At 39.4% G+C, this 144179-nt stretch overlaps 1 long non-coding RNA gene across 2 annotated transcripts; it reads left to right on the top strand.

Annotated features, from left to right (window-relative positions):
• Positions 1-67073: 67073 nt before the first annotated feature.
• Positions 67074-130078, top strand: LOC116595602. 2 transcript variants are annotated; one of them, XR_004287760.1, is made up of 4 exons: positions 67074-67200; positions 69684-69895; positions 79272-79368; positions 128937-130078. It is a non-coding gene; the product is annotated as an uncharacterized LOC116595602 (long non-coding RNA). The 2 variants fall into 2 exon arrangements; XR_004287761.1 differs by lacking the exon at positions 128937-130078 and adding an exon at positions 84435-85130.
• The last annotated feature ends 14101 nt before the right edge of the window (positions 130079-144179 follow it).

Raw genomic sequence — 144179 nt, 5'->3', positions numbered from 1 at the left:
CTCCTCAGCCTAGTGTTTTGGGATTTGATAATCAGACTGCACTTCCCTTTTGATTCATAACTTTATAGATTCTGCTCCTATCTTAGCTTGGGCTTTTCCCTCTGCAGAGCCTACCGTGTGTCTTTTTGTCTCAATCTTGCCTGCTTCACATTAGTCATCCATTCATTCACTCATTCACAAACATTTACTGGGTTCCCTCTAAGTGCTTGCTGGTAAGGACAGGACCACAAACACGGTCCCTTTCCTCATAGTCATTATGTACTATCACGCAAAGACATAAAGGAATAGGTCGATAAGCAACTAAGTAAAATAATTCTAGTGTAACGGAGTATAAATAAGGTAATGAAGAAAACAGACAAGAGGCTGAGTGGTGGGCTACTGGAGAAAAGCTCATCAGGAAGGAAGGAAGAGGTCCTCAGCCGGCAAAGAGCTCAGCACGAGACCCCAAGACACTGTGCGTGGGGGAGAAGGCATGGGGTTGGGGTGAAGGGCTAGGCTAGGGGCAGACCATCAGAAGGGGCTTGAACTTTATGCTAAATTTGTTGAAAAGTTGTTGGTAGGTTTTCCTCAAGGCAGTAACATAACCTGATGTATATTTTAAAAGGTTACCTTTGCCATCACATAGAACACAAGTTAGGTTTTGGAAGGAAATATCGTAAATTTGGAGACTGTTGCTGTAACCTAAATGAGTGACAGTGGTGGCCAGGACCAGTGGAAAAGCAGTAGATAAATTCTAGGCACATTTACAAATTAGAAGTGATAAAAGAAAAGCAGGGGGTGGGGAGTCAGGTGTCCTGTCTCAGACACACATTCATTTTGTAATGTCTGTGAGGTGCGAAGTGTCAAAAAAAAAAGTGGATGGGTAGGTGAGCCTGGTGCTCACACACCTGACCGGAAATGAATTTAGAAATTAGACCATAAAGATGACCCATCACCCACAGGAGTCCATCCACTCACCTCCCTCGTGCCAAGTGTTCTATTTCCTCTCCTGCAGACACAATCTCTAGCTATTATAATCCCACAGATTTCCAGGAGAACCAAGGAGTCCCAGAAAGAAACAGAATATGAAAGAAGCAGGAGCCCCAGCTATGCTTATGGAACCATACTGTCTCTCAATTCTCAGTGCTGTCCTGGAAGGGGTTGTTTTGCCCCCCAGGCTCTTCGCAGGTGTTATCATATGTATTCTTTGAGAAAATGGCCATCTCAGTAGTACTGAAGCAAACACTCGTTCAGGTTTTGAAAGTGGAGATCAATAAACATGGCTCTCCCTCTGATTGGCACCACATCTTCTGGGCGGATAAATTTACTTTCTGTTTGTTACTCTTGGCTTTTTGAGACAAACATATTTTAGACATTACAGATACCTATAGTTAGGACGCCAAACGAAAGGAAACGTGAAGTTTGATAAACACAAAAAAAGGGCAAGAAAAGAGGGGCATCTTTGATTCTGTTGCGACATCCCAGAGGGCCCAGATTTTCACAACGATTCTTCAGAGTTACCAATGAATCATGAGTAACTCAGTGAAACACGAGTTACCAGAAGAGAGAAACATTACTTAGGACATCTAATTTTTTCTTGCTTTTACATTTCTTCCATTTTGACAATGAAAGGAAAGATGGATTCTTATGTGTATAGAATCAACTCCTAGGCAAGGTTTAACAAAATTTAAATTTCATACTTTCAAAAATATTTCCAGAGGGTAGTAATTGATAAAGGAGATTCTGGTGAATATGTACTCTAAGCAAAAATCACTGTACCATTAAATGTTTTGCATGCTGTTGTAATATCTTCCATATAAAATTACCAAAATTATCTGCTAACTGTTACCTGCTCTCAGCCTAAGGAGAATAAAACAAAGCCATCAGCATATGCCACGCCAGCAACTTCTTTTCGGTTTCAAACTGCAGTAGGAGCCTGAATTTGCATGCTAAAGTAAATGAAATGATCTGATTAGATTTGCTGAAACAGCCCATTACTGTATATCATTTCCGAGACCACAAAATTTAGCACATGTATCGGAAGGTATTGCCTCCTTCTAACTGTGGGGAGAAACTATAAAAACACTGGGTATTGTGATGGATTGAGTTCCTATACATGAATCTGGCTCATTTTCTGACCATTATCTTGCTATTACTTGAGTACAGTTTAAATACAATATACGTCTTAAGTCTTTGTATCTTGCCCCTGAATATGCTGGTGTTTCCTTTAGAAAGACATCATTCCACATTAATTTCTTTGCATCTCATCTTCTCAGCTTATTACATATTTGTTAGCTTCTGATGCCTAAAAGAAAGTACTGTTGGATGCATGAAGTTACTCAATCAACAGAGAAGATTGTCAGCCTGTAACAGTTTTAATTTTAATTTAGAAGTTTCTAATGTATTTGTTTTCTAGTTAACATACAAAAGAATATGTGGGTTAAAGGAAGATTTTTTTTTTTTAATCTTTCTCTATGGGAATACATGTGCTTAAGCAACCCAGCAAGCTAAAATTAGAAATGTTCTTTTGTAAAAAGCACACAAAGTCTACAAGAGGCCTGGGAATTGAACAGAGTGGAGAATAAAAACTTATAAGTCGTGATAAGGAAATATTTGGTGACCCAGTGTGAGACTTCTGTGTAGATACTTGTGTTCACCCTGGTTATGTACAAAGCCCTTTTGTGCTCCTGGTTTCTGTCTGATAGTTTGGTTAGGAAATCAGAATGAAAATATACAGGTGTCTCCACATAATTTGGGGCTTTTTTGTCACAATTCAATTGAGGAGGACTTTTCTTTGTGATCAGAGAAGAAGCATACTGTCCCAAACATCCAACAAAACAAAACAAAACCCAACACCTAATCCTTAAAGAGACATGTGTCAAGGAACTTTTCTCACAAATGCTTCTTGATACAGAACATCTTAACAAAAATACCAAGTCAATATTGAGCCAAAGATAAAACTTTGAAACAAGAATATTATGCAAAAGAAAACTGCAGGCCCATGGAAACAAATTAGAAAACCAAAACAGAATAACTAAAGGAATAACAAAGATGTTAGAAAAGCAAGGAACAAAATAAATACCACTGATAGTCAAATTACCAGCATAGAATAAAGGTTTGAAATAATTAAGATACATGCACATTTAAAAAGATAAAGCAATGAAAAGAAGACAATAGTCCTTTAAAAAGCCTGATACTGGAATGATTATGTATTCAAAAACACAATACAAGAAAATTTATCTGAGTCGAAGAAACATTTTTTAAATTATCTATAGTTGGAATGAACACGTATTGTTAGAAAATTAAATACAGGACTCTATACTAGGACAGATTCTAGTCAACCTCCTGAATTTCAGGAATAAAACAATTTTAGGCATCTGGACAGAAAAAGCAAATAGCCTACCAGAGATTAAAACCAGGCTGCCTTAGCTCAATCAATGCTGTAAGACAATGGAACAACTGTTCTGAGGTGAGAATTGCACAACCCAATAATGTGATACCCATGGTGGTGATCAAACAGAAAAGCATTATGAGGTGTAGAAGGACTAAGGAAGCATGCCACCCATGAGCCTGTCTGAAAAAAAAAAAAAAACTAGGCAATGAACACCTGCCAATTCATTTTTAATTAAAATTAAAATCTCAGAAATAGAGAAGGTATGATTTTTTAAGACTAATTGTCAACATTCAATCCACTTAAACACTGATTCTTAGCATAAAGAAATTGAAGTTACAGGATAAAATGCAATGCTATAAATCCAAACAATGTACAAATAATAATTAAAAAACTTACAAAAATTGAAGGTAGAGGAGAGAAAGATAAGAAGACATGTGATTGTACTAGGGCCTTATTCTTTCATAGCAGGGAGTAAATTTACAATGTTGAAAATTCAAACATATAACTTTAAAAATCTTTATTCCAATAATAATGTGTTTCATGTTTTCTTAACTTTTGAAAGACATTTCATGAAATAATATTCTCTGAGATGAGGAAATACGTATTTGAAATAAAATAGTTCCTCTGATCTTACTTCTATAATTTTGAGTAACACTAAATTTAATAATTTTTACTTATAAATAGTATTTATAGTTTTATAAAGATAATGATAAAGCACTTTCATCTTTAAAAAGACTGGAAAGAGATATGCCAGGATATTAACCATGGTTCATTTTAAGTCATGGAAATAGACGTTATTATAGTTCCACCTTTGCTTTTTCTGTAATTTTTTAAATTTAAAAATAAAATTAAAGCAAAGGTTAGAGTTGGACCAGGGATATCGGGTAAGAATTCATCCTAGATCTTCCAGATTCCAGGAATTTTTGTATTGAGCAGCCAGTGGACTCATGTAGCTGCCTGTGTACTACATCATGCACACGTTAGAATTTATGTATATTTGTATAACTGTTTTTACTACTGGAAGAGGAAATTCAATTGCCACTTCTAGTTTTCATTTTATGTATACTCTTCTTACTCTGCCTCTCATGTGGTCCCAGTTTTTCTGTCCTTCCCTCGTTCCCTGGACTGGAGGAATCACAGCCTGGTGTCCATGGTCTGCTCCCTCACTTAGCCTCAGGTTAGCAACTTCCTTTTCCAGACCTTGCTACCCCACATATTACACATTATCTCCTGCCTGGTGACAGGACTTCAGTGAACTAACTAGTCAGAGAAGACACTTGGGTTGGGATTGGGAGACATGGAAGAAAACCAAGCATTCCCAGTTGGGTTCCAGTCCCAACTATCTGTAGCAGGAGCTCCAGGAGTAAGGGGTGGTTGGCAGAGAGGAGAGGAGGGCAGCTGGTTCCTGGCTGGACTGAGATGCTCACTCAACGTTGGTGAAATGAAGGCCAACAGCAAAAACATACTGATGAGTTCTTCAGTTCTTAAACTCTCCTATTCTTTTTTACAGATTTGGAAGGTGGAAAGGTTTTGGGGAAATAGTACAGGGAGCAAGAGAGCACATTCTAAGGGCACCTGGGTGGCTCAGTGGGTTAAGCTTCTGCCTTCGGCTCAGGTCATGGTCTCAGGGTCCTGGGATAGAGCCCTGTATCGGGCTCTCTGCTCAGCGGGGAGACTGCTTCCCCTTCTATCTCTGCCTACTGCTTTGCCTACTTGTGATCTCTCTTTCTGTCAAATAAATAAAATCTTTTTAGAAAAGAGAGCACATTCTATAAATTTATAATAGTTCATTCTATAAGTTCAATAATAATCATCTGTAAGCAAAGAAAAGAGGATTTGGGGAGGGACAAAGGTGTAAAGCTGCTCTATGACAGCTCTTTCAGTAAATGTTTTAATAGCCCTGGACTTCACACGTGTGCCTTCCTTGAGCCCAATGACAACTCTGAGCATTAAAGAAAGTAACACCCCTGTGGTCTCCACTTGAGAGATGACAGGGGTTCAGCCCCACCAGGGATTTCCCCAAGGTCACTAGGTTAATGAGTGGAAGAGTAAGGATCCCAAGCCAGATCTGTTCAGCCTAAAGACGGCGTTCCTTCTAGTACGGCAGCCGTTAAACACAAAGCCATCACAGCCTTCAGTTCATTTAGCAAACAAACAAAGCAGAGAACCTACAGAAACACAGAAAAGGGTAAAAAAGAAGGAAAGCCCTCCAAATTTCCAAGAGCTCTTACTCCTGACTAGCCCTGTTCCTCCTTCTCTGTGGGCGGCATTCCAGGTGCATGCCTCCGAGCTCTCCACCCGCAGTGCATGAGGTTCTGCTAACACCCTACACAGCGGGAATGAGACAGCCTGTAGGGAGGCTGTGGGACTTGTTTGTGAGGATTTCATTCCCCATATCTTTTCATGTCCATATATATACACACACACGACTTTACTGATCTGCTGGTAACCTCACAGGATTAACGGGCAGGTACCACGCGATTCCTCTTATGATAAAGAAAATAATAAAGTTTTTAGAAAATATTCATATGTCATATATCTCTAAGCCCAGAGGGGGACTGCAGTTCTGTCAGTCTTTCCAGGTATCCTTTCCACATAGGACTCCTGTGGCCAATTTCCTCACTTCCTCCACTAATGTGATCTTCAGTAGTTTGCAGCAGGATTTTAATTGCAACAGGAATGGCTAGCAGTTCTTGAGCACTTAAGGTGTGGGCTTAGTGGTTTGTTAGTATTATCTCATTTAAGAGCATTACCATCTTGACATTTTAGATGACGGAACTGAGGATCAGAAAGGTTAAGGAAGCCATTCCCAATGGCACAGCTTTTAGGAGGATGAGATTCAAGCTCTGGCCCAGCTGATTTTAGAGCAATATTCTCAGCCACTGGACCAGCATCCTACACATTTCCACTGGGTAACACCAGAGCTGAAGAGCACAGAACACCTGCTGAATGCCTATACAACCTCCTGAGAGGCAGCATGGCATTGCGGCAAAAATATGGGGCTTTGGAGTCAGGAAGCCTCATGTACTCAAGTTCAAACCCCAGCTCTGACCCCTACCACCCGGCAAAATGCTGGAGCCTCAGATTCTCTAGGGACAAAAGGGTAATGATGGCAGCAGCATCATAATCATTGAAAGGATCAAATAAGATTAATATGGAAGAACTCTTAGCTTGATGGCTGTTGTATTACAGAGATTCCAGAATAGTGCTATTATCTACGGTAACCCCAAACAGAAGCAACTATTCCTCTCTATTCACTGCCATGAGCAACTTATTCAAAGTACAGCTAATAATAGTTTACGTATTTTAAAACCATTGGCTAAAATGAGTCAATCACCTGTCAGAGAACCCACTTTTCTAATATTTACCCAACAACATTACTGCAAAGACTGTCCAGTCGGTAAATCAGCCAACTAAGAATCACGAAGCAAAGCCTTTGAGATGCACTAGTGAGTATAAACCCACGTGCCTGCCCCCAAAGGGTTTCTGAGCCCTGTTATATAACAATGCAATGTTATATTACAACAACAGCAACAACACAAAGACAATCCAGTAGAGGGGAACTTGCAAAGAAGTATAAATACTTCTTTTTTTTGAAGGGTATAAATAAACATTTAACTCAAAGTAAGTGAGCCAGAAAATTTGTATAGGCTTAGAGGGAAAGAAAGAATTTAAGAAAAGGCCAAAAGACAGCGAAAAAGAAAAAGTTCGTACCTGGTAGTGCGGAGCCAGGGAAGGAGGGAGAGAGGTGGAAAGCCGTGTGTATGCAGGTGGCTGGAGGGGGCATAAAGGAGGATGAGGTCAAGTAAATAATGAGGTTCTCACACCCCTTCTTCTCTACTCATGAGCACAGCTCAAGGATGGAAGAAAAATTAAAACCCTATCGTAGGGTGCCTGGGTGGCTCAGTGGGTTAAAGCCTCTGCCTTCGGCTCAGGTCATGGTCTCAGGGTCCTGGGATCGAGCCCTGCATTGGGCTCTCTGCTCAGCGGGGAGCCTGTTTCCCCCGCTCCCTCTGCCTGCCTCTCTGTCTGCTTGTGATCTCTCTCTCTCTCTGTGTCAAATAAATAAATAAAATCTTAAAAAAAAAAACAAAAAAGCAAAACCTTATCATAAAGTGGAAGTCTGGAAATAGGGTGACAACTGTTCACCACCATTAATCTGCTATGAATGGGGAACTCATTCAAAGAAGGGAGCCATAAAAGTCCATTAGTCAAAATACAGTAAAAGCTCAGAAACTGATAAGGCTGGGTGAGAAATGCAGTTAGATCTTGGCCAAAATTCTCTAATGAATTTGTCGGTCCAATGGGGACAAAATTGTATAACCACAGCCTCCCCACAAATCCAATCCAGGCAGATCACCGCACACTGCCGGAAACAAGACGATGACACATCGGGAAGGGCTCAGCGTCCTATCCTCCTGCCAGCCCTACCAGTCACGTGTGCAGCAAGGAGAAGGGACAGATGATTCCCTCCCAGTGCTTGGCCTGTAAACATACATCAATAGATTGATAGATTGATCAATACATAGATTGACAGATGATAGATATCAGAGTTTCAGAGTGTAATAAATAACAACTAAAAGAAACCTTTTATCTTCTGTATTTTCCCTAGGAATTTATTATTGAGATTTTGCTTGTATCTGTGAACTAGTATATTTTAAAAATCGCTTTCTGTGTTTTAAGAATATTGAATCTATTTCTGCTATTTTGAATAAGCATCTCAATTTCACTTTCTGGGAAAACTACAGTAAGTGGAATCTCAAGGTCCATTTTTTTAATGTTTCAGATTTTGCAAATTTAAACTTGTTGAAATTAGGGATAAACTATAAATTTTGTACTTTATTGAATAGGCTAGAAAATAAATCCTGATATATTTGAAGATTATTGTCGAAACTTGAACCAAATTCAAATATCCCTCCCAAAGAATTAAAGGAAATGAAATCCTTCAGTGATAGTGAAACCTACCAGCAAGTACATTAATTGTTCTGTTTTTGTTTTGATGTCACAATGGAAGACCTAAAAAGTGACTGATTTCAAAATCTGTGTATTTCTCTCTTCCTTTTCCCAATCCAATTTAAAACTCCAGTGTCTTAATTACTTAAGCTAAATATTGATCTGATTAAAGCAAATAGTATCAAGATGACTAACTCATTGCCCCAAATGTCCCAATGTGCATTTCTATTCCTGGGATGCCCTTTTTCACTCAAGTGACTCTGATGGATAGAAGGTGGGTTGCTGAAGTGAGCAAAGCTCCCCCCACCCTAAGTCTAGACCTCGGTGACTGTTCAAGTCATAAATCCTCTAGGAACGATAAGTTCTTTTTGATGTTCTAATTGCTCAGGTCAGCACCATGGTCCGCTAAGAAATAAGAGATGATGATGCCACTCACTGTAGGTACAGGGACCTGAGACCCAGCTGTTCCAACCACCTAGGTGGATGGGGGAATTGGTCTCAGTCTGGTACATGTGAGCTTCCAACTTCTAAACACAACCTGAGAAATTTAAGAATTTCAGGTGCCTGGGGGCTACCAGATAAATTACACAAGTCTTCTTGGAAAGAGACCCTTATCCAACTGGCTTAGATTTTTAGATATCCTAAAGAACTCACAGCAGATCGCATCACTGAGTGGGTCAACTCAACATTAAGTACTGACATTCCAACTATGAAAAGTAAGAATTGCTCGATGTCTCCACACACCCAAAGCAGAAGATATTCAATTTCAGACTTGAATTTTTTTTCTCAAATGGTTTTTTTTCTGCTGCCCAGGCCCCGTCTCTCTCTGATGGTACAGACATTATCATCCTAACCCAATTCCTCCAACATCATCCCTCAAGGCGACAACGCATTCATCATCTCCCCTAAGTCTTCTCACAATAAAAACTCTTTTTTTTCTGTCCAGATTACCTGATACCTAGAGATGATATCCCCATATAATTTACCCCAAACTCATTCTGAACTCCAAATAAGGGATCCACAATTAGACAAAATTATTTAAACAAAGTACATGCTTTATGAAGGGCATGGGGACTTAAAAAATAGTCTGTTGAGCTTCCTGAGTCCTAGTTGGGCACAAGTGTCCTTACTTCAGTGGTGTCCAAGTTATTAGTGACCCCCATTGATAGTACATTGTGGACTTCAGAGTATAGGCAGCCTGATGGCAAAAAGACTCAACCTTCCCTGGAAGAGGAATGTCAAGGAGGCACAATGTTCCTGCCACTCAAAGGGAACCAATTGTATCTTAAAACAAACACTAAAAAAATAGAAAAATGGGGGGAAATTATTTGTAGTAAAATGCTGGTATGTAAAATGAATCAACCTCACTCATTGTGTTGTACTGACAGCCCTACTTCTCCTCTATTTCTCCTTTTCAAATCCCCCTAGATTTTAGAGTAATGATTTCCAATGGTTTCCAGGACCAGCAACTCAGTGTCTCCTGGAAACTTGTTAGAAATGGTATTCCTGGGTCTCACCTCAGACCCAATGAATCAGAAACTTTGCAGATAGGGGATAGCAATGGGTATTTTAAGGAGCCCTCCATGTGGCTCTGAGGTTCACTAAATTTTGAGAAACACTGCTTTATTTGACAGGGAGAGAGAGGTTGAGTGAGCACAAGTAGGCAGAGTGGCAGGCAGTAGCAGACTTTCTGCTGAGCAGGGAGCCTGATGTGGGAATGGATCCCAGGACCCTGGGATCATGACATGAGCCAAAGGCAGACACTTAACTGACTGAGACACACCGGCACCCCTTGACTTTGATTTTAGCACCTCCACCACCACGACACAATTTAAATTGTATAATTTTAGAAGCTCATTTATTCTTCCAAACATTATCCAAATATTGAAGACTGACCAGTAAACATGGTTTTACTTATGGTCATTGCCTTCTCTCTACCTTTTCCTACCATGTTTATAACTTATGGCCTCATCTTTTAGTCAGCAAAATGTCTCATTCCCCAAAACCCCTACAAATATTGAGAGCCCTTTTTGGTGCCCAATGGCTGAGAAAGGCCACTTGGCAAAAGCAATTGAAAACAGATCTCAGAGAGGGCAGGTGAAATGCATTCAGGAAGGTGAGAAGGGGTAAGACAAAATTCAAAGAAAGGCATGAACCTTTAGCAAGGAAATCTAGGTCCAAATGTTGCCCTTAAGCTCAATGTACTGAATTAGCTTTGCTAGTAAATGAGGTAAAGATGAGGCTAGATGCTTGGAAATCCATTCCAACACAGCCTTTTTCCTTCTCCAGATTAGCACAAGCTTGTGGAGATTACTAGGAGCTAAATGGCTTCCTTCCCTCCACTCCTTGTTTTCTAGGTAATTCCTATCTTTTTCCAATTTATTTCTGAGAACTGCTTTGGCCATTTTCAGAAAGAGAATGCTGGGTCCTATCCAATTTTTCTGTGAGTGCTCTGAAAGGACCGGTACTAAAGGTAGGGTTTGGGTTGATCTGGAAATGTTGGACACATAATTGTGATATTTTGGTCTGGGTGATGTCTGAGGAGACAATGTTCTCTGACACAACAAAAGGATCTGTCTTTCTGGGTATGATTTCCAAATGCCAATTGTACATTAGATGGCTAAAGACTAGGGCTGAGGAATGTTTTATTCTCCTGTAACCAAAAAAAAGTATTCATAAGAAAAACCATAGTTTGCAAATGTCATTTATTAAGAGCACTACATCCGGGCACCTGGGTGGCTCAGTGGGTTAAGCCGCTGCCTTCGGCTCAGGTCATGATCTCAGGGTCCTGGAATCGAGCCCCACATCGGGCTCTCTGCTCAGCAGGGAGCCTGCTTCCTCCTCTCTCTCTGCCTGCCTCTATGCCTGTTTGTGATCTCTCTCTGTCAAATAAATAAATAAAATCTTTAAAAAAAAAAAAAAAAAAAAGAGCACTACATCCTTAGAATAAAAGATTAAGAAATGAACAATGCATCAGAGCTCTTTATTTCTTCTTTTTTCTTTCTCCATCTTCCAAAAACAATAAAAAAATGTTCATGTTTGTTTTCACCCCCTTAGAGTCCTGAAATAATACAAATGAATACCTGGTTTACACCCCATCCCCCACGAGCATAAATATCGAGAGGAAGTTCTGTTACCTTTGATTTATTTAGAATGTTAATTTTTGGTCTCTAGGTATTGCCTAGGTGACCTCAAATAAATGTGTTTCGTATAAGAGAAAAAACCATCAGAGAAAGACCACTAGCAGAATACCCAGTAGAGATACAACGCCAAACAAATCTCTTCATTTCCCATTTTACTTAACAAGTAAACATTTTACAAAGACAAAACTTATTGTTCCCTTGGATGGCATTGACAAGCTACATATTCAGGGAGGGATGCATTTATATAATGTGTGGTTAGAGGTTAATCAATATTTCATTTCACTTTCATGGCAACGAAAGTTCATATAAGTTATTTGGTTGTCCTTTGGCATTTTATGAGTTAAGTGAAATTAATTTATTCCGCAAATATTTATTAAATGCTTACAACAGTTCTTGCTACATAGTAGGTGTGTAGTGACGACTGACGCAGAGAATGTTTTTTGAGAACTCACTATATGCAGACTCAGTACTAAAGTCCTTGGCTGAAATGCTTCAGAAACCAAGATGAGAATTTTTTTTTCTCTCAGAGCCCTGAGTTTATGACTATGAAATCATTTGCATGCCAAGCATCTCTGGCCTCTTCCTTCCTCTACCCTGGCCATTCCCGCCACTGCTAATGAGAAAAGAAATTTCAGAGCTTGAGCAATGTGTCCGTAAATCCATCTCTAAGGGTCTGCTCCACAATATGAGCCCCCTCCCCCCGGGACCCACTGCAGGAAAACATGCACAATCTGAAATGAACCATCCGCTGCCATAGAAAAGCTCATGCATCAAAAGCCCACAGCAAAGTTCAATGCTCACTGGCTCGGCCACTGTAGTAATTGCAATCACTGATATCATGGTGGTTTGCTGAAAAGAATAGACTGATCAAAATCTATTGCTCAAATCACTCCTGTACTCCTAGGAACTTAGAGATGAAAATCTCCTAATAATCCCCTCCAGGATCTCTTTACCTGGATGCCTTCCCTGATGCTTCCCTCCTTTTCTTTAGCAGGAACCCCTTTGTTCTTTGTGCCTCACTCTTTCGCTCTGAAATCTCTCAGTAACGCCAATGGTTGCATTCTACCAAAATTATTTGTTTGCACATTTCTGGAGAGCAGGAGCTCAGGCTTCCTCATCTTTGAAGCCTCAACAACTCACATGGGTGGCAATGAAAAAACGGTTTTTTAGTAGATTTTCTTCGATCTTAAGAAGTCATAGCCCATGAGATAGTGGAAGTATCTGTTCAACCTGCTGTCTGCCTACCTAGTGGTCCCATAAGGTCCTTGCCATAGTTCATCATTATATGCAAAGCCTAAAAAACATTTTGCCCAATTACACTATTAAAATAAAATCACATAATTTTTGAACAAGTGTGGTCTTGAATATCTAGAACAAATCCCTTTATCATTTCATAGATGATGAACCCATCCGAGACTCCCAAGAAGTAAATCAAGGCCAGTGAATAGCAGAGAAAGAATAGAATCCAAGTTTCCCTGCGTCCTGCCCAGGGCTTGGTTTTTCAGTCCACAACCTGGATCCAGTTTGCTGAGGGCCTGTTTCTTCCAAAGCTCATGAAGGGGCTTGCGGAAGCTCCCTGGCAGTTGAGCTGGATTCAGAGAGAGGGAGACAACCTCCACAAGCTGCTCTATTTTTTTTTCCTTCCCAGAGACATAAACACGGCCAAAAAGCTGCCTTAGTACAAGCAACAAGAGAAGAAATGATGGGATGTGACAGAATTTGCAGCTCAGGAGATACAAGGAGACCCTCCAGGACAGTTTCAGGTTTATATGTAGGACAAGATAGGCTGCCGCTGGGCCAGATCTTGTGCAGTAGTTGACATCCAGAATAGTCTTTGGGTCCACCCTGGTTCGAATCTCTGTCCCTGACTGAAATATACCAAAATGGGAATAGCACATAGCTTCAGAAAAAAGGCAGCAACTCTTCCTGAAGCTTTCTTCCATCGGGCAGTGATTTATCCATCAACTCACCAGATGTTCACTGAGCATATACTAAACGTCAGGCAAGGAGCTTAGTACTGTGGTTATAAAAATGAAGGAAATAGAATCCCTGCTCTCAGGGAACTCACCAACTGTGCTATTTCACACACAAACACACACGCTGTGTTAGAAACATAGGAGGGCTGGGGCACCTGGGGGGCTCAGTTGTTTAGGCGACCGACTCTTGGTTTTGGCTCAGGTCATGAATTCAGGGTCATGAGATGAGCTCCACGTCCAGCTCTAGGCTCCACATGGAGTCTGCTTAGGTTCTCTCTCCCTCTCCCTTGCAGATAAATAAATAAATAAATAAATAAGAAAGAAACACATGAGCATCTCTGTCACAACTCAGGATTTGACCCTCAGTACTGGCCGAGTACCCACCTAAACCCTAAACTTTCTGTCTGGTAACTAATACCACTTAGGCTTCCCTATATCTTTTGTCTTATATCATCAAAACAAAAGGCAACTGTGTCCAAATGCTGTGAAAGTTTATGGACAGTGACACCGCTGAGGTCCAAATGGACGTTGCTTAAGAGGAGAATAGAATATGAGTAGCAAAAGCACTTAGGCAAGAGAAAGGACAAATTAATTCTCTTATCAAACCTTCCCTCACAGATAGAATAAATATGGTAGTTTTTCACAAAACTATAAGTTACTTTTCTTCAAGTACCACCTTAAGGTTCTGCAGACACTCACAATGAGCACTGTATCTGCGGTAGCTGCAGGCGGAAGTTTACCACATCAAACAACTGATGTTACTCTTAAATTTGTCTTCATGTAGATCTGAACATAATATGTGTGAAGAATAATAAAAATTCTTTATATTGGGAACCAGAAGAACTCTCAACATTGGAATTGTGAATAGTTTTATGTTTATAAAAATGCTCAGAATTTAAATTTTAAATACCACTTTTACTTAAAAATTCTTATATTCATAAATTACAATTTGTATTTTTAGCTGTCATTAAATCTTGAATATTTTAAGATAAATGTAACTTTTAAAACATGATAAAAGAATTTGATGTTTTTATTTCTATACTTACTCTAATGTATGTGTATATATATATATATATATATATATATATATTTTAGATTTTATTTATTTATTTATTTGACAGAGCGAGAGATCACAAGTAGGCAGAGAGGCAGGCAGAGAAAGAGAGAGGAGGAAGCAGGTTTCCTGCTTAACAGAGAGCCTAATGCAGGGCTCGATCCGAAGACCCTGGGATCATGACCTGAGCTGAAGGCAAAGGCTTTAACCCATTGAGCCACCCAGGCGCCCCATAATGTATATTTTTGATAAAATATAATCAACTGTACACTTTAGAGTACAAATATATTTTGTTTTTAATCCTTTAGTTCATTTCTATAGATAGCACTTAAATGATCAAAAATATTAGGTATAACAATATAAGTAGTGATTTTGCTAAAATGAGTCTCCTACAGAATAAATATATAACAATTGATAAAACATGCATATATTTTATTACTTAGCCAAACATCATCAGCCCATACCATAACACCAAAGCATGCACAATAATAACTAAATTTAGTCATTCTTAACATTTGCCAACATTCTATCATATAAAAAAACATGGCTTTACCCACATGGTTTTTATTTCTCATTATGAAGGTACGTAGTAGAAAGAAAGAACATATTTTATTTAGCAGTATGTTAGCTTGATTTAGAACCTTCATGTGTGTAGACATATGGTCTGTGAGTCTCTGTTCCTCCTCTCATCCCAGGTGCTGAAATATTGGGGGGGGGGGGGGCGGGGGGATGGCTGCCAGCCTCCAAGTCACCAGAAGTTAACATTAAACGACTGAAGCCCCAAAGTAAGCCAACAAGGTATGCAGGGAAATAAGCTTCTTCTGCTTTCTTGAAGTCAGGACCCGCTTTCTCTCACTTACTCGCTGTCAGTCTCAGGTGGAACTGTACAGGTACGTGAGTCTGTGGAGACTGTTTCCATCTGTGGAACTGCTATCCTCGAAGACCAATCGATTCAGCTTTGCCAAGTGTTCCTGAAACGACTCTTCCGTCCGGATGGATGCAGTTCGTGCCTACAGTTAAAGGCCCCCTGAAGTACAAAGGATATGAAAATAGCAAAGGGACTTTTTGTGGTTAGAAGCCCCGCCAGCGGCTGCTGTGTCCCGGGGGTACTGAGGCTTAAAGCTGATCAGCCCTGAAATTCCTGCTTGGCCATAGCTGGATGGTCTCTGTGGGTCTGGCTCGGCAGCAGGATATCCACGAAGGTCTAAACAAGGCTACGGTGAAACACAATTCTATGTTCGGTTTTTCGTTTCAGAGCCCTTGGAGAGAAACACATTTATCTTTCATTTATACATTAATGTCTTACTCTTTCTGTACATTTTGCCAATCTCTTGGTGTCTTTTTTGACTACAGTTAATCTGCCCAAACAACCTTACTCTTGGATTTTATCTTATTCCTCATAGACATTTTTTTTTTTTTTAGTAGTATTGACACACAATGCTACATTGGTAAAGAAAAATTATTAAAGTCTGGTAAATTTTCTCTTTTTGGCAGTTTCTGCACAGTTATTTTTGAAGTTCCCTAACATTTCTGGTGTTCGATGCCAGGCTGCCTGTGTTCATCTTGACACCTTAATTGCCTTTCATAATATGTTGTAGAAAAGGGTCTCAAAATATTGGGCACCCACTGACCTTGAAAATTTTAGATAAACAAATCAAAGATGAAGAGAGTGACAGCGTGAGAAGGAAATCCTGTTTAAATAGTGCAAGCCACACCCCCTACCCACACCACCTCCCTCCGGATCCCACCCTAAGAACACATGACCAAGTGAGCCTCTGCAAGGAGCCTTGGATCTGCCATGTCCTGTGCACTGAATAAGATTTCAGTATTTAAAGACTTACTTCTTCAGATGCTATCCCTAACTGCAAGCCAGCCACATGCCCCCACAAGAAAGCAGCAGTCTGTCCCACAGTTGGAGAATGTCCTATGCTACCTGTTTTGAAGACAACAGTTGGCCTCCAAAGTGTTGCCTTCCTTAGTGATTTGACTAGTTACGATTTTCACCTTACCCTTATAACCAACTTTAAAAGTAAACCCGTGTGCAAGCTATGAATTAGAGTTTTCTATTCAATCCCATCTTCCAGTAGGTTCTTAGTGAATAGCATCTATGTTTGACTCACTCTTTGTACCCCCTGCTGCCCCAACACAGTGTCTTGAACAGAGAGATGTTAGAGAAACTGTTTCGAATGCATCCATTAAAAATATTAATTTCCAGGTAGGAAAAAGTGCGACTCTCCACTGACCTCTAATCCACCTAGTGAAATGGTCACAAAACGGCTGCTAGCATATTGATCCTAGCTCTTTCTAAGACACTGTTTAAAACAGTGTTTCTCAAAGTGTGGTCGCCCGATCAGAATTATTTAATTATTTAAATTAAATAAATTTAATTATTTAAAAGTTAATGTGTGGGCTCCACGTGTCTGGGTTCGGCACCTCTGGGAGTGAGGACCCAGAGCCCGCATTTCCTGATGTTCTCTGTGTGATTCTAGTGCCCTCCAATCTTGGAGAACCAGCATTCTCTAAGTGGTGGTGCCTCTCGGCACCGTCTATGCATTAGAATCACCAAAGGAGATTTTGTTAACAAAATCTGGGTCACCCCAGATGGATCAGTCGGGATCTCTGGGATGGGGGTGGCCATCAGCCTATCATTGAAGTTCCCCAGGTGATTCTAAGGGGCAATCAGGGCTGAGAATCACTGGCTCAGGGGCTTCTCCTGCCTTAGCCCACTTACAATCTAAAGTAGCAGCTACATTCTGCAAACACTGGGCACTGGGAAAGAACGGGAGAGGAGCAAGGATAACAAACAAATACCAGGGTCTGTGGGAAAGCTAAACCCTAGGCACACTGCCTTGCAGCAAAGGCTTTCAAAAGCAGTCGGTGGGGCACCTGGGTGGTTCTGTGGGTTAAAGCCTCTGCTTCCGGCTCAGGTCATGATCCCAGGATCCTGGGATCAAGCCCCACATTGGGGGGGGGGGTCTCTGCTCAGCAGGGAGCCTGCTCCCCCCTCCCCCCCGCCTACTTGTGATCTCTGTCTGTCAAATAAAGTCTTAAAAAAAAAAAAAAAGCAGTTGGTGTCATAGCCAAAATCACTGGCTCTCACCAAGCCAGTAAGAGAGTGACATTTGATGGGGGCACCACAAAGAGGTCTTTGCTATCTTATGTGTGTTACCTAAAATAATTAAATTGCATCCATGAAACTCTTCCTAAGACTGGCCTCCGGTAATAGTTATTTTTCGAGGTCATGCCATATGTTTTGGGTAGTTACTTCACCAATGCTTATTGTATTACTAAACCATTTAAAAATAAATAAAGTAGAAAATACGTGATCAATAATAAAAACGTGTCATAAATCAAGAATTCTGCCTAAACTTCTTCTGTGCAAGAGATGTTCATGAGACACAACTGTTAAAAAGACAGAAAGAAAAGCAGTTCCAACACTGACATATATGAGGGAAAACAGGGCTGGTGTGTGTATAGGTGTATGTATCTGTGTAAACTGGGATAACCAATTTGAAAGGCAATTTGATCGTCTCTGTTAAATTAGCAAAATGCATATTCTGTGCCTCACTGGAATTAGAAGAGTATAAATTAATCTCTTCTTTTAAAAACCAAATATTTGACTGTTCTCTAGAAAAAATAAAAGCCTACTCTACATAAGGTGTTTATAAAAAACTATCGCTATTGTCTCTTATGAGCCATCTGTGCTATATGCAGGAAAAGCACTATTGTCCTCACTTCAGAGATGGTAAAATCTGGGTGGAAAAGGTTAAGAAGCCAGCTCTAAGCCACACAGGAAATGTAAAAAGCAGGACAGAACTCAGACCTTCTGACCCAAACCCAATTTTTTTTCTCACTCATTCAAGTTCACCAATTTTATCCTTCTCCAATAAAAAGAAAAAGGATTCAGATTATATAGAAAAATCTCACCTGCCTATAGCTTTCGTATGATACCTACTACTTTCTGCTTTATATTTTGTAATAGTTTCAGTGCTAGAGCTCTCTTGCTGTTCTACGTGAGAGAGAGAGAATATGTTTGATTTGTCTTTTTATTGCCCACAATGCCCAGCTCTGAACAATGCTGGGTAGTCAGTAAGTGTTTCTTAGATAATCAGATGAAACTCAGGTATGGTTTAAACTTCAGATTGTAAAACATTCAAACGGAAAGCAAACATAATCCCGCAGATCACCAACTGATGTGATCTTTTCTAGAACATCCCTGTCTTCATCTTACGGTGCCATCTTATCCAATAATGGAAATTATATACCAGGACTCAATCACAGTTTAAGAAGTCAATGTTTTAGTTCCAGCCCCAAATGTTCTTTCTTTTATCACCTTTTTATACCTCAGCTTTACTGAGGTGTAATCACAAAATATAAATATATTTAAACAACATGATGGCTGGATCTATACACATCACAAAAGGATTCTCAACATGTGTCACCTCAGATATTTACCCTTTTTTGTGAGAAGACTGAAGTTCTACTCTCAGCAAATTTCAATTATACGATACAGTGTTATCTACTATAGCCACCATGTTATACATGAGATCCCCAGACGTTACTCATCTTCTAACTGAAAGTTTGTATCCTTTAACCAACCTCTCCCTATTTCCCCATACCTCCCAGCCTCAGACAATCACCATTCTACTGTTTCTATGAATCTGACTTGTTTTTTCTTTTAAAAGTCCATATATAAGGCAGTATTTGTCTTTAAACAAGCCGGATCGATCTGGCTTATTTCACTTAGCATAATGCCCCGGAAGTTCATCCATATTGTTGCAAATGACAGGATTTCCTTCCTTTTTTTTTTTTTTTTTTTAAGGCTGGCTGAGATTCCATTGTGTGTATATACCATATTTTCTTTATCCCCGTATTCACTGACGGACACTTACGTTGTTTCCATCCCTTGGCTATCGGGAACAATGCTACAGTGAATATGGCAGTACAGATATCTCTTCGAGAAAGTGATGGCATTTACTGTGGACACTGAGCCAGAATTGGGACCGTTGGATCCTAAGGTAGTTGTATCTCTTATTTCTTGAGGAAACTCCATACTGTTTTCCGAAGTGGCTGCACCAATTTACATTCTTACCAACAGTGCACAAATATTCCCTTCCTTCTACCAATCCTCACCAGCACTTGTTATCTCTTTGCTTTTTGGTAACAGATATTCCAATAGGTGTGAGATGGACATGTCATTGTAGTTTTAATTTGCATTTCCCTGATAATTAGTGACGTTGAACACCTATCTGTCATTTGTAGGTGTTCTCTGGAAAAAAATGTCTAGTAAATTCCTTTGCCCATTTTTGTTTTAAAAGTGGGTTATTTGGGCATTTTTCTATTGAATTATTGAGTTCTTTGTATATCTTAGATACTAACCCTTTTTCAGATGGGTTTGCAAATTATTTTATTCCATTTCATTTTGTTGGTGGTTTCCTCTGCTGTGCTGAGGCTTTTAAGTTTTGATGTAACCCCACTTATTTGTTGCTTTTGTTGCCCTTTGCTTTTGGTATCAAATCCAAAAAAGCATTGCCAAGTCCAATGTCAAAGAGCTTATCCATTATATTTCCTTATAGTTTTATGGTTTCAGATCTTGTGTTGAAATCTTTAATCCATTTGGGGTTGACTTTCGTATATGATGTAAGACGGAGGTAGAGTTTTATTCTTTTGCATTTGGATGTCCAGTTTTCTCAGCACCATTTATGGAGGAGATAATTCTTTTCCATAATTTATTTGAGCCTCCTTTATCAAAAATTAATTGATCATACATGTATGAGTTTATTTCTGGGCTCTCTACTCTGTTCCACTGACTATCTGTCTGTTTTTATGCCAATACCCTTGCCACTTTTATTCAACATAGTTCTGGAAGTCCTCGCTAGAGCAATTAGGCAAGAAAAAGAAAGAAAAGGTATCCCAACCGCAAAGGAAGAAGAGACACTTACTATTTGCAGATGACATGATACTAAAGCCCTAAAGACTCCAAAAAAATTGTTAAAACTAAAAAACAATATTGGTAAAGCTGAAGGATATGAAATCAATACACAAAAATCTGTAGTATTTCTATACCCTATTAATAATGAATTACCAGAAAGAGAAATTTTAAAAAATAATTCCACTTAAAATTACATCTGTTTCTTGATTTGAGTAGTAGGTACAGGGTGTGCTCACTTTGCAAAAATTTATGAAAGACTTTTGTTTATGTTAGACAAAAACTTTACTTAAAAGGATGAGACTGTTGGTAACACCTAACTAGCAGTGTACTGATTCAAACAAACTTCTAATTGGTAGGAGTTGGGGAGTTACTTCTTCACAAACAGAGGATTTTAGTAGCAATGTTTTACGTCTAGTTAGAACTCAGGTACTCATGTCTTATTTCTCTGATTTAGAGTTTTTATAAATTCACATATTATTATTTTCACATTTTATAAATACCACATATTACTCTGACTTTTTACCTATATCAGAGTCTCTTGATGCTATTCACCCTCAGTCCTCTCATCGTCCCCACCTACTAACCAAATACTCCTTAGACACCTTCCAGGGCATGAAAAGAATTTCTCTCTGTAGAGCTAGGGATTCAGCTCTCTGTACCTAGGCAAGCTGAGAGAGCCATGTTAGGAGGATGCACTTCAACAACATCAATGGTCTTTACTCCAAAATCTCCCTTAGTTTCTACTACCACTGACTTCTGGAAACATCACTGGCCAGTGCGTAAGTATCATAAATAGCTCTTTCAGCTTTTTCCCAGCACCACAAAGCAATTTCAAAATGGACAAATAAAAGAGCCATTCCAAGAACACATAAAGAATATTCTTAATCCAGTGGGCCTTAGAGCCCATCACTTCTATTTCCCCGCTTGGCTGCCACACACAAACTTTGTCTCCAGACTTCCCAAGGCATCATTTTAGTCAACTTCCTCTCCTTCTGGAGTCTAACATTACAAAATGATTCCCACATTATCTCTTTTAGGAGGCAATTTCTATACTTGAGAGTGGAGGAAACAACCATCTCAGCAAGTTTGAAACTCCTTTTAGAAACTGCCAGCAGCAATGCATGCTCCTTTTCCAGTAAAGACCTAAACTCCTTGGCCCTACCTGGTGATTTCCAAAATCCAATAAACTCACATGTTGTATTTAAAGTCTCTATCAGGAACTGTATTCTGTCCCCAGACAACTCTGGAGTCATAGTCATTGAATCTCTTTTATTGATAAAATGATGTCCCATCCCTAGGACTTAGGATGATCAGATTTGCATTGGGGCAATGTGACACCAGCAGTTTTTGTAGCTCCATTAATTTCAAGTGATGTCTTAATTCTAAGCAGGTTATGAGATCAAATAAATGGAAAGAGTATGCCAGTATTAAAACATAACTTTCAGGGGCGCCTGGGTGGCTCAGTGTGTTAAAGCCTCTGCCTTCGGCTCAGGTCATGATCCCAGGGTCCTGGGATAGAGCCCCGCCATCGGGCTCTCTGCTTGGCGGAGAGCCCGCTTCCTCCTCTCTCTCTGCCTGCCTCTCTGCCTACTTGGATCTCTGTCAGTCAAATAAATAAAAATCTTTAAAACAAAACAAAACAAAAAATAAACATAACTTTCATGCACATTGCAGTAAATGCTTCACAAGTTATGTTCTGGGAGAAATCTTTAAATTTTAGATGTTTATTTTTCCTTCTGTTATCGTCTGCCAGTAAATCAAGAATTAGGGACCTCCAATATAAAACATTGGACCTGGAAAATATTTTTACCTCCATTTATTTCTCGAACCCATTGAAATGACATTGAAGATACTAAAAAAATAAATAAATAAAAGTCAAAAGAGTTCTAGGAAGTGAAGACTAGAACATAAGTGGGCCAAAGGTTAAAAACAAATTTCTTGAAAATGAATAGCATATGAGATTAAACTAACAGGTAAAAAAGAAAAGAGAGAAAGGCACCAAGTACAAGAGAAGGCACAGGAGAAGCCACAACAAAGGTGAGAGCTGTTATTTCACAAAATGAGCCCTGGATCAAGCAGACATGAATGCAGCTGACTGAAGAATCTGTGGGTTGACTTTTGGGTAGTGAATAATGAAGAAAGTTTGTTTCTGATGTCGACAAGAAAAATGAAAGGAAACTAGAAATTCCAGGAAGAATAAAATGCTGTACAAAAATTCATGGCATGGGCGCCTGGGTGGCTCAGTGGTTAAGCCGCTGCCTTCGGCTCAGGTCATGATCTCAGGGTCCTGGGATCGAGTCCCGCATCGGGCTCTCTGCTCGGCAGGGAGCCTGCTTCCTCCTCTCTCTCTCTCTGCCTGCCTCTCTGCCTACTTGTGATTTCTCTCTGTCAAATAAATAAATAAAATCTTTAAAAAAAAAAAAAAAAAAAAAAAAAAAAAAAAAAAAAAAAAAAAAAAAAATTCATGGCAAAAATATGAGGCATGATTATAATACATTAATGGAGTCTAAGAATAGAAAATCTTGAACTTGGAATTTGAAATATTCTACTCTAAGCAGACTTGATTTAAGAACATAAATTACATCGCTACAGTCACACTCTGGTTCTGCAGTTGATATTAAGCAACATCATAATATTATCAATGATGTTCATTTCTCTTTGGTTTTCAGAATTAATATATAGGCAAAAGCATGGACGACTTAGATAAAGGTACTATTTAAAATGCAAATGTTTTAACCTTAGTGATGTGAAAGTGATGGTGAATTGACCAGCAGTAGAGCAGTTGAGGAAGAGAGATGGGAGAAAGTATAGAGGTCATCAACTCTAACATACTTTGTACCATGGTGTTACCCTGTAAGTGAGATTGATGGAATAAGAATAAAAGCCAAATCTATGATTTAAGTATAACCAATAGGAGCACCAAAAGCAAAAACAAAACAAAACAAACAAAGGAAAAAATCCCAAAGCATGAAGATACAAGGGAAAAGGAAGAGGGCTGGTAGATGTAAGCTGAAATACACCTTTTTTTCTTTTCTTTTTTTTTTTTTTTTTTTTTTTTACAGTAAAGAGTTACAAGAGGAACTGATAAGCTAAAAAATAGACTTAAAGTTTTATAAAACTGATATCTAGAGCTCTAGTGATAACCATTAGAAGAGCTAAAAACAGAAAATATTGTGGATGGTAGCCTCTTGGGAATAGGGCTATGCCTCATGGAAAAAGATGCACTTTTCACTTGGCATTCTTACCTTTGATTGAAATTGTATTTCCATAAGCATGTACTTTTAAGATTGTCATTAGTAGGCTGACTTATAACATTCCAAGTTTTCTACCTTTTCAGCTTTCTAATCCTTAACCACTGAGACAATGCTTTCCATACAGTGATTAAAGCCTGACAGCAGGTAAAATTTCCATGATCTTCCGGGTGCCTGGGTGGCTCAGTCGTTAAGCATCTGCCTTTGGCTCAAGTCATGATCCTGGGGTTCTAGGATTGAGCCCAGAATTGGGCTCCTTACTCAGCAGGGAGCCTGCTTCTCCCTTTCCTACTCCCTCTGCTTGTCTTCCCTCTTGCTGTATTTCTCTCTGTCAAATAAATAAATACATTCTTTAAAAAAGATGATTACATTCCCATGGTCTTCAACTCTAAGGTCAGTAGCCGCCTCACCAGCACTCTCCAAGTCTGGCACGTATAACCTTGTGCGCTGTAAAAGCAGATAATTCAGAACCCTCTCCAACTGCCTACTTGTTTTTCCTGCCAGAATCACCCATTTTCTGTGAATGTCATCTTATCTTACCACTGAGCATCATCAATCTCTCGCTAGGTCTCTTCAGTAAGGTGCCCTGATTAAATCCAGGGATTTCTCATTTTGGAACTACCAGAAAAGAAGAAGCTGCCAGAACTGAAATCCTGACAAGACATTCCAACTCTGAGCCCTAGCAGAGGATACTAATTACACTTCCGAGCACTTGCAATCTTAGAAACTTCTGGACCCTAATGACAAAGATGGAAACAATGATTATTAAACCCTAGAAATATCCCTTCTGCCTACTTTAAAACACCAAATCCAAATGCTAAATCATCAGAGGATAAAAGGTAATGCTGTGCAATCTGCTTTGGAAGATGCAAGGTCACCATATTTTTTCTCCACTCTCCACCCTTACAAAGCCTCTAAGCACACTCCTACCTTCACTTGACCTTGCTTGGTTTAACATACTCCTAGCATTATTTCACTTTGCTTGGTTTAACACTTCTTAGCATCACTTCATCTTATTTAGTTTAACACAGGATAAAATACTGAGAGAAGAGCAAATGCAAACTCCATCTGTATGATCAAAACTTCTTAAATGAAGAGATATTCAAGTTTGATAGTTTTTTTAAGCACATAGACTTTTAAGAAATATAAAACTATTGTAGGGTTTCAAATTAGCAAGTTTAAGTAAGCTCGGTAAGGTCACACAGCTTGCAATATTAAGAGTCCAGTCCAGAACTTTTTTTTTTTTAATCAACTAAATAATGATGAGGCATATGGGGAGATGATAGTCCTTAAACCTATCAATCTATCACAACCCAAATGAATATTGTCTGAGCTAAAAACCGATGACTGTAGAATTTTTTTTTCTATATATTAGCAAATTTTTACTGAGGTTTATTCTAAGCTTTGACAGGGTACCTAAGTCCAAGTTTGAGTTCAATCCAATAAAAATTTGGATTTTCCCCTTCAGATTAATCACAAAGAGACTGGAACAGAAATCATTCTGTCCGATTATACCAATCTTAGAATATCCAAAAAGAATTTTTTAAAGACTAACCTATTCATTCCAATATTGCAGAGTTAGTATAAAGTACCTTTTTCAAAAAATCCATCAATTTTTGTCCAACTGTCCTCCTGTTTATATGGCTAAATTGGGAAATGCAAAATGTTTTAATTATTATGGTTTGCAGTAAAAAAAAGTTTAAGAGTGCTTCCCTAAATCTATTCCAGCCATTTCTATAATATAGCTCCTCTACTTTACCTTTTTTAAAAAAAAATTCCAGTGTAGTTAACATACAATGTTGTATTAGTTTCAGGTGTACAATATAGTGGTTCCACAATTCTGTACATTACTCATCATGGTAAGTCTTAATCCCCATCACCTATTTCATCCATCCTCCCTGCCTACCTCGCCTCTGATAAACATCAGTTTGTTCTTTATAGTTAAGAGTCTGTTTCTTGGTTTGTCTCTTTTTTCTTTGTTTCTTAAATTCCACAGTTGAGTGAAATCATATGATACTTGTCTTTTTCTGATGGACTTATTTTGCTTAGCACTGTATTCTCTGGATCCATCATGTTGTTTGTGAATAGCAAGTTTCATTCTTTTGTATGGCTGAGTAATGATCCATTGTATATATGCATATATACCACTTCTTTCTTATCCTTTCATCTATCAATGGGCACTTGGGCTGCTTCCATGTTTGCCTATTGTAAAGAATGCTGCAATAAACATAAGGGTGCATGTGTCCCTGAAAATTAGTGTTTTTGTATTCTTTGGGTAAATATCCAATAATGGAATTACTGGGTCACATGGCAATTCTGTTTTTTTTAGGAACCTCCACACTATTCTCCAAGTGGCTGCCCCAGTCTGCATTTCCACCAACAGTGCACGAGGGTTCCCTTTTCTCCATGTCCTCACCAACACTTATTGCTTCCTGTGTTGTTGGTTTTAGCCTTTCTGACAGGTGTGAGGTGACATCTCATGGTGATTTTGATTTATATTTCCCTGATGATTAATGATATTGGCCATCTGTATGTCTTCTTTGGAGAAATGTCTGTTCATGTCTTCTGCTCATATTTTAATTGTTCTATTTTTGTGTGTGTATTGAGTTGTGTAAGCTCTTTTTTTATTTTGAATACTAATGCTTCATCAGATATGTCATTTGTGTCTATCTTCTCCCATTCAGTAGGTTGTCTTTTAGGTCCGTTGACTGTTTCCTTTGCTGCACAAATGCTTTTTATTTTGATGTAGTTCCAATAGTTTGTTTTTGCTTTTGCTTCCCTTGCCTCAGAAGATACATCTAGAAAGATGCTATTATGGCCAATATCAGAGAAATTACTGCCTATGATCTCTTCTAAGATTTTTATGGTTTCAGGTCTCACATTAACTCTTTAACCCATTTCAAGTTTATTTTTATGTATGGTGTAAGACAAGTCGTCTGGTTTTATTCTTTTGCATGTATCTGTCTAGTTTTTCCAACATTGTTTGTTGAAGAGAGTGTCTTTTTCCCATTGCATATTCTTGCCTCCTTTGTCAAAGATTAATTGACCATATAATCATGGGTTTATTTCTGGGCTCTCTACTCTCTTCCATTTATTGATGTGTCCATTTTTATGCTGTACCATACTTTTTTTATTACTACAGCTTTGTAGTATATCTTGGTATCTGGGATTGTGATATTTCTGGTTTTGTTCTTCTTTTTCAAGGTTGCTTCCGCTATTCAGAGTCTTTGTGGTTCCATAAAAATTGTAGGATTATTTGTTCTAGTTCTGTGAAAAATGCTGTTGGTATTTTCATAGAGATTAAATCAAATGTGTAGATTGCTTTGGGCAGTATAGATATTTTAACAATATTTGTTCTTCCAATCCATGAACATGGAATATCCTCCCATTTCTTTGTGTTGTCTTCAATTTCTTTCATCCATGTTTTATAGTTTTTAGAATATAGGTCTTTCACTTCCTTGATCAAGTTTATTCCTGGGTACTTTGTTATTTTTGATAGAATTGTGAATAGGATTGTTTTCTTAATTTTTCTTTCTGCTACTTCATTATTAGTGTATAGAACTACACAAAGGATATTTGTATATTAATTTTATATCCTGCAACTTTATTGAATTTATCAGTTCTGAGAGTGTTTTGTGCAGTGTTTAAGAGTTTCTACTTCTGTTATCAAATCATGCCATCTGCTGCAAATAGTGAAAGTTTTACTTCTTCCTTACAACTATGGATGTATTTTTATTTCCCTCCCTTCCTTCCTTCTTTCTTTCCCTCCTTCCTTCCTTTTTCTTGTCTGATTACTATGGCTAGGACTTCCAATACTGTGTTGAATGAAAGTGGTGAGAGTGGTCAATCCTTGTCTTATTCTTGATATTAGGGGAAAAGTTTTCACTTTTTCACCTTTGAATATGATATTAGCTGTGGGTTTTTCATATATAGCATTTATTATTTTGAGGTATGTTCCCTCTAAATCCACTTTGTTGAGGGTTTTTCCTCTATTTTACCTTTAACTTAGGAATTTATATCCCTTGCTAGAATTTATCTGAAAATAAATTACATTTTACCCGTTAATACTAACTGGTAATAGTAGTTGCTTGGAGTACTGTGTTAAGAAAGATTCTGATGTTGTATCCAAGTTCAGTGGTAAGGGAGACCCTAACCAATTAACATATTCACTACAGAAACAAAAAGAGAAAATGACAGGATGTGCTTGTCATCTCTTGCCAGGAGCTCCAATCTATCACATTTTTAAACTCTGGATAGTTTTATGTTTTCTAAAATAAAACACAATATCGTAACTTGAAATTCTGTAATAGAAAACCTATATCAAGTCTTCAAAAACTACCAGAATTGTCAGGGTTACCCAAGCTGCCTCAGAAAGAAGAGGGAAGCATTCCAACATAAATAACAAGCTGTCTTTCAGAGTACAGAGAGTAAAGTCATAGGCATCAAATGACGTGCCAACCTAAGTTCTCTAACATAGCACCATTCTCCTCTGAATCCAGTCAATCTCTCCAGGGATCATTACTGACCACAGACTAGAAGTGTTTGCTTTATTTTTTAAAAATATTTTCTTTTGAGTAGATAGATAACCTAGTAAGAGACCCGAGTGAATTTTATATATATACACACTTAACATATGATCAAGGAGATATCACAAATCAGTGGGAAAGGAGAGGATGATTCTGCAACAACGAATTAGCTATTTGCATTTTAAAAGATAATTCAGTTAGAGCCTTGTCTCACACATACAGAAAAATAAATTCCATATGGTTTAGATTTAAATAAAGGCAATATCATTTTTTTCAAATCTATAAAAAAAATTTAGGGGTGAATTTTTACCTAATCTCTGATTAGGGGGGGAATATTTAAGTGCAAAGGCAATGTAAGTAATGACCAAGAAAAAGACCAAAGACATAACTATCAAATATGGCAAAGCATATATATTTTTTAAAAACACCAAAAGCAAAATTTGGGGGGACAAATCTTAAGGCTTAAACAAAAGATAAAGAAATTGCTATAAGTAAGAATGATTTTTGTTGAAAGGAATGGATATCTATTCCAATGACTTCCTGTGAAAAACTGGGGAAGAATGTAACTGAAACGAAATACAGGAAGTACAGGTGGATTCATGGGAACTGGAAGATGCTTGGGCAGCTCCCCTCTTCATCCTTATCTCTCTCTGGTCCACCTGGTCTCTTTTCTCTGGCCCTCTGCACACCTCCTCTACTCCACCTCTCTCTTTCTCTATCTCTTAAGGAAACCAGGACCACTTTTCTTCTACAACTTTAGTCTCATGTGTCTTTAACTGGACTTGATGCCAAATCTAGCTTCAGAACCTAGCACCATTGTAATGACTCAGTCTTTCAGTGGCTCTATTTTAAACTTCTGAGAAGGTATAACTGGCCCAACTTGGGTCAGGTATCTGTACATAGTTCAACCAGATATGGCCACTGGACTTAAAAAAAAAAAGTGTCCCATGGGCTGGGAACTGGTGAGGCCTAATTGTTTCTCTGAAGGTTCTGGAGTCCAAGGTAACCCCAAAGACAGGGACAAAGGATGGGCAGGCAACAAAGACAAAACTACTTTTTATGATGGTATCATGATGCAAATATGGAGCGTCATTAAGCAAGAAAAGCCTACTACAAGCCTACTACAAAGTTTTATTACTTATAAATTACCTCCAATATGTGAAGAATACTATGTTTGAAGTACTAGACAGGGGTGACTTTTTATTTTTCTGATTGATTACACCTGTTTGTACTTTCTAAAATTTCCCCTACAGACTTACATAAATCCAATAATCAGTAAAGAAAGAAAAGACAAAGAAGAAAAACCAGCAGTTTGGGAAGCTAACTGCCAAGTATTGACTTTAGGGTGATTCTCAGGTCATGTTTTTTATGATATGTTTCAAATTTCAACCCCACCACCACCCCAGTCATTATTACAGTCCAGCAACTTCTCTGAAAACTGCTACCCATACTGATCCACTCCACCATCCTCAGGGTCATGTTGGCTAGAATATTCACCAGACTTTCTCTGCCCAGTGGATACCCATCACCCCTCAAGGCATAGATGAAACAGTCAATCTTCCTCAACTGCCATCAACCAGCCAAACTACTCATCTGTGTCTTTTAGCCTCGAGTTTGTAGCTCTACTGTAACCCTCATCCCAACTGTGAGTTCATAAGCTGAATATATCTTTGTCCTCCCAGCTACATTTACACATCCTTGTTTGGAGGTGTTCTGTCTTAGTAATGCTGTTTTATAGCAGATACTACAGGATGTGAACAAGAGCAGGTTCTTAATGAATATCTCGCTGAATAAATGTTGAAGTTCAGGGAATTATTTCTGTATTAGAGTGAGAGACTTCAAATTGTTCTCATACCAAAAAAATTTTTAACTAAGGAAAAGAATGAGGTGTTTGCAATATACTGGGGGAAAAAAAAACCATGAACTTCAGAGCCCAGTAGACCAGTTTTAAATCCCCCCAAAATTGTTAAGCTTTTTATTTTTCTTTTTCTAAAAAGATATTTTTTAATTTTTTATTGTTTAGAAACATATAATATATTTTTATCCCCGGGGTACAGGTCTGTGAATCGCCAGGTTTACACACTTCATAGCACTCACCATAGCACATACTCTCCCCAATGTCCATAACCCCATCCCCCTCTCCCACCCCCTCCCCCCAGCAACCCTCAGTTTGTTTTGTGAGATTATGAGTCACTTATGGTTTGTCTCCCTCCCAATCCCATCTTGTTTCATTTATTCTTCTCCTACCCCCTTAACCTCCCCAATGTTGCATCTCCACTTCCTCATATCAGGGAGATCATATGATAGTTGTCTAAAAAAATTCTTATTTATTTATTTGAGAGAGAGAGAACAGGGGAGGGTACAGAGGGAGAAAGTCTTTCAAGTAGACTCCCCACTGTGCATAGAGCCTGCGGCGGGGCTTGATCTCACAACCCATGCAATCGTGACATGAGTCAAAAACAAGAGTTGGACACTCAACCAGCTGAGCCACCTAGCCTCCCAAGCTTTTTGGAGCCTTAGTCTCCTCATTTGCAAAATGGGGATGACACTACTTCATGCAGTTGGTTTGAGGATGAAGGGTGAAATATATAAAGTGGTTGGCACATTTAATAAATGATAGCTATTATTCATATTGGGATTATTAACTTGATTAATGAAATAGGCATGAAATACCCAGAGGATTACATACTCATAGAAAATACATAATATTTGAATTATTTCTCAAAACATTAAGAGGGATTTTATCACTAAAAATAACCAGTATATTCATAAGGGTATCGAAAAGCCACTACCCCTGGAATGTACAGAATTGTAAAATTATGTGAAATCCTAAAGACATTACAGGGGCGGGCGCCTGGGTGGCTCAGTGGGTTAAGCCTCTGCCTTTGGCTCAGGTCATGATCTCAGGGTCCTGGGATGGAGCCCCGCTTTGGGCTCTCTGCTTGGCAGGAAGCCTGCTTCCTCCTCTCTCTCTTTGCCTGTCTCTCTGCCCACTTGTGATCTCTCTCTCTGTGTCAAATAAATAAATCTTAAAAAAAAAAAAAAAAGAATTTACAGGGGCCTATCTGATCAAATTTGAGTACTCAACCCACCATTTCAGAAGCACATTATTTTAAACAACCCTCAGGTTGTCAAACTCTGCTATTGCACTGTTCTGGCAAGTCGGGTCAGATTTTTCCTTTATTCTTAGCTGTGAACAAGGTAAAACCCAATGGACCACTTATCAATAAGAACAGTCTAAGAGGAATGAACAAGCCAGACCTAGAAGGTAGAGAAATTCTTCTCTTTGCCTGACATATGATGTGGCAAGGAAAGACACACAGTAAGAAACTGGATCTGGATAAATTGCATCCTCTTAGGAATACCTGGTGGCTCATTCGGTTAAGCATATGACTCTTGATTTGGGCTCAGGTCATGATCTCAGATTCATGAGATTGAGCCCCTGGTTGGGCTCTATACTGGGCATGGAGCCTGGTTAAGATTCTCTCTCTCCCTGTTTGCAAACGACATATCAGATAAAGGGCTAGTATCCAACATCTATAAAGAACTTATCAAACTCAACACCCAAAGAACAAATAATCCAATCAAGAAATGGGCAGAAGACATGAACAGACATTTCTGTAAAGAAGACATCCAGACGGCCAACAGACACATGAAAAAGTGCTCAACATCACTCGGCATCAGGGAAATACAAATCAAAACCACAATGAGATACCACCTCACACCAGTCAAAATGGCTAAAATTAACAAGTCAGGAAATGACAGATGCTGGCAAGGATGCGGAGAAAGGGAACCCTCCTACACTGTTGGTGGGAATGCAAGCTGGTGCAGCCACTCTGGAAAACAGCATGGAGGTTCCTCAAAAAGTTGAAAATAGAGCTGTTCTAAGACCCAGCAATCGCAGTACTGGGTATTTACCCTAAAGATACAAATGTAGTGATCCGAAGGGGCCTGTGCACCTGAATGTTTATAGCAGCAATGTCCACAATAGCCAAACTGTGGAAAGAACCCAGACATCCATCAACAGATGAATGGATAAAAAAGATGTAATATGTATGTATTTATACACACACACACACACACACACACACACATATATGTATACACACACACACACACACACACACACACTGGAATACTATACAGCCATAAAAAACCACAAAATCCTGCCATTTGCAACAACATGGATGGAACTAGAGGGTATTAGTTATCATATGATCTCTCTGATATGAGAAATTTGAGAGGCAGGGCAGGGGGTGATAGGGGTAGGGAGGGAAAAAATGAAACAAGATGAGACCACAGACGGGACACCTGGGTGGCTCAGTTGGTTAAGTGGCTGCCTTCGGCTCAGGTCATGATCCCAGTATCCTGTGATCAAGTCCCACATCGGGCTCCTTGCTCAGCAGGAAGCCTGCTTCTCCCTCTGCCTCTGCCTGCCTCTCTGTCTGCCTGTGCTTACTCTCTCTGACAAAAAAAAAAAAAAAAGAGAGAGAGAGAGACCACAGAGGGAGACAAACTGTAAGATACTCTTAATTTCAAGAAATAAACTGAAAGTTGTTGGCGGGTTGGGGGGGAGGGATGGAGGGCTGGGTGATGGACATTGGGGAGGGTATGTGCTATGGTGATGGATGTGAATTGTGTTAGACCAATGATTCACAGACCTGTACCCCTGAAGCAAATACTACATTATATGTTAGTTAAAAAAATAAAAAATAAAAGATTCTCTCTCTTTCTCTCTCCCTTTACCTCTCCCTCTCCCCCCTCTTCACCTCCCTCTCTCTCTCTTAAAAAAAAAATGGAATCCTCTCAAAAGCATGGTTCAGGTGGGACAGCATTTCTTGTGGATACTTGTGGGTGGGAAATTGTGAGTGGGGCAGAGTCAGCTTGGTTGTGTGTTAAACACTTTGTTTTATTATACTCATGCCCTTTTAAGATGCATATTTATTGAGCACCTACTGTATGGAAGGCCCCACACTGAGGACTGGGCAGGATACAAAGGTAAAAATGGGGCCCATGCCCCTCAGAAGCTTCCACTCTAGCAGGGAAGCATCACAAACTGACAAACCACTCCAACATCATGTCATGCAGGATACGCATCATGATGCGTACATTTTAATCATCCTGAAGACATTATATGGTTTTGAAGGACTCTCGGCACTGAAAGATTATCGCATAAGAAACACATTCAGAACACCTACTGAAAAATTACTCAACAGCAACCATAGCAGTCCTAGGATTGGATTAGTAAGATTTATACAGTAAATGCCTCCTTAAAGCTTATGCATAGAGTAAATATTTCCCTCCTACAAAGTGGATGCTTTGGGGGGGAGGGGATTCATTTACTACAAAAATACTATTAAGTTGTCTACACTGATTGTGATTGTGTTTTAAATTATAATAGCTACATTGGGGCCTTTGCACATCCCATTGTTTCCCCATAAAGAACTCTTCCCAGATTTCACAAGTCTTGCCCCCTCATCTTCTAGGGTCTCTGTTCAAATGCCATTTCCTTAGAGACTCTTGTAATTACAGCCCTCACTCTCTCTCTCCTGTTTTCTGCTTTGTTTTTTCCATTGGTATTTATAATTACTTGCCATTTTACTATAGATGTACTCATTTTCTGTCTCCCTTGGCTGAAAGCCAAGAGCACTTCTGTCTAGTTCGCCACCGTAGCCCAAGACTTAGAATAGTACCTGCTCGTAGATGGCGCCTTATAAACACTTGTTTAATCAATCAAAGAATGAGGGATGTGCCTTCTTAGGAACATTAGATCCCTTTTAACAGTCTCAAAAATGGTAAATCTCCATCTAGTGAATGTCAATTTGAATTTTTGAGTCAGGTTTACTTAGAGCTTTCTGGTTAATAAGACGGGTAGATGAGGCTGGGTTCATTCACTTGTTCATTCAGACTGAGGACAGCTGTGTGCCCAGTGTTGTAGGTGCTGGATTACTGGCCCCAGATGAAATGTGGCTATGAAGACCATGCCTTATCAAGTGAGAGTAAACCAATTCTGAAGAGTTCCAGTGAAGTCTGTCGCAGCACCTAGCAGCACAACTGAAACAGAAACAAAGCGTTCAAAAATGACCCACTAGTGACTAACATGTGGAGGGTCTATCTGGTATGTTTGTTTTTAAAAGATAGGTTTCAGGGACACCTGGGTGGCTCAGTCATTAAGCATCTGCCTTCAGCTCAGGTCATGACACTGGGGTCCTGGGATTGAGTCCCACATGGGGCTCCCCACTCAGGGGACAGCCTGCTTCTCCCTGTGCCTGCCACTCCCCTACTTGTGCACACTCTCTCTTTCTGACAAATAAATAAATAAATAAATAAATAAAACGGGTTTCACCTTCTCATGATTCTATTTCCTAGAAATAGGTTCTCTCTGGTGCCCACAGTGGGTCTTGGGGAAGCATGAGGGGGAGGGATCGTAATGATGTCTTCTCTAAATTATTCTGGACATTCTACTCTGCAATAGATTCACCTTCCACAGCTGTTTGTGGGTGGATATATAAGTCTACAACTTGAAGCATTGACTCTTTGGGGGGCCCAAGGGAAAGTATTTCCAGATGTAAGGAAAAATCCTAAAGACATGAGTGCGAATAATGTATGCAAACAAACATATCTATGGTTGTGTTCTTTTTTCCTTTGGAGTCCAGAACAGAAATGACTTGATAAGTAATCACGGCTTATAATTGAGGGCTTTAGAACAAGAACATCTAAATCCAATCTTCCTAGTATCAAAACAGCTCTCAGTACTTGTCTACATCTAACCATACTGAAAGGTTCTAATCTATTCCCCATGTGTTTTATTCTAATGCCAACTCAGCATTTACCTACAAGAAATTAGGAAGGACCAAATTTGGTTTTGTTTTTCTCTAAAGGACTGTCTTTGCATGTTCTTCTTTCTCAAAAAAAAAAAAAAAAAAAACAAAACAAAAAAACAACCAAAAAAACCAAATACCTTGCCCTTTGTGTTCAGTTACAAGAAATATTTTCCCCCAAATTTCCACAGGGTAGCCTTCTGATGGAAACAGGTTTGGGTGTCTCCCCTGCTTCAACTCTTTCAGCCCAGCAGGTCCTGGAGAACCGGATGTCCAAATTAAAATGGTGAAATCCACATGACTGCAGGGCACACACCACTGTGGCCCCTGTGAGTTCTTAAATAAAATATTAGATTGTGTCTATTGTTAGTGAGCTGTCCACGGTCCTGTGTTCAGCTGGCTAGGGTGAAAGGGTATGTAGATTAGTTGGCCAGCTGTTGGGTAATTGTCATAGCCAGTTACTTGGTAACCCACAGAACAGCATTTTCTTGAGGTAGAGGCTTTGTTGCCAGACAATAAATTCAGGTAAAACATCCCTTCCCTGGGGGCGCCTGGGTGGCTCAATGGGTTAAGCCGCTGCCTTCGGCTCAGGTCATGATCTCAGGGTCCTGGGATCGAGTCCCGCATCGGGCTCTCTGCTCAGCGGGGAGCCTGCTTCCTTCTCTCTCTCTCTGCCTGCCTCTCAGTGTACTTGTGATTTCTCTCTGTCAAATAAATAAATAAAATCTTGAAAAAAAAAAATCCCTTCCCTGGTTCTTATCGGTCCAGTTTCATAACACAAGGTATAGGTTAGGTTGTATCCCTAACAGGCTGCCCACTGCTCTTTTGTTTTCCCTCCCAGGCAGTAAAATGAGTGTGACGACTTGGACAGCTCATGTTCTCTGGGACTTGTCTCCTGCTCATGTGGGGAGGGGGAGCAGGGCGTACTGGGGTGTGCTCTCAGATGGTGATGACAGTGATGTCCTCACATACCTTCTGGATCTCAGTTTTGGGATTGGTGGATGTATCAGTCAGGCAGGCACAAAGAAGACCAAAACCAATGACAGAGATTTCATGGAAAGAAAGGAAAATGTGTGTGTGATGACATTTTGTCTACATTAGTATCAACTCTCTAGTAGTAGTATTATTGTCATTATTAATATTTGTTTATCTTGAAATACCTCCTTGCTCTCAATGCTTGAATGAATGCTTTTTAAGTAAATCACTGTGTGTTATGGAGACCAAGAGCTCTGAGAAGGAGACTCAGGCAGGCAAATCTCAGGTCAGTCCCCTTCAGGACAGGTTGGATCCAGCTTCCTCCTCTTAGGGATTCCTTGCAAAGGGCCTAAAAACCTGCTCTATAACTGTATTTCCTGCTACCTCAAAATTTTTGAGGAGGTCAGGAAATATTACAGGTGAATTTCTGAGGTAAATTCTGCTTGCTATTTTTATAGTCTCACCGGATAGTGTTTGAGTAGAAAAAAATAAGAGTTATGTTCTGGTTCTTTTAAAAATCTATGAATTCAACCCATGAATTCTGAAGCATGCTTTCCCCTTGGTTGTGGAAAGTCACTGTTCCTCAGAGGCCATGTTTGGATTCTGCCACTTGGTTGCAGAGTAGAATGTCCGGAATAATTTAGAGAAGACATCATTACGATCCCTCCCCCTCATGCCTCCCCAAGACCCGCTGTGGGCACCAGAGAGAACCTATTTCTAGGAAATGGAATCATGAGAAGGTGAAACCCATTTTATATGTACAGGGTATAAAAATTATGGGATGCAAGATGCCACTTTCTTGGTGACACCCTCTGTCCAGACTCTCAGCTGGAATTTAAGGGCTCCACACTGAGTCGAGGAGTCTGAAACCTGATCCCTCCCACCCCCATTTATTAGCTGAGCAGCCTTGGGCAAATTACTTGACCTCTTTGCCTCCATTTCCTTATCTTATTTTTTTTTTAAGATTTTATTTATTTATTTGAGAGAGAACAAGAGAGAGAGATCACAAGATGGGGGAGGGTGAGAGGGAGAAGCAGGCTCCCCACTGAGCAGGGAGCCCAACATGGGACTTGATCCCAGGTCTCCAGGATCATGACCTGAGCCAAAGGCAGATGCTTAACCAACTGAACCACCCAGGCACTCTTCTTATCTTTAAAATGGGCATAAAAATAAACTTATTTAAAAACAGGATTATTGTGAAAATTACATGACATTATGCACTGATACCCTAACTGTATAATAATTGTGGGCTTTGATTATAATTAGCTCTCCTTTTGGAACTACATTGTCTTAAAAATAACACTAACAGATGTCTATTGTGTGTGGACAAAGCTTTGTGCTGGTCACTTAAAATTTCCTTCAAGTTCAATGAAGATAAGACTTTAAAGCAAAGAACTCTCTGGGTGGTCGGTCCTCAGTGCAATTATAGGACTTTTCTAGAAAAACAAGCCTACAGAGAACAGGAAGCAGTGACAAGGCAGAAGCCTCACCGCATGAGTGGCTTGTCCCCGCCTGGGCAGCAGCTGGGACACCTGTGTGTTTGCTCAGAGAGTTCCCTGGGCGGGTAGTGGGCATGGGCATTTAGCTTTGCCACTTTCCCTCGCCCCAGTAAACCACCAGCCCAGAGTAAGTGGTCTGTAAACATTTGCTCAAATTGCTGAAGCAGGAAAGGATGAGGCAGAGAAAAGAGGTCACATTCAGTGGGTTTTCTATAGGTGCTGCTGTGGTTTTCTTCCCTGTTTTCCTTTTAAATCTGAAATGTTCACATCCTTGGTGAACCCCTTCACCATGCAGGTAAATAGACAGGCAAGCTTACCATCCTCCCCAGTGCATGGATAGGAGATTGAGAGAACATGCTGGATTGCAGCCCCCAAACTGTAACAACCACTCAAAGTGAAACAAAACAACAAAAACATTTATTTGGACAAAATTCCACACAGGCCTCCTCCTACACCTTAAATCACAGGGTTTCCCCTGAAAGGGCAGTTTAGAGAAGCCAGTGCATTTATGCAGACAGAGATGCTCAGAGTCTTTCAATAAAAAGAAATTAACAATGAGAAGAAAGAGAAGCGTAATTCTGTGCACTGAAGGACAAAACACCCAGACAGACCTGCCCCAGCGCCACGTGGACACACCCCTGGCAGCCCTGCTCCACAGAATCTTCTGTCCAGCACCCTTGACACCGACAGGAGCCAAGGGCCCCTAGGTAAACTGATGGATGAAAAGGACAAAAAGAATTCCCCAGGACAGTTTTTGTGGGGCCAAAGAGGAGAAATCCTCACCTGACTTCTGAGGATAGTGACAGTTGAACTTGGTAAACTCAGTTTGTGTACAGAGTAAGTGCTCTGGGTTAGGAGGAATTCTTCTTGGCCATAAAGGAGGTTCAAGAAGTCATTACACTGCTCATTTACACTTTGCACACAGTAAATTTCTTAGTCGATGGCTCTAAGTAGAACCTAAAAGAAAATGTCCTGTGACCTGTGTAACGTGCTAAATTATTTTTGTTCCTAAACTTCACCCTTTGTTAGACTGATGATCAATTATCACATAAGTTTATAAAATTTAAAATGGGCTTTTAACCATCTTTTCAAGTCTTATGGATACCCTGCAACCCTCCTATAACGATTTCCTTGTTGCAATAATCCCCTTGTTCATGGCACCAATCCTTGGGACAGCATTACCTCATAAAGAAGTCGTTTTGATATTTCACGAATAAAATCCCTTTGGACAGACTCCAAGAGCTGCTTTAAAACAAATTGGTCTTTGTGACAAGTCATATATTAAGATTCCTGTGTGTTTTAACTATGGTCCAAAGAACATTCTCTCTCTCGGATACTCCAGTGTCAGAATCCTAAACTAAGATGTATTCACTTTTTTGCTCTGTCCTGTCTCTGAGTACTAAAAGACGCACTATTTTCACAGCTGAGGCACATTCTATACTGATCACACAAACAAGTCACACTTGCACATTTTATCACCACACAAGATAAACCCAGATCAGCCTCTCTTTCTTCCTGCGCCTGCCATTTGGCCATGAGGCATTATTTTTTGCCTCCTTATTCTTGTTGTTTGAGCAAGTGATGTTTTAACTAAACTTTCTTTTTTCCTAGACTTAGTGATCAATTAGGTGTCTCCTTGCCCCCACAGTTATGGAGGGAGACTCTGTGTATGTGGTTCCTACTTCTTTAATCCAGAGCTCTTGACGAGTGGGAACAATTCTTATTTTGAGATGGGGTAGACCATGAACACATGCAAACAAACAGCAAAAGGCCTCCCAAAAGTATGCTCTTCTTCCAACATGTTTATCACTAGGATGATACACATCTGCTCCATTATTTTTTGTCTAGACAAAACTCTGGTGAGGATTTTTTGTTGTTGTTGCTTGGTTTAGGTTTTGTTTCGTGTGTGTGTATTTTTTTTTTCTTTTCTGTCTCACAAAAACCAAGTGTTCTCCAGCAATGAGGCAACGGAAAAAATCAATACTTGCCATGTACCATGTAACCAATAGAATAAGGGGAATGATTTATGTATGGATGGATGCAGCCTGAATCAGCTGGGGCCTCGCACAGAGAGCGAGAAAGAGAGAGGGAGAGACAGAGGAAGAGAGAGCACACAGAGGGAGGTGGGGGGGTGTGAGCTGAACTGCGGTGATTATTTCTACAGTGCGGCCAGATTTTTCCTTTTTTTTCCTGCAGCAATAATCCCCTTCTCCAACACTGCAGGACGTGGGGAAAGCCGGCGATCCGTGGACTCTGGGATGGCTCAGCTCCCCTCAGAGCCCCGATGTCATGCTCACACTAAGGTGTACAGAGGAGGGGAGCCTGATGTGTGGCCTGCAGTCCTTCAGCCTTCCGGTCATCTCCACCCTAAGAAAGGCTAAGGATGGGTCGACAAGCGCTAGTTGACAGAGTCCAGTCATCAAGCAGGACTGAAAAAATAAAATGTTCCAGAGCGAGCTTCCTAAGAAGACCAGCGGGAAGGGCTTCCAGATGAGAACTCTACCTCAGGACTTTCTGCTGGAAACAGAGTTTGGATAACTGGAAACCCAGGGCGCTGCAGCATGAAGCGACTGCATCCTGAAGGTAACTTTTAGGCTGACACTCTTGCTCACAGCTCAGATCCTCACTGCCGTGACGTGCTTGTGGTCTGAGGGTGCACATCGCACTGAGCCCCACTCCTTCGCAACCGGGTACACAGCACTATGGTATATTGAATTCTGGTGATTGTGACTTTAAACTGGGTTAATTGTTTGCTTTAGAAGGATGTAACAGATATTTTAAATGGAATATTTTCTGAAAATCCTACTCCTGTTTCAAACTCAGGATGAACCACGTAGGACTCTGTGATAAGCACAATTGACCATTTCTTTGGAATATCTTTGGTTTTTGATGGGCATTAAAAAGTATATATATATATATATATATATATATATATATATATATACATATATGTATATGTATACATATGTGTGTGTGTGTGTGTGTGTATATATATATATATATTTAAGTTGCCTGCTTTCTGCATTGTGCTTGAAACTACAGGAAGTTTGAGAGCATCATATTTCCATCAGTCTGCTGAAGAAGACTGGGTTGTGTCCATTCAGAAGGCACACTGATGCCATATAATTTTTTTATGTCTTTGCCTCCTTTAACTCAGATACAGTGCTAATGTCATACCTAGGTATTCCCTGTAAATATCCTGCATTCCATGTATGATTCATTACACTGAATCATGAGACATGGAAAGATATTTTAAATACTGAGTGTGGCAGAATAATGCCATACCATTAATGTATGCTGAATTTGGAGCCGGGAGTGTTAACACCCATCAGCTATTTAACTAGCTGTTTTTTGTTGTTGTTTGTTTTTTTCTTCATGGAAAGTATTCATTCAACCTAACATTATTATAAACTCTCATGACAAAATGTCATATTATTTTAAAATATGTATGTTTACTTTATACAAAGTATGTTAAACTCCGTTGACAAAATTACGTGTTGTTTTTAAAATAGGGACGTTAACCCTATAAAATTATCACAAACTCTCCCAACAAAATTCCATGTTGTTTTTCCATTATGCATGTTCAAAGTGTCCCAAATGGCAGTTTTTAGCATTTTTCCACATATATATTTATCTAATTTTTTCTTTCATTTATTACCTAATTATCTTTTTGTTCCTAGTACACTGTATTTAGTTGCTCATTTACATTGCATGGTTTGAACATTTATATTGTAACTAAGTGCATACATAGGGCTAAGGCTTAGAAGAAAAGAGTAGAAAATTAGAAAAATATGAAGAACCATCTCAGTAGTCCTCTTCCAAGTGACTCTTGGTACTTCAATACCATCTTTATGGGTGTTATTGAAGAGCAATTAAAGTTGAAGCACTGTGAGTTATCAGTTAGTAAATATTCTCATGTCTTCATTACAGTATCTAGTCACTGACAGATTTGATCTATCCTGTTCCTTGCAAAATTATTCTGGAAAGATCTCTATGAAAACTAAATAAATACATATGGTGTCTTTCCTCTCAACAAAATTCGAACAATAAAAATGCACCCCGCAAGTGAACTATATATGTAGTGAAATATCTTCGTTAATTGTCACACCAAGATGATTACCCAAATCAGCAGAAACTATGCATAATCTCCCTGAATGGGGGAGACCAAGGAGATGTTCACTGCCCCCACACAGGACACATGAGCCCCAGTTCTTACATTTTGCTCCCGACCTTCATTCTTTCTCTCACTCTTCTCTTGGCCCAAACAGGTGAAACAACAGAAAGCCCCTTATCGTCTTCACTTTTCATTTTGCTGCTTCACTCAAGCTGTCTGGCAAAGGGTTAATAAAAAACAGAAAACCTGGAGATGGTCCAAATACGGTGAGGCGTGTGAAGACCAGCTCAGCATGGCAGGTCCAGAGCCAGAAGGAATGTTGTTAGCCCCATGAGCAGGTACGAACTCACCAAAACACTGAGGCACATTGAAATGAAAAAGCCTGATCGCGAGCTTGGTGCCACTGAACAACAAGGTAAGCACAAGCAGGACCTTGCTGTGGGTTTATTTTGGGGATTCTTGATGCCGCTTAGGAAAACCTGTTACCTAGAGCGGAGGAAAAGATTCAAAGCCTGCCGAAGGCCACAGAGAGTGGTCAAGGAGGCTGGCCATGTCTATTACATTGTTCGAGATGCGCCTCATGGCCACAGGTACCCAGCGTGCTAGCAGACAGAAAATCCTGGCCCTAACAGTAGCAGCAACAAACAAAATGAGGGACAAAGTAACTGCAGGCCGGAGGTGGGGAAATGAAAAGCGCAAGAGCTGGGTTTCATCGTCAGTTAACAGAGCGCCAACAGTGTCTTTTTGTTTAAAAAGTTTACGTCTACTGAACATAACTTCCCAATTTTTAATGAAAGCCAAAGATACCCTCTCCCCAATATGAGATTAATTTCCTAAAACATCTGGAGTTAAACTGCATAGATGAAACCCAGGTTGGCATCTTATGCTGTGACCAAAAAAGCAAATCTCATTGTGAACGAGGTCTTCAGTGAATACCTGCTATGGTTTGTTCTCCTTCATCGGTGGTTACGATTTCACTGATGAAATACCCATTAAAGAGAAAAAATCAATATCTGAGCTAAACCACCTGCTTTGTTTTAGTACCTCAAATTATTTTAAAAACTGATTAACATAAATAACTCACTGTTTAGGAAATACAACAGATGAATGTTTCACATGGCCATTCTAGCCTCCACCCAAAAAGAAAAAGAAAGATAAGGTGATATCTGGTTCTTATTTGCTTAGAAACTCCTTAATTCACTAAAAAAAAAAGAAAAGAAAAAAAAAATTCTACATTTTTACTTTCTAAAATCTAATTTCGTCCTTGCATTAAAATAAGAATGACAGATATAATGAACACAAATGAAAACGTTTGATGTTAAAAACAAATACTATTCCTCCTAAATAAATCTGCTTACAAGGAGATAACTTGTAGGTTCTCCCTAAAAGAGCTCTTTCTCACTCTCTTTCTTTTTCCTTCAATTAGTTGACAGCAGCCAGAGAGTCTTGGGTTAGCCCAGTTTAATCTGAACATAATTGGATGGCAAATTTCTAGTCTCTATTCTCAATGAGCTCACCTCAAAAGCACGTAGAGGGTGGATTCTATTGAACAGAAGGTTAAACAAGGACAGCAAAATGTGACATTGCATTTCTGTTCACTGATAAACCATCACATATGATTACCTGTACTTCCTAGACCTTGCCAAGGCATGGAAGCAGAGGCAGCAGTCTACTGAAATTATTAAAAGACAGAGGCCCAAACCCTCACCCTCGACCCATGTGTCTGGTAGCACCAGCTTCCTAGGCCCTCCTCCTGGCTGTCTGCATTTGCATCTTTATAGATTAGGGGAGATATAGGTCCCTTCATGTCTCAAAAAGCTGTCTAGTTGGAGCCACAACTCAGATGGGTTTACTGCATAAGCTGCTTCATTTATTTGAATAGAATGTTTTTCTCTGGTGAGATCTAAATGAGAGCACAACCCCCCCACCTCCGCCAACCCCTCTCCCCAGGGAATAATCCAAAAAGATCGGAGGTTCTTAATAAAACAATTAATTGTGATAAATTTCTGATTTTTGCTCCTTGGTCCGGGGCTATTTCCATGGCAACACCCTCTCCTCCTATTGTTGGGTTGTTCTTCATTCACACAGCAGGTTAAGCCCAGGGCAGCCAGGGCAGGCTGATGGTCAGCCTTTATTTTCTCTGGCCCTTCAACAAAGGTTAGTTGAGGTCACCAGAAGCCAAAGGGTAATTACTTTTCCTCCACAGGGTTAAAGGTACACAGATTGCTATTGGGACAACTGTATGGATGACCTTCAGCTTTTACTGTTCAATCTTCTTTTCTTTCATCAGAGCGAATAAGTAGGATAGGACAGTGGAGATGACACCCCCATGCCTGAAATTCAGAATAGAGAGCCAAAGGCCTTTTCATGTTGCAAGCTAATGTCTGTTAGCATAATATACTCTTGGAATCAATTTGGAAAACCCAATGCATAAAAGGTTTCCTAGCCCTTAAATCAAAAAAACAAAACAACAACAACAAAACTTATGACAGTAAATTGCAGCTGTTCACTGTTTTTTTTTTTAATTTGATATTCATAATTTCCCAGGCTTTAGTCATTTTCCTAAGCATGGGCTCTATAAAGCTGAGAAGAAAATAGAAGCTTTCCTGGCTCCAGGAAGCAACTGGGGCTCTATTTTTCCCCCCTTCAAACACCAATTGTGGCCCTGTCCCTCTGAACTAAGAGTAAATCAGATTCAAATGAGCTTCCATTCTTCCTTTCTCTAGTCTCAAAGATTAAGACAGCCTCTAAAGTAATTTGGGGGAGTCTTTTGAAACTGAATATTCAGAACGCTTTGCCCACTTGTTTGCAGAGCTACTTTGAGATTTCAGCTCCTTGCTTCCATCTGAAACTTTAAAGGAATGATTGTTATGGGCTCCTCCAAAAATAGAACCAGCTACCAGCCCGATGGCTGCATTTGCCATTGTTTCGCCTTCAGACAGGGACTTTCAGCTCCCGGAACACCATGGCTTGGCTGATGGTTCATCTCAATAGAGATGCACAGAAGGGCGTCTGAGCCCCTTCGGAGGGGAGGAGCTAAGAGCATCTATCTGAAAGAGCCTCTCATCCAGTTCTGCAGCCTTAGCCAGGGAGAACTGTCAGCTGGTTGACAACAGTGTCCCCCACCGGTCAAAGAAGTTGTCCTTTCCTCAATTATAGACCAAAGCCAGAAGAACCAACTGCATTCTCCGGTCAGGGCTCCCTAGCCAAGGGCACTCCATGAAAGCAGGGCTTCCGACTCCTAACGCTGACTCTAGGCTGGTTAGGTGGGGCTTGAAGAAGTGTCAGGGAGAGTGAAGGGTTCTCACCAGGTAAACCTTAAGAAAGGTTTTCTTTTCCTTTCTGCATAATTTCTTTCCTTCCTTATTCCCTCCCCATCACATGCCCAGATATCTCAGCTCCTCAGAGTCCTATCTCAAATGGGCTTTCATGTCAATAGGGCCTATTTCCCCCACATCCGTGAGAAGGATGCCTGGGTTTGGAATACATAAGCACCGAATCTGGAATGACAGCATTTCAGGCAATTTGGGTGCTCTTGAAGGAGGTGTTTAGAAGTAAGTGTCACTCTCCTAGACCCTGCCAGGTCACGCTTTGAGTGCTCTCTGGGCCAGTGACAAACTGAAAGGAAAGTGCCCAGGATGTGTTCGGTCAAAGCTTCCTGCAGCACAACAGGTCACATGCTTTCATTCATCCCAAAGTGAACACAAACATTGGTCCTCACTAGGCAGGTGATTCAAGCACTTGCCCTTAACTATTTCTTAAAGCTCGTGGATTTGCTCTTGAAATCCACGGCCCCTGGGGTTTGTCTTCTATAGGAGACTTCTCTGTTTCCCATTTTGAAGAGAAAATGTTACCCAAAGGTTTAACATAGAAGAATTTTCACATTCACAATCGATTCTTCCTCATGTGCCAGAGAAAGACGTGACTTGTCATCTCTTGGAATTGGTGTCTTCAGAGATGGGATGTAAGGCTATCCCCTACAGAACCCACAACGGAAACTTCTCTAGTGGTTGTTGAGTTTTTATGGAGACTGAGAGGAAGTGTCGTGGTCCGGAGCATCAGGCCCGGGTGACAAATGAGTGATGAGTGCTCAGGGTTCCAGCGCTGACAGCTGGGTGCTGTAGTGTCCTAAAGCTTGGAGCCCTTCCAAGAGTAACACAGAATATTAGCCATTCCAACGCTACCCCAAAATGGGACCTGGGAAGAAGACAGTAGCACGGCGCTCCTCACGTTTTCACGTGCATAAGAAGGAGATCTCTCTTCTCTGCATTTCACACTTCTACTTCTAAAATGTACCGCCACCTTTCCATTGGTCAAAGGCTTTTTCACCTGTTCAGAAATGCTAATGCTAGTGGTCTCAGACACCACTCTGTTACTTTCCCGCCTCTCTGTTCCAGTTTTCACTTCATTTTGACCTAGCCCTATCGTTCATATGGATTATATGGCTCCTTAAGAATAGTGCTGTTTTTTCCTGTTTCTATTCAACTTCAAGGCAACTCCAGTTTTCTGCTATTAAGGCAGAAAAAAATATCTTGCCTTCCACCAATCCTCTGTATCCACAGAACTCCCTTTAAGAAATTCCGAATACTCACATCTCGACCAAGCCTTAGGTGATCCTTTCTCTTCTCCATCTTAAATGAGCTAAGAGATTGCCAAGACACACAAGGTGACATAATCCCTTTCTCAGGAAGCTTCTACTGGGGGGTGGCATCTTAGTACTGTGGGGAAGGACATGGGCCTTCGGGCCAGATAGGTTGGGTTCCAGTCTTTTATTAGCTATGACCCCCTGAGAAATAACTGAGCCTTTCTTAGCCTTGATTTACTTTTCTGTAAAGTGGGAATAATAATGCACACATACGTACCTCAAGAGTTATAAGAATATTTGAATAATATAATGCATAAAAAGAGCTCAGGCATAGTGGCTAGAATGCAGTAAGACCCGGGTAAGTGGCAGCTATTAGTTATAAAGCCCACGTTATGAACAAATGGCACAGTCTCTAACATTCCAGCCCAGTTGCTTCCTTGTCAGATAATTTTAGACAAAATGACATATCTCTGAGTCTCCGTTTTTTCACTATTAAATGAGTATAATTCACCCACCTTTCAAGACTGTGATAGGCTTAAAATAAAGATACATAAACTTCCCAGCACTCTTCCAGAAGATAATCAGCCAATGACTACTACAAATAGTATTAAGTATACTGCCCTTTATGCGGCTGGGGTCAGAGCACAAGTCCTGCCTTTGACTTTGAACTCCAGACTCTGAACAGCTCCTTCAGAGAGACTCCCCCAGCTTTCAGGCTTCATGCAAGGTAGCACTACTATTTAACTTCTGTGTTCGTGGAAGCCTAAACAAGTTGTTCCCATAGGTGGTACCCAGACTTTGGGATTTCACACACCAGGAAACATATGTATATACATAATAGATATAAATATTTATTATATATTTATTAATTATACATTCCTCCATGGGGCTCAAAAATCAGGCACCAGCTTTTTCTCAATAAGGAGATTCTGTTCTGTTTTCTTTTTATCTACCATCTCTCAATACTGATGTTTCATGAAAGAAAAGACATTTTATCATTGAGCCGCACATCAGTCAGGAAAATAAAAGTATGCCTGTTACACGCACACACACACACACATACACACACACTGCCTTGTCTTCGCATTTTATTGCTAATGGGGAAAATATTACCATGGAATGCCAAGTGGTACACAAATGTGAGCGGGGGCCCCCGGCTAACATCACCTTGGAGCTGGCCTCCCCTGCACTCTAGATGGCTTTCCTACTGTTTTTGGCCCAGGTGAACATGGTAGGAATAGACCTCTTCCAGGTCCTGGATCCCATGGCCACCTACACTTTCAGAGCCCATGAGGAATGGAAAGGTCAAAGTTCCCAGCCACTTGATCTGTGTGTGTGCAGTGCCCGCCCTTCCTGACCGAGGCTGACCTCCAGGCCCAAGTGGGCTCCCGGGTGCTGGCTGCTAGGTGATGCTTCCCAGCACCCCCCATGCCTCCCGGCGTCTTTCACCTCAGCTGGGTCAGCATTTTGCAGGCAGATGCTCATTGATCTGCAGGAGTCTGTGCATATTATTATTACCCTGTCATGGATACGTGGATTGAGGTCCCAAGGGTCAAGAGGCTCTCCCCAGAGAGGCAAGAATGAGCCCTCTCTATAGCCTATTTGAGTCCCAAGACAGGGTAGGAACAATAGAAAATGGATGTCTCTCCCAGGCAACAATGAGGCTGCACACACAGAACTCCCCAGGGTCACAAGCTGAGCATGACTTTTTGTTCCACGTCAATCCAGGGGGGCATTTACTGAGTCCCTTTTAGACCCTGTGCTGGGGCCCTGCCTAAAAGCATGAGGACATGTAGACTCTCCTCTCAGGGCAACAGTGTATAGTTTATTTCTTCCTCTAGCCCAGGGAGAGCCTTGTATAATTCTCACTCATTATGCCAGAGACCCGGACCAGCAGGTGTGATATTTGGGCCACAGGCAGGCAAGAAAAGGCAACACAACCAGCAGACTCAGGGGGGAGGGCTTTCTGGGGATTTATGCAGTGGGAGGACATGATTTTACAGTTCTTTGGGAGAGGCTCCTCCTTCTCTGAAAAGACAGGTGATTTTTCCTCCTTTGAAGATTCCTGAACGATTTTGGCAGATTTTTCTTTATTTCAAAATGTTCTTGAGAAGCAAGTCTTGCTGACTGAAGGGTAAACAGAGGGCAACAGGAAGCAGTAGAAGGACGCTGACCTGGAAGTCATGTAGACGTGTTCTAGTCCCTGCCTAGACGCCGAACAAAGAAATGCCTTGAGCAAGTCACTTTGCCTCTCCAGACCTCAGCTTCCTTATCTGAAAAACGTTAGCCATAACAGTGTGTGCGGTTCTCACTCTGTGCAGACTCTCGGGGGCTCTGCCCAGACTGACTCACTTCATCCTCACAGTCAGCCTGTGAGACAGAAAGCAGTCTTCAGACCTGCTTCCCAGGCGGAGGACAATGAAGCAGAGAGAAACAAAAATCGTCTTGCTCAGAGTCATGCAGCTAGTAAGCGGCAGAGATGGGATTTGGATGTGGTCTATTTCCGGCATCTACTCTCTTGAGCGCTATGATGAGTTGCCTTTCGGCAGGTAAGACTAGGAGGTACTAATGTCCCTCTCAGTGCTTACATTCTATTGATCTATGGGTTCCAGATGAACCCTAAAGCCTTGGTTTCTATATTTTAGACTACTGGAGCAAAGAGTTTATGGAAAAGTATTTGTAATTTATGAATCAAAACTACCAGCTCATGTTAGCATAAAAATAAAAAGTTTTGAGTTGCTCTCAGAGATGTGATCACTCGAGAGCCTCACTGGATCTTGCCTCTATTGGGAAGACCATGGCACCAGTTACCACACCAAAAAAAGGAAGCTCAGAAAGGTCAGGACTTGATGTTGTCACCCAATAAAACCAGCATCTAAGCCATTGGTTGAGTCTTACTTCTCCAGCAAGACCAGAAGCCTCCCAGCTGGTGTCCTATAGCCTATCATGCTTGAGTCACACATTTCCTTGAGAACAGCCTCTTGGATTCAGAGAGACACACTGAATTCTGAATAGTGGCAGAGAAAGGAGCCTTTCTCTCTGAGGCTCTCCTCCATGCTTCTCCAGCACTGGGTCTTTCACACCCAGATACCTGGTCCTGCAACCAAGGGCATCAGCTCACACATCCTCCATAATTCAGATGCATATGGCGGTCCTTGCAGAATGAGCCACTTTGGCCTTGAACTCCATCTTGGGCCTTTTAAAGGGCCATCTAACCTTGCAGCTTCTGCCAACTCGACTCCTCCTCCTTCCTCCACATTTGCAAGGTAGCTTCTGCCCTCCACTCGGGGAAACTGCACTCTCAAACATCACCTGTAACTTCCCAGTCCAAAGAGCAGGTGTTCGTTCCCTTAACACACCTGCTGCTTTCCCAGCAGTGACTTCTGCTCACATCCTCCCCTCCCCCTGCAGTATGCAGACCACCGTCCCCCCTTCAAATCCTACCCTTGTCCACAGGCCTAATTCACAAGCATCTCTTCCAGGAGGCCATAAATCCATAGAATAAAAGTCTTTCCAACCAGATATGCTCTATGTTTCTTGGATTACCCACAGCCCTTTTCTTGTACCTGTCTTTGGACACACTTGACTTCTGCTTTTCTTTTCTTTCTTTCTTTTTTTTCTTTTTTTTTTTTTTTTTTTACAATCGCCATTGGCCTTATACTTTCTTCTTTCCTTCACATCAGATGGCTTTTTACCTCTTGGTAATGCCAGGAGCAGTGGCTGGCACTGTGAAACACCTGCTTGACCTTAAACTAATCTTCTCCCAAGCCACAGAAGGATTTACTCTGAGAAACTATATGGCAAAGAAAAGGGATCGTTGTACTCTCTCTAATGTCTTTCCTGAATTTCATGAAATGCTTTCTTTTTTTCCTTCATCAACTCCTGACTGACAGAGCTCAGCCCCAGAGGTGAGAACAACATCCTTTCAGTAAGTGCCACGTGGCCTGTCTCCTAAGAGGCGTCTGAGTATGAACACATCAGGCCAAGACTCTGTTCATTGGATCTTAGATTGTTCAAGGTCCACAACACACAGCTGCTGTTTTACCAGAGCAAACAGAGCTGGGAGGACTGAAGGCAAAGGAGACAGAATCAGGAGAATGACCTCACTCTTGTAGAGCCCTTGGTATCCACTGAAACTGGTTGTCCTCACAGAGGGAGAAGGTGGGACCCAGGAAATCTACTGAGGTAGTGACGTGTTTATTCTTCCTCTTTCCCCTCCCTTAGTAATATATTAGAGAAGGGGACTGTAACTTGGAATTTTCACAATTAAAAAAACTTAAATTCTTCTAGTGGAAAGGAAAATCCCAATCCTTTCCTCCAAGGACAGCAAAACAGGTCAGCATAACAATGCTCCCAGGATTTCCAGGTCTCCTAGAGTCTCGCCTTACAAATAGCTCCAAACACCATAACTAGCATTTGACTGGCTTCTTGGCCTACCAGCACATGGCTGTGGAGAACCATGACCTGAGGATACTGTGAGTGGCACAGCACTTTGGGGGATCAGGTCTGGTGGAGACGAGAGGCACTCAGGCTTCTTCCCACCTCCACCTCAAGGCAAACACAGGGCATGTCTGAGATGTTGACACAATTCGCCAGCAAACAGGCTGCCATCATTCATCTGATCAAATGGGTGCTTTGGGAAGGCTGCACAGGAAGGTGAAAAGGGCCTCTTTCTTCCTCACAGGCAGTCTTCTCAACCTTCATCATCCCACTAAGGATTCTTTTTAGACTTTTTTTTTCCAAATTGTCCCCCCCCTTGACATTTTAATGCCACAGATGCAGTGTGTATCTGTTTGTGTTCTGAGACCCTTGGGAGGCCACCACAAGTTGTTGTAATGCCTTGGATTTTTTGGTTCCTCAACAGTGACACCCCCTGTCCCCAGGGGCAATACCCTTCCCCTTAAGAACACAAGTCGCAGACCTGCCCTGTGGGTTGAGAAGCAACAGGACACTTCCTGGGTACCGCCTCTGAGTTCCTTTTTCATTCTTTTTTCTCACTCTCCTTTAAACTCAGTCTGAGCCTTGCAGGCACAGGGCCAGGAGGCCCAACATGACTGGGCGACCGCTCCATGCAATGCCATGGTGACACAAGGGTGTTGGGGCCGAGAGGCTGACGAGTCCAGAGAATGGGTGTTTTCATTCGGTGAATGCTCAGGCTCCACATTTGTGAGTGTTGAACTAAAAATTATGATACAGGGCTTCAGGGGTAATATTTTCTGCAGTAAACTGCTCGAAAGACTGGCAGTATGGAGTTCAGAATTGGTTCTCCTATCACCCTTTCCATCAGCAAAAGGGTCTGAAATTGGATATTCCCTTCTGTCCAATCCTGTTTTCCAATATTATAATTAAGTGGAGAAACAGACCTCCACTCCTGCGCTTTTGACTTGCCCACTTTACGGGCACAACATAATGATTCTATTTACTAGCTCACTCTAGGCCAAAAATAAGAGGGCTAATAATACATTAACATTGCCATTATCAGTCAGAAAATTGCAGGTCAGCTCTTGAAGGATATGTTGCTCAGCACATTAAATCCTTGAACTCAGCAAAAATGTATAAATACTTTCACTCCTGAAATTACGGTTTGAGAGAGACATGTGGCAGGGCAAATGGGAGAGGAGGAGGATAATCAATTTAGATTGGTCTAAATGGAAGAGCAATGGATTGCTATTTTCCCCTTTACCTAATATAGCGTGCGAGTGCCCACCGTCCCTCTTTTGATACTCATTAGATACCCATTTCGTATCAAAGTGGTGGCAATGAGTAACCCATCAGAACTCAACTCTCAGCCTTCGGCTTGGTGCTGGTACTTGGCCATCTGCTCTGGATTCAGCACCAGTGGACACCTGCCAGCTGCTATCACTAAAATGGGGTTAAGAACAAAATTATCATCCTCTCATCTGGGCACCAGAGGACCTAATTTTTCTGTCTGAAGCTAGTGCCAATTTGGTGTGCCACTCCTGCAAAGCCACAGGTTTATCATTAATCTCTTCCTAAACATTCATTACTGCCAGTGTTGTGAGAGCTCCATAGTGCTTCCAAGTGAATCTCCTCTATGACACCTGTTTGTTCCACCAAATAAGAAAAAAAAAAAAAAAAATATATATATATATATATATATATATATATGTATATATATAGACATTCTTTTAACAATGTCTATAATAGGGGTAAGCAAACTAAAGCCTGTGGGCTAAAATCAGCCACACTTTGTTTCTTTCCATATTGTCTGTGGCTGTTTTCCCTATAAGAGCAGCCCTGAGTCTTTGAACCAGAAACTGATTATTTGGCTTGCAAAAGCCAAACGTAATTACTGTCTTGTCCCTTTACAGAAAAAGTCTGAACTCTGCTTTGTGATATAGATTTTTTTGTTTTTAACTAAAAATGGAAAACGAAAGTTAAAATCTTTTTCTTCTCTAATTTTAGAATTCAGAATTTAGGATTCTCTTTAGAGCAGAATAGTATACAGTTGTTTTTCTATACCCGGGAATGAAAGTTGGGGATATAAACTCAGAAATGTAGTTTAAACATTATTGATAATGATAGGTGTTGTTTATCCATCACTTATGTTGAAAAACAATGTTAAGTTTTCTCTTTGAGCAATAATTGTGGATACCCATTACAGAACACACTGGCATTTACCCAAAGAACAGATGTTTTCTTCATAAGCAAGGAAGCATGTTTGAAAAATGAACATACAGGATTTTTTTCATGTATACATAAATTTAACATTAATATCCCAAACGATCTTTTAGGCAATGTCAAAGCAAAACATACAATGCAATATGCTGTATCGTTGCTAAATGTGATCTCAGTTCAGGTGACTCAGAGATCTAAGAACCTGAATATAGCAACCAATGACCTTACCTGTACTAGTACATGTTTGCTTCTAAACCTTGAGGATATCAATATACTCATTAATCTACTAATCTTTATTAAATATCTACTATCAATTATATTAAGAATATTGAATATAAGTATATTAAAAATCATAAATAGTACTAAGACACAAAGCTATTTAAAAGACATAACATCTGCTCACAGAGAAGTTAAACTCTAGTAGAGATGCTAAGAGGTGTTGAGGACCCAAATTCTATTGTATATGTATGTGTGTATGTGTATATATATATATATGTATATATATATATATATATATATACATATATATATATATAAATTTTAACATATCGAACATTCAGAGGTAAGAAAAACTTCCTTTTATAGACAATAGCTTGATTACCATAACAAACAGTATGAAAAAAGCTAACTGCCTGCACCCCTAAAAAAATTCTCTTTCCTTCCCAGGTGTCATAGTGACTGTCATATTTTAGAAATTCATTTGTTAACATTAAGCCCTGTTCTGATTTCCTTCCAAAGCCAAGGGTCATTATTTAGATCTTCCTAGGCACATTTAATTGCTGGCATTTAAAAAAAAAATTTTTTTTTAAGATTTTATTTATTTATTTGACAGACAGAGATCACAAGTAGGCAGAGAGGCAGCCAGAGAGAGAGAGGAGGAGGCAGGCTCCCCACAGAGCAGAGAGCCCGATGTAGGGCTCAATCCCAGGACCCCAGGACAATGACCTGAGCCAAAGGCAGAGGCTTTAACCCACCAAGCCACCCAGGTGCCACTAATTGCTGGCATTTTAAATATAAGAATCAGCTAAATAAATTACTATAATAGATTCCTTTTTTCTGATCATCTCACTTAAGATGCATGATCGTACATGCATGATTTAACATATTGTCGTGTTATTTACTTATCAGGTCACTTTCCACTATGAGAAATAGGAACCCTGCCTCATGAAGGCTCAGGGAATTTTGTGCAAAAGAAGAATCATTAAAAGGAAGACAATATACACAAAAGGCAGGGGAAAAAATCCTTTAAAATAAGCTTAAACTCCTCTCAGTCTATTGACTAGTTGTGTATAAGGAGTTAATGTTACCAAGAAAATCAAGAGTCAGAAACAAAAAGAAAAGGTAGGGTCTTCTCAGTTACCCCACACCCCTAAAAATCAATCAGAATCAATAGTCATATCGAAGTGGGATGATGGTGATAAAGGGAAAGAGAAAAAAGAGATATTTCCCATAAATTCTACGTTATTGATGACTGACCATACAGAGGCTGATGTCCACAACAGGAATGAGCATTTATAAACTCATCCATTAAATGCCTGCTCTATTCTAATGCAAAAAAAAAAAAAAAAAAAAAAAAAACCTTTGTTAACTTAAGGTCCTTGTGCCTCAGTCACAGAGCCACGTGTAAATAGTAACAAAACCCAAAGCAAAATTCAAGGTACTACAATTGTGACATCCTTGTAGGGAATTCAAATGCATCATTATTCCTTAGTAGGCACTAAAAGGTACAATAAAGCAGAATATTTCAGTGAGCCCACTCCAGCTGGCATTGAGTGTAAACAGGATTTGAATAAATGTGGTCATTTGCCTGTCCAGCTACAACTAGCAAGTCCTCCCCAAATCTTAGGAATGTGTGTTGTTCTCTACTTTATTGGTGGTAGTTATGTATATTCAACTTAACGCATGGCATATCATATAATCATCTTGCTGGGATCGATTTTCTTTTTTTATTTGTGTGAGTGTGTGAAATTTTATCACGTGTAAAGATCTCTGTAACTACCACCACAATCATGATACAGAATTGATCTGTACCATGGAGAATTCTCTGTCCATCCTTTTATAGCCACATCCTGTCCCTAACACTTGGCGACCATGAGCTCGTCTCTCTCTCTCTATAATGGTGTCATTTTTAGAGTGTGATAGAAGTGAAATCATATGGGATATGTCTTCTTTTTGAAGATTCACCTATTTTTTAAAGTACATATATGGCATATATATATATAATTTTGTATTTTTTACATTTATATATATAAAATCACATTCATATATTTACATGGTATAATTTTGCCTCAAATTTTATTAAAGTTGTTTCTAAGTTCAATTTGACTCAATCTACAACAAGACGTTAGAGACAGCCCGGGGGAGAAAATTGCCAGAGTGTGGTCTGCAGGGTGACTCACCCCACGACAGACAGCAGGGCTCCGTGCTTTTAAAATGGCTCAATAGCTCTAAGACCTAGATTCTATGATAAAGCTGAAAGGCAACTAATATGAGAGTATTTGGAGCAAATCTCCACAGCCTAGATCAGGGTCTTTGGAAGGCATCACTGGGAAGAAACGCACTACAGGAAGAAAGGCAGCTTTGCTTCCCAAATGTTCATCTTGCCCTCCCTGAGGTTTTCTAGCAACTGAGAAGGCTCATGAGTGCTTTTGCTGAACAGGGTGAAGATAAAGAGTTAATGACTTCTAACCAGGCCATAAATTAACCTGTTTTTTAACAAATCTGAAGGAAGAGGTGCTCCAGAGGACTAATGAACACTCGCATCTAAAAATAACTCCTTACTTAATTAACAGCACACTCCACGGTCATTCTAATTAAGCTGGCCAGGCTGAGGACCCTCAGTTCCATGGTTGTTCACCTTAAAAAGTTTCCCCCAAACACTGAAATCGTTTGAACTTCAGGGGGAAATAGCAGAGAGGCAACTGAGGAGAAGGGTGTCAGAGGGAGGGAACTAATTTCATTTTCAGCAAGGAAGAGCCAGTATACTGGAAGTCAAGCTGTGTAGAAGGTCAGGGTGAGGAAGGGAGGGACCAAAGATGGAACCAGACTGGCATAAGCCGCCAGTTTCAAGCAGTTTGTACAGATGGCCTGAGGAGGGGGGAGGGGGGCCACCCGACACAAGAAATACCCACCTCTACCTTTGGGAAACTAAGCCCAAACCAGCCTGGAGGAAGAGTAGGCAGCTGTCCAAAGTGGAAGGATTTCAAGAGTCTAAATTTAAACAACAATAACCAACATTTGCTGAGCTCTTATTTTGTGCCAGCAATTGCACTAACTGTGCTAACATGTATTACCTCACAAATGCTCCCAACAGCCCATTTTACAGATCATAAAACTGAGGCTTAGAAAAGTTAAGTTACTTGCTCAAGTTTCCTGAGCAAGTCAGGAGAGGAACCGGGAAATGGACCCACACAGATTGAGACACTGTGCTGTCTTATTAAATGGGAACAATACCGACTGCCAGGACTCCTATGACAATTCAAGAGAGCCTTACAGCTACTAGGTGCTCAATAAATATACCCCCCAAATCTTTCAAAATGATCTATGTCAGACCCAAGAAAATCAACCAATGAAATTTGTTCCCTTGGGGTAAAGCCTGTGTCTCTAGCAGTACCCTAAAAATAAACCACCACCACAACAAATACAAATAGTATATATTATACCCAATGCTCCCGAAAACTTTCACCAGATCTGAAAAACGGACAACTGGAACAACATGATTTGTATGCTCTAAGAGTAGTTTCATTCTCAGAGAGCTAAACTGTTAGAAACCATTTCTCTTCTTATAGACCTGGGTTTCGATGATATCCTTTTCTAGGTTTAACACATCCTCTCAAAGTTTCCAGCTGAAACTGCAATGAGGGGCTGAATGAGCCTAGCAAGGATTGCACTGAATGATTTCAAACTTTCTAACATTGGCATTAGCACTTTTATTGTCTCCGTTAATTTTTATTATATTTTATAAGTATGTATGCATATATTTATTTATTTTAGGGAGACAGAGAGAGAGAGCATGAAAGTGGGGTGGGCGCTGAAGGAGAAGGACAAGTAGACTCCCTACTGAGTGTGGAGCCAGAGCTGAGCTCAGACTCACAATCCTGAGATCATGGCTTGAGCTGAAATCAAGAGTCAGATGACTGAGTGATTGAAACACCCAGGCGCTGCAATTTTTATAACATTTGAAATAGAAAAAGTAAGAGTCACACAAAGATTCACATATCACCCAAATACTGATATAGGTAGAGACAGCAACATTCCCAAGTCTAAACTGACAGGTAGTACCCCTGCACATCCGCTTGAAGTGCTTACTCATCATCCTAATTCAGCATGAAAAAGGCAGTTCATATATACTGATATTGAATATATGGGGAACATTGGAAAGTCATGTATTTAATTAAACCAGCCCACCAGTAACTATCTTTATAGGATTTCAATTTGTTAGGTTACAAAAGCAAATAACTCTTGCATCAAAGGAAGGCAAATTAAAGGAAGGCAAATCATAAGGCAAACTAGGTTTAATGCTTTAAGGAAGGGGGTAGAGACTATGGCGAACTTGAACTACATCAAGTTATCTAAAGAGGACAGTGGCTACACAGCTGCTGATCACCTCTAGGAAGGATAGGTCCCAAGACACATACCATTTCTTGCCTTTTATATGAAATTTCCCACTGTTAAAACTTAGTAATGAATACTTTAAAAAAAAATAAATAAGAAGTAAACACTGTGCTGGCCAAAGAAAGTAAGTCTGAGGCTAGAGCCAACTTACAGACCAGGAACTATATCCTCTAGGTAAAAGGCATCTAAGGATAATTTTTGCTTGGGTGAAAAGGAAGAAGGAGAGACCAGGGGGTTTAAATTGGCAAAGGGGTTGTTGCCAGAGACCCAGGAGTGAGCATGAGCACCACACCAGAGTGCTCCACACCAGAGCATCTCTAAAGAAGGACAGAGAAGGCAAAAGCAGTATAAGGTACAAAAAAGACAAAGCAAAGCAGCTTTGCTTTCTTTACACTGTGCATAATGTTAGCAACGGCCGACGCTGTGGGAAAAAAAAAACAAAACTAGGCAAAAATGGCTGGAGCTGGTTCAACATCATGAGGCCCAAATCAGACACGTGAGGCATGAAGCACTTCCTCTCCCCACTCCGGAGTGGTAAGAGGATGACAAGTGTGGGAGCCAACATTTCTAGGCATCGGCGTGCCCAGCTCTGTGCTGTGTGCTCTGTAGAGATTCTCACATATTTAACCTGGATACCGAAATCAAGCAGATACGATTCTCCCCACTTTATAGATAAGGAAACTGAGGACTGGGGACAGGATGGACCAAGGTCCTAAAACTGGTGGTGGCAGAGCAGGCATAACCCAGAGCTATCTGACTCCAGTGGCCAAGTTCTTCATCCATGCCCACAGTTGTCTCTCTGGCAGGGTTTAAAATGGAGCCCGAAGAATAAAGTCCTGAAATGCTGCCGGAGCACGACCCTTTAGGAGCTTCAACAGCCGGAGAGAGTGAAGGAAGCACACGTTCTCTTTTCTCCACGGTGGCATTTTCTGGGTAGCAGAATGAGGTGTTGATGCGAGCCATTATCAGCATACCCGTTTTCCTTTCTCCCTCCTCTGCTACTTCTGTACAAGGTGACACGGGCCAGGTCCCCAGAGCCCCCTGTGAAGGATTCAGTTCTCCATCTGTACAAGGAGAACATTATAACTTCAGCTGCCAAAGAAAGGAAAGCCCAAGAGAATTTCCCAAAGTCTGGGCACCTGGGTGGCTCAGTGGGTTAAAGCTTCTACTTTCGGCTCAGGTCATGATCCCAGGGTCCTGGGATCCACCCGCATCTGGCTCTCTGCTCAGCAGGGAGACTGCTTCCTCCTCTCTCTCTGCCTGCCTCTATGCCTACTTGTGATCTCTGTCAGGTAAATAAATAAAATCTTTAAAAAAAAAAAAAAAGAGAGAGAGAGAGAGAATTTCCCAAAGTCTACCCCTGCATATTTTCAAAAAAGACTTTTCATACAATGGCAACACTGCCAAATTCCTTCAGCTTCCTTCTGCTAGTCTGTAATGTCCAGGAGAATTCACGCCAGTGTGCTGATTCCCAGGCTCCTTGGTGCTTTGAAGAGCCCATGATCCAGTCAGTAATCACCTCTGACTCTCTAGGGTTTCATTTTTCTTCTTTTTAACCAAAGAAATGGGAGAAAGTCTTACAAGGTATAAAGCCCAAGTTCATGCCCCTAACCTAAAGATGAGGACACAATTGATAAAGACACAAACATAAAGTGGTTTAAAAAGTTATTCTTAAAAATACAGTTGGGCTTCTGGGTGGCTCAGTTGGTTAAACATCTGCCTTCAGCTCAGGTTATGATCCCAGGGTCCTGGAATCAAGTCCCACATCAGGCTCTCTGCTCAGCAGGGAGTCAGCTTCTCCCTCCACAACCTCCGCCCTGCCATGCACTGGCTTTCACTCTCTCAAAAAATAAATTAAGAAATCTTCCTGTCTCCAGTCCACCTACACTACTTCACACATGGAAAACCTCCCCATCTGTGGGCATCTCTCTACTGCTGCATGATTGTCACACACAGTCCCATGCTGAGCTTAGGAATGGATTTCCTTAACGTTCATTCTTTGAAATTCTGAGACACTGGCTTATCCGAAAGCAGCAGATTTGAGAACTTAATGTACTCAATGTACTTAATGTACTTAATGTGCTAAAATTTATAAATAGACTACTTCCTGATTTTTTTCAACAAATATATTGGAAGGAACAAAGGAGTGAGAGAGAAGAAAACCCATACATTAAAAGGAACTTTGAGACATAGCAACAGATCACAATGTATGAACTTTATTTCATGCTAATTTCAATAAATCATAATTTTTAAAAATTATGAGATAAGAAAATTTAAACACTCCTGGATATTATATAATATCAAGGAATTAGTGTTAATTATATTGTGCTTGTTCTTTTAAACATGTTTTTATCTTTGAGAGATAACAGGATATAATGTGTAAAGATTCAGTAGTACATATAATGTCTGAGATTTGCTTCAAAATAATCCTGGGAAAGAAAAGAAGTGGGTAGAGTGGTTCAGGCCTAACACATTTGGGCATGAGTTGAAAATTGGTAAAGCAAGGTCATGGTTAAGTGGGGGTTCTTTACACTATTTTCTCTCTTTCATATATGTTTGAAATTTGCCATGATAAAAGAGGAAATAAAAGAGGTTGTGGCCATCAGTTTCTATCAGTTAGAAGACACATCTGAGAGGGACCTCTTACGAAAAAGGATGCCCATGTGTTCCATGCAATCCACGGCTGATTTCATGTAAATAAACAATATGTTCATTTTTAAAAACAAAGAAACTTTCAGGCACAGATCATCGCTTTGAGCAATGGTCCTCTAATGCCTTGCTAATCCTAAGATCTTCTTTCTAACGGCCTCTTGCTGCATCTCCATCCAAAGGATGATCTGAACACAGAGCAAACTCATATACAAAATTGAATTTATCATTTTTCAACCAACCTATGTCCTGTTTTTTATCTTAATATTACTGCAAGCCCCAATGACTTAATAGCCCAATCTATAAGCCTGAGTTATTTTCAACCCCTCTCGCTCATCCTTACATCCATCTACTTGTCATATCCAATCAATTCTAGATCAGAAAGTGTCTATCAGCAATGAAGTGGCATAGATTCTGAGAGTCAAAGAACAGAAAAAGGGAACAAAGGGCTTGGTGGTCACCAGGTCACATGTGCATAACCCAATCCAGGGGAGTCGGCAACAGATGTACACCCACAAGGGAGAGCAGTAGCAATGAGAAAACTGCCACCTTAGGTGATGGTACCTCTAACTTCTCTGAGGGACTGATATAGTCAGAAGTTGGGCATAACCTTATACCCCACCTGCCAGGGAGCTCAAGCACATGATGAAAGTGTGAATCACTTTAGAGAGAAAGCAAAAACAAACAAACAAAAACAATAAACAAAAGCCAAAACCAAACAAACAAAAACCTATTCTAGAAGAGGACCACACCACAATCTACAGACTACCAAAATGGGAGAATGAGAAATGCTGAGCTGTTCAAATGGCAAAAGGAGACATTAACAAAATACAAAAATAGCAGGGAGAGTAATAGTCAGAACTTAATTGCTGTCTACGAATAGCATCTGAAATCTATTGTAACAAGGCTACCATGATTCATTCCCACAAGTCAAACCTGGAGCCAAATGAACAAAAGAAAAAAAAAAAAGGCATTTGACAAGAAAGATGCTTGCAACACATTTAATTTTGCATAAGGAATGTAAACTTCCCAAGGATTTGACCTAAAGCATTAAGCTGGCCCATATATTGTTCTAATCAATTAGGCCTTCCTGCATCAGCACTTTTACCCTGCAAACAACCAAAGCCATCATGCTTTCTAATCAGAAGAAAAAATTCATACACACTGGTTTATTTCCATTTGATTCCTCTTAAGTGCCTACGACAAAAGGAATAACTTCTAAATCAGATCTGAGGATCTCTGCAATTGGAAAGGATAAATCATCTTTAAATGACACCCATCTGAAAGAGAGAAATGGCTAGATGTTTGTCTTGGGGCTTTTCAACATTCTGAGATTTAAAACTATGGACTTTCATATTGAGAGATGCCATTTAAAATTACCCAAATTCAAAAAATGGAGCCTTCAATGCTATTCTGGTGATTATGATCTTAGATCTATCAAAATTGGAAGAGGGTGTATTTTGCACTAAAACGAGCTTAAAGGTAATCTGTTCCATCCTTTTCAACCTCTATATGGAAATGCAGCAACCGCTGCAGTAGGCTCTTTATTAATGTTAGTAATAATATCAATCAAATATGTATTAAACACTTACTATGTGGCAGGTAGTCTGCAAAGCTCTCTCTATACTTTATTTCATTCAATCCTCACCAAATCCCACGAGGTTGTTATAATTACAAACCCCATTTCATACATGGTTAAGACTATGGCTACCAGTCAATGAACATTCCATTGACTCTTCTGTAAATAAAAGAATATAAGAACAATGAGTAAATGCCCCAACAAAAAATCTTCAGAAAACTGCTTTAGTTCTATACCTCAGTGTAATGACAACTTGCATTTTTTTTTTTAAAACCTCTTAAGCCCTCAGAAAATATCTTTCTAAGGAGCAAAAGTTCATATCCAAGTATTATCCCACAAAACTTCAATGATATCACCCTGAGACTTTATTCAATATCTTCAGCATTTTGGTTACTTTGTTGCTCATTGGGCTTTCCACAATATAAAAATACAAATTAGACCAATAATTTAATGGTCTACTGTGTGCTAGATAGTATACTTGTGAATTATTTTATTTTCACAATGTAACTATGAGACAGTATCTTTCAGTTTTCACGGTGTACAGGCATAAACCCAGAGCAAAGAGACACCCAACTGATAAAGGCTGAGAATGAGATACAGTTCCAGGTCTTCAAGTTCCAAAAGGAGGATAAGAAACTAGGACTCTGGCTAACTGACTTGCAGTGGGGCGGGGGCGGGAGTGTGAATAGATTATTGAAGAGTTTTAATTATTTATTCAATTCCTGGACCTGGATGGCAATAGAGAGTATGTCATCCCGGTCCCAAGTTTCTTTTGAAAATTTCGACATGGACTATGTGAGTAGTGAAATGTCAAGGCTGACAGCGCAGTGCTCTTGCTTTCTACAACAGCGAATTGTTTGTTCCTCTTATTTCTATCCAGAGCTGTGTTAAGGAGACATAAAAAGTGCCTCAAATTTAAGCAAAGAAAAGGGGAAATGGAGAGTCATACCAACGGAAACACTTATGATTCCAATGATTGTTTTTTGATCTCTGGCTGTGCTCGGTGCCGTTCTCATGAAGTTAAATTTCAACCAGTAAAGTCAATAATGCTAGATGACCTACACTGTTGACAGTTTGTGGCAAATGAATTCAGCATTCTGCCACCCTAACAGGAGTAGCAGCAAATACTAGTGAGTATGGCACGAATGTATGTGCTAGTGTATTCTTGTTCTGAATCCCTCGAATTGATCTTCCAGTTTCAAACATTTCCCTGAACCCCAAATACCAGGTGAACCATACAATATAGATCAATGGATTTTTCAAGTACAATAATTGTCTCTCTCTGGGAGATCCCCATTAGCCCCAGTAGGAAGAATACTTTGACCTCAAGGAACACAGCAGATGTGAATAACATTGCGTGTGCTGCTGACCTTATCAGGAGAGAGCCAGACCTTGAAAATCACAGGGGAACACTCTGGGCCTGTGCATGTGGGCGGTGGGAAACCAAACAGCTGGTCAAGTGTGTGCTTTCTTTAAAAAGACAACCAAACCCCAAACTGCATCCATGCGAGGAGAAAGAAATATTTGAATTAAGAATATCTCTGTATGTTTAAAAACACTGTCAGGAAAGAATAATATGACTGGAAACAAGAGGAGGTATGTTGTAAGCCTCTAGGAATCTTGAGCCCACTGGTAAAAAGATTTTCTACAGAAAATCCTGCTTAAGCTTCTAGGGACAGAGGAGAAGTTTACTATATTACCTTCGAATGCCACTTTTCCTGCTCTGTTTAGGGGCTCCATAGCCAAATAAGATGGGAGGAAGAGGGTGGAGAATAAGCAAAATTGATTTCTCATATAGTTTCAGCCCAAAGGAACAGGTTAGAATTATGAGAGGGAGGAGGGGAAAAAAGAGGGAGGGAAGGAATTAGGGAGGGAAAAAAAAGAAGCAAGAATTAAGAAAGTAGGAAGGAAGGGGAATCTAGAAGATGCTCTGGAAAGTCTTGACTTTGGAGTGGGAGGAGTTTTTATCTCCACTGAAGTCACTACCCAACACCAAAAGGGCTGATTTGTCTGGAACAGAGGTAACACCTACCCCCCTGCCATGCGCAGCAGCAAGAAACAGAGCACATCGCTAGGAGACAAGAATCACGAGCCACTGAATCCTCATACATCTGAGAAAGCAGAATGTGATCCTGGCCAAAGCACAGCCATGAGAGCTCAGGAGATGAGATTTTGTGCAGCAAAACCAGTGCATTCCCAAACAGAACAGACACAGGGACGTGAAAATAAACCCTTGACCGTGTGCCAGGAGAGGACTTATAGGAAACCCAAACATGCCTCCTAAGGACTCAGCAGAGATGGACTAAGGGGAAATTTAAAATATCAATGTCCCTCATAAATTTGGAAATTGGTTAAAGGCCTAGAATAATTTTCACTCACTCATTCATTCATCCATCCATCTTTCCATCCACCAACCCAACTACTATTTAAGACAGCCTATCAGGAGCCAAGTGCTACATTAGATGCTCGAGATATAGGGCCAAAATAAGACAGGAGCCCTCACAGAGCTCACAGCTCAGAAGTGAAAAACAAAACAAAAAAACAAAACAAAACAAAAGAAGTGAAAAACAACACGATTCACCATAGATGTCACAGTGTAATGGGAGACCCTGGGTAAATGGTCAGGGTGACAGAAGAGGGGGCAGATGGAACAGCCAAGGCTGGAGATGAGAGGGGTGAGGTGGACACACTGAGAAACTGTGTGGAATTACCATCTATTAAACTTCCATGTGGAACACCTCCAGGCAAACCATGCACATTTCTCCAGCAATTACCTGATACCCCGACTCCCCGTTGCCTTACGTGGGGCCAGATGAACACATTCATTTTACCTTAGCCTCAGGCACCACTGGCATTTGTGTGAAAGAATCCTGAGCCAGGTCATGGCCAAAGGACATGCTGCCAATCCCCACAGGTCTTTCGCAAGGTGTGAGGGGGTTTGGGGTGTCACAGTAACTGGCAGATGCTACTGGAAGTTGTGACCTGGACCAGGAATGCTCGCCATCCTGCAATGCCTGGGAAAGCTGCTCCTGCAGAAGACTTGTTGGTCCCTGAGTGCCTGTGGCACGTTACTGGAGAAACTCTGGGCCGGGCTGGGTCCTGGGCCACATTTGCAATTTCACCTTAATATTTTTCTGATTTAGAATACTGGCTCTATTTGAATTATTACCCTTTCGCAGTTACTAACCAGAGAACACACACAGAAAAGAATTCCACAGAGAATCTTTATTTGTAATTGATGCTGAGAAAGAGACAACGTGTTTTGTTATAGTTGAAAGGACAGCAGTGTTTTCTTTCCTGAAATAATAGCAGGATCTGGCTTCGTAATAGGGTCCTCATAAAAATAAAATGTCCCTCCCCACTGCAGTTTCATGATTTCATACCAGTGCCTCATTAGAGACCAGAAGGACTGCTGCCCAAAACCACCTTTAAAGGGGTTAGCGTTCACATGTGACACTTCTGGCACTGTCCTCCTTTTGATGGCAGGAAGTGCTGTCGGGGAGATGAGGGACTACTTACTGCACACATGAGGAACCAGGACAATGGAATGGAGACATTTCTAAGTGGCCATGCGGGACACAGACCAAAGTGGGAATGGTTTGGGGCCACTCATATCAGCACTCGCTGTTTCTATGGTCTCCCTCCTGGGGTAAAATCAAGGGAAAGAAATCATTGTAATGCTCTTGGCGACCTCAGGGTGTATAGGACAGGAGGAATGGCGTGTTTGCCGGGATTCCAAGTCCCATTGTGGGCGTCTTCTAGACTTCCTGAGTGCACAGAGAGAGACAAGGGAAGGTCTGCTACCCCAAGGATGATCCCAGGAAGTGACTGCCCAGGAGTCCACTTGTGGTGAAACACAGGAAGATGGACAGAAACTCTGTGGTCAAACCATGATTTCAGTTTTTCAGCAGGTCATATTGTTGGGAAAATGAGACACAGACTGGTCTCCATGTTTCATTAAAGAGCAGTGAGGGGATATTCTTCAGTTGCAAGGGTGGAAGGCTCCGATTTTCTGACAAAAGCATAAAACAACTACTGCCATGAAACATCCCCCTCCCCTTACTGCCAACCTTCTTGAAAAATGAGCCTACTCTTAACACACCCACTCACTTATACCTGCTCTCACCAGTCTGGCTTCTGCTCCTGGGAGAATCCTCTTGCGCATTCACTAGGGAGTCAACCCCCAGCCTCCTCCATTCTCACTGTCCAGCTGCCTCTCCTCGGATTCATTCATTCGCTCATGCAGTATTTACTGAGAAACAACTAGATCCATGCATTATTCTAGACCTGGTGAAAACAGCAGTAAGTGAGAGAGCTAAGGTCCCAGTTTCCCTGGAATGCAAAGGTGGTTAAGAAAGGCCTATCTGAAGAGGAGGCATTTCAGCTGAAACCTAAATGACGATTAGAAACCAGCTGGGGAAAGATTTGGAGGAAGATCATTCCAGACTGAAGAAAAAAAGCCAAGGTGGGGAAGAACATGAGAGGGTCCTGGGAACAGAAGAAAGGGTAGCGCGCTTGGGGCATCATGGATGATGAGGAGAGGGGTAAGAAATGACGGCAAAGTGGACCAAATCAGGGAGGACTTTATAAGAATATAGACTGCCTCCCCATCTTGTAAGTAACTAAAAAATTTGGCCCATCCACATAGACTTCAAGCAACCTGTTGTCTCCATGAAGACAACCCAAGCCAGAACAATTACCAACATCTGTGTAGAGCTTTGCATCGTATGGACAGTGATAAAACACTAGATTGGGGGTCAGTAACCTTTGAAGTGGTCCTCACTGGCTAAGGGACAGAAGCCAAGTGCCTTAACTTCTTTATGCAAGCTGCAAAATGAAATGAATTTAATTAGATGATCTTTAAGGTCCTTTCTAGCCTGTGCTTTTATATTTCTATTCCTGCATTTCCACTAGGTATGAAAACAGATCTAGGCCAGCAAAGCTATTGCATATTTTATATGAAGCCATATCTTTACTCATGCTATTAATAGGTCTGCTAATTAGAAAAACAGTAATTTTTTCAAGCAATATTGCTATGTAAAAGAAAAAACAACCACCCAAATCTGCCTCCTCTAAGACTGATTTTGCAAGAAAATCTTTTCTTCTGGTAAATACAAAATCTAACCGGGAGACTTTTCATTCCTTCCTGTGTGCAATTAACAGCAAACACCTTGTCATAAACATTTTTGAAAGGTCAGAGATGGCAACAATTTTGCTAAAGAGATAAACAGTCGAATAAAACACTGCCCTGGTAATTCCCAGGCTTCAAAAAACAGCATATGTCTGATCAATAATGAGACACACAAAAGGGATTGTGGGATAAAAGGCGGGTCCAATTTAAGGTATTAAAAACTTGCCTAAGTCATTTTTTTCCCCCAACACATCTTGTGTTGCCGCAGATAGCAGAGCCGTTAATGGGCAATGTTAGAAAAGTAAGATTCTGGCTATGAAACAAAAGACTGTTTTAGGTTGGAGGAGTAAACAATAGTAAGAATAAGGATTTTTGCAAAAGCCAAGGTAAGAACATTTTCCCTCTGTAATAAATCAACTATTGAGCTCAAATTTCAAATGCTATTTTGAATTTATTATTGCCTTTTACCTTTGTCCTAGCACAAACTATCAGAGCTCAAAAGATGCTAGTTTCTCCTTAAAAGTATGTTTATACTTTAAATGTGCCTTAGAAATAGTATGTTTTATGTATATTTTCCTTTCTAGTACTGTTGTCTTAAACGTAAATTTAACTTTTTGTACATTGAAGAGATAGGTTTACTTTCTAAAATGTTCATTGTAAATTTTAATTTTTTAAATAAGGCATTTCCAGTCCAAAAGTATTTTATCTCTTAAACTGCATTACGCATTGATTATCTATTATCTATTCATATTTAGGAGGCTCTATCATCAGTTAATGTTTACTAAACAATCAATAAAATCGAAGTGAAACCAGAATAAACTTAAACAAATATTAGTGGGATAAAATTCAGGGAAAATTGAGACCATGTCCACTTACAAGGGTAGGCTTTGTGAGAACTCATTTCTACCTTAAAGATCTAATTTATCTTTTTTAATGCCATCAAAGTTAATAATGGACGACATGTCTTACAGCTTCAGTGATGCAGCAACTTGTCGATAACACGGAGAATTTAGAAACCAATTCATCAATTCACAATTTTTTTTATTGGACCATGGATGGTTAATTATAAATCATTATACCCTCCAATAATAAAACCCTAGAAAGAGAGAGTTAATTAATACAGAAGTGAGTACCTTAACTAACTCAATGAATAAGTGTTCCTCTTGTGCCCCAATAACAGGTGTTCCTTTTCACTTTGAGCATTCTTAGGGTAGGGTGAGAATAAGGTATATAGAATGGGAGAAAATGAAGTAGAAAAAAAAAATATGACCCTATATATAAATAAATAAATAAATATATATATATATACATACACACACACACATACATACACATACATATATGTAATTATAGGCCTATGTCTAATTGTATACATATAATTGCATATATTTGTGAGGTGTTTATATCTTTACATTTGTTTTTACGTATATTTATATTTTTTATGTATTTATTTACATACAAGTATATCTGTGTTTATATGTATTTTGTTACAGGTGTATTTACTTCACAAATACCTTTCTCCCAGGCACCCACAATGAGTCTACTATGTTCTGGGTAAATAAGGAGGAGTGCAGCTTTCCCTTATGTCCTTATTCAGAGGGGAGGCAGGGTGGTTGAAGGATTTCTCCACTCTCAGTTTTGCACTTACTGGTAAAGTTGCACTGCTCCTCACGTATTTGCATACTGATATTCCATTACCTCTTAAATGTCCACGCTGAAGAGGACCTTAGTGATTATCTTACCCCCTCCCCCCCTTCACCATTGCAGAACCAGCTCAGGGACATTAAGAGACCTGTCCATGTGCTGGGAATTGTGTAAGACTGAGGATTCACAGACCTGTACTCCCCTGAAGCAAATGATACATTATATGTTAATACATTATATGTTAATAAAAAACATTATATGTTAATAAAGAGAAAGAGTCCAAGGTCACTGGTCCAAGCCAGTTAGAGACAGTCCCACCCCCCCAGCCCCCCAACCCAGCAATCACTGCACCAAGCTTCTCTGCTCTCCCCTGCCCAAGAACACATCTTCCCACACTCACGATGGAGAAATTAATGAGTCTGCAAGTTAAAGATTTGCCTTAAACAAATGGGTTCGTTACTATTTAATTGAGGAGGCTTCAGAGCAATAAAGGCCTTGCTTACCAAAATGAGATAAGCAGCTCATGAAATGTTGAGCTCGAGAAATTCAAAAACTGTCACAAGTCAGTAAGTGCTGCCTTTCTGTTTGATGAATGCCACCCAGTAGCTGCAGAAGTATCAGAAACTAATGGTGTCCCGGCACTCCGTAGGCATACATTAATGGGATCGGGAACATAAAATATAAACAATAATGTACATATTGATCGTTCCGGACACTTGAAGCCCAACAAACATTTGAAAGGTCAGTCTTTGTACTTGCATCACATTACAGATAAGTCATTTGCTTAAAGCTGGAGACTTGCCTCTCCATGTAAATTTATCTGGTGACCTCTATCAGCTTCATCATGCCGGGCCTCTGTTGCTTCCTTAGGTTCTGGCATGAAAAATATACCAGAAGTGCTTAACCCCACAAGACGTATTCAAATAAATGACAATACACATTGCTAGGAAGGATACTCTGCGGGAGCAATCTGTTCTACAGGCTGAATAAGCCACAAAACAGGATTTTACCGATAGAACATATTCAAGAGTTTCTATAAGTCTCTTACCACATGAGCTCACCAATGAATATGTGTGCTTTCAAGGTCTTTCAAAAATATATACGTTTTAGGCAGTACAATGCCAAAATTATTTTTACTGTCACCAAAAAACTAAATTTGGTTTAGGTAGTTCACACTAGAAGTATAGGCACTTTTTCCTACAATGAAAGATTTCTTTCTTTTCAGAGCTCCTCCAAAACAATCTAAAAAATGTGAAGGTTCCATGGCTGCCCATATAGACAAGACGTCCTTTTACTGGGGCATTCCCTTCTGAAGGCACCTTTCCTCCAGAATCAGGCTTCCATCCAGCAGGATTTCTGGTGCTCCCACCTCTGGACAAAAGGATAGTAGATACAGATGATTCGAGATCCACCAGCTCCAGTTCCTTCCCCAAAATGGTAAGTCCCATTTGGAGTCAATCTCCCACTGCTGGCTTTTACAAAGAGCAAGAGGAACTTGGAGAGGCTGAAAGAAAGACTTGCAGTTTATGCCCTCTTTTCAAGAACAAGCAAGAGTTGGAAGTACTTCAGGTCTCCTTTGACAAGGGATCAGATTACCCTAAATTTGGAGAGTTCCCCCATTTGCTATCAGTTAAGAGCCAAGCTTTTAGCCATGACTCCCACCCCCAAAGGATGGTGAGAGGGAGCTGAAACAGGGCAATGTCCTCTGGAAGAGCCTTGCAAAAACACTTTTTAGAATCTCCTCTGGCAGAAGACATTCCTGTATCTGTAGAAGACTGAAAATACACAGGCCTTTAGGTGGACGGTTTTAATCTTAAGTATTTCAACAGTTGCCTGTGAGGAAGGCAACCAGATTTTCTGAATTTTCATTATATGGATCTTTCACATGGACTTCTGTGAAATTCTACAATAGCTAAAATCAGACATTTTGAAAACCAGATTGCCTTATTCCTGAATACCAGTTGCAAAAACACTTTAAAAAATATTTTATTTATTTGACAAAGAGAGACAGTAAGAGAGGGAACACAAGGAGGGGACGTGGGGAGGGAGAAGCAGGCTCTCCACTGAGCAGAGAGCCGACACAGGACTGGATTCCAGGATCCATCCAGGGATCATGACCTGAGCCCAAGGCAGATGCTTAATGACTGAGCCACCCAGGCACCCCTCAAAAACACTTTTTAAATTTATATTACATTCATTAGCAATTTAGCAATCCTAAAATCATGTATTTATAATTTATATTAAAATATCAGCATTCTAATAATACAGAATTTTAAAACCCTAAAGGAAAACAGTGATTTCTTTAGTAGCCAAGTGACCTGATTTTGATGTAAAAGACATCATTTCACAGTTATCTAATGAAATAATTACCTATTGATAATTCTACTTTACTTACTTTTTAAAAGATTTTACTTATTTATTTGTCAGAGAGAGAAAGCTTGTGCAATTAGGGGTGGGGGAGTGGGTGGCGCACTGGCACGGCTGCAGAAGCAGCAGGTAGAGGGAGAAACAGGCTCCCCTCTGCGCAGGGAGCCCGCGCCTCCTGCCCATGCAGGACTCAATCCCAGGACCCTGGGATCAGGACCTGAGCTGAAAGTAGGCACTTAAGGGACTGAGCCACCCAGGCACCAAGGTTATTCTATTTTAAAATGTATGTAAAACCTCATGTGGACCAGAGGATTTAATAAATATCAGTTTAACCAAAACTCGGTGATTATACTTGGACAAAAGAGAAGAACATTTCAAAGCAGAGCTTTTGTTTCTTGCTTAAAACAGATATACTCTGAATATAGTCCCTAAACGTAAACTGTATTCTGTTAAAGTAAATAAGCTTACGTTACTATTGTCCTGATATTTAGGTTTTTAAAGGCCCCAAAAGCCTGCATAGCTCAAACAACTTTTATCTCAATCAAAACTTAACTAAGACAATCATATTAATATTGAGTGAAAAAAATTCAGGACCCTGATAGGGATTACGTTTTTTAATAAATAAATTGTATTCTGAAATATAAGTTGTAACTTCATTTTGTCCTATATTGAGAGATGTTCATGCAAAGGAAAGGCAGCATTTTAAAGCTATAAACATTATCTTTTAGCATGCCAAAATGTATCTTTTATGGAGCTAATTTTTAATCATATAAAACCTGTTGGCTAAGAATCCCCTTGAAAGCTGTTTTCTGCATTTTCTGTGCTTTAAATTTTAAACTGAGACTCTGATGATTAATGAACAAGAAGAAAAACCTTTAATTTGAGACCAAGAATCCTACTTCACTACTGCTTACAATAAGATAAATACCAAAAGGGTCGCCTGGGTGGCTCATTTGGTTAAGCAGCTGCCTTAGGCTCCAGTCATGATTCCAGGGTCCTGGGATGGAGCCCCACATCGGGCTTCCTGCTTGGCAGAGAGCCTGCTTCTCTCTCTCCCTCTGCCTGCTGCTCTGCTTACTTGTGCTCTCTGTCTGTCAAATAAATAAATAAAATCTTAAAAAAGATAAATACCAAAAAAATGACCAAAGTTGTGTCTTCATTATATCAAAAACTGTTCGCACATCCTAAGATGCAGACTTACAATGACATTCAAGGACAGAGCCACCTGCACTTGGACTGAAGGAACTGTGTGGTCCTCCCAAGGAGGTTTTTTCAGGCAAAAATTCAAAATAAAAATACATTTATTATATCCTCCCTCTGAATGTTTCTTCAAAAGTTTCGTTACTCTTTCAAGGCTCAAGTCAAATTTGCAGGTGGACTATTTTTCCTGTGCGCCAACCTCGGGATCTTTTCTTCCTTCTTGAAAAGGTACTGGCCGGCTCTCTGGGCAGCAACTCCATGAGGCCGAAGGCTGTGTACCTCCAGGTCCTGCCCCTGGCGTCTCAAGTTTAGAAAAAATGGAACTAGGCTATCAATATCACCTTAGTTTCAAAGAAACAGTTCTCTGCTGCAGTACCTAAACTCAAAGGATTTCCCTTTGACAAGAGGCATGTGGTGATGTGAAAAGGGAAAAGAGGGTCCCTACTGGGACTGTGAACGTCCTCGCATTTGCGAGGCCAACTGCCACACTCCAGGCTTTTCTTATTCCCTGACAAGGCTCGTCCCAGCCCTCCCCTGGGAGGCTTTTGACAGCAACTGCAAACAACAGAAGCCAGCAGGAATGTGTAAGAACAGGTGCTGGAGCCTCCCAGGGCAGCCTGCTTGCAGAGAAAGGGCGGCCTCAGAGCAGCCTTGGGACATCCCACTTTGGAGATGCCCTCTTGCCCTCCGCCACTGCAAGATCTTGCTTCTTTTCATGCAGCAGATGTTTGGAGAGATTGGTAACGATGCATTATGGCTTCTAAGTTGCTGCTGGCAAATTTTCTCGGTCAGCTCTTAAGGAGACTTTGGTGAGATTGCCACCAAGGTAAAACAAGGATGGAAAAATTCATTCTTGGGTTTGAATTCAGATAAGGGAAATAATAATAAAAGGCTTAGACCTTTCCATATTACTCCATTATTCCAGGTTACTGCTTTCCACTTCCTACCACATCTCAGGAAAGGGGACATGCCTAGGTTCAGGGAGTCTCCCTCATTGAAGAGGAAACAGATCAGAGAGTGCTTCCTCTACAAAGAGGTCAGGAATATCCACACACCACACGTTCCAGCATGTTAGACCCCACCTCAGGAGCATCTGGCCAACTACTATTAACTCTTATTCTTTTCCACTTATTATCGCTTTGTGGGCAGGGTGCTCTGCATGTGGACATAGTCACCTGTGCGAGTGAACCACCACTCAGCGTGGCTGTTTGGGCCAGCTTCTTCAGGTGTGGTCCATGGACCAGCAGAAGCAGCATGAGACACTGCCTAGGAGCTTGTTAGAAATGTAAAATCTCGGGCTGCCTCAGTGGCTCAGTCAGTTAAGCATCTGATTCTTAACATTAAGTCAGGCCTTTGATCTCAGGGTCTGAGTTCAGGATCCTCTCTGGACTCCACATTGAGGGTGGAGCCTACTTAAAAAAAAGAAAAAAAAAAAAGTTAAACCTCAACCCTACCCTAGTCCTTTGAAAACTATATTTAACCAGATCCCCAGGGCGCCTGGATGGCTCAGTGGGTTAAGCCGCTGCCTTCGGCTCAGGTCATGATCTCAGGGTCCTGGGATCGAGTCCCACATCGGGCTCTCCGCTCAGTGGGGGGCCTGCTTCCCTTCCTCTCTCTCTGCCTGCCTCTCTGCCTACTTGTGATCTCTCTCTGTCAAATAAATAAATAAAATCTTTAAAAAAAAAATCTCTCTCAAATAAATAAATAAATAAATAAATAAATCTTTAACCAGATCCCCAAATGACTGTTATGCAGATCCAAGTTTGAACTGCACTATGTTACAGCTTCTTAGAGCAACTCAGTGCTCAGGATTCAGAGAGCAAGGTCTGCCCTACACCAGTGTAGTGGCTTACACTGCTCCAAGAGCACTCTGGTGCAGTATGGAAGCCAATGCATCTATGTTATAGTTGAGAAGACCAAAGTCAAACAGTAAATGACAGGGGGTAGAACTCAAAATTTCCAAATCTTGGATGTTTGTCTTTTCAGCTGCTTCGGCTAGTCCTAAGGAATGGCTCTTTCACATCTGGGCCATGAGAACTTCATTTTTTTTTTCCTATTGGTATCATTGGTATAACGGAAAGAAGACTACAAGTACTGTTTCTACTGTTATTCACCCTCGTAACTTTGAACAAATCACTTCTTTAAAAAATAGGTTGGAAGCCAAACAAAACAAAGGACATTTATAAAATAAAGTTATTAAAGTAAAAATAAAAGAGTAGGGCCATGATTTAGCAGTAAGTAGCAAATACTAAAAAAAAATATTCAAGTTCTAATTTATAAATTTCTGGAAATGTATCCCAGGAAAATATTCCCAAGGAAGAAAATTTTACATGTACTAAAATGATGATTACAGTATTATTTATAATAGAAAAAAACTGAAAGCAACCAAAATGCTCTCTGTTCAGGATATGTGGCTAATTAAATTATGGAACAGTTGCTCATTTAACATATTTGCCAAGACTTGGCAGCAGCATGAAAAATTCTGGTATACTGTCAAGAGCAAAAGCAGGTTATAAAACTGTGGCAACATTACAATTCCACTATGTCAAGACAGGTATACTTCTGGAAAACATTTGTGAAACCTCTCGTGTTTTATCAGGATAAATAGGATATAGGTGGCTGTTTCCTAAACTTTCAGTAGTTATTCAATTACTTTATCTCTTTAGAATAATTATCATGGAAACAAATGTAGTAATGATGAGAACTAATACAGTTATTACAAAGTATCCTTAAATCTGGCCTGAACTCCATGGATGGTAACAAGAATGAACAACGACAGAGCTGTCTGTTCTCGGGGCTGTGCTGAAAGCTTCATCAGCCTGGCTCATTCAGTCCTCTGAGAATGTTATCACCCCCACTTTACAGATGAGGAAACCAGGACACACAATGCTTAGCCTCTTTGAAACTCCACTGCACATACGATCTATGTACCCTGAAGCTTTCTTGTAAGAATGAAAATAGGGTCTTATTAACCCATATGGTTCTATTTTAAAAAGGCCACACAGAGATAGAAACTATACTAGGGGCAGGGAGGGACTTTCCATTTTCCTGTCAAGATGGGGACAGACACAGCTCCCAATTGCGGTGACCCTTATAGACTGCCACCACACTAGACTGTCTTGCAGAACGGTGTGGACTCGCATGGTATCCTCAAACACCCCTGAGACAGCATCATTTTCAGCGGACAAACACTAAACAACAGAAATCTGTGTTACGCTTCAAGGTGGGATAAAGGTGCCAGCAATATCTGTCCTAGAAATAGGAGACATGGGCTCGGAGTTTGGTTGTATCATTTCTCAGCCCTCGGCTGTCCCGTCTGTGCAGTGCGGACACATGTTTGGTACTGCTCACCCAGCAAGAAAGCCAGCCCCTCTCAGACACGACTCCACTTTTGCCCAAACTTTCCCCATATTGTTGGCAAAGTGGCCATCTCAAAACCCAGTCTAGTCAGGTCACCACACTTCTACCCTACTGCAAACCATTTGCTTCCAGTTGTCCCTAAGATAGACCCCCATCATCCCTAGCACAGTTCACACAATTCTGTGGGGTCTGGCCCTCCCCTGTCACTTTCCATTTTGAGTTCCAAGCTGCCCTCACACAGCTTTCTCGCAGGTCCTCGCACTGGCTCATGCATCCTCTGCCTGGGTATCTCTCTCCTTTCCGCGCTTCTCCGAGGTGCCTCAGTTCCATCAGGGAGGCTTGCAGACCTGTCCCACAGGAAAAACTTACCCTGTGGCACCTGCTCACCCCTTCATGTCCCTTTCCTTCATGCCACTCAGTGCACTGGTAGTTTCATAATATTTGTGTGAGTCTGTAATTCACGTTTCTGTATGTCCTGTTATTGTCACATTGCCTGCTATAACCTATATAACCTGTTATAATGTAGAAATGCAGAGGCTTTTCTTAGTATCTCCAATTCTTCACCCATGGCAGGTCTTTGATAAATCTTTGTTGAATAAATATTATTCTGAAATTATTCCGAATTACTCAGAATTTATTCAAAATATTATTCTGAATGAAAATTATTCCCCAGACTGCCATGGAACTGTACAGCTAACACATGCTCAAATAAACCCAGGAGACTTGGACTACAGAAATAACAAACGATGTTTAAAGTCCGCTTTCCCACCCCGCCACAAAAAAGAAAAACTATTATGCCAGATCAACTAAGACAGTAACAAAGTCAAGGCAAAAAAGCCCTTCATAGGGGTGCCTGGGTGGCTCAGTGGGTTAAAGCCTCTGCCTTCGGCTCAGGTCATGATCCTGGGGTCCCGGGATCGAGCCCCACATCGGGCTCTCTGCTCCGTGGGGTGCCTGCTTCCTCCTCTCTCTCTCTGCCTGCCTCTCTGCCTACTTGTGATCTCTGTCAAATAAATAAATAAAATCTTAAAAAAAAAAAAAGCCCTTCATAAACTCCAAATTATAGCATAAACATGACTTACCTCCACCCTTTTTAGAAACAGCTATGGTATAAATATATACATAAAATAGAAAATACAGGGTGTAATTGTTACTGACAGACTGGAAAGCAAATTATTAAGTTAAATTCTCTGGAAGGATTTAAACCCAGTCGAATCACACTGAAACAACTTTTTAGCCAAGGTTCAGATAAACTATCGAGTAGGCTTACCTGTGTCCTAATTTCCTCATTTCTATAAATGCAGTTTCACTAAATGATCCTTGACATCCCCTGAACGCTCAGATTCTGATTCTTTGACAATTAACGTAACAGTGAGACTCAAGAAAACTTATGCATGTATTACGCCAAGCAAGACGGCTCTGTGGACGCTTGAACTGGCCCTTAGGTGAATCCCTGAGGAAGACCCACTTTTTCTCTCTTCCTTTCCCCCTTCTCCATCTGGAGGGCCTCCCCTCCTGCTCTCTTCTGCTTCTTTTTGCTCTTAGAATAACTGTCAGCAAGATTAATTTAAATCCACGTGCTGTCTTTCCCTGGGGGCATTTGTCTTCGAATTTTTCTCTCTCAGTGTGGTAAAAGTTGTTTCCTGCCCCCAGGAGAAAGGATTTCAGGCACTAAAAGACCTTTGGAAGACGTATTTATGTATTTATGGAGCAGGGGCCCTGTCTGTCTGCAAAGTCAGCTTCCTCTCTCAGCCCCTGAAAGCGCTCAGTCCCTCTAAGGAACAAGGGCTGGTGAGGGAAGCTCAGAAAAGGGACCAAGTCCCAACTCAAGTATTACATGTTCAGACTTTGTTCAAATGCATTTCTGCATGTATTCATGAAAGAATATAAGGCTTAAGTGTCTTGTGAAACTGATGCACAAAAATTCAATCTGGCAATAATTAGAAACAATTTGTTATTCATTAACTAGTTTTGACACTACAAAGTAAATCATTTCTTGGTCACTTCAAATTAAAAAATCATCCCCTGGGTGTGAAATTTATTAAAAATATTCTACATTAAGCATTTTAAGCGTTTATGTGTAAGAGTCTCAAATCTCTGCACAACATACATATAGCACATGGGATAAAATATAAAATGTAAAAAGTACTTACTTGTGTAATCAACTAAAATACTTAATTTCTAATGTCTTCTTTGCAATGTAAATTACCCACTAAACAATGAATATATTTACTATAATATAGTAAATCTAGTGTATAGATTTACTATACACTATATACTATATACACTATATACTATATAGTGTATATAGTATTATTATTACAATATACTATGTTAAATTTCTTTTTGTAGCATTTAGGAAAATTAGAAGAAAGACTAGATAAAACAAAGAATATGTCAGAATTAAGCATAAAATTTAATTGAAAATTTAAATTTGGAATAATACTTCTAAAAAAGATAAGTTTCTTCAACTTTTAAATTCAAAACTTCTATTTTATGATTCTGTGTTTATGGAAAGTTTCTAAATTTCTGAATGAACTGTGAATGCTAGAAAGGGTATTCTAAAGATTTCAAATAGACACCTAAAATTACTCATTAAATACACAAAAATTTTAATGCAAAATAAATGTGTACTTCAAAAATTAGGTAGCATTTTGGTAGCACTTAAAAGCAATGCCACTTCTGACTCCTTTATTATCAGTTGAGACATCGTCTTCTATACAAGTGCAACATTATTTAATTGATTTTTATTATGACTAGGCCTGGTAATTTTTAAGAGTTGATTATGCCACACAGAGGGGGAGATTTTATTTATGTGTTCTAGGATTTTATTTATGAAGCAAGAGGTTAGCTCATTAAAGTCTACCTTTGGGAAAGAAGCAAATTTGTTGTTTTATACAGGTTTAATTAAACAACATTAAGAAAAAAACCCACAAATCCTTAGAACTGAGAACTTTCCAAGCCATCCACGATTTTAGTCACAGAGTTGGCAAAAACTGTAACTAGGTGCAATTTGCTAATTTTGTAGCATGATTGTTTGGAGTGCAGTTAAATGGTTTCTCAACCCATGGTTTTGTCAGAGGAGAGCCACTAAGAAAGGACACAGCATACCTAATTCAGTTCACCCAAATTTGGTAGACTGCAAAGGGAATTTCTTACCCCAACATTAGCGTTACAAGACGCTCAAGTTTAACTGTAGGTAGCAGACTTTCCATTCAGTGCTCTTTTCAGCATCTTATAGTAAACGCGTGGATAAGAAGGAGGGGGAAATAAAGCTTTGACAGATGGTACTCAGCGCTTGACTCCTGCTGAGCTCAGCAGGACCTGTGGTTTCCAAGGTTAGGGCTGTCAAAATGGCTCTGTCTATCAAGTAAATAACAAAGTGTAGACTGCCTGTCCGTTTCCTATACAAAACTTAGATTTCATGTGCCATTATTGTCCGTCTTTCTGCTGATTTAATAACTTCCAAGGAGAAGAACTGAGAGTTCCGATATAGCGTCACTATTTGAGAAACTACCTGGAAAAGGAATTCTCAAGGGCTGAAAAGAGGTAGGCCGAGATCTAATCTCTTACACTTCAGTTTCTCTCTAAGGCTTCTTGACTTGAAAAGGATTGGAAAGCCACCAAAGGTTCGCTTTTGGTTAAAAGCTAAATGTGAACCTTTTTAAATGCACTTAATGTCTCGCTCTCTCAAAAGGGAAAAATGTTTCTGTTACAAATCCTTGCAGTGGTGGGGACTTATTCAACTAGTGATATTGAGAATGAAAAGGAAAATGTTTCTATTATGAAATACAGAAATGTGTTTAGTTGTGTTTGTCAAAGTCCGTTTCTCACCTTTCACAGCTTTTATTAAAACCACCCTCTTTTCCCCCCCAACTACGTCTAGAGCCTTCAGATGGTCGGAATAAGTAGTGGAGACTGAAAGAATGAATAATGTCATCAAATTGGCCTTTTGTCTGACGCTGTTACAGCTGTTTTTCTTGGTAAGTCTTATGGTTTTTCTTCACGCGTATTTTGTGATTTCCAGATTGTTACTGACCTCTTTGGATTCCAATAAAGGGCCAGTTAGTGGATTCATAAATCCAGGCTTTTTACTAAGAGGATGCTGAAATTAGGATTGTGGTAGTGTGCCTGAATAATCTAATAATTGTATGTCAGTGTACAACTTATAACACTTAAAGTAAAACTTCCCATTGTTATTTCATAAGAACAAAGTAAAATTAAAATGTGCCATTTTAAAAGTGACATAGCTGGACACACTTCAGTGATGGCCTATTACTAAGCATTTTCATTGCTCTTTTTGATGAGCTGTAAAAGTACCTATCTTGTCCATTTTTTGAGCTGGCTTGAGCGAACCCATCCACTTGGGTGGTGACTTACTAGCATGTCTGAAAGAAGACAGTCTTGCTACAATATAGTTGAAGAATTTTCCTCTGCAAATATTTGGTTTATGTAAGTTCCATGATCATAATGGAAATGTTATTTGGAAAGAGAACTGTTATTATTTCCAGTAAATTCAATTACTTCAAACATTTTTTTTTAAAAAGGTTTCAGCTTTTTTTTTTTAAACTCCAACCAGAAGTCTCCTAAGATACTATATAGTAGATTCAGTAAATGTTACTGAATTGAAATTAAAAGGGTATTAAAATTGAATAAAAGGAACTCATGAACTGAAAGGGGATATAACTTTTATATCAGATTATGACAAGAAATTATCAAATGTCAATTTAGCATAAACTCATTTCTGGTCATGCTTGCTTTTTATCCTTGAAGTGTAGGATGCTTTTCATCATCTCTGTAGACAATAAGGATAAATAGGAATTTTGAAAAGAAATCCTAAACCCAGATGAAATTTTCTTCTTTTTCTCTATCTGCTTGCTTTGTTCAATAAAGTGATTTCTAAGCTTCTTTCTAACAGCCTATACCATCCCCTTCCCCATGACGTTTTTGTTAATGGTAAACTTGCTCAATCAAGTTTGCTTTTCATGTGTCTGCATTTTTTGAAAAGTCTCTGGGGTTTCTTCATATGTCTGGGGGGAGGGGCACAGTGTGCTTCTGTAATTTCATCTGAGTCCATAAACTATAAGGCCCTGGAAATTAAGATCATCCTTGCCAAGAAGTCAGCAATCCTAGAGGAAGAAAACAGAACTAAAATGCCTGTGACCTACTATCACACACTTAACCCCATAACTTTCTCCGTTTGAACCCAATGCAATGACCCAGAATTCTGGGACCAAAAAGTTAGAATGTCCAGGGTCGACCAATGTAACTAATATGCTCTAATTGATCTCTACCCTTCAATTGTGTTTATTTTTTAAAAGTTTTAAATTGCAATAATATACACAACATGAAATTTACCTTCTGAGCCATTTTTAAATCTGAAGTTCCATAGTGTTAAGTACATTCCCATTGTGGTGCAATAAATCTCCAGAACTTTTTTCATCTTATAGAACTCAGACTGTCCTCTTTAAACAACTCTCCATTATGCCCACCTCCCCAGCTTCTGCCAACCACCATCTATCTGCCGACCACCATTCTAGCTCTTTGAATTGGACTACTCCAGCTACCTCATGTATGGGGAATCATACAGTATTCGCCTTCTTATTTGGCTTATTTAACATAATATCCTCAAGATTCAATCATGTTATAGCATGTGTCCAAGTGTCCTTTCTTAAGGCTGAATAGTATTCTAGTATATGTATATATTACATTTTATTTATCCATTCATCCATGCATGTGTGTTGCTTCCACACTTACTATTGTAAATAATGTGCTATGAACATGGGGGTAAACAATCTTCAGTTGTTTTAGAAAGTGATTACTGCATGCTACAGAGTAAATGAAGACCACAGTACATACTAGATGAAGAATGGTAGAAAAATATAGCAATAAAAATAGCCAATATTTATCAAGGGCTTACTATATGCTCACACAGTGTCATGCCTATCATTGGTATTAATTCTATGAGCAATGCACTATTATTAGCCTCATTTGAAAACTGAAGCACAGAGAGGTTGGTTAACTAGTCCAAAGTCACTCAGCTATTAAGTCATTGGGATGCCAAGCTGGGAAATGATAGGGGAAGGGAGTATGTGCACTGGGAGAAGGGAAGAAATCTCACAAGTCTTATCTGTAGAGCCACAGCCAAATAGTAAAGAACTCTCTGACCACGGCAGAGCGTGTGGTTTGGCTAAAAGAGCACTCAGATATGAACCAGAAAAAGACATCTATGTCACCACCATATTCCAGGACCCTCAGCAAGGCAGCTACCCTTCCTGGGCTCAGTGCTGGGGAGGGGGAAGTTGAATTCAGTGTACTCATTTCCGACAGTCCCTCATTCCAAATGAGATTTACCATGTACTTCAGGACTTGGAGCATTATTTGAGAGATGAGGATGTAATTTTAAAAGTTTAAATGTATGCTTCAGTGTTCCAATATTGGTCATCGATTGTTTGCTGATTCTCATTCCACTATGCTCAAATCATTCCTTAGACCCCTTGAATGAAACTAAGACAACAATGCCACGATACCAGTAGGCCTGTGTGAGGGAAAATGAGAGCTCTCACTCAGGTGTGTCTGTCCCAACAAAAGCAAAGAATTGTGAACAGTGTTCATTATGTATATACATATATACATATGTATGTATGTATATATGTATGTATATACATATATATGTATATATATGTGTATATATATATACACACACACACACATACATACATATTTACATGATTAGGGTCATATAAAAACTTGCCACTGGAGGGAATGAGAAGGGTAAGTCTCAATGAATCTACATTTTCCTCTGCAGTGAAAATTTATCACTTTATCTCTAGAAACAAAAACAAATGTATGTAAATGCCCTCATCATCATAAATAGTATCTTAGCTCTTCTGTTCTACGGCTACGAGTTTAGGTTGTTGATCTTTCTGTGTTCATTTTCAGAGCATAACCCTAACTCTTGCTTATAGTGATTAACCTGGACCCAAGGAAACAAAGATATTTTTTAAATACTTAAAGAAAAAAAAAAGCCTTTTAAACATTCTAAGGTCCTGGAGGAGAGCATTTGAATGTCACTGATGTAATTTACAAATAGGTGCAGGTTTGAAAACCCATGAATAACATTTCCAAGAAAAGGCCTTGTGAATTAGGCTCAAGAAAAGACTTGAGTTGGGGTATTGTTTGAATTCTTTGCAAATCAAGTGACAAATGCTTATCTGACCAAAGTCCAGGTATTTCAAATAGAGTTCAGACAAGCGATCAATGAGGGCTTCCTTTTTTTTTTTCCAGGAATATCTGTTCAATATTAACTTAAAAGAATGTTTTCATTTACTTCCACCCAGCATTTACAGAGTTTATGACTTTATTTTAAACCAAATAATTACAGTGGAAACACTCTCCATACTCTAATCATGAATTTGCCATTCGATAGATAGTAACTAGGTTTACCTTCAGTCAAGCTACTAATTCTGTGATACATAACACATCTTCCATCTGTGGTTTCAGAAGATGCGAATTCTAGAAACCAGACAGAAGAGGGAGCTATCTATCTGGAAATTAACTGATCATTTCAAAAATATGTCACATAAATATAGAAGGAAATTCTAACATGACGAAGTCTTACCTTATTTGGTCTTGTATTTTATAGCAACACTAGAAATTTTCTGGTGCATTAAAAGAAAAAAAAGTAAACTTCCAGGAAAGGCAGAAAAAACATTGAGCTAAATTAATGAAGAGGCAAAAATATATGAACCATTAGAAGTCCAGCTAAAAATACAGTCAGATTTTATGGTTGGGTTTCCCACTTTATAGCAAAATGTAGAAGCAGAATACACCCCAAAAAGACCTAAATAATATACTGCTGCCATACACATCACTAACATTGCCTTCCTATAGATCCTAATCATAAAAGGGAACTCTGACTTTAAAATTGGTAACATCTGGAAATAATGGCAAAATAGAAAAACTGTTGGGCTGCATCTGTCTTGAAAATACTATGTAATAAGATTTACTTAATATATTTGAAAGAGAAAAAAAATGTTTTGTTCCCCAATTTGTTGCAACATCTGAAAGTTCATGAGGTTATGACCCCTCTTTAAGAAAGCATCTCCCACCACCTGCAAATACCCCAGGAAAAGCAGTTGGAAACAATAAAACACGTGCTAGTTAACGGTTACCAGGGAAACCGTTCTGGTTCACCAATCTGAGCGCCTGCGCTTCCCAGTGGCTTTGTCCGAGGGAGACATGCGCCAGCTGTTAGTGAATAACCATTGTTATAGATCATCAGGAAATCACAGTCAGCCTGCAACCCAGCCCCACTGGAAGTTTATTTCTCATATTTGTTCATCACTAGGGCAATCCTCCACCTTTAAAACACCCCCTTAGGCTGGGTTAACTAAATAATACCCTGCACCAGCAGGAACGTTTAAAGGGGGCACATTTCAAAAGGGTTTTTTGCCCAGCAAAGAGATTTCTAACTTCTATTCCAACTGTGTCACCTTCCTGCCCCTCCACTTCCCAGTAGCAATTTCAGGCCTGATACCTGAAGTCCGTGCCCCTTTGGGTGCTGTCCTTCCTTGCCTTGGTAGGACACTCATGCACATACATATGCAACCATCTCCTAGAGCTTTCAGAGATAGTTTGCTTATTCCACGCTAGAGAGAGCCCTTTGAATAATGGTCAATGAAGGAAGGACTCTGCAAGGCATTTGGGACTGCCACCAGATGAGGGTCTGTCTGAGAGGACAAAACAATGGGTCCCTGCCTCACCAACACACACACTCCAAACAGAACAGCCTCCACTTTTACCAGTTTTATATTTAAGGTTGTTCTATAAATTTATAAATTCATAGGTTTTCTCAGAAACCAAATCATATTCCTTTTTTTAATGTTTAAAAGTCAAAGAGCCCCAAACCCAATTATCAGACTCAACTTGAAAGGTAGATTTCTAGACTTCCATGTTCCCATTTGGTATGCACATAGCTTAGAAGTCACAGTTCCATCCTAACAATAAAATCTGTATAAACTGAAAAAAAATCCACAACTCTTCTCAGATTTGTCAGAGAAATGAATTTGTAGCACAAACGAATGCCCCCCAAATTGGAAAGGCTGGTGAGTACAGAAAATCACAACTTACTAGAGCAAAAACCTCCACCCGAACCAGGACCAAGGTAAGAAAACCTGAACTACTATTGAGGAATTGTTGGAGGCTTGGCATGGACAAGGCTGAGAGTTAAAAACTCCAGTAAAACTCAGTCACAGAGGGACCCCCAAACTTTTCTGAAGTTTACCTGCAGTTGCTCGGCCAGGTCCTTTTGGTTTATATCGGAGAAAAAACCTTGTGCTTCTGATAGGGGTGAAGGAAAAGGAACCATTTTTAAATACGCCAGACCATTCTGTTCTTAATAAGGCCTACCCTCAGGTGAAACTATTCTACCAGAGCCTAACCTCTACTGGGGTTTTACCAGACTTGAGATAAGCCCAACTCTAGCTCCTTCTAGCCATCCTGTAATACCTAAGGTGGTGGAGTAGGGGTACTGACAAACATTGTTGAAGTTCATAGCCCAGGAGTGCAGTACAAAAAACTGAGACCTAATCATAGGACTGTAGAATGCTTCTCCTCCTCTAACACCTTACCAGCATAATATTAAAGGCCTATCTACCACAGTTCCTTTTATCCAGTACACCATACCTACATTTCAACAACAAAAAAGACAAGGTGGGGTACCTGGGGGGGTTCAGTCATTAAATGTATGCCTTCGGGTCAGGTCATGATCTCAGGATCCTAGGCTCAAGCCCCATGTTAGGCTTCCTGCTCTGTGGGAAGCCTGCTTCTCCCTTTCCCACTCCCCCTGCTTGTGTTCCCTCTCGCTGTCTCTCTGTTGAATAAATAAATAAAATCTTAAAAAAAAAAAAAAAAAGAAAAAATGACAAGGAGTACTAGAAGGCAAAACACAATTTGACAACACTAAACAAACATAACCACCAGAGTCAGAAATGGCAAGAATGTTGGAATTATCAGGTCAGGATTTTTTTTTTTTAAACTATGATAAGGGATTTACTGGAAAAAATAGACAACATACATGGTTATTATAAGCAGACAGATGATAGTGTTAATAAAGAATCTAGAAGATATGCTGGAGGCCAAAAACACTAACAAATGATGAATTTCTTTGGTAAGTTATTTGGCAGAATGGACACAATAGAGGAAGAATCTCTGGGTTTGAGGATATGACAATAGAAACTTTAAGATGGAAAAGCAAAGAGAATAAATTTAAAAAGTACAAACATCCAGTTATAAGTATGTCACAGGAATAAAAATTAATGTGGTCAATAATATTTTAATAACATTGTACAGTGACAGATGGTGACCACAGTTACCATGGCAAGCATTGCATAATGTATAGAACTATCAAATCACTATGTTGTATACCTGAAACCCATATAACATTGTACATCAAATACAATAATAAAAATATTTTCAAAAGAACAGAATATCTAAGAACTGTGGGGTAAATACAAAAAGTTTAACATAGGTCGTGGGAATATCAAATATAGAGGAACCATGGGCACACAAGCAATGTTTGAGGCAATAATGATGGAGAATTTCCCCAAATTCATATTAGACATCAAGCCACAGATCCAGGATGCTTAGAGAGCACCAAGCAGGATAAACGCCAAAACAAAACAAAGCAAAAACAAACAAAAAACACTTACACCTAAGCATATCGTATTCAAAATTAGGAAAATCAATGATAAAAAAATATCAAAAAAGCTCAGAAGAAAAAAATCACCTTGCCTATAAAGAAGTAAGGATAATAACTGAATTAGTTTTATCCTCAGAAACCATGTAAGCAAGAAGAGAGTGGAATAAAATTTTTTTAAGTACTAAAAACAAACAACACAAAACAAAACCACCAACCTAGAATTCTTTAACTTGTGAAATTATCTTTCAAAAGTTAAAAAAGAAATAAGACTTTATCAGACAAACAAAAATTGAGGAAATTTGTTGCCAGAAAATCTGTCTTACAAAAGATGTTAAAAGTCTTTAGAAAGATTGATATAGGCCAGAAACTTGGATTCAAATAAAGAAGAGCATTCAAAAATGGCTAAGTGGAGGTAAAATAAGAACTTTTATTTTTCCCATTCTTGAACTGATCTAACAGTTGTTCAAAATAGTAATAGCAACAACATATTAAATTATGTATGTTTATGTGTGATATATCTATATCTACATAAATATGTAAAAATAAAATGAGTTATAATAATGATACAAGGCATAGTATGGAAGAATTAGGAATATTTTATTATTATAAAGTATTTACACTACCTAAGAAATGGTATATTGTTATTTGAAAGTGGACTTGGGTTAACTGTAGATTGCAAATTCTAGGGAAACAATGAAGAAGAAGTTTTGAAAAGTATAATTGATATGCTAAGAAAGGAGAGAAAATGGAATCATATAAAATGCCCTATTAAAGTAATGAAAGGCAGAAGTGTGGAAGAGAAAATAGGTCCAAAGAACTGGGGCAACAAATAAAAACAATAGCAAATATGGTAAACATTACTCCAACTACCTCAATAATCAATTAAAATGTTAATGGTCTGGGGGCGCCTGGGTGGCTCAGTGGGTTAAGCCGCTGCCTTCGGCTCGGGTCATGATCTCAGGGTCCTGGGATCGAGTCCCGCATCGGGCTCTCTGCTCAGCAGGGAGCCTGCTTCCCTCTCTCTCTCTGCCTGCCTCTCCGACTACTTGTGATTTCTCTCTGTCAAAAAAAAAAAAAAAAAAAAAGTTAATGGTCTACATACACAATTAAAAGCCAGAGATTGTCAGAGTATAGCAAAAAATAAGAACCAACTATATGGTGTGTACAAGAAACCTAGTTTAAATGTAAAGACAAATATTGAATAAAAATAAAGGGATAGAGAAAAATATACCATGCTAACACTAGTAGAAAATAGGAGTGGCTATTTTAATTTCAGACACAGCAGTCTTCAGAGCAAGTAAGGTTATCATGGATAAGGAGGGAATTTATATAAGGAAAATGCGTTAATTTTCCAAGAAAATTCAACAGTCCTTTAAGATGTGTGCACCTAACAAGAGCATTAAAATACATGATGCAAAAAGCAATAGAACTACAAGGAGAAATAGATGAGTCCACTATTTTAGTTAGAGACATCAACATCCTTCTATCAGAAATGGACAGATCCAGCAGGCAGAAGATCAGTAAGGACACAGTTGAACTCAATAGCACCATCGATCAACTGGAAATAATTGACATCTCTAAACAATAGCAAATTACACACTCTTCTCAAGCACATGGAACTTTCAGCGATATAGACCCTGTTGTGGACCATAAAACACAGCTTAACAAATTTAAAGTAATAGAGATGTGCTTTGAGACCACAATGGAATTAAAGTAGAAATCAGTAACAGGAAGATAACTGGAAAATCACAAAATACATGGAAATTAATCAGTACACTTCCTAGTAAAACATGGATCAAAGAAGAAATCTCAACAGAAAATTTAAAGTATTTTGAACTAAATTCAAATGAAAACTCAACTTATCAAAATTTGTGGGATGCAGTGAAAGCAGTGCTTGAAGGGAAATTTATAGCATTGAATACATATATTAGGAAAGAAGGGAGCTTTAAAATCAATCATCTAAGCTTGCACCATAGGAAACTAGACAAAGAAAAACACATCCAAACTAATCAGAAGAAAAATAATAATAATTACAAGTCAAAGAAATTGAAAACAGGAAATCAACAGAGAAAGATCAGCAAAACAAAAGCCGGTTCTTTGAGAATATCAGTAAGATCAGTAAGTCCCTAGCCAGGCCAATGAAGAAAAAGAGAAAATAAATTAGTAATACAGAAATGAAAGGGGGAGGGACCAGTACAAATCCTGTGAACATTAAAAGGATAAAAGAACATTATGAACAATTCTGTGCCCACAAATTTAATAACCTAGATAAAATGGACCAATTCCTTAAAAGGTGCAATCTTCCAAAACTCAGAAAAGATGAAATTGATAATCTGAATAACCTCTGTGATTAAAGAAATTGCATCAATAATTAATAACCTTCCAAACAGAAAACACCAGGCCTAGGTAATTTCGATGCTAAATTCTACAAAACGTGTAAGGAAGAAATTACACCAATTTTTTACAATCTATTCCAGAAACATAGAATACTTTCTGATTCATTCCACGAGGCCAACATTACCCTAATACCAAAATCAGACAAAGACTTAAAAGAAAATAAAACAATAGATACAAACAATCTTTCATGAACATGGGTATAAAAATCCTCATGAAAATATTAGCAAATCAAATAAACAATGTATAAAAATAATTTTATGCCATGACCAAGTGGGATTTATCTCAGGAATATAAGGCTGGTTCAACATTCAAAAAAGTCAATAAATGTCATCTTTTCTGTCAACAGACAATAGAAAAAAAAAAATCATATGATCATATTAATTGGTGCAAAAAAGCATTCGACAAAATCTAATACTTATTCATGATGAAAACTCTCAGAAAACTAGGAATAGAGGCATTTCCTCCACTCTATTTAAAAATTCTACAGCAAATATCATACTTAATGGAGAACAACTCGAAGCTTTCCTGCTAAGATCAGAAATACAGCTCTTCTCAACATAGTATTAGAATTACAATTACTGCTCTTCTCAACATAGTATTAGAAGTCCTAGCTAATACAATAAGACCAAAAAAGAAAAAAAGTGTATGTGGGGGGGTATATATAGTGGGAAGGAAGAAATAAAACTGTCTTTGCAAATGACATGATTATCTACATAGAAAACCAAAAAGAATTGACAAAATAACTCCTAGAGCTAGTAAGTAATTAAAGCAAGGTTGAAGGATTTAAGGTTAACATGCCAAAGTCAATTACTTTCCTCAATACCAGCAATGAACAAGTGGAATTTGAAATTAAAAACACATTGACATTTACATTAGCACCTCAAGTGAGATATTTAGTTATAAATTAATGCAAAAGATGTACAAGAGCTGTATGAGGAAAATTACAAAGCTCTAATGAAAGATTTCAAGAAAAAACTAAGTAGATGGTGAGATAGCCCACGGTAATGGATGGAAAGACTCAATATTGTCAAGATGTTAGTTCTTGGGGGTGCCTGGGTGGCTCAGTCAGTTAAGCGGCTGCCTTCAGTTCAGGTCATGATCCCCGGATTGAGCCCCGCATCAGGCTCTTTTCTTGGGTGGGGGCCTGCTTCTCCCTCTCCCACTCCCCCTGCTTGTGTTCCCTCTCTCACTGTGTCTTTCTCTGTCAAATAAATAAAATAAAATCTTAAAAAAAAAAGATGTTAGTTCTTCAACTTGCTCTATGGATTCAAAACACTCCGAATCAAAATCCCAGCAAGCTATTTTGCGGATATCAATAGATTCTAATTTTTATACGAAGAGGCAAAAGTCCCAGAAAAGCCAAGTCAATATTGGAGGAGAAGAACAAAGTCATAGGACTGACACTACCCAACTTAAAGACTTATTATAAAGCTATAATTATAATTATAAACTATAAACTATAATTATAAACTATAATCAAAATCATGTGGTATTGGTGAAAGAATAGACAAATAGAAAACTGGAACAGAATAGAGAATCCAGAAGTACACCCTCATAAATATAGTCAGCTGATCTTTGACAAAGAAGCAAAGGAAATATAATGAAGCAAAGATAGTGTTTTCCAATAATAGTGCTGGAGAAACCAGACATCTGCAATCAAAAACAACTACAAAATAACAACAAAAACACAGACCTGATATTATACGCTTCACAAAAATTAACTCAAAATGGATCACACACCCTAAATGTAAAATGCACAACTGTAAAAGTCTTAGAAGGTAACATAGGGGAAAACCCAACTTGGGTATGGTGTTGACTTTTGAGATACAGGAACAAAAGCACAATCCATGAAAGAAATAATTGATAACTTGGGCTCCATTAAAATAAAAAAATTGCATTCTTCAAAAGATAATGTCAAGAGAATAAGCTGAAAAGCCACAGACTAGGAGAAAATATTTGCAGAAGACACATCTAGTATCCAAAATATGTAAGGAATTCTTAAAACTCAACAGGAATAAAACAAGTCAACTAAAAAATGTGTAAAACACCTAAAAAGACACCTCACCAAAGATGATACACAGATGGCAAGTAAACATAAGAAAAATATCTGTAATATCCTATGTCTTGAGAGAATTACAGATTAAAACAGCAATGAGAGACTACTACCTACTTATTAGAATGGACAGGATCCAAAACAAAGATGTGTAGTATCAGGAACTCTCATTCATTGCTGGTACCATGCAAAATGGTACAAACACTTTGGAAGACAGTTTGGCAGTTTCTTGGAAAACCAAATGTACTCCTACCATATAATCCCGCAATCATGCGCCTTACTATTTATCCAAAAAAATAGAAAACTTCTGTTCACGTAAAAATCTGCACATGGATATTTATAGCAGCTTTATTCATAACAGCAAAAATTTTGAAGCAACCACCAAGTACTTCAGTAGATGAATGGATAAATAAACTGTTGGGACATCCAGACAGTGGGATATTATTCAGTGACAGGAGTGAGTTATCAAGCCATGAGAAGACATGGAGGAAATGTAAATACATATTACTAAGTGACAGAAGCCAATTTGCAAAGGCTACACACTGTATGATTCCTACCTTATGACTTTCTAGAAAAGATAAAACTATGGAGGCAGTAAAAAGATCAGGGGTTGGAGGAACAGACGAATGAATAGGTAGAGCACAGAGAATTTTTAGGGCACTGAATCTATTCTGTAGGATGCTACAGTGGCAGATATATGTCCTTAGGTATTTGTCAAAACTCAGAGAACACGAAGAATAACTCATTTAAACTATGGATTTTGAGTGATAATGATGTGTTAATGCAAGTTCATTGGTTGCAATGGATGTATGTATCACTATGGTGCATCATGTCCATAATGGGGAGGGCAGTGCGTGTGTAAGGATAATGGAGCATATGGGAACTCTCTGAACTTTTTCATTCAGTTTTTCTGTGAACATGAAAGTTCTCTAAAAAATAAAGTTTTTTTGTTTTTTTTTTAATAGAAACTTCTCAAAATCACACCTGGGAAGTTCATGTTCAGGAGGTCTTGTCTGGGGCATAGGAATCTGTCTATTCCATAAATTCCAAGATGACGCTGATATGCAGTCAAAGTTGAGAACTACTGGGTAGATCTTAGTCTTCTGATATTTCAAAACGTAACTGTACTGCTTGATTTTTTTTCAGACCTTTAGTCTCTGATAGGTATGGTAGTTTAAGTTCATCTGTAATATGTTGATGGCAGATAATGCTTATATGTCAAATATTTGCATTTATAAAGGCATCTCTGTGTAAGTGTCCCTGTGTTATAGTCGGGCTGCCTCTAAAGAGCCTAGTTATGGGGCTAAAATGATGATGCTCTTCCGAAGATCTGTTCCATCCACGCCTTCTCATGGAGCACAGAAACAAACAAGATGTCAATAGTGAGGGACATGGCAACTATGATTCCATCATTCACAAGTTCAACTTCCCTTCAAAAGAACAAGTGATACTGTTAACCAGGCCCTGCAAACACATATAAAACAAAACAAACAAAAAAATGGCATAAGAAACCTTCCTTCCATAATCAAGTATACTAGTCCCACCCTTTGGAGCTTAGATGAACAGAATGAGGCTCATAGAGTTCCTAATACTGGCCCTTTCTTTCTACGTAACCCAGAATGATGTAGCTCTCTATTTAAAGAAGCAGTAAAACGGGTGGAAATGGACTTCTTTGAAACCAGATGTCTTCTATCTTAAAGCTCCAGTTACTTCAACATATTATTTAGCTCCACTCACATCAGATCAGGGCCACCTGTTACATCCTCTGCACACTTATGAGGGATTTAAGGTTATGTTTGTATTTATGGTTCATCTAGAAAACTCAGAATGCAATTGATAGGATGCTTTTAAAGTCATCCTGAGGTCAAAGCATGTGTATGTGGCAGATTAACAGATAATCAAGACACTGCGTTGTGCAGTGTAAACAAAATCAAACCTAATTTTAGTGATTCATTACATAAATCTGGATATAATCCAGAACTAAAAACTCATCATCTAAAATAAAACTGCATGCCAGAAAGGCATAATGTAACATGGGTAGACTATAAGGCAAGAAGTTTTAAAGCTCCATTATAATTTATTTTATTATAGGAATATCCTTTAATACCAAGACAGATTTTTGATATTTAAATGTTCTGTTTTTGTCTTGTGTAAAGTTAAATATGTTCACTTTGATATCAATAAAACATGACTTGATGTATATATCTATTACCTTTCTAATGGTAATAAGCATTTCCAAGAAAAATACAGCCTATGTAAGATTAATGTCCATTCATTAAATAAATGTTTACCAAGTACCTGTTACGTGCCAGGAACGGTTCTCCATGCTGGGATACAGGAGGGAACAAAATACACAAAGTCCCTGTTGTACTCAAATATTGAATAAATTTACAGCTAACATTGGGGAAAAAGTATGTTCTAACAAACGAACAGCAACCACCACAACAAAAGACCCCGACATTATCAACTTAATAATATTACAATATTCACAGATTAATGAGCTTCTGAAGTAAATATTGCCTTTTTTATGTTCTATTTTCTCACTTAAAAAATTAGCAGCAGGTAATGTCATTTGTAAGATAGTTGTCCTAAGTAGAAGAGAAATGGAGAAAACAAGTGAGAAGCACACCTCACTCCCCTCCTCTGTCTTGTGATTAGTTAAGCATGTGTGTAAATTAAGACGGAGAAACCCAATTGCGAGGTCTAGCTATTAGGTAAAATTGCTTGAAACTCAACGATACTTACTTGGATTGACCATAAAGATTCCAGTGTGGCAAAAACACTGTTGCAAATGAGATTGGTTGTGGTTTGGGGACGGTTCACTTTTCCCATTTTCCTTCATTCTCCATGGAGCTGTGTGCCAGAATCAGAGTATCCTTTCTCGTTTAATTTCTTATCTGAACCCCAACCATTCTGTTTTGATCTTGGATAAATTAGGTTTAAAATCTAGCCTTCCTGGAAAGATCACTGTAGAATGAAGACAGCTTTTTTCCTTCTTAAGTACAACTTCAAAAGTGACAGACTGGAAAATCTCTGCAGGCAAATGTGATGTCACTAAAGAAATCACACACTTACCCGTAGAGATTCTACAGTCTGACATCTTCATGCATCGAACCATTCATCGGCTGTGCTTTTCCAGATGCATCCTTTGACTTGAAGTAAATCTGGACTGGCCATGTAACCAAACGACGGATAACGTATACTGAACTTCGGCTTCTTCTAAGCTAAGGGGGCATACAAGTCTCATGATGGTTAAATCCCGTCAAATTGATTTGTAAGATAAGAAGGTCAAATGGCTTAAAGCTGTTAAGAGAAAGGTGTGACCCCCACCTCCCCAGGCTCACAGCATCAGCATCACCTAGGGGCTTATTAGAAATGCACGTTTTCAGGGGCACCTGGGTGGCTCAGTGGGTCAAAGCCTCTGTCTTTGGCTCAAGTCATGATCCCAGGGTCATGGATCAAGCCCTGAATCAGGCTCTCTGCTTAGCAGGGAGGCTGCTTCCTCCTCTCTCTCTCTGCCTGCCTCTCTGCCTGCTTGTGATCTCTGTCTGTCAAATAAATAAATAAAATCTTAAAAAAAAAAAAAATGCACTTTTTCATGCCCAGCCTGGGCCTCCGGAGTCAGCAACTTTTGAGAATGAGCCCCAGTCATTTGTGTTTTAACAAGCCTTCCAGGTGATTCTGATTCACATTCAAGTTTGAGAACCACTGGCTTACAGAAAACAAAAGATTACTACTGCTGGAAGTCTGAACTCAGAGATCTTCTGATGTTATGTAATATATGAAAAAATCATACAAAAGAATATGTATGCACAAAATATTATTGTCAGGATACATTTCTTTCTTAAAGTGATTATTTTAATAATAAGTGAAGGATTAATAATAGAATGGAACATCTTCCTTTAACTCTTACTTTGCCAATGGAATTGCAGAGCTCGGCAATTTTCCTTAGAAATAAAGAGTTAAGAAATCTTATTTAGGAGGAGAAAACGTTTTCATGTTTGGGAGGATTAAAAGGGTACTGACATCATTCAAGTCATGAGCCATAATTCTTATTAGATTTTATTGCTACATTCTTCACACAGCTTTGGAAAGTTATTCCTAAGAGCACAAAATATGCACTTAGACTGCACACAGAGAAGGAAAATGCTCTCACAATGAAATTATTTTAGGCTGACCCAATAATATCTGAAAGACTCAAGACTTGTTCTCTATGTAATATATCTTTTCAAAATAAGAGATGAGTCTATATGAATTTGTCTTTTTCAATATCTTTGATAATTTCCCTTCTTAATAGTTAAGTTTGGCTATAAAAGATCTAATTTCTGCATGCTAAAAAAATTATTTTTCTTTCCTCTCTGATATTATAAAAATTGCATGGCTGAAGGGTAAAAAAATAAAATTAAAAATTATGATCAAACTTGGCCTTTAATGACAATAGATAAAATACACAAATTAGCTCTTATGTATCAGAATATAGTATGAAATGTCAGTATGCCTGTTAATCAGTAACTTCTGGTAGTGTTAAAAATTCATCTTCAGTTTCATTCATAATGAATTCATTTTTATTATTTCTGGACCACACCAATTTCCCATGATGTGATGGAAAAAATTGTAATATTCGAAACTTGAATTAGATCACACACAAAACGACAACTTGCTCAGATTATCATAATAAGGTTTGGTTTATTCATTGACAAGTGAGAGCCCAGCTATGTCCAGAATCTACAAAGTCTGTACTGGAGAACAGCAAGATGTTTCAGACTCCAAACACCCCGAAAGAAGTACATTTACTTAGATAAGGATAAGAAGGCTCTCTAATGCCAGGTTTCTTTGCAATTATTAGGATTAAATCAATTCCGTACTGATGGAATTGCTGATCAGTTTCTCCAACTGGCAGTCTTAAATGTCTCTGATAATAAAAGAAAATTATCAACCAGTATAAGCAATTTGATAGACAAAATCTTTCAAAACATGGGGTTCATTGGAGGAAAAAATAAAAAGCGATGCTAGGAATTTAGCATCCTCCTAGGCAGTAGGAGAGCTAAAACTGTCTGATACCAACAATGTGAAACACCCTATACACATTACCTAATTTAGTCCTCAATGCAAACTTGAAGAGGAAGGTATTACTAACAGTCCCATTTTGTGAGCAAAGAAACTGAAGTTGAGAAAGACATAAATGGAAAGAAAAGAACCTTTACAACTATAATTCTGAGACAAAATAGTACGGAGAACAAGCAGGGAACTACAGGTCAGCAAACCTGGGTTTGGAATATTTGATGCCCTTATCTGTGCCTCTCTGCATCTAAATTTCCTCATCTTTAAAACAATATATCCTCTTTTCCTATTTATTTCCCATGGCTGGGCAAACACTTGCCAATGATAAAGAACTGAAAAGCTATAGGAGACTGTGATCTTGCTTAGGGTGAATGGGGCAAGCTTTGGGAATAGCTTGGTCCTTTGCTTCCCCCACCCCCAACCATAAACTGCATTTGGAGCTGTGCAAATTGCAAGAGAAAGGATGTTGCTAGAAATAACTAATTGGCCCCCATCATGGGCCTCTAGCAAAACTCTGGCCTTCTGTCTTTGATCAGTTTCCCTCCCAGGCCCAGCCATGTTTCTTTGTCCCACTCTGGTGATTCCAAGGCCACTCATCTTTAAGGCAAGCCAGCAGCCTCTCTTGAAGGGTTGTGCCAGACAAGTTCATGAGGTCTTTCTTCTTTTGACAGGGGAGCAGATTTCCTCTGTTTTGCTTTTAAGGGATGTCAGGGTTTGCAATAAATGTATAACTGAAATAGACCAGTGCCCAAAAGCATATACAGAAGTGGAGCTTGGCTACAATGGACCACCCCCTCAGCAACCCGAAATTCCTAACAGATCCAATCCTGACAGACACTTTATAAGCTCTATCATTCATAGACTTTTGATATTTCAGATCCAAAAAGGAAAATAGTGACTACTTATTCCAACTCTATTATTTATTGAGCACTGATTGTGTATGCTGGGCATTTCACATGCACTGTCTCATTTAATCTTTATAACAATGTAGTATAAAATAAGATTATTAATGGCACAGTTTTGCAGATGAGAAAACTGAAGGTCCTTGAGGTTAAATAAGGGCCTAGAACCAGATCTGTTTGTCTCCAAAGCCCATCATCTTAACCCCCCAGTTTTAAGGCCCAGAGGTTCAGTGGCCCCAGGTCACACAACTGGTTAGTGATAAGTCTGAAACTAGACTTCAGTTTTCTTTATACCATGTGACACTTGTTACTACTTGAACAATCTATCTTATTAGAAAGATGTCCAAAGAATTATTCAATCTGTCATATAAGCCTATTGGCTGTCTTGAAATCAAAGCTGCTAACTTAAATTCTGCCAGCTACAGTGAGCACCAAGGAAGAAAACTTCATGTGAATTCTGTCTCTATTAATACTTGAAGCCAAATGGTAAGTGTTAAACTCATGCCTTTCCACTCTTGAGAACATGAAAATTCATACTCATCATTATGAAACAGATCCGCTTCCCAATTTCTTCTGGCAACCTAAAAAACAAGGCAAAAGCAGTCATTAATACAGATGGTCCCTGATTTTCAGTGGTTCAACTTGTCGATTTTTCAACTTGAGAGTGGTATGAAATTGATACACACTCAGTAAAAAACATACTTTGAATTTTGATCTTTTCCCAGGTTAAGGATACATGGTACAATACTCTCCCATATTCAGTGGCATAGGATAAGTGAGGATAAACAACTAAAGTACTTAGAACCATTCTATACCCACTCCATTATTCTGTTTTTCACTTCAGTACAGTATTCATTAAATTACCAGATATATTCAACACTTAATTATAAAAAAGGCCTTGTGTTAGATGACTTTACCCAATTGTAGGCTAATAGAAGTATTCTGAGAACATTTAAAGTAGGCTTAGCTGAGATACAGTTTTCTGTAGGTTATGTGTACTAAATGTATTTTTGACTTATAGCATTTTCAACTTACAGTGACTTCATTGACATGTAACCCCATCATAAATCAAGAAAGATCTACACGTAGCACAGCAGGGATCATTTTGGGGTTTTGTAAGACCAGGCTTGAATTTGCACTTATAAACAGGTAAATATTACCACTTCATTACTCATCATCAAATTTTCATGTCATTTGTCAACTCTTGTCCTCTGTAAAGTTTCAGCTGAAGGGCCCATTAAGGATTTTACAATATGCAAAAAATAGATAACCTTTCCATTTGACAAATGCCTTTTCATTTTCTGTCTTAGTGGTCACCCACAGCGGTGGCTGCCATGGAAAACTTCCTTCATACCACAAATGATTACTACCAAGATACGAGTAGCGCAAAATGAAATCTAATCTAATAAAAAATGTGGTTAATTGCTATGCCAAATTGCAACATTAATTCTTTGAAGCAAAACAAAGTACAAAGGGACTTTAATTTGGCTTTTGTTTTTCCCTCCTATCCATGCTCCTCACCATCTTGCTCCTTATTTTCTTTCCTTCCGACTGTCCTCTCCCTCATCTCTGGAAAACTCAGAGCCGTGTTTTGTTGTGGGGCAGGATGGAGGTGAAGGGCAAAATCATTTCAACTGGTGTGTAAGATACATCACCACTAATTCATAGATTTTATCCTTTCCCCTGAGGCTCCAACCCAGAGATTCAGAAGAACTAAAAGGCATGCTTCTTTGCACAGGTGATTGCTTTAAGGAAACCAGGGATTGCCTTGTAGTTTATAAGAAAGGTAACTCACCACCATTGTCATTATGGACTAATTTTTGCTGAGCACAGTATGTGCTCAGAACAGTGCCAAATGCTGTGTGTTTTTGAAGGCTTTAGGCTAAGATGGGGTATTCCCTTTTCTAGCAGGGACTCATCTCTAAAACTTAATTTTCAATGCCCCACTGGTTTGGGAGGGTGCACAAAAGTATCCCTTGTTTCAGGATTCAATTACAGTTTATTCAGGCTTCAATATCTCACTCTTATGTAATTTTATGGATTTTATGTGGTTTCCCCAACTTGTTTTTAGAACAAGCTCTCTTTTCTCACTTTCTATATAAAACATCCTAACTGGCCCCATTTCTCTTTAAATAGCATGTTAGAAGGACACACATTCATTTAAGAAACTAAGCATTTGAAAACTATGTGTAGTAAATATTTATAAAGAAGGTAATGTTCTCTTTCTTGACCTGGGTGGTGATTACATGGGTGTGTTCACTTTGTGATAATTCATCAAGCTGTACACTTACAAATTGTACATTTTTCTATAAGTGTTTACCTCAACAAAATAACTTAGAAATATGTATGTATGAAGAATCCTGACATCCCCTCCCTACATGCAAATCCACAGTCAGAATAACTGATTTTACATGAGAATATTTCTCTACCCTCTCCTAGAGCCCTCATTTCTTGCCTTGGGGACTTATAGCTCTTCAACCTCAATCCAAAAGATTGTTTGTAGGGTCTCTCTCTCATCAGATATTCTCCTTTTATGCTCCCCCCCCCCACCAAGGGATTTCTTCTGTCAACTAGGCACCTGTACTTTTATTTTCTTAATAGCTCAAAAACAGTGCAAAATTGGTTTCCTTCATCTTTTCCCACAGTATGCTCTCTGGCCACCCTTGCCACAAACCTTCAGATATCGTTTTGCAGGTGCTGGCTTGATGGCTTTCTCAGGTTCCTCTTCAGGATGGGCTCATAGGATTAAAAATTACTATGCCTCCTACTCTCTTCATCTCTCTCTCTCCCTCTCTTTTTTTTCATTATACCTCTGAAACTTGCATTTCCAGAAAATGAGTCCCATGTTTCTTTGCAACTCCACTGAAAAGTACCACTATTGGACATTCTCCCATTTTCCATTTAGTTTCTATAAGAACCTTCCTGGATTCTATTAGAATCCCTCCTAGGATTGCTGTCAAAAATCAAAGGAAATAATCTACATAAAACACTTAGTTACACATACTAAGTAAAACAGACCAATAGTAATCACTCATTAAATATCAGCGTTTGTTATTGTTAGTAATAGTATGATTAGGTAAGGATGTTTTTGTTTGCTTGTCATGACAGTTGGGTCAACTCAAATTCTTAGCCTGTGAAAACTTTTGTAATGCCAAGGGAATAACAAAGTAGCCGCCACCATAGTCTTATTTAAGCCTTTAATAATAGTACAAGATAGATTTGGGATCCTATTTTAAAATGAGAAAACTGAGTTTTGTAGGGGTTACACCATTTGTCTGGGGTACTTGCCAATTAAATTAACTATGGAGATGCATTTTCTTCTGAAATCACCACCTTCTTGCAGGATGTGTGTCCTGCCAGCTTATGGCATCGCCCTCAACCCCTCAGTAAGAAGCCACTGGGTCCCAATTACGAAGAAACCTCAAACCTGGCCCCTGCTTCTAAGGAGCAGATGATGGGTAAGTCAACTCCGTCACCACCTCGCCCAGCATTTTGTCTTTGAGACCTAAAGCTTTGCAGACTTCAAGGACCTAATCGTCCTGTACTCTTTGTGTTAATTGCCTTTAGCATCTCCCCCATAGTCCCAAACCAAGTAATCGTCTTAGAAAACTGTAACAAACTTAGAGACTAAAGTTTCCTCTCTGCTGCAAGAATCTTTAGGGTCTGGAATTCTAGACACTCTCTCCTAAAAATTTCCAGAATAAACTTCCTTCCTTCTTTTACTGTAGGTGTATTCTACAAAAGATTTAAGTTTAAGCTGATTCAGCCACTAAGACTACAACACCGTGAGTCGTGATCGATGCTTCATGTCACTGAAGCCAGTTCTTGCTGTCTTTGGCCTTCAGAAAGAGGATCTTCAAAATACTTTCTTTTTTTAAGAAATGGAAAGTGGCATACACCCAGTCTTAAGAGTTACACCCAATTATACACAAGCAGTCCTTAATGAATGTTCTAAAAGCATCGTTTATTTATTTCTCTCCAGTTACTCATGTTGATATCATTATCCAACCTGCTAATGGCTTTCCTTGAAGAGGTTATTTAATCTTTTGCTTTGCTTCAGTTTTGAAAGATACATTGTGTTCCTTAAACCAGGGCTGGCTTCTAGCTAATGCTTTCTAGAAGTTTAAACTACAGAAGTATAAAAAGACTTTTTTTTTTTTTTTGTGGGAACCATTCTTTATATCAATTACACTTCTGCTCTGTCATTAATTGTGACTACCTATTCAAGAATGTCTCCACCATTCAGAATGTGGAAAACATGCCAATGGGAAGCTCAGCTCAATGGAAGTTCTGGCTTTGGCTTTGGGCTGGACACCCACTTATGCACAGTATGACTCAGACTCCCTTCTCGTAACGCCTTATCTCTAGACACCATTCTCCATGAATCCTTTTCTCTATTCGTAATCACTTCTAATCCTCATGCTCCTCTGTCTGACCTTCTCTTCCCACAAAAATCCAGAAAGTATGCACTTAATAAACAAACAAATCCATTGACAAAGATAGATGTATTCAGGGCAGCTTTACCAAAATTCAGCTTCAAACTGGTATTTAACAAAATTCCAGCCAAAATGCTCATTTGTAACTGCAGCCAACTATTTTATTGAAACCAATTCGAAGCCAAACATTTTTTGAATGCCTACAAAGCTACAAAAATAATAAATAATGTTTGGCTATCTTTCAAGCCTTGGGGGATTCAGAGTCCCAATCCCATAAAGAACAAGGAGGCAAGGTAAAAAGGAAGCAGACCTGAAAAAGGCTATTGTCTGGAGAGTGGCTCTCACCCAGAAATCAGTGAGAGGAAGTTTGTTTGGAGTAACTTCAGGTGGTCCCCATGACTGCTAGGAAATGGGGATATAGAAAAGAGTCAAATTGAATGTGTTCTTATAATTTCTCTCACCCATCAACACCTTTCCAGTTGGTTTTTATAGATTTTTCTGCCTTTGTTTGGAGTTCATTTCCAAAAGAAGGTTTGCAAAAGATACTCAGATATAACAAAATTAGTCCTACTCCAGCACCAAAGTGAGTTTGAGGACCGAAGCACCTGAGATGTTTCAGAATTCTGACTTGAAGGCTAAGGTAGGACTTGATTTCTAAACATGTTTCAAATGATGGAGTGCTCATATCCATAAATAAGAGAAAATTGAAATATAAAATAGCTTATATCAACTCTGGATACCATGGAGTTCTGAGAAACCATAAACATCATGCTAACTCAGAAGCCCCTCAATATAGAAACAGAGATATCTCTTGACCTACACCCTAGAACATCTTGGTACAACAACAATAAATCAGTAACTCGAGCAACATACAGAAGTAGATTCGGAAAAAAAAAAAAAAAAAAAAACTTCTAGGAAGGAATAAAATGACAAGAAAACATAAGCATAAAAAATGGTGGAATTTGGGCACCTTTTCTAAAATCTAAAGGTTGGAAATTTGAAAAAAAAAAAAAAAAAAAAAAAGTAGTTGAGTCCACCAAAGCACATCATAGTAAAAATAAAACCAGAATTTATTGAATATCTGTGTATCCGATTTTGTGCTAGGTAGAATTTTTCACAATAGCACCCCATTTAGTCATTAATAGTCTCACCCACAGTATTAACAGTGCAGAAACTCGAGTCTCAGGAAATGAAATGATACATCTTAAAGCACCCAGCTAGTAAGTGACAGTATCAAAAATCACAACCCAGCCTACCCTGCTCCAAAGCTCATGTGCTTCCCAACAACTTATGCTATGCCCCATAGTAAAACTTGCAGTAGGAGGAACAATCCTTCCAAGTTTTCAGAAGGTATCTAAAAAACACCCAACTTTGAGTAAACAACATGGTCTTCAGAGAAATATTAAAATTGGCACTATCTGAGCAGATCCAATGACCTGACAAATGTGTTACATCTCAGTACAAATTTATAGAAAGTAAGGTCTAACAATTTACAGAAGATCACAAATGCATACATTGCAATGCCCCCAAAGATGCCTGTAGAAATACTTGACTATGGATTTAGAAGCTCTCTTCCTTTGGTAATATCCCTAATATCTTTGAATGGGATGAATAGCGTTAAAAATAGCTTGTTTCTTGATACTTTACTACTATTTTCTCCATTTATTTGGCCTATGGACTATCTAGCCAAATTAGTAAAGCTTTGGTACCAAAACCACTTTATAACATTTCCCTCCTTTTTCCTTTTATGTTCCTATCACAACAACCCAGTAAGGTAGGCCTAGCAGTTGTGTGTCTATCCTTTCCCTTCGGAGTCTTCCCCACTGTGATTGTCGGCATAACATGCCTTATGTCTTGGGTTCATTGAAGCTATTCATTTTCCTCATCAATGAGCAGTATTTTCATTTATGATCTTTTTCTAATGTTTTCCAGTAGAGGGAAGAAGAACTACATCTTTATTCTTGTTCTCTCTTTATAGTCACTTTTCAGTGTTAAGCCTTCTAGGGAGAAAGGAAAATCAAATCTAAGGTTAAGAAAAAAGAAAAAGTGAACCAGCATGCATGTTGCTTCAGGGTTTGAGCTGATTTATCCTAACCCCTAGAGGAAAAAAAAAAAAGACATGAGAAATGATAGGCCCTTGTTTTCTGCTTAGGATAAAATTTTCTATTTTTCTTTGATCCTGAGCAAAGTGACTCCAGAAAATAGATTTAAGAAATATTTTAAATGTTAAATTTCAGTAAGAAGACATTTTTACTTTTCAAAAAGTAGCCTTTTACTTAGGAGTTCATATGAAAAGCAACATTATTTTCCCTTGTTCTTTCTTGTTTTGTGACTTTATATCTATCTGAATTTTTTCAAGCCATCTTTCTAATTTAGCAAATTATCACTATCCTAATTCTGTCAAGTCTTCGTTATTTAGGGACAAGTTATGAGCTAGAATCTGTAATTATTTGCTTCAAAAGACATTTCATTTAGCTCAACAAATTTTTATTGTGTACCTTTTAAGTACAAGATACCATACTGAGAATGGTATGTCTGAGACTATAAAGATGAAGAAGGGTGGTCCTGACTTTCGGTAGTTCATAGTCTAATGAGAGAGGCAATAAGTAAGCAAGAAAACACCACTGTGCGTAACAGGTGACAAAATAGAAAGGGTACAAGTTAAACAGGATCACAGAGAAAGAGAGAAGAGGGAAAGCAGTGTCTGATGTTGGTGTTAGAGTCTATGTGTGTGTCAGTCACATAGGTGTTCGTGTTGGGGAGGGGGGTGTCAGGAAAGGAGTGAGGAAGAGGAAACCATCCCAAGTATGTGTAAAGGCATACTACAGCTCCTTGGATTCTTGGAACTTCACATAGTTTGTTACGCCCGGAGTCCACAATGCAGGATAAGAAATGGATTATAGAAATGGTATGTCACGAAGGTGGAGAGAAAGGCAGGGCAAATCCACACCAAAGTGCAAATCCCAGCCCCGCACCAGACCTACGGAATCCAAATCTGGGCATGGATCCTGGGGATCTGTGCTTGGAACAAGGGCCTCCGGTGCTTCTTGTGCTCCCTGAAGCTGAAGATCCCTGCCGCAGATAATGGAGCACCTCTGCAGGCTCTCCCTCCCTCCTTTCTTGATCATTATTCCTATGATTGATCAGCCCCACTCAGTGAATTGAAAGGGCTGAGGTGCATGGCCCAATCCCATTTAGCTGAACGAAGCAGCATGGGCAAAGCGACTACCATCTAAAAAAGACGAAGGCCTGGCCCCCCATTTCACATCTGCCCCTTTGGTGAGTAGATGGTCATTATTTTTTTCACTTACATAATTGCTGTTTGGGGAAGGGGTTGTTCTGTTTTGTTTTACCTGAAGAACTCTTTTAGGGTGTTGGCTTTGGTATTCGCAAATTCTTTAGAAAGCTCACTTGTAAATGGGTTTTTGAGTGATTTGCTTACAACCACCTATACTCTTGTGTTTCTTATTATGTAAGGATTAAATAGAACAAATCCTCTCTAAATGCAAAGATTAGAACATTACACGCAATGCTGTACATACCAGAAATGTGTGAAAATCAGGTTTCTATTCACCAAGAAAAGAAGCTTGATGATGTCTCATCAAGATAAAAGCAGGGAGACACAAGTCTTCAGTGACGGGCTCAGTGAACAGTGCTTTGCTTTTACCCAAGGCACCCATGTGCCTCTGCTCACATGATTCTCTTCTTCTTGCAGGTCTAACCTGGATGGCTGTGAGTTGGCTTAATCTCAGCTGGCAACTGTGAGATGTTCATACAATCCCCCACAGTGGTCTCTGGGATTATGCTAAACAGAGCAATTTCCTTGCCCTCATGGATCAATAGCCTTGTAGGCAACCAAAATTAGACTACAGAATTTCTATTTCATGACAACGAAAAAGCAAAGCTGCTATGGTTACCATTTCATACTCAACCTCCTTTCGTCTTACTAAAGTCTTTCTGAAGTCCCACTATACTGGAAAGGCCACCAGCCTTGGGAATTAATTTCCCTTTACTGAATTCATGTTCCATTTATAGCACTCCTTCAAGGCTGGAGTGCAAAAGCCAAACATATAAAAACAAAACCAAAAAACCAACCAAGAGAGTTCAGGTGTTAGAAGCGGAACCTAAAAGGTTTTCCTTCTGAAAATTCCTCCCACTTTTTTTGTGGATGCTGGTCTGTCAAATTACAAACAGTCCAAGAGAATATGATCTGCCAGGCCTACTCAGACTTCAACAGCCCAGATTATCACACAGAATGGCTCTTCCTCATTCCTTCTGTAAACATTTTGCATTCAACATCCTAATTGATACTCAGATTTAGAATCAATTTGGCACTGGCCTCCAAGACTTTTACAAGCTATACCTAACTCCTATTCTTGGTGATCCCTGGAAACAGGGGCAGAAGACCATATTCTGGAAAAAGATTGAGGACAAATGTGATTCCCCACGATAAAAAAAAAAATGAAGTCCATTTCTCTTTCTCATTCACCCAGCAGCACAAAACAAACTAGACAGAGCAAATTTATAATTAATGTAAGATTAATTTAAGAACAGAAATTATTAAAGATGCTATTTTGAAGGTCTTGGCTGATGCATAGGAACTATTCCTTGGGTATTTTCAGGAAGAAAAGAAGTCTATATGCCTATCTCATTAAATTACACCTCTGCTATTGTGATATGTTAGGTTTTCTTGCCAGAAATTGATGTTGGGTAGTAGGAAGTCAATTTGAGAACTAGTTATTCCCAGACTAAGAGGAAAAATCCTGAACTGTAAGCCAGAAAATAACCTACCTCTAATAGGAAGAGGGCTTCATATCAATCCTCAGGGCCGATTAGGGTCCATAAAGCTATGCAATTCTTCAAAGGTCATCTGTATCTTCCTGCTGGTTGAAATAACTACCACCCTCGCAAACATTAGAAAATTACCATTTCCAACTCTTGGTGACAATTTTTCAAAAAAGATAAATCCTTTTTTTCAAAAAGAAAGAAAATTACTGTAATTCAACAGGATAAGAGATCATTTTTAAATAGAAGAGCCCATACTGTCTCTCGGGAACTGTGTTTGTGGTCATGCAGGCATACACAGTAATTTCTGTAGATGTTTGCTATACTGTCCACCCATTCAGGCACTGTAGGAGCTTTTAGAAATGCCCTTGGCAAGGGCTTCATCACAGTGGAGTCAAATCAGAATGACTGGGCCTGGGGCCTAGGCATCACTATTTAAGAGCTGCCCAGCAGATTCTAATGTGCCGTTGGAGGTGAGAATCAGGAGTCCAACAGGAAGGCTGTGGATGGAGTGACAGAGAAACTGGCCGGAGCTGGAGTCCGAGCAAGAGCTGGGTGGGCCATTGTAAGGATGTGGGGTTTTACTGTGAATGACTTGAAAAGCATGGGGAGAGTTTTAATTAGAGGGGTAACAGGACTTGTTTATTAGGTCACATAGATCAAAGAGGATTTTCTCAGAACTTCATAATTTATACACTCTAAGGAAAAATATTTGTTGTGGGTTCCAAATAACTTCCTCAAAATTAAACTTCAGGAACATAGACCATGGGATATGCAGGTTCCTATCAAGAGGAGAGCTGAGATAAAAACAAAACAAAACAAAAAACTGTTTCTGAATTAGAAGCCCCAAATCCTTTTGGTGCCTGATTAGCTCTGTTACTGTTTTAAGAAAAAAACTGATCACGTATTTTTTTTTAGCCACATATAACCTGACTTAAAACAAAACAAAACAAAACAAAAAAACTTAAAAATTCTACAACTGCACCCTGGAGTAATTAGCATCAAAATAAGGGAAGGCTTTGGCATCTGTGTCAGTGAGACATTCGATATATTGTTGTTAGTTGGGGTTGGTGTATGACCTTCCAAATGGAAAGAGTACAACATGGTTCTCAGCCTTTTCGTAGGGAGGCTCTGTCTTGTTCATTATCAAAGACCTTGTTAGGGCTCCTGGGAGGGAAGTCCTTCCCTATGTCGCCAGCACCTACAGTGTGGCCCTTGTTACCCTTTCATTACCTATGCCTTGAAGACTACCTACATCAAAAAGTAGCCGACCCCTTTCCCAGAGGGAGAGAGCAAGCAGGCCGAGCTTATTGCTGGTCTGCTGTTCCACACCTTAGATATGTGCTCAATTTGGGATCCTGAGCTATTGCACTAAACCTGAACTCTATTCCTGCTCAGTGTAGTTGACCATGATCTCTTCATCCTCCAGCCTGCGTATTCTTGTCTGAGCACAGATTCTAACTCACTGAGGCTCGAAGCATTGCTTAAGTCAGACCTCACCTCCATGCCCAGATCTGGCTTTGCCCGTAGGAGCCACAGGGACCCTGTGCCTCCTACAGCCTTAGTTATTTGGGATCCCATGCAAAGGACATCCCAAGACTCCTTCTTTAGATCTTGCCTGATTCTTCCCTGACCATATGTCCCAGTATGTACTGCCCACCAACCTGTGTTGCCCCAAACTTGTACTGAGTGTTCTCTAAGCATCTCTGGCTTCCTCACCAGGTACAGACTGCCAGCCCCAAGCTATCCCAACACTACCTGGCTATGGTGTCTACCAGAATGACAGCAGTCTGGAGGTCTTGTGATTTCCCCACCGATTTCCTGGCTTTCCATACTGCCGGGACTGTCCCCAGACAAGCAAAGCTCTCCTCCTGAGCTCATTGCCCTGAACAACTCTTGACTGAGCTTTCTTAGTGCTAGAAATCAACATTTCAGTCCCTGCTCAAAAAGCGAGGCAGTATCATTAGACTGTTAACGATGTTGGCTCAGGAGGCTGACCGAACGTTTCAGTTGCTGCAGGAACTGTGAGGAAGCCCAACTTGACAGGAGGTTTTATTTATTCCATTACTGAGAACAAGTTAGCTAGATGAACCACCCTTCTACCTTCAAAGGGTTTTATTGTCCTCTGCATCTGAATGTATGTAGCAAGGAATGTGGGCAGACTCAAATCAGCTAGTAAAAGTTCCATCAGCCACCAAGAAGGCCCCTGAAGTCACGGACAAAGTCAGAGCAGCCAGAGGCATCCTAGCAGCACCCCCATACAACCTACAAAGTGGCCCTAGTCTCACAGTGTCTGTCCTCTATGTATATCCAGATTAGAACTTTTGTGTCCCTCCCCAGGCTGGACTCCTGGAGGATAAACAGTTAATTGAATGCCCAGAAAGGCCATCTTTGTCTTCCTTTGCCAAATACTACTCTTAAGTAAATGATTAATTAATTTAAAAAATCAAAGCTGAAACAACAACAAAACAAAACAAAATGAAAAAGGCTTCTGTGTCCAGTGATGATTGCGAGGTCTCAGGAAGTCTACAGCTGCCCATCCTATCCAAGCCAGAGCTGTCTTCCATTAAGGTGGAGCAAGGTTAAAGAAATCTTTCCTAGTTACAGACTCAATCCGATATCATCTGGAGCCCCTCAAGATCAGTCGTCTTGCCAGGTTACTGTCTAGTCTATTCTTCCAAGTTATCTTTGAAGTCCAAACTTCTCCTTACACACACACTTTCTTTTGGGAGGTTATGGCATTATTTAATACACAGTCTCAAAAGCTGTCACACGTGCATCCCATACTCCACTAGAAGTGAACATGATGGTCTGGAAGGGGTAAGAATGGAGAAGGTTCCAAGCTCAGTCAACATACTTGACCAAGAAACCCTGGTTTCAAGTAATCCCCATAATATACAGCTACTTTTCATGTTTCATTCAACAAGTAGTTAAAACCAGTTGAGGTACCAGGTTTTGTATGGGAATGCAGTGGTAAAACTATCTCTATCCTGGTAGAATAGTTGGTTTTAAGCCAAACATGTAAATATCACCGTTGAAAATATAGACAATTAAATGCTATGAGCAAAAGATGGGGAGATCTCATCTAGACAGAAGGTGAGGTCATGATTTAAAGAATGGGTAGAAGTTGTGGGAACAGCACGGTGAATCTTGGGAGAAGGGAAGGGTTTGACCAACTCTGGAAACAGATAACTTCTCCCATGTGGATGTCTGACATTCTTTTCAGTTGGTATTGACATACCAGGAGGATCTCTCCAGCAAAACCCTTGGGAGACACTAGAAAAAATGACCCTCTACTTTTTAGTTCTGTCATAGACTCTCTTTTAAAGAGATGCCCTTAGCCTATACAATGCCCCAAAGATTACTGAGTTGTCTTTCCTTACTATCATTTTTCCCTGTCTACAGGCAAACTAACTCTATTTCCAAGCTCAAATAATCCAGAGAACTAAAGAGTTTTTATTCTATGATTTTTCTGGGGTGAAAGGAAATGAAAACAGGAAATATGTCATCTAAAGAGCAACATTCCTGAACTCTAATAATTATTAGGACTTCAACTTCTGTAGGTGCTTCACTCTGACCCTTTTCCCTTTTAAATCATCACACTCACTTTATCACAGTCCTGGTTAAGGTCATTTGGTTCCAATAGCCCATAAAGCCTTGGGCCAGGCTAGAACAGTTGTTCTCAAATTATAGTCTCTGAGCTATATCACCAGGGAACTTGTTAAAAATGCTAATTCTTGGGCCCCATCCCAAATCTATTAAATTAGAAACTCTGTGTATCCCAGCAGTCTTTTAACAAGTCTTTAGACAATTCTGCTGCATGCTCAAGTTTGATAACCACTGGCCTATTTTGGAACTTTTACCCACCTTCATGAATCCCTCTTTTCCCACCTAATTCCTTGTAGCAGTTTGCAATTAAAGATGATATTCCCATAGTCAACTATCCCAGCCACCATGTCCCAGTCCCAAGGGTTTACAAAGCTTGTTGTAATTCTATACTAGGTACTCCAAGTAGCCCATAGAAGGCTAGAATCATGATCTGTGGACAAACAGACTTCTGTTACTTTGAATAAATGACATTACATAAAGATCATACTGTGTATGTGCAACAATCGAATCTTGAGGGACCAAGTCCTGTTCTTCACTTATTTTTATCTCCTTATCACATTCCTTCTAGCTCACAAATGACACAGTACCAACTAATTTCCCAGTTACTGCAGGAGGTGTTAACTTCCTTCCCTAATCTGTCAAATCTACCTGCAAAAACCAAACCTATACCCAAGAGGGAGCATGAGATCTACAAGGAAATATCATGATGGGCTGACTTTTCAGGTCCTTCTGGGGCTTCTTCTCCAAGAGAGGTCTTCAGGTTCCCCAGGACTATTCTGTTTACAAGTCCTTTAGTTTTACTTAAATACTCTCTATGAAAAGCATATAAACCTTAAGGAAATACCTGTTAAACAATAGAGATGATATATTTGATCATAGGTAAGAACTCTAGAAAGAGAATAAATAATAAGCTGAATTATTTTAAAGTATTCCAAAATTTCGTCATTGGTAGAATTAAAATATGGTGAAACCTTAACTCTCAGGTCTACTTTGTATTCAGATAAATGAAGACAGTCAGACAAAAATCAATGGACTTTCTAGTCTCCATTCCATGGTCTCTTCTTTTCCACTTTTTTGTTTCTTCTTTTCTACTTCCAAATCCCTTATCCAGTCATTTCCAACCCTTCTTGTCCAAGATAGCCCTGTAAACCAAAAATTCCATTAGGTAGAAGGGTAGATTTTCTAAGTAATACTAGAGCCCTTCATTCATTCTATATTTGGTGGAATTTTAGAGACTAATAGAATTTTCTGGTGAGATCATCAAAAACTGACCTGCAAAATGATCAATATGGTAGGAAGCCAGTGACATTCTTTGAGTTGTACATCTGACCACTATGTTCTTCTTGGTGTCCTATGCCTCTTATATCTACTAATTCTAATTCTAACCTTATCATTTCAGTGAGCTAGAATTCTAGAAAAACTTAAAAACATGATAAACTTATCTTAAGCATGTGCATACGATTTATCCTAATCAGTGAATCTGAAATTAAATGTTCACCGGGTTGTTTCATTCAAATCTACCTTAAGATTTTTACATTTTAAAAATTATCATTAAAAAATAGGGAAAAGTGGCTTAAGGAAAGCTATTTTTAAAATATCCTCTCTAAAACATACTTACCCACACTTGTTTGCTATGAAATATATGATTATACTACAATAGTCTTATACACATCATGTTCACAATGTCTCTCAAAATATGGTGAAACCTTAATGTTCAGGTCTACATGGTATTCAGATAAATACAGACAGACACACAGTTAAATTCCCAGTCTCATTAGTGGGAAATAACTCATTAGTGTGATGTTGGATCGATTTTACCACATGACAGGATTACTTAGTTGCAAATTTTATATGTAGGAACAAAGTTGTTGCATTTGGAGATAAATACCTTATATAATTATTACAGAGTTTTTGATGTCGCAGATACTGCATCAGGAACTGATTGGATAAGAATGGGTCACCATCAGTTCCTAATGCATTGCCTTCAGCATCTAAACAAGCCTCAGTGAACACTTCATGTTAGATGTGCTAGGATGTGTTTATGGTTATACAGTAAAAGAAGCGCTCTTAATTTAACCATGAAGAGAATGTTTCTAGAAGATATGGTCCCCAAATGCTAAAACACCTATCATTAGCCTACACTCTTACAAATTTACCACTGAAACCAAAGAAGTCAATCTAGTCCTATGTTTGTGCCTATAACACACTGGTACTTTCCTTGCTAAATATAATACTAAACAAAGCAAACTAAAGTTGCTGATCATTTTTAGAACTTGGGAAAAATTAATAGACAATTTTTGGATTTTCCTTATCTTCGTTTTTTGTTTCTTTTTTAACTTAAGGGCTTACAGGGGTTAAATAGGTATTGCTATATGAATAGGGATTATTCCCACCATTACTGCTAAAATAAATATTATAAGAAAAAAAGACTACAAAGTAATTACTATAAAAGACAACCTATTAGTTAAATTCTACTTTCAGCTAACCCAAAGTCATTTGTACTTCCAGCATTTTCTAGTTGAAGGGTCCAGGCATTTTGACAAGCTAGATCATTTTACTTCGCTTACTAATTGACTTATCAAACATTTGCTGAACACCTATTGTATGGAAGCTACTATCCTAGGCATTTGTGATATAGGAGTGATAGGACTGAGCAAAATCACTATCCTAATGTCACTTACATACTAGTGAAGTGAGTAGACTAACAATTGATTTATGATATTCTGTGTGAAATCAAAAGTTTCCAGAAGAATAACAGTCTTAAAATACACAGGCTTTAACATGGATCGAACAATATTGTATACACGCAACAATACAACTTCTGTGGATACATTCCTGTTAAATAAATTTCATAAGCAATCTAATGTTATTTACCATATACTATAGGTTATATTATATATAAATATGTAATATAAATGTGTGTGTGTTTGTGTGTGTATAATATACTTTATACACTCAGCTGAATATGTTCCCCAAAGGGAGAAAAAGTTACTATGCAGGATCTCTGAATCATTCCTATAGGTAATGTGAGGCTTAAATTTAATGTTTATTAAATTTAAAAACAATCCAAATATGGCCATACAACCCAGTACCAGTGGAGTGGTACAATAAAAGGAACATAGACTAATGACCATAAGTAATTATAAAATAATCCCTAATTCTAGTCATATCTGACAAAGAACTTTAAAGGAAGAGAAATTCATAAGCTTCAGCAGTACTTCTAGGAATCTCCTCTCTTATTCTTAATGCCCCCACAAATTGCTCTGGAGCCTCTGAATCTCAATTCTCCAACAGTTGCCAATTGCAAGACCCCAGCCCTCCTGGCTTTTTGTATCTTCTTTCCCCTTCTTTCCTCCATCTCCTGGGTTCTCCCTCTGCCTCCCCTTTTCACCCTGCCATCTCCCACTTCCCTCTCACTCTCAAGACCCTACAGAGTCAGATCCATGGATTCTCTTCCAGTTCCTTCCATTCTTCTTTGCTTGTCATACCCAGCTACTCCATTCCCTACCACTCACATAGTTAGCTCTCTCACTTCAAGTCTCTTCAAGAACACCTTCCCCAGCTACTGTATTTAAAATAGCACCCCTAGGGGCCTCTGGCTGGCTAAGCTGGAAGAACATGTGACTTTTGATCTCAGGGTTGTGAGTTTGAGCCCCACATTTAGTGTACAGATTACTTAAATAAATAAATAAACTTAAAAACAATAAGATAGCACCTCTCATTTCCAGCAGGCTCTATCCTCATACCCAGTTTGATTTTTCTTCATAGTATCTATCACTACTTGATATCTGGTGTACTTTGTTTGTTTGTTTGTTTGTTTGGATTTTTTTAATTCTCTGTTTTCCTTATCAGAATGTAGATAGCTTGAGGACTGGGCCTGTGTAGTATTCAGTGTGGTGTCTCTAGAATCTAGATTTCCCAGCATATGGTGGACTTAGTAATTATTTGAGTAAATGAGGTTTTTGTACAGGAAATCATCATTTTAATTCTTCTTTACAGAATAATAATGTATACTTAAATATGAAATTTTAGAAAGACTCCTGATTAGGTCTTCAGGCTTTTCTCTATCCCCAGTCTCTCCTTGCGTAGGGGAGGCTGGGAGGTTTTAGAATTAAGTCTTATATCTTTAAATACTATCCATATGCTAATGAATCACATATTCATATCTCTAGTCCTAATAGTTCCCTGAGCTCCAGACCAATATATACAACTCTTGGACTGATTGGATAGAATGGGATCCTTAGAGTTGGAATAGGGGCAGATGAGAAGTCCCTGATGAACCTGGGGATATTGAACTTCTAAATCTGAGACATTTGCTAGTGAAAGTGGTCTCTCCACCTCCTCCCTCATCCTTCTGACTAGAGGGGATTAACCCTGCACTGCTTGAGAAAACTGCAATGATCTCTACTGTGGTAGTATCCATGCAAGACAATGCTGAGTCTCCTCAGGAGCTCCCCACACCCACCCTCTTTGATTCTAGACCTGTAAGAAGACACAGTCCCAGCACTCAGCAGTCCCTTAAAGGTGAGGTACAATGTGTCCCATCAAGATGTATCTATACTCCAGAAGAACTACTTGAGTTCTCTAACTTATATGGACAAATCCAAAGAATAGTTATGAGAATGGATTATAAGAGTGTAGAATAATGTTTTAAGGAACATAAAGTTGAATCAGGCCAACTTTATTGATATGAATTCACTAAATAGAGATTTCAATCTAATGTTACAGAATGGATAGTTAGAAAGGGCCCGAACAGTTTGGTTGGTTGGCTAAAACATGCACCGAAAAGTGGTCTACAATGGTTGAGTTAGAAATGACAGACTTATCTTGGTTTAATGTAAAGGAAGGGTTCAAAGACTTAGGGAGATTGGAATGTTAGAGTGGATTTGTCATTTAAGACCTACTCACCTACCCTGGGAGGGTACAGAAGACCTATAAATTCATGAGGGAACCCTAGATCCTTGAAGAGCTCTTCTCAATATATCAGATCTTATAGTGGGAACTGCTGTCACTGCACTGGGGGGACCTAAATATGAGGGGAATAATTGGATCCTGGGTTATGGCAGCTGCCAAAGGCAAGGAAGGCATAGTTCCCATAAGAGACAGCAGATTCAGAGGGGCAGTCAGAATAGTCTAACTCATGTAGAGCATGGTATTGGCTAATCAATCATGGTGTCTCTAGAAATAAAATACTTAGGAAGCCTACTAAATTCTTATCTGTATAAGCAGAAAAGTTCTAGGTCAAGGGAACAAAAGTCTAATCTGAACCATATAAAAAGACTACTCTCAATCAATTCCCACACTTGAGCCAGTTTACAGACCCAGAACTGCTTAAGTGAAGGGAAGCTGGATCCGCTTGAGGAGGGACCCTAGTCCATTGTCAAAATTTAATACTTTTTATCTTTCTCCCAACCATTCCCAAAGAGGCCTACAGACTTTTAGCAGGGTAACTATGCCCTGGGGAAAGGAAATAATCAGACCTTTGAAGACTACAGATATAGACTCTAAACTAACACTAATTCCAAAAGAACCAAAATGTTACTGTGGTCCACAAATCAGAGTTGGGGCTTATAGAAGTCAGGTGTTCCAAGGAGTTTTTGCTCAGGTCTGTCTCACAGTGGGCCCAGTGTGTACTTGGACCCACCCTGTGGTTATTTCTCATTTTTCAGAATACAGAATTAGAGTAGATATACTCAGAAACAGGCAGAATTCTCACACTGGTTCCCTGATCATAACTGGCTACCATGGTAGGAAAAGTTAGTAGTAGCCATTAGAAATATATCTACCAAGGGGTTCCTGGGTGGCTCAGTTGGTTAGGCATCTGACTCTTGATTTCAGCCCAGGTCATGATCTCAGCATTGTGAGATGAGCCCTGCATCTGGCTCTATGCTTAAAATTCTCTCTCTTCCTCTCCTTCCACCACCCCCTTTAGAAAAAAAAAGAAAGAACCATATCTATCTAGGAAAAATAGTGAACCAAAAGCAATGGCTCACACCTTGAGGAATTAAAGTGATTAGTACCTTCATGAAGGATCTAATAGAAGCCAAGAGTGGTGATTTCTACCACATCCCCATTCATTCTGCTAATTTGGCCTTTGCAAAAGATAAAAGGATCTAGAAGAATGACTGGATTGTTGTAAGCTTAATCAAGTTGCACCAGATGTGGTTTCACTGCTTGAGAAAATTAGCATATCCCTCAGTACCTAGTATGCAGATACTGATATGGCAAATGCTTTTTTCTCCATACCTGTCAATGAGAATCACCAGAAACACTTTTCTTTCAGTTTACTTCACTGTCCTACCTCAGAGGTATATCAACTGTCCAGTCCTATGACATATTCAGTTCACAGAAATTTAGATCCCCTTTACCTCCACAAGATATCAGACTGGTTCATTACATTGAAGATATTATGTTGATATCTACTAAATGAATGATTACCTAGTAAATGAAAGGTAGCAAGTGCTCTAGCCTATTTGGTAAGACATTAGCTAGTCAGAAGTTAGAAAATAAATCTGAAGAAAATTCAAGGACCTTTTACCTCAGTGAAATTTCTAGGTATTCACTGATATAGAGCACAACAAAAAAGTTCTTCTAAGGTGAAGGACTTGTATCTGGGCCCTCTTACAACCAATGCAGAGACACAATTCCTAGTGGGCCTCTTTGTATTTTGGAGTCAACACATCCTCTTTTGGATGTGGTACCCAAGCCCACTTACCAAGTATTTGAATAAGCTGCTCATTTTGAGTAGGGACCAGAACAAGAGAAGGCTCTGTAATAGGACAAGCCCATTGTGCAAGCTCTTCTCCCACTTGGGCCATATGGTTCACAGATCCAATGGTGCCTGAAGTGTCAGTGGCAGATAAGTATGTTATTTGGAGCCTTTGGCATATCCCTATAAGTGAGTCACAGTGCAGGCCCTTCGGACTTTGGTTCAAAGCCCTACCAAGCTCCCCAAATAACTATTCTCCTTCGAGTAAAACATCTTGGCCTGTGATTGGACCTTGGTAGAAACTGACGCTCTACCATGGATGACTAAGTTACCACGTGACCTGAGATAACTCATGAAAACTGAGTGTTAATCTGATCCAGCAAGCCATAAAGTTGGACATGCTCAATAGCACTCTGTTATCATACATAAAAGGTATATATATATGTGTGATCTGGCCTAAGCAGGCCCTAAAGACACAAGCAAATTATATGAAGTGGCCCAAATGCCCATGGTCCCCCTTCCTGCTACAGACTTTTCTCTCCTGCATAGCCTCATGGAGAGTTCCTATAACCAGTTAACAGGGGACAAAAAAGACTCAGGTCCGGTTTACAGATTATTATGTATGATATGCACGCATCACCCAAAGGTGGACTATTGTAACACTGCAGTCTGGGACATTTTGAAGGATAGCAAGGAAGGGAAATCTTCCCAGTGGTCAGAACCTGACTGTTCACTTTGCTTGGAAGAAGAAAAGGCCAGAAATATAAATATATTGGTTCATCATCTGTGGCCAATGATTTGGCTGGATGGTCAAGGATTTGGAAGGAATATTAGAAAATTGGTAGCCGAGAAATTTGGGGAAGAGGTATGAGAATAGACCTATCTGAATGGGCAAAAAAACCATGAAACATTTGTGTCACATATGAATATTCACCAAAGGGTGACCTCAGCAGAGGAGGATTTTAATAATCAAGTGGATAAGATACCCATTCTGTGGATATCAGTCAACCTCTTTCTCCAGCCACTCTCATTATCACCCAACGGGCTCATAAACAAAGTAGCCATGGTGTAAAGGATGGAGGGTTTGCATGGGCTCGGCAATATGGATTTCTTTTTTTTTTTTTTTTAAGATTTTATTTATTTATTTGAGAGAGAGAGAGGGAGAAGCAGGCTCCCCACTGAGCAGAGAGCCCGATGTGGGGCCTAGGTTCCAGGACCCTAGGATCATGACCTGAGCTGAAGGCAGAGGCTTTAACCCACTGAGCCACCCAGGCACCCCATGCAATATGGATTTCTATTGATCATGGCCAGCCTCACTACTGCTGATTACCCAATCTGCCAGCAGTAGAGTGCCACTGAGTTCTAAGTATGTCACTATTCCTTAGGGTGATCAACCAGCATCTGGTGACAGATTGATTATATTGGATTATTACCATTGTGAAAGGAGCAGCTTTCTCTTCCTGCTGGAATAGACATTTACTCTGGATATAGATTTGCCGTCCCCGCATGCATAGCGTCTGCCAAAACTACCATCTATGGGGGCTTAGAATGCTTTATTCACCATCATGTTACCCCACACAGCATTTTTTCTGAGCAAGGGACTCATTTCACAGAAAAAGAAGTATAGCAATGGACCCATGCTCATGGAATTAAGTGGTTTACTATGTTCCACACAATCCCAAAGTGGTTTTCCTGACAGAATAGTGCAATGACCTTTTGAAGATTCAGTTACCTCAGCTGGTAATACCATGTAGGACTGGAGCAAGGCTCTCCAGAAGGCTGTATGCACTCTAAATCGGCATCCATATATGGTCTTGTTTCTCCCATAGCCAGGATTCTCCAGTCCAGGAATCAAGGGGTGGAAATGGGAGTGGTAGCACTCACTATCACCCCTAACAACCCAGTAGCAGAAGTTTTGTTTCCTGTTCCCATGACCTTATGCTCTGCTGGCCTAGAGGTCTTTGTTCCAAAGGGAGGAATGCTTCCATCAAGAGACACAACAATGATTTCCATTGAATTGGAAGTGAAGACTGTTGCCCAGCCACTTGAACTTCTCTTGCCTCTGTATCAAGAGGCAAGGAAGAGAATTACTGGGCTGGCTGGGGTGATTGATCAAGGAGAAATTGGGTTGCTACTCCACAATGAAGGAAAGGAAGAATATATCTGGAATACAAGATATCCCTTCCTATGTCTTTTAGTATTACTGCACCCCAAGTTAATGGAAAACTACAACAATGATCTAGGCAAGACTATCAATGTCTCAGACCCTTTAGGTAAGAAGGTTTGGCTCATTCCACCAGGTAAAGAACCATGACCAGCTGAGGTGCTTCTTGAAGGCAGAAAATACAGAATGGGTGGTAGAAGAAGGTAGTTATAAATATGAGCTTAACCACATAATCAGCTATAGAAATGAACATAGCAATTGTCATGAGAATTTCCTCCTTATTTTCTTATGAGTATGTTTGTGTATGTGTATTCACATATACATATATGCTTTCTATTTACAAAATACACATATATTTTTGTTTTCTCTTTTGTTCCTTTATCACGTAACATAAGAAGTATTGCTAATTTTACATCGTAACACCCAAGTTATAGGATATCAAGAAGAGTAAACTTTACTCAAAGGCCTACTTCTTCTGGGGAAGGGGTTTGTGCTTTTTGGGTTATATGCAGGATAGCTCTGTCACGTTAGATGAAATGATAACCTTGTTATTGTATTTATCTGGAGATTAAGTATGGTTTAAGGAGATGCTCATGGGTGGCCACACTGACAAAGGGTGAACTGTGATAGTTTTCTGTGTCAACTTGACTGGGCTACAGAATGCCTACTTAATGGTTAAGAGAGAAGACTCTAGAGTCAGAATGCTCCACTACTTACTGAGTGTGATTTGGCAAGTGGCTTGACTTCTTATGCCTCAGTTTTCCCATCTGCAAAATGTAAATGATAACCTCATGAGGAGGTTATGAAGATAAGAGGAGAATATGTATTTAAGCGCTTAAGGCAGTGTGTGGGATAAAATAAGGACTCAAATGTTAGCCATTAGTATAATAATCATTCATTTATTACTATTGCTGTGTTTATGTGTTTCTCAAATACATTCTCTCCCTAGATAGCTGGAGTAATTGTTAAAAATACAGGGGGCATGACTTGGGCTTATTGTGGTAATAATTTTGCAATATATACAAATATTGAATCATTACATTTTACACTAATACATGTGTCAATTATACCTCAATTTTTTTTTAAAGATTTTATTTATTTATTTGACAGAGAGAGATCACGAGTAGGCAGAGAGGCAGGCAGAGAGAGAGAGGAGGAAGCAGGCTCCTGCTGAGCAGAGAGCCTGATGCGGGACTCGATCCCAGGACCCCGAGATCATGACCTGAGCCGAAGGCAGCGGCTTAACCCACTGAGCCACCCAGGCGCCCTATACCTCAATTTTTAAAATGCAGAATATAATTCAAGTATATGTAATGATGTCATTGCCCTGGGCTATCTAGAGATGAGGCTTGACTACAACTTAGAGAAGCTCCATACACATATGAACAATAGATACTCTGAAAACGAGGAAAGCACATGACTCCCTTGCCCGAAATCCTCAATTTCCCATTAAATTTGCGATATAATAAAAACTGTTTATTGCTGCCTACTGTCTGCCTTCCCCATTTTATGCCATACAAAAACTCAGGTACCTATCATAGTTGCCGCAAAACTTCCTATAATCATTGTACTGATGCTGAGTCTGATGTTAATTCAGTTTACACCTACCTCAAACCTAAATTGTAAAATTAGTCACCACCAGTACTCTTCAAAAGAGGTAGCAGAAAAAAGGAAGGAAAGGAAACAACTTTTGTTCAAATATAGTTCTGTTAAGCTGAGCACTAAGTTTCCTTGGGGCTTTTTAAACCACTGCACCAACATGCACTTCTTTGTACTGTCCAAGGTTATTGGCCTCAATTACCAAGGGAAAATTGCGTGGCTGCTACACAATAGCGGCAAGGAAGACTATGTCTGGAACACAGGGGATTTGCTGTAACACACCACAGTACTCCCAAGCACAGAAACACTGGTCAGTAGAGATAGCAGTGATGCAATAAAGACAAGATCACCAAGGCCTTGTGTCCTGTAGGCACCAACATTTGATTCACACCACCTGATAAAAATTCCTGACCAGCCAAGGTTCTGGCAGAGGGTAAGGACTAGAACTGATGTTATGATTATCAACATAGGCCTATGACCAGTTATAGAAACCAGAACTGCAACAACCTCCAATTTCACAGAATTATGACTTGGTTCCCTGGTGGAAGTGGATATGAAGAAGTGGATACTTTATTGGATCTTAGGATCTCTGATCCCACCCAGCCCAAGGCTTGAAGTAGAAGAAATAATTCCTTAAACGGAATATTAAGTAAAATGGTAAGAGAGGCAATTCTCGTCCCCATTCCTCAAACATGAAGAGTGCAGTGCCCAGTAGATTAAACAACCTGCTCTAGAATGTTCTTTCTTCAATCTTTACACAGCCTGCTTCTTATTTCCAGACTCAGGTCAAATGTGAACTCTTCAAAGAGTTCTTCCATGACCACCTGTTGTGTAAAATCATGCATTCTTCCCACTTTTACACACACATTTGCTCTATGGTAGGTTTTATTTCCTTCTTAGCACTCTGAAATTATTTGTATCTCCTTGTTGATTCTATTTCTTCTTAACTCCAAGAAGCCTGTGACTTTATCTTATTTTTTCAATACCTAGAACAGTGCCTGGTACATAGAAGATATTCCAAAAATACTTTTGAATAACATAAGGACTGATAGCCTCTAAGAACGTAAGGCAAGAGGGAACCACATGCCAAAGTTCAAGTTTAAGCCAGAAGATTCCTAGAGAAGGAGTACTTTCACTACAAGGAGAAACTCAAAAGTATATTTCTAGAACTAATGTTCTAAGACATTATTTGTACTCTATCTTAAAGTGACAATGATGGCATATGGAATCAGAAGAGAAATAGTTAAGTAATGCTTAACTATTATGGGGACAAAAAAATATGCATTTGGGGGAGAAAGAGCACCAGATGTGACCCATGTTGGCTCTAGTGTAGCCTCTCTTTAAAAGAAGTAAAATGCAGTTTAGAACATGTAGTGTGATAAGGACTTGCTTGCATTAGAAGGACTGTGAAGAAATTTGTGAGGTCCATGGGAAGGACTGTGTCCTACTCCTCTATATCGTGCCATCACTTAGCAAAGCTCCTGGCCATAAGAATGGAAGGTAGAAGAGTTTGAGAAACTTTGTGAAATGCTTTTGTATCCACATCACAGAAGTGAAGTCAGGCCACACCCAGCAACTAAGTGCACCCGTGGAAAATGCACCATCTCATTTCCTTAGGAGGAGAGTGACAAAGCACAATGCTGTAACTTCTCATCCATTTGACTAAACAGTCCCAATCTCATTCTGCTTATTGGGACCAGAGACATAGAGCAGACGTGTCTGTTCCCCATTATTAACTCACTGAACTGGACGTAGGAATAATTTGGGAATGGGGACCATGGCCCGTATCACATCAATCACAGATTATAAAACAACAACACAGACACATGCAAGTACCTGAGTCTATAAATCATAGGCCCTCCGAGAACCCACATGACATCCCATGTGCTGGATGGTATTTCTGAAAGCTCTGAGAAAGCTGAAAATCATACACAGGCAATCACGTCCCTGCTGAATACACATCTGAGGAACTGTGCATGCATTGTTTACTCCATCAACTTTATGGAATAAATCACACAAAACAAATTAGTTTCAGATGGTAGGATATGAATAGCTGATGTACAGTATAAAGGAAAGTGAACTCCCACTTTTGACCCAACTACTTCCCATCTCAAGCATCTCAGAATCCAGATGAAATTCATTTTTGAAAACGTAATGGAGATCAGAAAGTTAATAATTGGTGAGGATTACAGGTTTCAAAAAAAATTTATGAGTCTTGTTAACTCATTATGTTGTCTCATGATTTTTAGTTATTGTATGAGAAACCATAGGTAATACTGAACCCATCTTCTCTCCTTTCCTTCATTATGCATAATAATCAAAAATAAATCTCTTTATAGGGCATCTGGGTGGCTCAGTCAGTTAAGCATCCAACTCTTGATTTGGGCTCAGGTCATGGTCTCAGTGTTGTGAGATCGAGCCCCAAGTTGAGCTCCATGTGGAGCCTGCTTAAGATTCTCTCTCCCTTTCCCTTGGCCCTTGCCCCTGCTCACACTCACTCTTGCTCTCTTTCTCTCTCTCTCTCTAAAAACAAATAAACAAATTAATCTCTCTGTGACATTTCCTACCTGTACAGAAATTCCATAATAGATATGACTCAACACACACTTAAATACCTCACTGCATACCATACTGGGACAATTTTTTATATTCCTAGAAGAGGCATAATATCTTCCCACTCCCACCACCAATCTTTTTTCTTTTTAACTAGCACTGTAAAATTGACTTATTTTAATGTATACTTCTATGAATTTTTCTACATATATAGAGACATGGAACCACCACTGCTGATCGGAACAATTCTATCACCCTCCAAATTCCCTGGTGCTACTAATTTATAAACTACCGACAGTCCACTGATCTGTCCTCTGTCACTATGGTTTTATCTTTTCAAGAACGTCATATAATTTTTGTTATGTAACATGTCACTCATCAGAAATGCTTTTGAGATTCGTCCAAATTGTTCCTTGTCTTGATAATTTACTCCTTTTCGCTGCAGAGGAGTATTTCGTTGTATGACTGTATCACAGTTTGTTTATCCATTCGCTCACTGAAGGATACTTCAGTTACTCCCAGTTTGGGCAGTTATGAATACAACTTCTAGAAGCATCCAAGTACAAGATTTCTCTTGGGTAAATACCCAAGAGTAGAATTACTGAGTCACATGGTACATATATGTTTGACTTAATAAGAAACTGCCCAACTTTTTCAATAATGGCTATACACAATGTCTTTTCTCATAAGTAAAATAATAAAAACTATTAAAGGTGACCCCCAACTAGCTTGTTCATTTATGTCTATGAATTTTACTACATATACAGGTGATTCCAACAGTATTATTCACCACGATAAAATATTGTCCTTAAAAAATCCGAAGCATCTGTCTTCTTTTCTTTTCACTTTTAAAACTTCAATCATATTTTCAATACTTTAACATGATGTTTTAATCAAAATTAGATGCTTGAAAACTGTAGCAATGTAAAGCCTGAGGAATCTACTTATAAACGAGGAAATTTTAATGAGAGAAGGAGAACTGAGGAAAGTTTTCATCACAGCTAAGTTTGAGCAATTTAACCCAATGTCATATGCATGAAGTCCAATTTTCAATTCACAAAGAAGACTCCCCCTCCCTTCCTCCAAAAACTTCCACCCTAGGCTAATTACAAAAGAAGAAAACGGAATATGAGCTCCAGCCAGAAAAGATTCACAGCTGCCACTCTTTAGTTGCTACTTTAATGGAAAACACATGTGCAAGATACCACCCAGGAGACAACTGCGCTCTGACAAAAGGACCGTCACCAGAAAATGAGCCACGTGAGAGGACTTATTCTCTTGGATAGGTTGAACCCAGAAAGAAGGTTGATAGTCTTGTTGTTCTTATATAAATATGTGCTGGTCCAAAGATGAAATGCTGGGATAGAATTTAATCTGTGGCAACAAAGTTGAAAGGCAATGATGTGATTTAGTCTTTCACACTTCTCACCTCACCCACATACCCTGCAATTGTTTTATCCTCAGATTTGAGGAGTTTTTGGCGAAGTTAACATGAGGAGAAATCCTGCAAAGGAATTGGAAGCAAGGGCATAATGACGAATGCAATTAATAAATAATACCATTTATACTCATTGGTTCCTCTTATTACAGGTAGACAGCACTGTTCCAAGTGCTGTACACATAGTAATACAGATATATATCTATATTACTGTGTATAAATTAGGGAGATAGATACATATCTAATTAGGGAGATAGATCCATATCTATCTCCCTAATTTTTCAGGGTAGGGATTATGTCCACTGCATTAGGTTAGGTTGCCATAACAAAATACATTAAATGGCTTAAATAACAAGAATCTCTCACAGTTCTGAAAAAGAATGAGGTCAAGGTGCCAGCCATTAGAATCTTGATGAGGGCTCTCTTTCTGGTTTTCAGATGGCCACCTTCTTGCTATGTCCTCACAGATGGAGAAAGAGAGAGAGAGAGGAAGCAAGCTCTCTGGTCTCATAAGACTAATCCCATATGAGGCCCCCACCCTCTTGACTTCTCCTAATTATCTTCTAAGCCCTATCTCTAAATATCATCACATTGGGGCTATGGCTTCAACATATGGATTTGGGGGGAATACAGTTGAGACCATACCATCCACTTTACAAATAAATGACATTTTGAGAAGTTATGGAGTTTACAGTGGATCATTCAATGAGCAATCAGTCAGGCCTTGAACTTGAATCCATGGCTGTCCAACTCCAGGGAATAATATCTACTATTTATTCACTGCCCAGTAAGTGCTGGCTTACTCTACACAATATCTCTGATTTTCATAGAAAATCTTGAAAGTCATTACTCTTCCCATTTAGAGATATGGAAACTCTGGCCCAACTGAAACCTTCTGAACCTTATTTATTACACATAACACATCCTAGCAGTTCTTAAAGTATAGTTCTCAGAGCAGCATCATTGTCATATTTATGTGGAAACAAAATAGAAACACAAATTCTTAGACCAAACAGAAAACCTACTCAATCCGAAATCCTGGGAGTGGTGTCCACAATGTGTGTTTTAACATCCTTTCTAGGTGATTCTGGGCCATACTGAAGTTGAAAACCATTTATTCCATAAATTTATTGGAAGAGTTAATACATTCAAAACTCAATAATAGGTGGTATAACTGAGATTCAAATACAAGTCCCTTTGGTGCTAAAGCCTGTGGCCTTTTGCTAAACTATACTGCACCATCCCAACATTACCAAAGGAAGACCCTGAAGATAGAACACATTTTAAGTAAAGTGTGGCTATACAGCATAATTCTGAATTCTGCTTTGCCACCATAATGCTAATCAGTTCTCCTACCTACAATAATGTGATATGGGGAAATATCTAAAATATAGCCCCTGGGAATTGATAATGATGCATTCCACTGATCAAAAAACACCTTATGGTATGAACTAGGAAACAAAGCTTTGTGAAATTTTAATTTGGGCCTGTCAATTTTTTATCCCATCTAGTGAAAATGAAAAATAACCTAGTATAGAGAAAAAGTGTAGAACAAAGTTACTTCTTCAACAAAGCAAATTTCACCCCTTTGATTTATTTTTAAAAGTCATGTTTAATTCATCTAATCAACCACTGCTTTATCCCCATCGAATTACTATATAGTTACACCATTTTTCCCTGTAAGGAACAAGACCATTTTGAAAGTCTGGGTAATTTACAGTAAGATATAAAAGTCTGACTATACTAGACATGGCTAATTTTCAGAGAGTGGTGAATAAAGGTACTTGTTCTCACACCAAGGGCCTTTTAAAATCATTTGCAAAGTCAGAGCATTTTGAAACAAGTTATTTCTTTTTTTTTTTTTTTTTTGGAAAATGTTTATACCCTCATTTATTTATTTATTTATTTATTAAATTAATTTTTTATTTTTTATAAACATATATTTTTATCCTCAGGGGTACAGGTCTGTGAATCACCAGGTTTACACACTTCACAGCACTCACCAAAGCACATACCCTCCCCAATGTCCATAATCCCACCCCCTTCTCCCAAACCCCCTCCCCCCAGCAACCCTCAGTTTGTTTTGTGAGATTAAGAGTCACTTATGGTTTGTCTCCCTCCCAATCCCATCTTGTTTCATTGATTCTTCTCCTACCCACTTAAGCCCCCATGTTGCATCATCAAAAGAACTGAAACAAGTTATTTCTAATACAAATATGATCACCTACACCTATGATCAATATCAGCTCTAACAGATATTATTATATTAAAAATATTAATGAGCATTGCTAGTCACTGCTGTGTTTTACAGGTAGTAAAGCTCATTTGATCATCACAAACATGTGAAGCTAGTTCTCAACTTATTCCCATTTCACAGGTGAGGGGATTGGGAGGGAGAGAGGTTTAGTAACTTGCCAGATTAAGCCCATTAAAGAGCATTTGAGGGACATTCATTCAGACATGGATGCTTGACTCAGGATGGAGGGGCTCTGTGTTGCTCTGCATCTGGATTAGCTCCAAAGGCCCATCTGTGAGGCCGCCTGACCCCTGGGGTGGGAAAGTGTGGCCTTCGTAGCCCTGGCACTCCATCTGGACAGAGTGAAGAAGAGCTGCCGTGTGACGGTGCAGGAGATCTGACAGTTCCTTCACTCTAGTGAGAGATCAAAGTGATCAAGGGACAGAATGGGAACCACAGTTCTATTGGCCTGCTTGTTTTCCATTTGATTCTTGAAAACAGACCTATTAATCATTTAGTTTGTGGTTTTTGTAATTTTACTGACTTCTAACTCATTTGAGTCAATGAGGCAAGGATTAGCATGGTCTGTGGATGTTCAAACCTCTCGTATGGAAGAGAAATTGAAATCCTTTAAAAACACATTACCAGCCAGCAGAAAGATGTTCGTGTTTTCCTGCTTCAGAGTTATAGATGGATGTGACTTAAGTCCTAATTGGGAAAGACTTCATGTGTTTTATAATAGCAGATATCCTTTTAAGTAAACTTCCCATACTTTTTTATTCCATCTACCAAAAACAAAAGCAGTTTTCAGCAGAGCATGTGGAGGTGAAAAGGGCTTTCCGAAGATACTGTTGTGATTTTTTTTATTCTGTCCTGATTTGGGAAGTTCATGGAGCCCAAGTTCATTGTGTGCAGCTGACAGGAAGTTTGCTTGATGGCTATTGCCTTTCACACCCCTGCTCTCTTTATCTAAACAGACAGATTTTCCACTTTCTTTTCTTCCTCCCTACTTCCTTCCCTTCACAACACTTCCACTCTGACCTCCACTCTGATTTTATTCCCTGACACCAGAAGGATCCCTGCTGGAAAGGGAGGTAAAAGTTCTTTAACGTCCAGGGGCTTTTGGTGCAGTAATTCATTAATCATTTGTCACCACAGGTCGAGTTCAGACTCTTCAAAACTCCGTGGGTTGAGATCTTCCTATTTTGAGTCCCTCTTTCTTTCTTTGTACACCTTTGAGCTCATTGAATATACTGGCAGCTCCATAGAGAGGGAAGACCCAGTCCTGTCCCTTAAGGAGCTCATGCTTGCCTGGGGGAGAGGTGGGTGGGTTTATGGGTAACAACAGTCCCCCTAGTTCATCTGGACCCAAGCAGATTCATTTAGAAGGCAATTTCTCTTAGAACGCTTTATGAAGAATTTCAAGCCAGGCATCCGATTCACAAATCTCCTTGGGTCAAGATGAATGGTAAGGTCTCTGATATAAAATGATGAGCTTTAGAATCAGATCCACTTAAATCCAAATCCCAGCTCTGCCTTGGACAAGCCACTGAATCTCACAGAGTTTCAGTTCTCGGTATTATAAAATGGGAATGAAATTCATCTCAAGAGTCTGCATGAAGATTAAATGAGAAAATGTCATACAAAGTACCTGGCATAACTCCGAGTACACAATAAAGGCTTGTTTCCCTTTTCATTTTTCCTCCTCTCTTCCCAGACCTCACAGGAAGAGGGGTGTGGCCTCTTTAATGAGAGGACATGAAAGAAGTACTAATAATATTAAACACTTCAATATCACCTGCTACATCCAAGGCATTATTCTAAGCACTTACACATTTTAACTCATTTGATTCTTCCCCCCAAACCCTCTGAGATATGCACTATCATCTCCATTTCATAGATAAGGAAACTCAGGCTCAGAGATGCTAAGTAACCTGCCAAGGTCACACACACTGTGATTCATGCCTGGTGTATCTAGCTCTTAACCATCATGCTGTCAGGAAGCAGATCATGAGAAAGGAGCTAAAGGCCTCTGCAATCTGAGTATACAACTTGGTAGTCCTCAGGTAATGGGCTCTGTATGGTTGGCAGTATTTTAACAATCAGGAGAGTCCACATTAGAGCCTACCCTTATGACTTCTCTCAAAAAGGTTTGGAAGATCTTGGGGTGCCTGGGTGGCTCAGTCAGTTGAACAGCCCACTCTTGATTCCAGCGCAGGTCGTGATCTCAGGATCATGGGATTAACCCCATGATGGGCTCTGTGCTCAGAGCAGAGTCTACTTGTCCCTCTCCCTCCCCCTGCTTTCTCTCTCTCTCTCTCTCAAATAAATAAACTCTTTTTTAAACAAAAATTGGAAAATTTGGCAATATGCAGCCCACATCCTGGTAGCAATAAGCCACGGACTGATGACTGCTCTCTAGACTAAACATGTGTTCTCCTATTCGGCACAGTCACCAGTGTTCACACTGGTATTAGGTAGCCTCTGCTTCACTTCTGACCTGCACATGTATTTGAACATGTGATCCAGAATGAGGCAGTGCTCTAAATAGAGCCTTGTCCATAAAGACACAGGAACAATGTTCAATATGTTTGAATGACATGAAGGAACAAATGAATGCAGGAAAGAAGTCTGAGTAAAAAACAATCAACAACTACATTAAAATCACAACCACTTATATGGTGGACCAGCTTTCAAGCCATATGTGCAAGATTTGTAAACCCCTGCCGTTCATCTCCATATTTCCACACCTAAACAAAAAGCAAAAAATGCAGGTTTCCTTTTAGGCCATGAGGTGAAGAACCATTTGCTTTCAATGTTAAAAACATAACTTGATAAGGTAGCTTAAATTTTTAGGTACTACTTAATTCAAGCAACAACTTCTAAACCATCTTTTTCTTCTTTTAGCTCTTAAGCTTTGGTGATTTGCATGATCTTGGAGAACTGACAGATATATAGCAAAACTCTCCTAGAAACCTGGAAAATATGGGAAGTGGAAGTCATGGAACCTTCTCTGTATAAGTCTGTGAGTGAAGAGGAATCACTTCAATTTACAAGGAAAAAAACGGAGACCAAAAAGTTATCCAAGAACACACAGCCAACTGACCCAGCATATTCTGAACACATAGTCTGTGTTCTTTCTAAGACTTCATATCACCTTCCGCAGAGCCTATCAACCTAAAAATCCTGTTTAAAGCAGTGCTCTACAAATGGCATCACCATTTGTACCAAAATGATATCACACACCCTGTATTTAAAAGTCTTCCTTACAGATATATCTTTGCCCAAAAGGGAGTTCTAATATTACTCACCAATGACCCTGTCTTTGTAACATCTGAATTGTTTTTTTTCTTACCTTCTCAATTTTATTAGACCCAGTTTTATTTAACTGAGATCAAAATAAACTCAACTTTTTATCAGTTTATAATCATTTTATTTTATTATGAACCTGCAGTAATGCTTATTGTATTTACAGATCACTAAGTGAAATTTTAAAAACCATTTTCCTCCTCTAATCTCTCCTATCCTGCTTTCTTAGAAGTACACAAAGCATTTCAACCACTCCCAAATTCCCTCTTGATACCCTTAATGATTCTGAAATATTTTGTTATTCCCCAAACACCGCCCTAAAGACAAATCATTGGACTCCAGGATCTTTACACTGCCAAGTTGAGTAGAGTTCAAATGTTCTATCTAACCAGACTCTAACTTAACAAAGACACATATAGTAGATGATGTGTAAGATATTCCGAAAATACCAAGGCAACAGGAAAAAAAAAAAAAAAAAACCTCTGTCATGAAGAGTTCCTCTCAGAATGTCTTGTAATCTGAAATAATTATCTCTATCAGGACACTGTAACCTGGTCATAGTACATATGTGTATATCCTTACAAAAAATAACATAAGGCAACTTTGATTTTACTAATGTGTAGCTTAAGATTTCTCACATCCAAAACAATTAGTATTTCAAAACTTATGGTAATTTCTCTAAACATCAGAGCATGCACAAGGACTTCAAGAGGGAAAAAAAAATAAAGAAAATAATCTTACCCTGATAAAATAAAAATTTTAAATAAAATTATGAATCACTTAAAATACAGTCTTGCTTTTTAATTAACCATTCCACAGTATGGCATAAATGTGAAACCAGGACACAGAAAAGGCATTTTCCAAAAAGATACAGAACCTATTAGAAGTTCCTTCTTTCTATGTTAAAAAAAAAAAAAAAGCCCATGAAAGAATAGTTTTCAGAATGACCAAAGCATAACCAAGCACCTCTTCCATTAGAAGCTTCACCAAAAGGCACATTTTTTTCCTTACCTTGAACTTTTTATTCCAGAACCAGTCCTTTCTCAAGTTTACTGGGAATTGTGGTAAGCTTTGAGCCAATCTCACTTAGTAGGTCGATAGAAGCATTTAAAGTTTAAGGCAGGTCCTCTTATTATTTTCAGAGCCATATAAACATAAAAGGAAACTATACGAAAATACATTAAAATGATGGAATATATTTTTTTGCGAAGAAGAAGCTCATTGAAGACAAGGATACTCCTATTTTCCATCACTGTTGTATTATTTCCACCTAGAATAAGGCACAGCACATAGAATATACTTAATAAATTTAGTACTTACATGAATAAACTGAAAAATTAACTCAGAAGACCAATGGGGCAGTTCTACAAACCTCTCTGAAGCCCTGAAATTTTCAAAGGTTTCATCATATAGTTTGCCCACTGCTCTTCAGTTCACTAACCATGAAGCCACTTAACTTGAAAGAAATCCCAGGGACTAAAAAATAGCTTGCCATGTTCATCAACTCACATTTTTACAGAGTTTTAGAGCTAATGAGGATATTGGAAGCTGCCTTTGAACTCTTCTGTTTTACATATGAGGACACAAGTCCAAGCTCTCAGGTTAAGGGACTTAGCCTTGATTATCCAGCTGACAGGTACCAAAGCCCTTCTCGTTAATCTTACATCTATCTCTGCAATTCCCCCAAAAAGTACTGGTAGACTTGAGGAGTTCATCTTTAATAGCCTCCCAGGAATCACCCATGACTTCCACTTGAGGAATGGTGGAGGGGCCACAATTTTAATATAATCTACCAATAACCAGGGGTTTTGCTTAACCTGAAAATATATGTTGACCGATTTGCAGGGTCTTGCTTTGGGGCAAAGATCTGTGGTGCCCATCTGAAAACCTGAAATCTTTTAATGCTCTTACATTATTTCATGAATAGCTCAAGTGTTGGGGGGTGGGGCAGATATTATTTCCTGCAAGTATTGAGACAGAGGCAAAAACCTCCAATTTGGCCACAAGAGGGCAGCTACAACATTTCCTCCTTGATCTTTGCAGTTCCAAACCAGGACAAACTGGACATTTCAGGGCCCAGCCAGCCATAGATCACTGATAGCACCTTTCAACCGAATCCTCAGTAGGTCACAGAACATTCTCTCATGGTGTTGTTTCTTGCGACTTTTGTTTTGTTTTGCTTTTAAACAAATTATTTTCTAACTTCTTTCCAGATCTAGAGAGCCCTCTTTTAGAACTTTGTGCCAAAATGACCGTCTACAAAGATCTTTGGAGACCAATAAATCGTTAGGCTAATTTGGAAACCCACAGAAGAGGTTTTATTTTAATTATGTTTGACCCCAGATAAAAATAAAAACAGTAATAATCATCTGAATTTTCTACACTTAATAAAGCTTGTCCTAAGTGCTTTACAGGATTTGCCAAATATTTGCCTCATCTCATAGCCTTCATTCGTCATTTTCATTTTTGTGATATCCTGAAATCTTTCAAGTCAAATTTATTGTGGAATTTTATCACTGAGTTAAACAGTGGGAGGTCTGCAAACAAAAAGCAGAGATTAGTGATAGCTAAATTCCGTATCCTTACAGTTCTACAAAAAAACATAAAGTCAAATTTATTTCACTTTTTTATATGAATAGAGTTGGGAGTTAATTTGAGAAGTAAATGTTAGGTGGTTGTTGTGTGTGTGTCCTCACTAACAATTACTGATAGCTAGTTTGGATGTTTACTACTTTGAATTTGTACACAGATATGTATTTCTTTCAAGTTTTTTTGTGGGGCTTTCCCTAATCATCCTATTTTAAAATGCAACCCCTCCCAATTCCCACATATCCTGTCTCCATTCCCTGCTGTATTTTTCTGTCTTGCATTTATCAACATCTGACATACTTTATATTTTACTTGGTTTCTATAAAGTTTCTCCTCAAACACCCTCTCCCCAACTAGGGCACAGCCCAATGACAAAGGAAATTATGTCTCTTTTGTCTATTGCCATGTTCTCAAAGTTTAAAATAATATTTAGACCATCATAAGATCTCTGCAATTCAGGGCACCTGGATGGCTCAGTGGGTTAAAGCCTTTGCCTTCGGCTCGGGTCATGATCCCAGAGTCCTGGGATTGAGCCCCACATCAGCCTCTCTGCTCAGCAGGGAGCCTGCTTCCTCCTCTCTCTCTGCCTGCCTCTCTGCCTACTTGTGATCTCTGTCAAATAAATAAATAAAATCTTTAAAAAAAAAAAAGAAAAAAGAAGAAGAAGAACTTAGCAATTCAAAAGCATGGTGAAATCACAAAAAAATGGGAACATTTTTAACATTTTTACCAGAAACTGATTTTTTTATTTTAAATCTCTGGTAGGGCCTAATTTGCTTCGGTACATTTAAGGAGACCTCCTTTAAATAACCCACTTAATCAAAATTAAAGCATGTTTCTTAAATCAAGTATTTTTTTTTAAGATTTTATTTATTTATTTGACAGAGCGATCTCTCTCTGCAGAGAGAGAGATCAGGCAGAGGGAGAGGAGGGAAGCAGGCTTGCTGCTGAGCAGAGAGCCCGATGCGATCCTGAGACCCTGGGATCATGACCTGAGCCGAAGGTAGAGGTTTAACCACTGAGCCACCCAAGTGCTTTAAATCAAGTATTTTAAACAATACTTGGGTCACCATTATCGCTGAGACTATCCTTTTGAAATGCTCGGACCCAGCTGGGTCCTATTTCCCAGAAACCAATTAAACCTGGACTGAATTCTCAGTGAACACGGTCCTTCAGGGGATGTCACGGCAAACCAGTGGTCTGCGGAAAAGAGCCGTGACTTAGCAATAAGGTGCTCATAGTTGCAGTTCTGCTCCTACCACTAGGTAACCAGGAGTAAGAGGATTCGTTTAAACTGTTAATGCTTTCATGTACCCACCCCAGCCTATATCAAAGAATTTTAAGAGTCTCATGAAATAGTGAAATGTGAAAGTATTTTGGTAAGTATGGAGTATTTTTCAGGGCAAGATGATATTAAAACCAGTGCTTCTTCCCCTCTGCTACGTGGTAGCCAGTCAACTATATTTAATGGTTTGATGGACAATTATAGGCTAGATGCAGCTCTAGTCAAGAGATGTTTATCAAGCCCTCCTTGGTAGCCAGCCCCAGACCTTCTTCTTGCCACAGCTGGGTATACTCGGCCCTAGAAGCTTGGCCCTGGCCTGTCTCTAGGATATATTCTGATTAGAAACAGAAGGTATTTAAAGGAGCTCTAGCCCCATAACGAGGAATTCATATTTGTCACAGGAGTTAGTCCAACCCTGATCATGTGCTCTGATGCTGACAACCAGGCAACTTCCTTTTTTTTCTACAGACAACTAGATCAGGAATTTACCTCCTCTTGGAAGCATTTTCAAGACACATCTGTCTTAATCCATTCAGGCTGCTATAACAAAATATTTTAGACCAGGTGGCTTTTAAACAAAAGAAATTCATTTCTCATAGTTATGAAGGCTGGGAAGTCCAAGATCAAAGCACTGGCAGATTTAGTGTCCCGTGACAATGTACTTCCTGATTCATAGATGGCTGTCTTTTCACTGTGTCCTCACATGGGGTCTCTTTTATAAGGCTGCTAATCCCATTCATGAGGACCACCCTCAGGACATAAGCACCTTCCAAAGGATCCCCCTCCAAATACTGCCTCACTGGGTTTGAGGTTTCAATTAATTAGGGAGGACACAAATATTCAGCAAATATTGCTGAACCAGTGTTCCTCTACATTCAGAGTTCTGCTGGGCTCTTGCCAGTATCCCCTTCATACACATATCTCTTACCTGCCGACAGATTCCCTGATGCTGGCTGACCAATTGGCACTGGATACTCCTGAGGTTCACCTTTTCCTCAACTTCTCCTATCACTTTATTTAACCATCTTTGGGATTTGTCACTGATTCCAACAGACTCTATAAAGCCAACTGCTTGCCTTATATGTTCTTGGTTGCCAGACCCAGGGGATACCATGTTCTACTAGTCACCCTGTGCTCCCTCCGGACAGCTATAGTGGTTCATATCACTGGGGCCTGCCTTGCTTTGCTCCTGATCCTGCTCATGGCTTATCCCAGACTGCATGACCCTCAACAGTTAACTGAAAGGATGCTGTTCAGTCATGTCCATGATGGGCATAACCCTGAGAGTATACAAACAGAACAAGCAATACCCAACCTCAAAAACTGCTGTATTCTAAAAATTCCGTGGTAAATGGGTTCTCTAGCACTTGGGAATTCATTTCCCAACTCCTCACAAACAACTCATTTATTTTAATAGTCATTCCCTCAAAAATATTCATTATCTCACTACTTTGCACCAGTCACTGTGCTGGGCATAGGGAGACAAGGAGAAATGAGACTCGGTCCCCTTTTTTCCAGAAGTTCACAAAATAACAAAAGAGAGAGTTGTAGAAGCCAATAATATGAATATAGTACAGCAAGGACAAGAAAGAAAAGGTGATCCCTCTGCCTGGGCAGATTCAGAAGGTTCCACAAAGAGATATTCCTGATGCAGGCTGAAGAATGAGGAAGTGTGCACTAGACAGATGAGTGGAGAAGGGTGTTCCTGGTATGTGATTGTCAGGCTGCCAGACCAACACCCCAGTGTCAAAATTTAACCCCTAACATAGCTCTGCTAATGTGCAGCACTGATACAGAAAAGGAACAGTTTCTTGAGGATAGTCTGGGAAAACTCGTTTCTGTTGTAAGATTAGTTCTAAAACCTTCAATAAGACAAAGTTGACCCTGGGCTCATGCCAACAGACACACACACACACACACACACACACCACCACCACCACCACCACCACCACCACCACCACCCCCTACCACCATTCATCATCTGGGGCAAGAAAGAAAAGCAACTCAGTTACAGGAGGAGTAATTCTTACACTTTCACTTTCTTGCAAAACACTAGTTGAATGCAAGGTCATGAGTAAAGCTTGTTAGAGACTACACATAATACACAGGTCCATACCCCTGAGGAGTTTAACAACTAGCTGTATAGACAAGACTCGTGCATATAAAGTAACTTAGGGCCCAAGGCAGTAGCTGCCAAAAGAATGACGCATGCTAGGAGCACTATACTGTTAGCCATCACTGCTTTCTTCAGAGAATAATTCAGTTTAGTTCAACAAGTGTTTTATATTAAATGCCCACTACAGGTCTGTTGATGATGTAAGGCTGCATTCTGAATTTCACAAGGCAGCATCCACCGGGTTCTGTAAATGCAAATAAGTTTTCCTCCCAGAGGTATTAGGCTAAGTCAACTCTGGAAAGACTCTGGGGGACCTAATTAATAGGAATTCTGTTTTACTCAATACGGGAAACACATCAACACTGAATAGGTATGAGAAAGAATTTCCCACCAGTTGGAGCTGTCCGAATTAGAATGAACCGCCTTGGGAGGTAGTAAGTTTCCCGTCAAGCCAGATAATTAGTTGGCAGTGATTTGTAGAGGTGACTCAAGCATTCAATGACCAGTAGGCTCCCTTCCAATCCTGTGATTGTGTGAACTTCTGCAGCTCCCAATTGATAGCACAATAGACGAATCTGGGAACCCTTGCCAGGGAACAGTCACGGTGTTGCAGATTAGCCATGGGTTAGGCTCATTCAGGGTACCAGGGCCCAGACTGAATGGTGGTGAGGAAACAGAAAACATGGGAATATATAACTTCTACCAAGAGCCTGACCAAACTCCTAAGGTCAGAATGTCTGGGAGAACCTCAGAATGCCAAAATTCATCAGTACGTAAAAGAGATGGTGACTTTCAGTCAAGGAGCACCCCAAGACAGAGACTAACTCAAGAATGAAAACTGAAGCCCCTTGGATAAGACATATATAGGATTTTAGAGTACTTTGAAAGGCTCATCTGATGAAGACTCTCCTGGTACCCACCCTAAGGGGACCTCCTGGACATTAAGGCATTAAAATCCTTGGGAATGTCCAAGCAAAGGTGTTGCCAATGATGTGTCCAGGAGGAGAGCGTCTCCAAAGTGAAACAAGCGAAGGATGGGCAAAGAAAAGTTATGAAGTTCTCCTTGGGTGACAAAGGCAGTCATGGGATCGTGGGTGTCAAAGAGAGGAAATGGCAGGAGGGTCTAGAAACCAAGAAACATCTGTTTAAAATCCTGGTGTCACTTGGCACCACGTCAGAACCAACTTCGAAGTGTGTGATAAACTGAGCTCTACGTTTCCCATATCTAAACAAGGTAATTACGTTGATGTGGGCATGTTGGCGAAGGAGGTATCAAGTAAGAGAAAATGCCCACATTTGGATCCCTTTTTATCAATTCTATAACTCCTCTGAGCTTCACAAACGAGGAGACTGAATGAGAAAACCTTCCTGAAGTCCCTTCCAACTATAAGGTCTATAATCCCAATGCACAAAGCACATCCTATAGCTGAAGAAAACAATTATCAAACAGGTCAGAACAAAACATGCAAGAAGAAACTAAATGAAGCAAAAACTTTATTCTTGGATTTTGATCTGTGACTTCTTCCCCCCTTCTTGGGATTAAATTGTGATTTAAATAGTTAAGTCAAATGAATGGAAGTGAAACCAACACACTACACACCAGGAGCATTCTTATTTTTGTGGGGAAAGAAAGCAAATGTGCTATTTGATTGTGTACGAAAGATCAATCTGCAAAGCTTCCAGAGACAAAGCCCCATTAAATCAATAGGGGTTCTGCCCAGTGCCCAAGGAAACCCACCAAGAGGAGCCAAATTATTTCTTTTTTTTTAAAAAGCCATCAACTCAATGTTACAAATCATTTGCTATTCTCAAGAGAATTGCCTAGTATTGCAAAACTTGATAATTACTGATTCATGACTGATTTAGGAAAAACATGGGCTTAAGTAATCAGGCCAGAGCACTGCTGCTGACCGCAAAGCTGGCAGGAAACCTATCCTTTCTTTCATCATTTCTTTCATGAATGTTTAACATTCTACAAAATTTAGCTTTCAACATATTAGTAGTGGCTGGATTTTTCCAAAAGTTGGGAAGACAGAACATACCAGTTGCATGGTATTGAGCACTTATATTTTCTCTTTTATTCAAGTGTCACAAACCAGAAACCATGAAAAAGTGATTTCAGAAATCAGACTTGGTAAGACCTGGATTGCTTTATGTGATTTATCAAATCTCAGACTCTTTGAAAGAACTCTGCAAACACATAAACCTCTCTTCCATGAACTGACACTATGATCTGTATAAACTGGCAAGAAGAATTTAATAAATATTTTGAGCTGACCCTACATATAAGCTACACACACCTACATTTGGATAATACATGCTTCTCTCATAAAAGTTTGCTAAACAGTCACTTTATTGGGCTAGCAGATAACAAGCACATCAGAAATATTCATCTGTACATGCGTCTGGGAAGACGTTGTCTATAACGAGATGTGGACCCCATATCTGTAGAGAGAAAGCTACTCCCTCTCTGCTGGAATCACTTTTCTGCTTAAAATTAAGAAATTAAGAATATTTTCTTTTCTGCAGAGGAATTACAGAGAAATTCAAGCCAAAATACTGTCCCACAGATTCAAAGAGACTGCCTCTAAAACCATATCAAATTCTCTTCTCAGATCTTTCTTTTTCTGAGATTCTGCTTTCCAAGTAAACATGCTTTTGTTAGTGAAAGGCAAAGCCTTGTCATCAACTTAGTTTCTGCTATCAGTCCTTATATGCATGTACCACAAAAAACATAAGAATTGTAGATCTATTCACTGAGACACACCATCAGTGTTCTTGGAGGAAAAGAGTAAATTATTTAAAGAGCAAAAATGTTAAGTAAACATTTTCACAGGGCTGTGGTAAAGAGGTACTCGTAAATTGCTGGAGTGCAAGTTGGTGAAACCCTCGCACAAGCAAGTCGACAATGTATATTAAGTTCTAAATATTTATGCATTGGGTCCAAAAAGTCCATTTTGGGGAACTTATCATTTAAAAAAAATCTAGACTAATGTAAAGCTTTGTGCATGAAGATTTTTTACTACAGCATTATTTATAATAGAAAAACAGAGAAAAAACTTGTATGTTGAATTTAAGAAAATGGTTAAGGAAAAACAGATGAACATAGGGCAAAGGAAGGAAAAATAAAACAAAATAAAAACAGAGAGGGAGTCAAACCATAAGAGACTCTTGACCGTAAGGACACAAACTGAGGGTTGCTGGAGGGGTGGAGGCTGGGGCGGAAGGGATAACTGGGTGATGGACATTAAGGAGGGCACTTAGTGAAATGAGCACTGGGTGTCGTATGCAACTGATGAATCACTAAATTCTACCCCTAAAACTAATATTACATTATAGGTTTATTAAATTGAATTTAAACAAAAAATTTTTTAAAAGAAGAAAACACTTCTGGGTGCCTGGGTGTCTCAGTGGGTTAAGCCGCTGCCTTCGGCTCAGGTCATGATCTCGGGGTCCTGGGATCGAGTCCCGCACCATGTTCTCTGCTCAGCAGGGAGCCTGCTTCCCTCTCTCTCTCTCTCTCTGCCTGCCTCTCTGCCTGCTTGTGATCTCTGCCTGTCAAATAAATAAATAAATAAAATCTTAAAAAAAAAAAAAAGAAGAAGAAAACACTTCTATCTTCAGGAAAGAAAAAAAAGGAAATGATTAAGGAAAATACAGTATAACCTCTTAACAGAATACTATGCAGGCAGCCACAAGAAATATTTGTGAACATCAGTAATGACATGAAAATGCTTATAATATTAAATTTAAAGCAGAAGACAAACATATATTGCAGATATACACATATATATAAAAGACTTTAAAAAATGCTTATAAAAATAATAAATGTTGACATGTCAAAAAAATGAAAGGATTGGGTAATTTTTTTCTCCCTTTTACCTTCTCGATATTTTCCAAATTTTCTTCAACGAGCTCCTTAAGGAAACATTTTAAGTAAAATAAGAGGGACTCTAAACAGACATAGATTAGGGTTAATGCTCAATATTCCTGACCAAAATTAGATTAGGCCTGAGGGAGATCAGATGTGGAGAAGGGATTTTGGTGGCATTAATATGTATTGAATTAACTCATAATTAATTCATTCAATGAATAGTTATATAAATTGACTGTGGGAGGGAGGGAGGGAATCACAGATTCCTTAAACCAAAGAATCATCTAGCCCACATTTTGCAGCAGCAGGAAGAATGAACCCTGGGGAGACCGAGATGTAATTTAAGAACTGGAATAATATAGCAGCAGAGGATTCATAGGAGGAGAAACTTTCAACAAGGCAGAGAAGATCAGAAATGTTAACACTGCAGAGATGCAGGGAAGTCAAGGAAAATGAGGAGGGGGGAAGGCCCTGGATTTAACAAGTTAAAGGCAATCGGGAAACTAAAGAGAGACTCCAATCCCCGAGGGTCAGTAGTGAGAAAATGGAAGCAGTGAGTAAAAAGAGAGGTGAGAAGGGGTGACCGGTTTGACCCAGGGTTATTTATTGTGTCCTTTACAAAAAAGGGGAGACGATTGTGAATTTGGAGGCAAGAGGGAGAAAGGCCATCCCTGAGAGCCAGAAGATTATAGACGTGGGAATAGCCCGGAATAGTTCCACTCCCTGCCCACCCACAATGGTCACAGGTTGACCATATGACTGCATCTGGCACAGATGTCCCCATAGACTGGCTCTTCATACCTGCAGGACCCTATCTCTAAACTATCCCTTGTCACAAGCTATCTCTTCTGATCAAACCATGCTTGTGCTCATCCACACCTGCACTCACGTGGCTCTTCCTCCTCTGGGACTGTTTCTTCTCTGCCTTTTTCATGGGTCCTCCTCCTCAGCTACCCTCAAATGTCAGGTTCCAGCGTCCATCCCTAGTCTTTGTATTAGTCTCTTAGGACTACCATAACAAAGCACCACAAACTGAGTAGCTTAAAACAACAGAAATAAGCTCTCTTACAATTCTGGAGCCTGGAAGTTGGAAAGCAAGGTGTCATTAGGGCCATGTCCTCTCTGCAGGCTCTAGGAGAGGATCCTTCCTTACTTCTTCCTAGCTTCTGGTAGTTCCTGGCAATCCTTGGCATTCCTTGGTTTACACAGCGTGACTCCAGTCTCTGCTTCTGTCTTCACGTGGCCTTCTCCACGGTATCTGTTTCTGGTTTTCTTCTTGAAATGACACCAATCATTAATTAATTAATCCAGTATAACTTCATCTTCACAAGTTACATCAAAAACAAAACAAAACAAAACAAAAAAAACCCTGGGGTGCCTGGGTGGTTCAGTCAGTTAAGCACTGACTCTTGATTTCAGCTCAGGTCATGATCTCTGGGTCGTGGGATCCAACCCCATGTCGGCTTTGTACTCAACGTGGCGTCCACTTGAGATTCTCCTTCTTCCTCTCCCTCTGCCCATCCCCCAACTCACATAATCTTTTTTAAAAAGATAAGACCCTACTTCCAAATAAGGTTATATTCTGAAATTCCAGGTTGACATGCATTTTCAGGGTACACTACTCAACTCAAGACAATCCTGAACATTTCCTCAGACAGTGCCATTCCAGTGTGATCTCATCTACTTCCAACCCATCTAATCTATGTTCATGAAGCTGTATCCCCAGCTTCAATCTCAACCCCATTTCCCAAGCCTGTATTTCCTATTGCCCACTGGATAAGGTTGAGTGAGAAATACACAAGCCCTTTCAACAGAACCTGTCCACTTCCAAAAGAGAACCTGTGCTGTCTCCTGTGGTTTATGTTTTAATTCATGATAAATCTATCTGGTCTCCCTAATGAAAAGCCTTGCATTATCCTTAACTTTCTTTTCTTCCTAATCACCTCCCACCACATCTGATCAGACAATAGACCCTACAGATTCCATCTCACAAACATTACTCAAATTTGACTTCTTCATTAAAAAAAAAAAAAATTATTTATTCGTTTGAGAGAGAGAGAGCACAAGCAGGGGGATAGGCAAAGGGAGAGGGAGAAGGAGATTCCCCTCTGAGTTGGCAGCCCAACATGGGGCTCAGTCCCAGGACCCCGGGATCATGACCTGAGCTGAAGGTGGATACTTAATCATCAGAGCCACCCAGGTGCTCCTCAAATTTGACCTCTTCTTTCCACCTCTACTGCTAAGGCCTGAATCTGGGCTCTCAAACTTTCCTTAGACTATTCAACCTACCAAAAATTTTACCTCAGTGAAATATTCTAGAACACCATACCATGATAGTGCTGGGCATACCAAAGAGATAAACACAACCGTGCCTTTGTATAGCTTTCAATCTCAGCTGGTCTCCTTGCCACAGGCTTAAATGCATTTTCTTATAGGAAACAAAATCAGATAATGTCATGTTGTGACTCACAACTCTCTTTTGACTCCTTATATCCTTCCAGATGAAACCCAAGTCCTCCCCTTGTCATAAAAGATGTTTCATAATCTGTTTCCCCAAATTGTCACAACACTGACCCACAGCCTTTTGTCACTGCCAGGGTGATTTCTTTTCCTTTCTAGAATCATGCCCAGAAAGAGTGCTTTCTTTGATATAATGTGCCTCTCTTCCTTCTGTACCAGGGGAAGACCCTACCTTCCTTTAAAGTTTAATTCAAATGACTCCTCTTTTCCTACTTCTCATCAGAATCTAGCAGAGTCCTTGTGGCCTCACAGGACTTTGTTCCAGTCCCTATCTGAGCACATTTACCACATTGTATTGAAATTTTTTTTTTACCTGTCTATCTCCATCACTAGACCATGAGCTCACAGAGGACTAGTACCAGGTAGCACTCATATATCTTGGTCTAAAAGATTGTGGCTATGAATGCACCCTGCCTTCTGCTTATGTGAATCCTACTAAAGGTTCCAGGCTTGATTCAATCTCAGCCTTTTCAAGGACTTTTTCATTCTAGGCAGTGAGTGTCTCCCTCCTCCGAATGGTCACACCACTTATTTTCTGTATCACTGGCATGGCATTTACAACATGGTGCTTTGAGCCATTAAATGTCTCTGTTTTCCTTCCTGCTGCAATTTAAAATGTGTTTTCCAAACTTTAGTCCAATCCTTACATTGTAGAAGGTATTCCTTAATATTTGCTGATTGGTAAATCTTTTAAGGGATGGAATTCTAAAGGAAATGAATGGGACACAGGTTGGGTAGTGTTTTTAGCATATGGAAAGATAAGGTATATTTCCTTCCATGAAACTAAAAGGTTGAGAAGGAAGAGATAAAAGAATGATAAAGGAGAATACAAAAGTCCTGAATCAGAGAGCCTTGATCTTGTAAAAATAACCATGAAAAAATAAAATTCAAGGCTAGGTATACCACACAGATATTAAATGCAGCCAAATAAAAACATATCAGAACTTAACAGATATGAGTAGATAGAGGAAGAGTTGGCAAGAGTATGTGTAACTTATACACAGTAGAACGTATCATATACACATTCAACTTATGTAAAGTAACCCCTAGAGGCTTGATAGGAAGGAGAAAGTGAGAGAGAAAGAGCCGTAAAGGGTGGACAATTCTGCCAGCTATTCCAATAAAGGACCCAGAGATGCACGTCAGCCCAATGTATCTCCCAAGCACCCCACACAGTATAAGCTGATACTGAGGGTGGTTTTTGGGTTTGAATATAAACTCAAGCCAGGTTCTTCAGTGATCTGTTCGCACCGTAAATGAAACACTAACTGCACAGAACTTGCTAAAAGAGAGCATGTGTCAGGATCCAATGTGGCACCTATTTGTGACTATATATCTTGAAATTTATGGGCGATTTGAGGGACTTTCAGAAATATGGACTTCACATAGTTTTTGTATTGTGTATTGACTTTGGCACCAAACCCCCAAGTAAGATGTGACTCCACTGGCTGAGTCCTATGTCCTCTACTGATACTTATCTTCCATAAGAAGCACTTACAGTACTTGTTGTTTGTACTGCTTATTTTCACATGTAGTCATGCATGGTCTTGTGCCCTTATTTAATCGCTCAGATGTAAATACAACCACTTCATCCAGACTATAAGTTGTTGACAGTAATGCTGCTTAAGGCTTTATATCCCACAATGCATTTGGCACAGTACCAATGACAAAAGTGTTTATTGTGGGCACCTGGGTGGCTCAATGGTTAAGCCTCTGCCTTCGGCTCAGGTCATGATCCCAGCGTCCTGGGATCGAGCCCCACATTGGGCTCTCTGCTTAGCAGGGAGCCTGCTTCCCTTCCTCTATCTCTGCCTGCCTCTCTGCCTACTTGTGATCTCTCTTTCTGTCAAATAAATAAATAAAATCTTTGGGGGGGAAAAAGTGTTTAATTGTTGAAAGGTCATTTTATCCATGTCACTTTTGCTATTATCAAACTCAGAGTTTAGAAGAAATAACGAAATGTGTGATTTTCACGTTTTTTACTGTGCCTTCTAGGTTATACTGACAGCTGTGAAATGACAGGCAGGAGGGGAAAAGCCCTTGTTTGACCCCAAATTATTCATTAAATGTTAAGTAATTGACTCTTCTATAGAAATGAGGAAGCATGAAGAGGCCCAGTATAAAGGGTAATAAAAAAGATATTGTCATCAGCATTTTTCTAGAGAGATAGTAAAAAAAAAAAAAAATAGGAAAGAAAAAAAATCATTTGGGGAAAAAGTCCTGCCTTTATTAGTGGCCTGGGAGGGAACATCAAATCACGCTAAGATCCACCCACTCCGAGCGAGAAAAGAGAAAACAACAGAGCAAAATCTCCGAGGATTAATCAGCAAGATATAAATGTATGAAAAGATTAATCAGGATTTCTTCAGGTTTAACTCAATTATTATGTATCAATTCTAATTTAAAAACAACATTTTTGTTGTAAATGAGTCTTTTGCTGCTGATTCCTGACATACT

The sequence above is a fragment of the Mustela erminea genome, chromosome 7 (genome assembly GCF_009829155.1).
Source record: "Mustela erminea isolate mMusErm1 chromosome 7, mMusErm1.Pri, whole genome shotgun sequence".
Lineage (NCBI taxonomy): Eukaryota > Metazoa > Chordata > Mammalia > Carnivora > Mustelidae > Mustela > Mustela erminea.
Note: the sequence above shows the minus strand (reverse complement) of the source record. Positions and strands in the feature narration are given on the sequence as shown.